Source organism: Lepisosteus platostomus, chromosome 2, assembly GCF_059453375.1.
Source record: "Lepisosteus platostomus isolate fLepPlt1 chromosome 2, fLepPlt1.hap1, whole genome shotgun sequence".
Classification (NCBI taxonomy): domain Eukaryota; kingdom Metazoa; phylum Chordata; class Actinopteri; order Semionotiformes; family Lepisosteidae; genus Lepisosteus; species Lepisosteus platostomus.
Window position 1 is genome coordinate 17,919,929 of NC_142612.1, and position 108,201 is coordinate 18,028,129.

The 108,201-nt window shown below is 38.3% G+C and overlaps 1 protein-coding gene across 24 annotated transcripts; it reads right to left on the reverse strand.

Moving 5' to 3' along the window:
* Positions 1 to 2,634: 2,634 nt before the first annotated feature.
* mycbp2 (MYC binding protein 2) lies at positions 2,635 to 107,543 on the reverse strand. 24 transcript variants are annotated; one of them, XM_088601894.1, is made up of 87 exons: positions 107,395 to 107,543; positions 105,349 to 106,147; positions 97,414 to 97,489; positions 87,103 to 87,318; positions 85,839 to 85,992; positions 85,410 to 85,606; positions 81,469 to 81,711; positions 81,029 to 81,100; positions 80,275 to 80,371; positions 79,128 to 79,201; positions 76,073 to 76,211; positions 75,182 to 75,258; positions 72,187 to 72,391; positions 71,666 to 71,830; positions 71,071 to 71,229; positions 70,408 to 70,612; positions 69,385 to 69,530; positions 67,844 to 67,930; positions 65,567 to 65,674; positions 63,634 to 63,753; positions 63,175 to 63,256; positions 62,625 to 62,742; positions 62,133 to 62,337; positions 61,871 to 62,024; positions 60,256 to 60,428; positions 59,509 to 59,634; positions 59,106 to 59,233; positions 58,102 to 58,193; positions 56,866 to 57,000; positions 56,480 to 56,563; positions 56,025 to 56,121; positions 55,546 to 55,738; positions 54,060 to 54,334; positions 52,817 to 53,038; positions 50,410 to 50,601; positions 49,740 to 49,946; positions 49,073 to 49,210; positions 48,408 to 48,586; positions 47,896 to 48,038; positions 47,377 to 47,477; positions 46,236 to 46,454; positions 45,831 to 46,053; positions 45,138 to 45,256; positions 44,553 to 44,640; positions 44,246 to 44,295; positions 43,446 to 43,618; positions 42,928 to 43,072; positions 42,120 to 42,326; positions 40,487 to 40,542; positions 38,887 to 39,002; positions 38,696 to 38,793; positions 37,754 to 37,870; positions 36,795 to 36,935; positions 35,232 to 35,306; positions 34,048 to 34,272; positions 32,698 to 32,830; positions 31,912 to 32,031; positions 23,776 to 23,943; positions 22,860 to 22,958; positions 19,912 to 21,555; positions 19,631 to 19,800; positions 18,490 to 18,734; positions 17,839 to 18,006; positions 17,460 to 17,617; positions 16,849 to 17,048; positions 16,475 to 16,624; positions 15,897 to 16,057; positions 15,608 to 15,764; positions 15,182 to 15,406; positions 14,800 to 14,865; positions 13,885 to 14,124; positions 13,405 to 13,494; positions 12,964 to 13,044; positions 12,435 to 12,701; positions 11,656 to 11,939; positions 11,303 to 11,399; positions 10,882 to 11,001; positions 10,205 to 10,306; positions 9,301 to 9,429; positions 8,440 to 8,572; positions 7,478 to 7,581; positions 6,994 to 7,182; positions 6,685 to 6,792; positions 6,270 to 6,479; positions 5,774 to 5,881; positions 5,325 to 5,490; positions 2,635 to 3,467 (listed from the first exon to the last, which is right to left on the reverse strand). In XM_088601894.1, the coding sequence occupies exons 2-87, from the start codon at positions 105,615 to 105,617 to the stop codon at positions 3,352 to 3,354; spliced, it is 14,313 nt and encodes a 4,770-aa protein (XP_088458020.1). In that variant the 5' UTR covers positions 105,618 to 106,147; positions 107,395 to 107,543; the 3' UTR covers positions 2,635 to 3,351. The 24 variants fall into 24 exon arrangements, with proteins under 24 accessions (XP_088458020.1, XP_088458011.1, XP_088458003.1 ...); XM_088601885.1 differs by having other exon boundaries at positions 65,567 to 65,689; XM_088601877.1 differs by having other exon boundaries at positions 67,844 to 67,948.
* Positions 107,544 to 108,201: the final 658 nt, after the last annotated feature.

Sequence of the window (108,201 nt, forward strand, 5' to 3'; positions counted from 1 at the left end):
AAGCTTAGTTCTATTGTCGTTGATTTTTAGTTGTAGGAAAACAGCATACCATAAGGTAGGCATAAACGGAGACTGTCAATAAACTAAACAACACCTAAAACGAAGTCCATGTTACAGACCACTAACGTATGTACTCTATAAAGACTGATGGGAGTACTGGCCGTTTTTTTAATTTAGCATTTTTTGGAAAATACGGCTTGGGAAAGGTATAATGTCTTCGTGGAGAATACGAGGTACGCAAGCTGCGACTTTAAAAGTGAAACATCATCCGAAACACTACAACTGAACTTACTCTGGTGACCTAAAAATGTGTAATGATGAATAGAAGTAGTTGACCGATCCATTGCATAAATTCTGCTTAAAGATTTAGCAGCAAATTTAGGACGATGCAATTTCGACTGTTTTTTCCCCTATTCACATAATTACTATAGACAATTATGTCTTCAGAAAATCATAAGCTGAAAAAACAAATCTTAAACATCTTACTTGCAGAGTTTTCATTGGTTTTTTTTGTACAACAGCACAAACATTCAGAAGCAGGTAAATGCTACACTGAAAGTAATATTTCATTCAATTTGAATGTGTACAAAAGCCATGAGAGGTATTGAATCAAACTATTGGTTCACTTCTCTACTAAAGTTGGGCAGTATAATCTCTGTTGACTGTACTGTATATACATATATACAGTATATACTAATGTGCAATGATATCCATACCCTCAATTAAAAAGGAACTAAAATAGCATTAGACAAACATGAACTCATTTGATAATGTCTTCCATAAAACAATTCTAAAGCTTTTATATTATAATTGTAATAGCATCAAACTGAGTAAGTTTATATTTGTTACAACTGCATTCTAGAAAATTCTAAAGTCACATTTATTCATGCCTATGTTTTCCTAATTAAAATTCAACAATATCATTCTGCTCTCTGGGAATGCAATTGAAGGCTCCAGAACTATATAGAGGTCTGCAAAGATTTCCTGCGTACACAGGGTATTTTATTTTATACATTTTGTACCTTGGGGTGCAAAAGGAACGAACACAATGAAGACAGCAGTAGACACTGTTGTGTTCATTCTTAAGACATATACCTTAAAGCAACTAGTGTAGAAGCAACCCTACCATGAACAGATATATAAAGAGTATATCACCACCATACTGTAGGTTGGAAGACTGGAAGCTTCTGCTGGAAAACTAAATTCAAAGGCAACAGCTGGAGAACTTTAACAGTCATCTTTTGTGATATGAGGTATCAAAAATTGCCATTCTAAAATCACCTGCATGAAAGTAATGATCATGGCTGAGTGAATCTTCTTTTAAGACTTAACTACACAAAAGAGGTCTCCAATTTGAAACTATATCTGAATGGAATTTGGAAACATCTGTAAGAACAAAAACCAAGTTAATCTTGATTTCTGTTTACATTATGTTAGATGTAAGGTGAAGCTCATGCTAAGAAAATACTCATGACCACTGTGATATATTGCCGAAGGCCTGTTATGTTTTGTGGTTATTTTGCATCTGTGGGTGCCGCAGATAGCGGTAGCTGTGACTGCCAATGCATACCAAGACATTTTGAGCAAACTCTTCTGGCAAGGAGCTCAAACTTGGCAGAAATTGGGCTTTTTCACATAAGAATCATCCAAAGAATACATACAGTAGAAAGCAACAACAAAATGGTTCACTGTACACAAATTAAATGTGTGCTAAAAATCAACTTGCCATCTCAATCTCCAAGCCTGACAAACCTGAACGTTTGTGGTCAAACTCATGAGAATTCGAAGAGCCTGGAAGAATGGAGACCCTCTACCTAAGATGTACCAGAAAACCTCCATCCATACACTAAAGGAAGTGTCTTGTCATTGTAATCTATGCCAGAGTATTTACAAAATAAACTACTAACTATAGAAATACAAGAACGTCTTGTCATGTAATGTCTTGTGTTGTCTTGATTTACAATACATTTTGCCCTGTGCAGGTTTGTTGTTGTCCGTACTTCATCAGGGGTATGAATAAATCTGCACTTTAAATAAAGTAACAACTTTTTATAATAAATTCTTTACAACTTGTGTCTTAAAGGTAAAAATACAAAAATCTTTCACCGGTGTAAGCAGTGATATCAAATAAAGAACAAAAATGTCACCTATCAACAATTAAAAAGATTTAAAAACCCATATAATTCTTGAGTACACTTCAAACAAATTACAAAAACCCTGAAAGTGAAGTCTTAAAGAGGGTTTCATTTTTAAGAAAAAACAAAAAATAAACAGGAATGGAATTCATCAATAAAAAAAGAAATTGAGGAGTAATTTTTAAATCAATAAGAGTTTCTAATATTAAAATATGCTGTATGCAAAAATGTAGTGAAAGAGGACATTTTGTACTTTAGTTGTGTGAGGACCTTGTTTTCAGAACAAACTGCAAATATAGATTAATCTGAGCATGATATTATTGATCAATCATTTGTGTAGCTTTTCACACATTGTTAACCATTTCTAAAGGTTTATTATTCTTTGAAGCAGTACAGTAAAGGATTGTGAATAGATTACCGTTTTAGTCTCTGTGGATGTGAAAAATTAAGATGCTTGCAACTCTCAAAACACACTGAACAGACTTCACAGACAAAAACATTTTTTCACTGTATAAAAATGTACAGCGGCTTTATTGACATATACATTCCATATGTTTACAGCTGCAAGATAGGAGGCACACCCAGTATTGCACTTCATTAAAAGTTCAGGCTCAAAACATAACCCAGAAGATTAAATGAAACTGTAGTGTAAAAGTAAAGTGTAAAGTAGCAATTTCAGATTACACCTATTTTTGATACCATCATTATATACAGGATGAGATAAATCATACACTATTTGCCTTCCTAACATAACAATCTTAACAGTCTCTTTTCATAAACCATACGACTTTATTTTTTTTTCCACCCATGGTGCAGTCAACAGTGGGGAATACTGTACAGAATTACAAAAAAAAAAGTCAGTTTACATATAACATTATCATTTGATTTTTAGTTAGGAAGCTGGCATTGCTGTCTTCATGTGTTTTTGTATGTTTATCCACAGTTGCCATGAGCAGGTTTTATTCTGAATGCATCAATAGGCGTCAGTGACTAGGAGGTGTGCAACGTTTATAGGAGCCGAGGGTTACAACGGCTGCATGCAAACACGCCACAAGTTTCTCTTTCAATTCCTGAATGCGCACTGGTCTGCACTCATTCAGGGCTTTGTCCGTGTCTCGTTAATTCCAGAGGGTCTTTATCTGAGCTGCCCCCAAGTAGGGAGCGCCTGAAGGCTCGAGTGAGGAGGAATGGCTCTGCTGGGGGACAGCGTGCTGCTTCAGAAGGTGTGAGCGTTTCGGCACACCCCACAGCCCAGGGCAAACTCCTCTCCTGTGGGCGGGTGGACAACGTGCAGCGGGCACTCTGTTCCCTCCAGCTGTTTACCTTTAGGACCTGTCGGGAAGAAATACGGGTTTGAATCTGCGCTCTGTTGGGAGCTGTCTGGGACATTCCTCAGTCCTTAAGGAACCCTACTGGAGTATGTCTAAATAAGAGTAGTAAGGCCAATTATAACAATCAAAAGACAGAGAATCAAAGTGTGTTCAATTAGATAATGAGGATTTGCACTTTTATATTTTTACATCCCAAGGTAGGCCGAACATCTTCAGGATGTGCTTTTTTGTTATTGTGTTTTTCAATTCGGTTGTCGTTGCAATTAATTCACCGCCATTAATTTTTTATATACATTACAGAGACTTCAATAATAGCCCCAGAATTAGTTTACATGGCATGGTTAATTTATGTTGAAGAGAGTATCACTCAGGAGGCTACTTCTTAGTGAGGAAACTAACAGAAGTATCATGATTAAACAAAGAGCAGGAAAGAAATGCGAGTTAAAATGGAGAAATGATTAAGCAAATAAAACTGTCTGTAGTCCAAAGGAAATAGTGAAACAACCACAGTCTCAAGATATGAAACATGATTACTAATAGAACTTTGATTTATAATGAACAGCCTTTTCTAACTTTAAATATGAAATCGGATTAACAAATATAAAAGGGCACCGTGTGACTTTTATTATATAAAATCAAATATATATGTACAAACCTAATATAACACTAATTTACCTCTTCCAAACCCCTGAAGACACCCATACTGGTTGGTCTTTGTAGGCCTAAACTTACCTGCCAGGTTTTATTTTTTTAGTTTAAATTCCGGAGTCTTTTCAGCTATTCTCATAAATTTTTAAGCTCTAATAATAAGTAAAATTCTTTATAAAATCCAGTATTTTTGGTTATCATACTAAATTTAAATACAGCGATGTCTATAATAAATTGCAAGTGAATTGTTAAATACAATAAATACAATACCTGCACATTCAACATCATAATACATAAATCACAGCTGAATACTTCTTTCATTATAAATGTGGCCCTCCTCTTTACCAAGTAAAAAAGACAGTAAACCCTCAGTTTAACAGGCTTTACTTTAAAAGACTTCAGATTTTAATGGACAAAATCTGCCAATGGAAATTTTTTTGTCTGTAAAATCAGAAACACTGAACTTACCCCCACAATAATAAAATACTAATAATTACTACATAGGTTTAAAATTCAGGAATATCAATGTTGTGCTATAGGAATATGTAAATTGCTTGTGATGGATGTTATTTGTGTTTCCTGTGCTTTAGAGAATTTTATATATTTAAAACACATGAAATGAAGAGCTTATATATTTATGATAAGAAAGGCACAGGAACAATTGCAATCGACTGTGTTGAGTGCAATTGTTAAAAAATAAAAGATCCAGAATGCATATACAGTATATAGTACTTCTATATATTGTCTCATATAATTCTGTATTTTGAGTTACAAATGTCATTAGTGATTTTAACAGACATTTAGCAATAATGGAAACCACTAGTCCATTAAACCAAGGGTTTACTGTAATACACTGACAAATGCTATGTGATCCACCATGTATCCATATAAATTAAAGATTGGCAGCACTGTCATGTATGTTCAAGCTTCCCTTCATTTCCTTTACAAAATGTTAATTTTCATATACATAATTACCAACACTTATGCCCCAATGCCTCCCACATCTCTGCACTCATGACTGTTTTTCCACTATCAACAGCGTATTCTAAGGAAATATGATGGGTCAGGGTCTTTGTACAAAGTTTATCCTGAAAGTTTGAAAGTTGCCATCTTAAGGTGAAAGCGCACAGTTAATACTTCGTTAAACATTTTGCCAATACAGAGCTTTAATGGTTTAAAAAATGAAATGTGCCAAGCCCCGTTTCACTACCTGCAGGGCAGTGAGGAAGCTCTTCCTTGGGGACACTTGTCATCCTCTGGAAGTCATCATGGCAGGCGTTGCAGAAGTGTGTTGTTCCAAAGCAGAAGAACACGGCCACTGAGCAGCAGTAACGGCATTTGTACTCCAGGAAGTCTGTGCCGTGCTTGGAACACATCTGCACAAGAAGAACACATGGCTGCTGAAGGAAATGGCACTTCTCAACATTTGATCTGTTTTCAAAGAAGACCAAGTGGTCATAACATTAGGTAGCAGAATCATTATCTTGAGTCCTCAGAAATGAGGAAATCCAAACAAGACTGAACTACATACACAGACTGGATGAGTATTACCAGGACCATTTCATCCTAACACACCATGTTTCGGGCCTTGCAAAAGACAATATGGTCAAAGAGCCTTATCGATGCATTATTTTAAAGCAATTTTACAGCCGCCTTTACCTGTGCCCTTGAAACATCTGAGCATGCTCCACAGATAAGCTCTCTGGGGTCATAGTCATCCCCTTGGCCAGCCTCTGCATCACAACGCGCTTCGCCACCAAAGTAGGCCTGGAGGAATTGCCACAAAACAAGCATACTTCAGGTTTAGAGCATCCATTTAATTGAAGATTTTATGTGCAATTTAGATGTTCACAAGCTTTTTTGAGGGCACAAGCACTCCTTTTCCACTCATCTTTTTCAGTTAGCTAGGAAATGAACCCAACTCAACAAAATCCCAGAGATCACTGCAGCTTAAGTCCATACAACATAACATTTTTGTTTCCAATTGAATCCTAGAGAAAAAAACACTTTAAATATTTATAAGGAGTAAATAAACATACTAATTATACTTAAAACCTGTAATTAGAGACACTTTAATTCTCTAATTATACTAAATCCTATAATTCAGGAAACTTGAATTATCCAAAGAAACAACAACAACAGCTTTCAATGATACCTTTTTGCACTTGTAGCAGACATAATAAGCATATCTGTTCATGGCAAAGCCAGCCGGATCATTGTGGAACCGTGCACCAGGGGTAGTTATCGCTTCACTTTTGTGAAGTCCTTCATATTCAAGTCTCATTAAAGCTTTTCTTCTGACATCTTCATAAAGCTCCTTAATGGGATCCAGCAAATCCTTTATCACTTGATGATTGATTTTGTTCTGAAACAAAACAGACTCCATTACAGTTAGCCTGTTAGTAATCTGGGAACGTAATTTAATAATGTTCCCTCACACTAAAAAATGTTGCATTTATGATATAATGTTACGTGAGGATCTGATGCGTCCTTAAATACCAACACATTAAATAATTACAAATAATTACAAATCCATACCATTGAGAAATATTTTTTGCATTTTTGTTTACCTTGCAAATTGGACAAGACATGAATCCAAAGGTTATCCTTGGTCCAAGCCAGCGATTCTCCAAAACACGTCTAGTACACTGAAGGTGGAACACATGACTGCAGTCCAACTGCAGAAAGGACACAAAACCAGTCATTTGCTGACCCAAAGAATAGCGTCTTTGAAAAAAATAATTAAAAAGGAGACACATTATGAATCTGTACACACAGAATGCACATTTGATCTAATCTCAAACATCCTGACGTGGCCATGAAGAATTCTGCCCAACAAGTGACATTGGGAGCTGTATGATAAAGAGAAGCTCTCTTACCTGAATGGCTGGAGCCGCTGAAAGGGCCTCTGTGAAACAGATCATACACATGTCATCGGCATCCTGCTTCAGACACGAGGTGCTCTTATCACAGCCGTGCAGGCATGGCAGACACTGCTCCTCGTTCTTCACCCCTCCACACAGGTGTCCGCAGGGGTGAGTCTTGCTGCATGCAGACTTGGCATATTCCTGTGACAGATACAGTAGTGTTACGTCTTCATAAAGCTCCTGTTTTGTTACCTTTGTTCCACTATCGCACAAGAAATTCCAATTCCCAGTTTATTTACGGAGAAGGGTAACATTTGGATCATCGTCTTGAGAAAATCTTTACTTCTCCCCACCTCCAGAAAAGACAAAACGTTACACTCTTTTCTGTCTGTGTTAGTTACGTACAACTATATAAGCAGCACAGTTTCACAAAACGCGTCAAAAACAAAGGAAAAAATATGGTTCTCCTTGCAATTTGGTACATAGTTTTTCTTACCTGACAGTCAAGGTCTGAACACACACTTCCCACAGCTGAGAGCTCAGTCCCGTTCCTTGTGCCACAGAACCGACAGGCCTCTGAACTGCTGGAGGCTGGCTTTCCTGGAAAGACACATGCTCCTATCAGAAGACTGACAGCGGCAGACAGCCCGCAGGATGTGCGTTCAGACCTTAGAAGCCACTGAATGATGAAGCCCTCCTTTAACGGGGCTTGTTATGTGCACTATAATGAGCCTGTCATGGTGACCTTGGTCTCGAGATCTCAAGAGCACTCCCCCATGCCAGGGAACCTTGGGTAGAGGGTTTGAGGTTTGTCTAGGCTTTGCAGATCATGCTCAGAGGCATGCTAGATAAGGGCAGCTTGAATACGGGATCTGACTGCATGTGCTACAATCAGTAAACTGCAACTGACTTCTTTTTTTTTTTTCTAATAATGGCACACAAATTTAATAGCACCATTCATTAGCCACAAATTTCCATCCTAAACATTTACATTGGAAAATTGAAACAATACCTTTGATAATTGCTAAACGTCTTATATGTCAATACAAGATGTTTGATATGTTTTGAACAATAAAATGACCACGTCAAACGTTTTGCAATGAGTTTTTCGTATAGATTTAACTCATTTTTTGTATTCTGCATGTCGCGGGGAAGAAAAAAAAATATGGCAACAACAAATCCAACAAAATGTCTTTGTTTCCAGATAAAGGTGGTGCTATTATACCAATTATTTGTGAAACATTGACATTTTCCACAGCTCTTCCACTTCAAAACGAGCAGCCTTGACATAGATTTACGCACAATTTACAATCTACAATCTAAAACAGACAACAAAAACACAGCAGGCATGCGCTGTCCAGCAGGATTTCCCGCTATATTCTGCAGTGCTCACATTCTGCAACCCATTTGACTTTGGACCCGAATGCAAACGGCCACTTGCTACTGCTCCAGTGATACCTGTGTGTTCCCTGAACTCCACCATGGCCTTCATGGTTTTGGAGTCGGCGAGAGCCATCAGCCAGAAGAGTTTTGTTCTCCCACAGCCCTCGTGCAGGTCCACCTTAATGGCTTCTTCTTCCTCTTTAAATACCTGCCAGGGGGTAGAAAATAGAGTCTTGAGAGTGTTTCTAAAAGACTGATATCCTCATTTAACAGATGAAAAAGGCTTAAAATGTCCCTGTCCAATGTGTCAAATGGCTATCGATGACAATAAATAACAGAAACAAAGGACTTTGAGAATACACTGAAGCACTATACAGGAGTTGGCATTTATAATATTCTTGTTTATAATATTCTAGTAATATATTATATAATATACTAGTATATTACTAGTATATAGAATATTATACTAGTATAGGTAAATCGGTAAATCATGAAAACATACATAAAATGCATAAACAAGAAATCAATTGAAATTAATATTTTTTTCCAGATTGCACAACTATCAAGGACCACTGACATTTTGCGATACATTAAATTAAATTGACGCCAATTAGTGCTGGTGACAGTCAGAATAAAACAAAACAAGTAAATATATTCAATACATTAACAATTATGGTCAGTTATGATTAGTCATGTATAGATCAGCTATATGGGTAAGAAAACTCCATCCTCGTTAATTTCCTATTATTTATGATCTAAATGCATAAAGCAGAGAAAAGCAAACTATTTTATATTGTATTTAGAACGGAAAAATGGTATTCGTCTCACCCCACAGGGCCAGACTGAAGGCTAAATGTTCAGAAAACAAAGCCTAAATGATCATGATGCCATCTGTATTTTCAATGCAGACACCCTTAGTGGAGCTGCGGGACATACTTGTCTCTGATGTGAGCGAGTGCGCCGGTGTAGGTGGAGGAACCGGTCACAGTCAGTACACAGGTTCCCACAGACATTGCAAAGGATGATTGCAGCTGTCTCTCCATCATCATGGTTGTCACACATGGGCTATGGAAGAACGGGAAGGGGAAATATTTGGAAAAATAAAATTAGACTGCAGGAGCTTGCCTTTTCAGCGCAAGCTTTTAAAATATTTGCAAAGCCTCAAAAGAAGTACAATTGTTTTATTGCAAACAACATACTAAGTGTAAACCTATAGACTTCACTGAGTTTGCTGCCGAGCAAATTAACAATTTACTGAAAGGTCTGTTTGTGTATAAGATAATCAAAATTCAAAAGCAAGTTAGTCTTGTCAGACACTACCATCCTCACTTTTATATCTTTCATTACCCCTACTGCCTTGGAATTGTGTGGTCAGCCACCATCTGCCAAACAAATTACACTCGTGTCTTCTTGCTAGTAAAACATCACACAATGTCATTACAACTGTCCCCCACACAACACAGAGCTACACCGTCATAATGCACTGCAGTTTTTCCTTTAAGTGTCAGAGTTTTTAAAACTTGGATTACAATTATATACAAATGCCATACAACAATACAAATACCAATTTAAAATTTAGAATGATTTTTTTTAAAATAAAAACTTGTTAGTCAGTAAGATTCTTTGTGCTGTGCAAGAACTGCCTGCTTCCTATATGGAATATCCTGTAATAGTTCTTCATATGTACAAATATTTTTCTAAAACATCACAGCTCTATCAGTTGGCTCAGACCTGAACTGACTGATGCCAGAGATTTGTATTCCCTTCACTCAAATTCCTCAATGTTCCTGTCACTGTGGATGCGATTTAGAGCAGCCCATGGCCTGAGACTTCACTTTACCATTTGCTTCTGTTGCCCATCTTTTCCCATCCACCTTCCAGAGGAAAGCCTGTCCACGTGGTCTTGATCCAGAACACAGAGTGAAGCCAGGGCCAGCCATAGCTGCAAAAAATGACAGTTCAAATCAACTGAAGCTTCAGAAATATCATTTTAGGGGCCCTTGTGGTATTCAATTCGAGTGTGCCGTATACACAAAGATCAGTCATCCAAGGCACTTTTCTATACACTTCACCAGCTATATTTCTTATACTTGCCCAGTTTTTGAATCTCCAATTGTGTATAATTTCACATCTTGGCTTCAAGTGAGATACAGGGGAGAATGATGAAGTAAATCACTATAAGCCACTAGTGATTTAACACATCACAAGCCCAACAGCTCCATGCTGGAGGTTCATCGCTGACTGAAGGAGAAGGCTGTCCCTCACTGACAGCATGTTTGCAAGCGCCCAGGAGGCTGCAGAGGTCGCTGTGCTTCTGAGAGAGGAGAGCTCTGGCCAGCTAATCCTACCCAACCCTCAGTGATGGCTTAGCCAATTGTGCGCCACCTGGAGACTCTTGGTTACAGTTAGATAGAGCCATGACCTAGACTCTCTCCCCTAATCATAGAGCTCAATATTCCTAGAGATATTCGGAATGCTCCAGGCATATCTTTTAATAGGTATAAACTGCAGACTAACCCTGGTGGTGGCAATGCAGCGTGCCGGGGATCGGTGCTCCTCTTCCATTTTGGTTAAAGCAATGATGGTCTCTGCAATAGCATTCTTAGTCACTCTGGACCAGGCCTCTGACAGATGTCCCTGATGAAAGACATTCACAGCTAATGACCACTTTTAAGAGCATACCATCACAAATCACACATAGTGTATACACTATGTTTACCTCTCTTTTCAATGGTATGATCACAAAGTATGAGTAAAGAAGAGCATAATTTCATTAAAACAATCAGGAAGCCTCCCAAAACACACAGACCTTTCATTTACTGTTTGTTAAACCACAACATCCCAGTGCCATGAAGAATAAATATTCATGTGTCACAAATTAGTATTCATAGGTTAACATTCAACAGGTTTGTCTCCTAGCCTGTAGTGTATAACTTACTGCAGCCATGTCCTTGACCAGCTTGATGATGATTTCGGCTATCTGGGTGGGAGTGGACCCCTTCATCCACCAGTGACTCTCACCCCGCCTAATATAGCTGGACGAAGAAAAGGGAGAACAGAATGAGTTTACAATATGTATCCACTCAGTCTCCTCATAAGATGTGAGGAAGACATGATGAGAATCTATGTGAAAAGAATACAGGGAATTCAAAAGTCATTCATTCAATGACATCACTTCACTTCATACTGCAAAAACAGTCATTTGTGCAAAAGTACACAGAAATACACACATATTAACTCCTTGAAGAGCCTAGCCCAGGGGAGCAGGAGTGTGGGAGTCTGAGGCCCTACCTGGAGTTAAAGATCATTGGTAGTGTGACAGTTGTCACTCCTTTCCCTGCAGCTGTGCCCGCAGTCCCAGAGATAGTGGTGCCTTTGACTTTCAGTTGAACAGTCAGCGCTTTGGCAATGCAGCCCAGGAACATGTCCAGGATACCCAGCTTGTTCCAGTCCCCCTTCTCCGTGGAGTGAATGATGTCGCTGATGTCAGCTGGGGGAAGGGCCTTCACCCCAATGATACTGGCTAGACGAGCAGGGGTCACCTCTGGAAGGACTCGCCTCAACAAGGAGGTCACCTATATGTGCCAACAAGGAGAGGTCAGCCGTCTATACAAATCTTCTGCAGCCTAAACTTCAAGGTAGTGTTTTCTAGGATGATGGCTTCTCAAATTTGTAAAAATAAAAAGGCATCTGTAGTTAATAATTTAATTTTTGCAACGTGACAATACTAAATTAAAAAAGTTAACAAATTTGTTAATACAGTAATCCATCAACACGTCATCATTACAATTAAGGGACAAGTTAAGGTTAATTCCATGCTCTACACCCTTCTTCATGTGTCAATGTACACACAGCTAACTACACAAAAGTCTAAAGAGTCTGCATGCATTACTACATGCCTATTACTAATCGCCTAAATACCAAAAATATTATGATGACTCGAGAACTTCAATTAAGATTTCCAGTTCTGAAAAGAAGCTTTATTTAGGGAGCGTGGTCAAGGCGACAGCACTCAAGTGGTCGCAGCCAGAATGCGGCGATGCCGGTACGACAGTGGGGTGAGGCCTGACCTGTCTCTGCACCCGCGGAGAGGCCGTGTGCAACAGTGAGAAGAGGTCCTGCAGCAGGGTCAGCTGCTGTGCCAGGTACTGGCGCCCCACGTTGGAGCCGCTCAGCGCCAGGACCATGGACAGCAGCTCAAAGCAGTAGGCATCCGAGGCGGCGTCCTCGTCGCTGGGCTGGGAGTTGGCGTTCTCTTTGCTGGAAATGGCGTGCTCCCACTCCTCACGCACGCGCGTGGCCTCCATTCGGATTGCCTGCACGATGTGAGCACACACCTGCGGGGGTGGGGGGGTAAGCACTGTGAGCAACTCCGCCGTTTCCATTTCATTTTAATACATCCGTTTACTGCTAATTTAAGGAATCTAGATATTTACTTTAGCACTGGTCTAATCCATTACCTAGTGTTGATCCTGAACAGAGATTAAAATAATCCTGGTGAGTTATGCTAAAGCAGTTGAACTCAACTAAGAACAAAGTGTTCTATCTGTGAAAAACAATTCATCTGTAATTGTTCCGTTTTCAGATTAGTGCTCTTACTTGTTTCTGAAGATTCGTCAACTTGCTCCTGCTGAATATAATTCCCACCATGTGCTCTTTCAAATCAGCATCGGATGGAGCCTAGACAAAAAAAATCAGTATCGCTCAATCTGTTTATGAAGTAAATAAACTTGCAGGGAAGAAGACATTTCAAGCCTAATAACGTTTTCTATCCAAACAGTGAAATGTTTCACATAACAAAATGACATGACTGTGTAGAGGTATTCCCCTGAATACCTCTATCTGGGATTCTGAAGGCCAAGATGACCTTTTTTGGGACAATGTAGTCAGTTCACGAACACAGCACATTACATGAGGTTTTTGACAACAGTCAATTAGAAATAAATATTTGGAACAGACTGGAAAGCTGGTACGGAATTTAATTTGATGTTTTTCCATATTAAAGAGTGCAGTTATTATTATTATAATATGTACTGTTACCTTGTCCTCTCCTTCAGGGGAAGATAGCAAAGCCTTCTCCTCCTGCTCCGGTGTTGGCTCAGCATCGCCACAGATCAGCTTCCCAAACACCTACAGCAGAGTGAATAAGAAAGGTTTTCAGATGAATGTGCAAAGACTTTAAAGCAGTTACAAAGTTACTAGCATTCTCATACTGTGGGGCCACAACATGTCCTGAATTCAAAGAATTTATTGATTACAAATTAAAATCAGACAAGAGCATCAATAATGCGTTTTTATTTAAAAGAAATATGCTGATCTATACGGAAAATATGAATTTGGGGCTACTTGATAAAAAACGGATAATATGCTTATGCACAGCTACGAAATGATTTACACAAGTCTGCAACACCAAAAGAGCACTTATAGTGGTTAAGAGAAGAGTTACCAACAGAACTTCACGACTTATTCAGTTATCATTCTCCCAGATCGCAGAAGGACATGGTCAGGCCCCAGCCATACCTGAGATGTTATGAGCCGGAATACCCGAAGGGTTTCTCCCTCGCAGTTCTTCTGCTGTGCCACACTGGAAGAGATCTGACCAGCAATCTTGATGCTCTCCCCATCTTTCCAGCCCAGGACTTTGACCTGTCGCACTCGCAGAGTGTTCTCCGGTCCTTTCAGCTCAATTTTAATGATGTGGTTATCGCTTCCTGGAAGTTCACTTGTTATCCAGCCAATATGCCTTGAATCCAAGTCCACCTATTAAAAAAGAAACTCAAATTTTGGTTCCGTGGACATCATACCAAAACATACTCTAAAGTCAATGATATTTCCATCTGATCATTTTTAGGAGAGAATGTACAGTAAGCTGCAACAGGATAGCCCTGCACGTTTTATAGTCATTATAGAGAATGTTTTAGCAATTAAAATCCACACAAAGGCCATACAGAAAATCCCAAAGATAACTCTACAGAATCTGCTTTTTTAATTTGAATATAAATCTTGATTCTTTAACAGTACATTACTATGTTTGAAAAATCCTTTGATTTTTTTTTATTGCTTTCTTGTGGTATTTGCCTTAAAGTGATTGTAAATGCCACAAGACCACGCAACACCTTTGTACTGGATCACTTGAAAAAATTTGAAAGCAACAGCAATTAATACACATATCGATTTTTTTTAATGTTTCTAGAACCAATATGAATTCGTTACATCATAAACCTTTGATGTGCTCTGAGGAAATGTCAATACACTAACAGCAAAAACGATTATGCATCCTTCAGAAGACAGAATGCAAAGTTAAAAACATGTTTTGATCAGTTCTTTTTCCTGCTTTCAACAATAAATTAAGAGAATAAAATAGTATAAAAGTACATGATAAGATGATGATTGTTTGCCTTGTATATACTGTATATATATGTAATAATAATATACCTGTTTAATTCTGCATAGATCTTCAACTGTCTTTCCACAAAGGAAGGTCATTGATGTGACTTTGTTCTGCACAAGGAAGGAAAGTCATTTTAAGATCACAATTTTAAAACATTAGGCAAGCAAAATGAAGAACACATTTTGACTATTCATGGTTTGTTTAGTCTAACAAATTCACCAGGCTGCTGGAGTATAACGGTCCTTCACAAAGTGTTTTCAGTATAGCTCACATCAAGGAGGGAGCACAGAAGGAAAAAGAGAAGATCTTCACCCAGGCGGAGGAACAGCTAACTAGTAAAGTGGCGCCTCCAGATTCTAATTGCACATGAATAATGACATTTAAAGGCAATGAGGAATCGGAGCTCAATAAGTCAACACAGCTCACCCCGATGTCTCGTGAGTTGTCCACGTGAGCAGAAACGTAGCGAGCATTGATTCCCTTCACACAGCTGATAGTGACACTCTTGGTCTTGTTCTTGTCCTCATCCCCTGACTCCCAGAAGGTTTCTGTAGAGCCATCGGTGAGGCTGCCAATCATGGCCGGCCGGCTGGATGTCTTGATGTCCACGACGGCGGTCAGGTCCTTCAGGCAGGTGACGACACACAGCTCCTAAAACGACACACAATGGGATTCAGAGCAGCCACAACACTGAATTTAAGAAACTGGAATTTAGAAATCTCTTTGAACATAACACTGAAGACAAATGACAACCAACTATTACTTTTTAAGCTGTTCTTACTTTACTTAGAAGAGGAATAGTGCACTGATGTGTTCCATTGTGTTTACACCCTGTTGTTCTGTTCCTTTTACCTGATTAATGGCTTCATATCCAGACTGAACACTAATGTTGAAACTCTCTTCACTGTCTCCATCGTCAGACTTGGAGAGGATGTTGTTGATATGGTGAAAGACATTGCTCTGGTGCAGAAACTGATGATCTGACTGCTTGAACTTCAGACTCCAGCATCTGCACAAAACAGTTTCCATTAGATTTTGTTACACCAGGAGCTGCTGTGTTATTTTGAAATATCGACCCAGCAGTTACTTTTAGAGGAGGTAAGAAGTGCAGGGGGGTGAGACGGCTGGATTTGTACTCTACCTCAGGGCCATCTGCTGCAGAGAGCTGCCGCTGGGCAGTGACATCATGAGATCTGAGATGGTCTGGAGGAGCCGGTGGAAGGTATGAGGCAGAGGGTGAGCGGCTTCCCCTGCTATCACAATGTCTGACAGAGGGTGCTCGCAGACACGCGTGTCCTTGTCCTGCAAAAAACAAACCGTCAATTAAAACAAAAACGAGAAAAATAGCCAGCACAAGAAGTTCACTGGATCATATGTAACCAAAATCAATCTATAATTTTCCACAGAAAACTCAGGTAAGGCACAAACTACACGTGACTCCCTTACCAACTCAAAACAGCAATTGAAGAAATTAATTTTTACATTGCTGGGTTTTCATTAAACAATGTTATTTAATATGATTTACACCTTTAAATCCCAAGATATGTATAACGTACATTTTTTTATGAAAAAGCACATAACATATTACACAGAAGCAAATTTGGTTACAAAGTAACCCAACTGAAAATCGAAAGGAGGAAAAAACGATTTACAAGAAACAAATCCAAAGCTGCCCGAGACAAAACTTCCTACTAAAAAAAAACAAAACAAAATTAAGACCTGCTCAGTGTTTTCTTTATTGACTCTGTTTTCTTCCTCCTCCTCCTCCTCTGGTTCTGAAGGAGAGGGGGTCAGAGAGGCCACAAAGTGCCAGAGGATGTCATGAAGAGAGGTGGTTTGGATGACGTTGCACAGCAGCCAGTTAAAAGCCTAAGGGAAGAAAACCTTGTAAGATTAAAAGAACCTACTGCACAGCATCATATCTTTAACCTTCATTTTTTTATTTAAAAAAATATTTTTTTAATTGACGCACAAGATAAAGTCAGTTGAAGAAAAAAAAATGGAATAAATGCACTACATTATTGAACACGGTGGGGGAAAGCGTAGCCGAGCTTCAAGTTAATTTGCTAACAATACGCCCCGAGCAGACAGACCTCCATGGCGAACACTCTGCAGGCAGACTTCCTCAGGGCGTGCCTCATGGCCACCTCCAGGCCCTCCAAGTCATGATGCTGGATGACGAAGGCGAGCACAGGCCACTGGAAGTTGCGCTCCCCTTTGCTGAGTGAGCCGTGTGCCGAGATGAGGCGGGAGAGTTCTGGAGAAGGGTGGCGCAGGAGGGAGGAGCCCACTTCTGAACAATACATTGGCCGTGTGTTACAAACAGTAAGCATCAAGTATCTAAAAATCGTATTATTGCTCGACACAGAAATTTGTCTGGGATGTAGAAAACAGACTAGAATCAAGGCATGAGGTAGAAAAGGAAAGGGGGAAGTCAGCACTCGGGGTCTCCCTTTTAAGCCCGTGCGGACAGGATCCTGCCCGCCTATCTTAGTGTTGAATAGCTTGGGCACCAAGCTTTTAAATCACAATGTACACTAAAACCAAACACTACAGCACAATCAAGAAAAATCCACTGAATATCTAGCCTGACCAATTCTATAATTGTACCTGTTTTATTAAATGCTGCACTACACAAATCTGACATTTATCTCAACACATTGGCATTTGTAAGTGTGCACTGGGTTAAATGTAAGCGATTCACCTGCATCACCACTGTTGACTCTGCGACGGGGCACGGCCTTGACTCTGGCTGGTGAGGCGGAGTGCTGCTTGTCATACTCTGATGCCACCACAGAGTAGGACCTTTGAAAGACTGTGCGTTTTGCCGTATCACTGTCTGTAATGGGGCTGGTCTCTAAACTGATGAAGGCAAAACAGAACAAGTTATATAAATAAGTTCTAAAGACAATCCATTGCATTTTCTTCTTCTTCGAAAAGTATTGCTAAAATTACTTTCGTAAGAGACAAATACAAAAATAGTAAAGAAAAAAACTGTAGGCATCTGCAGCTTTATTTAGAGCTAGACCTATATTCTTGACAGGCCATAATATAAATTATGTCAGAAGAGGAAAAATGTTTACCTTGGAGGCATGGATTTCATGTTGCTCTCTGGCTCCTCAAAGACATTGGGGCTGGCATCGGGAGTGACAGATATATAGGGAGCTGGGACCGAGGTTGAGCGCAGATACCGCATTTCATCTTGGAAGAGGTTGTCATCCTGATATGCCCCAAAATTTTCCGAGTGATGCCTTCAAAGAATTAAAAAATATATACAACCGTAAAACCTAACAGTACACTAACTGCATATCAAACAAGTTTCAGGCATGAACTAATAAATTACCTGATTAAGTAGTTTTCAGCACCCTATCATGTCAGAGGTTTCTTTTCAGCCTTTATAATTTAAAGTAACTTCTGAGCATTTGAAATCCTTGAAACTTTTTGTATTAAACAACTTCTCACTTTAATTACAGCTTTAATTGATAGATCCCTGTTCGACTGAAAACCAGCATGTGTGGGGATCTTGAAGACTAGAACTGGGAAACAGTAATCTAACTATAAAAGAAAAATGCTGTACCGAGAGCATATCTATAGTACATCAACTATTTAATTTACTTAGGGCTCTGTGCAGTAGTGAAAGTAAAGCAAAATGTCTTCTGCTCAACCAGTAATATCTCATCTAAAGTTTTAAGGCAGATATCTTAATTAAGTTAGAATGTGAGGTAGCCACATACCGTGCAAGTGTCTGTAAATAGAGACAGCCAATTTTGTTGGGCAGCTCCTCAGAGACGCCCTCCTTGAGGCTGGGGAGCTGTGTGTGGAAGGGCTTGGGTGGGTGGTGACAGAGCATGCTGGGCTCGGCAGCACTGCTCAATGACAGCAGGAACAGGGCGTTGGCTCTGATAACCTGATGAGCCTCCATGGTGGGCAGAGCACGCGGGGTCTTCACCTGCATCGGCTTCTTTCTCGACTGCTTCACCTGTAGGGCAGAGAACCAGGTGACTGAGTACTGCATACCTGGAGCCCGGCAGCAGAGTGGCAATGCGTGAACAATGCTCTTCACATTAACTGGGATAATGGAACTTAATTCTAAACATTTTTAGAATTTCCTTATTTTAATAAGGTTTCTGAATAATTTGGGCACAGAAATACTTTTTTTTCTGGGCCAGCATAAGAATGACTATCTTTTGTGAAACCAGATTCACTAAATGAAATATGTGGAATCAATTAAAATGTATGTAAAAAAATCTCATTTTCTGGTTTTCACTTTTCTTTATCATGGTAGCTAATACCACACTGTCAAAAACAAAAAGCAAAAGCTTTGTAAAAAATGATATATAAAAAAAACACACAACTGAATGCAACCTAGCATTTGGAGTACCTGTTTTATTATCAGGTCCTATAACCCTCTGCACAGGAGTATCAAACTGAACTGAAAGATTTTTGGAAAAGCTCTAAATGAAGGCCACTGACATGTTGATATGATATATTGTTGAAAGACCCCCAGAAAAAGCTGATACAAATCTAAGAGTTTCACCTCTAGAGCAGGCACGAGCTGAAACTGAAACAAAATCTGCTACAATGCCAATTAAAGACTTCAATGTTTCACAAAAGAGATACCCATATAAATAAAACATACATACATTTCTGGAACAGATTATTTTTGGGGAGGTCATGGTAAGCCAGAGATCATCACAAAAACACAGCGGCTCAGTGCACAGACAAAAACCGCTCAAACATGGGAAGCACATGTGTACTCTACATAGACACATGCTGTCTCATTTAAACATGTTTTACCCTATTTTCTAAAACTACTTCTGTTAAATAGGAAAGGCAGCGCTGTTGATTTTTTATTTACAAAAGACAAACACAAACCTTTTCTCTCGCTGCAGTCTGCTTCTCACGGAGATACTTTTCTCTGCAGCGGTCACACACCAAGTACCAGGTGCTTCCACCAATTCCTCCGTCTCCACAGTTACCAGCCCAGCCGCCACAAAAGTGTCCAATGCTGTTATAGCCCTGACCTCCTGCATAACGTCCACAACCTTTAAAAAAATTAAAAACTCAGGTTACCATAAAAGATTATTTTTGTTACTAAAGATGGAATACAGAAATTACATGTTTATCCCACGATATTCTGGGTGATGGTACATTACCTGGATGAGCTTGCCTCATGTGGTAGGTCACTGGATAAGGATGTGATTCCCCACACAGCTCACAGATGGTGTCCTTCTCTGGGCCTCCCATGGCAAGCTGGGCCATTTCCCCAAAAAGATTTCCTCTTGGCCTGACCTCAGCCTTCTCCTTTTTCTTCTTCTCCTTTTTGGCCTTCTTACCGTCTTTCTCATTCTCCTTTTTCTTCAGAATGGCACTGGAACCAGGGCTGGGAAAGATCATGTTCTGCGTGGCTGCCTTGATGGTGGCCATGGAAATATCCTCCCAAAACGCCACCAGATGTTGAAGGGTTAAGGGAAGAGGGGATTTGGTCTTCATGGCAGAATGACTGGTAGTATCAAAGGACACTGGCTCAGCCTTTCCATCCTCACACTTTTCCGGGAGTGGAGGTTCCTTGAGCATGGAGAGAACTTTGTTTTTGTTGATGCTTCCCATTTTGGAAATATCAGGCCCGTGAGGGGAGATATTGAACATGTTCAGGGCGGAGGAAATCTCCAGTGAGTGTCTGTTTTTCAGCTTGTTTTCCTTTTCATCCATGGCCTGCTGGCAGTTGAGACTGCTGCGTATGGGGGCATGCTCCTTAGTCAGCTCAGGGTTGAACTTCAAGAAGGAAGAGCAGGCCATGGCATCGTGGACTATTCCTTCATGCCACAAGAAAGCCGCAAACACCGCGCGGGCACATTCAGCTACAGAAGGGGACATGGCTTGCTTGGCTGGCTCTGCCAGACGTACATTCTCACCTTTGAATAATGGCCCAGACTTCTCTTTCTTTGGCCTCACGTGTCTACCAGATGTCTTACGGCTCACTTTTGGGGATGACCTTGTTTCCAGTTCATCCTTGACAGGAGCTTTTCCTATGCTAAAGTGCACCTTTGATGATCCTTCTTCTGCATTCCTCAGGTCAGGGTTCTCATCATTGCCTTCTTCACTGTTGGATAATGTGCTAGAGGTACATATCTCCACCACTTCACTGTGCAGGTTCTCTTGCACCACATGGGGGGATGGAGCTCTGTTTTCAGAGTTGTTACTTGGTTTTCCATCTTTGGGGAGGATTTTTGGTTTCGGTGAGGTGGACCGTCCACGTAAGGGCTCATTCAGGGGAACTTTTTTCTTCCGGAGCGTATCGGGATCCAAGGTGTAGGAGTCGGACTTGGATCTCTCTCGGGGCGGATCTAACCGGGATTTTGAAGATGCGCTCACTTTCTGAGGTAGGTTCCTTTCGTGGGGTGAGGAAGAACGAGGGGAACTGGTGCTCGAAGGGCTGGATCTGCCAGAGGAGGAGCCTTTTTGTTTGGGAGAAGAGGACCTGGACCCTGGGGTTGGCGATTCTGCTCTCAAGCCCGATGTCCTGCCATCTGCCTTTAGGGCTTGAAGAGTATTGTGGTTGGGAGAGAGTGATCGGCTATGAGAGTCTGACCTCAGCTTGGCTGTGTCTGATTTCAGTATCAGAGATTCACTCGCAGACATGCCTTCGTTATTCTTCATTTTTCCTTGGTCAGCAGAGCCCCGGCTGGCACGCCCATCGGGTTTTGGGGATCTGCTCTCTGGCCGGTGCTTCCCTGGGTGTTCAGAGTTCCCTGCAGGTGACATTGGCCGTGCGGCAGTGGCCGCATTTCCTCTTTCACCTATGTATTGTGAGAGACTCACTATTACACAATGTGAAAACTTATTTTTATGAAAAGAAGGCATTTGGAATAAATAGAAAAGCATCAAATCCACAAATCTTCAAATTGTACTTCATACATAAAAGGAAAGAATGATAAAAATGTATCTGGCAATTTGGAAACTGAAATGTGGAACTGGCATAGAAGAATCATGTGATCCTTTTGGTCCCTGTGATACTAAGAAATGCCAGGCCTCTTACAGATTTTACAATGTGTACTGCCCAGAGAATATCCAGTTTAAATATTTTCAATTCTGACAGAGTCAGGGTGGACAGAAAATAATTAATTTGCTTGTTTATGCATATTAAAATGATTTATATACTGTAGGTCCTAAATAAAACATTTTGATAAAGTTGGACAGAGCACTAGGTTTATGTTGTTAAATTTGGTTATGAAAGCAGAAAGAAATGTTTAGCTAACAAGTGGAACATATAAGAAGCAAGGGACCATTTAAACACAGAGTTAAGCAATATTAATCACTCCATCTTAATTCTCAGCAGATCTCACATTACCAGTCCAAACACGGAAAACAACTTATTAGTCTATGTACTGAAATGTTACAGCAAATTTCATCATCTAAAAGCTGCTGAAAGGGTAAAAAACAGACCCTTAAAAACTCAAGTACTCTAAACCTTTCTTGCAATTTTAAGCAATTTATTTCAAAATCCTATAACAAATGAGAAATATTATTGACATATTTTAAATAGCAGAATTGAACCTTTTACTTTGGTGACTTTATTGTAACAGACTACTGTTTATGTGAAGCATTCCTCAATATATGGACACTTGTCAAATTACACCAGATTTTTTTTTCACATCCTGTGGAGTGATGGATGAATCGTATGGGGAAGATGAATGACAAAAAAGCTAAAGTGATCTTTACAGTTTTAACCATTTGGTTAAATTTGGCCAATTTTAACAAATTTGAGAACTGCTATCTGAAGGAAGTTAAATATCCACGGGATGATTAGTGAAAAACAAGAGCACAGCTTTGACCTGGAATATGACATACAGTACAAATCTGAGCAGGGCAGACACTTCTGTGGGTACCCCTGTTTTACTGGAGATCAAAGCTGAACAGGACACTCGGTTTTTCATCACTCATAATGTATCGCACACAACGAAAGGAGCTGTTTCTCTAGGCTTTACGCTGAATGCCATGCCTAAAAGTGCAAGAAACCAAATAAGTCAGGATCTGAATGGGAGCAAACGAAGCAGAGAGCAGCAGTTTTGATTTTTCGCCCTGTGATGCCATGCATACCCACCCTTTTGTTTCTGAGCTAGAGATGAAAGAGCAGTGCCTGGCCCAGCTACACTGCTTTTGTGCACACGCTCACGTGAAGCAAGGCTGCGAGATGAGGTGTCTACAGCGGAAGACAGTGCAGGTAAGCAACAGAGTTTAAATGGAAGAAAACTATTTCACAGGATATAGAGAAAAGGCAGAAAAAAGCAATAATAAATGCATGGATTGGTGGCAGTTTTGTATTCACACTGTGAATTGTCCATGACCTATACTGAATGACTCCGCCTGAAGGACCCCCCATCTATTCTAAGTTAACATGAAAAGGGTGAAATACTGTAGATCGTGGGCAATTTTCTATTTTCACATGCACTCTCGGGCACAGCTTTCGAAATATTTAGCGACAGTACAATTTACCACAACCAGAAATCCTGTAACATTCAAGCGTTAAGAGATGTTAACTGAGACCACAATAACGTGCAAGCTACAAAACCTTTATTAACAGGAAGTCCCAAGTAAGAATTTTTCAACTCAGGCTTAAGATACTTATGGGAAGAGTTGGATAAGAATTTTTGAAAAGCTAATTCCCTTAAATCTGCTCGACTGAAAACCACAAAAACCCATGAAAAAGAAAAAGTGCATTCAAGTTGTTGTTAATTTTCGGGATGTACAGGAGTGGATATTCAGCCTCATGAAGTAAAACACTCGGGCAGAAAAATCTATGCAGAGAACAGTAGGCCAATAACCTGAAGGAGGTCTAAAGCAATTTTGAGGAATTAATACAAAGCTCACAGCAAAATGGATGTGGGAATGAAAAGGGATGGTGCCGCTGCTACTGAACACAGGCAAGCAACTGAAGAAACAGCAAAGGTCATTCACCTAAAGGAAAAACACAAACCTGCAGAGGCAGCACAGACAGACATTCAGACAGACAGACTTACTCGGAAGCTGTGGTTGAGGCTGAGGCTGCTGGAAGGAAAGGGACTGTCCAAACACAAATGGGCTGTGGACAAGGGAAGAGGGAGGTTTGGCGGCTTGCTCAAATACGGAGGGAGCTGGGAGGAATGGCCGAGACTGAATGGAATTCAGTATGGCACTCAACTGGTCACCTGCAATGTGGAAGACACGGAAAACTAGAGCTTTTACTACCCTCTGAGGTCACATAGCATCCTAAACCATTTACCTCCCACTCACGGGAACTGTATTTCTGCAACTCAGGGCTTGCGTTTGGACAGGAAGAGGGACAGGGGGCTCAGGGACGTGCTACATGTTTTAAGAAAAACATTTTGCTTTCTGAATGCGGTCACAGCCATGCTCTTTTCTCATGTGATTTGCGCATTTGTGGTTTGACCTTTAGAAAAGGTTGTATCGGAAATGCTGCAGCACCAAGTTAACATTAAATCGGTAATGACGAATGACATTCTGACACATGAAAGAGAAAACATAGGATAAAAGAGACGAATGCCAATCAGATAAACAGGACCATTACTTTAACAGCCAACAGCATGTCCAAATTTAGTGTTGTAGCACTTTAATGAAACAATGATAGACATGTTCCAGAAAGTACGTCTTCTATATTCTATCTAATGTTTAATGAAAATAATTTTGCAAGAGGTAAAGGGATATAGAGGAATACATAAAATATAATCACTGAAACTGAACATTGGAGACAAGTCTCACACAGTAGCAGCCAGCGCTTACATACAGTTCAGCTACTGGAAAGAGCAAGGCGTAAACTTTGATGTTCCTCTAACACACACAGAGGGTGTCCTGCCCATGCAAAGAGAGTGATACTTCAATGATAAATGCATAATGCACAACAAAGAACGGAAACCATGCAGAACTCAAAATAAACCTGAGAGTGTTTTCATGGATTTACAACAATGAACAGATGCTATTACAACCATCTCAAACTACCTTGAGATAAAACTGAATTGCCATGACATTTGAAATAATAAATGCTAGATGCAGTAACACAAGTAACACTTGAATTACTGGCATACAATGTTCAATGGAAAGCTTTTCAAAAAACAGTACCAAGGCAACCATATATTCCCAAGTAGCATACTTATGTTTTGGTCTTATAAATATTTCATTAGACTTTAGGTCTCTTTCCATTGTTTTAGGTTTAAGCAGACCCTTTTGAAAAAATAAGTACTCCACATCTTTAACCTTCATTAAAGCAGGGCCTATTTCATTTAATTTTAAGGAATGACTGCAGGCAGCTCAAACTTATAAAAGAAAATCTTAAAGAGCTTGAGAATATGGAAAATGTCATTACTGTCACCTCAAAAACTTTGTATTTTACAACACACAAAAGCCTTATGTGATGACTGCCACCTCCAATGTTATTGATCTAACTCCTTTTCATTTAACATTGTGTGGCAGAGTCTAATAATGTTCTTGAATACTTTAGTCTGTGTTCCTGGAACAGAGCAGCTGGTGCGGAAGTGCTGAAATCAGGTTAGACCACCAGAGGGCAGTGTATAGAGACGCACCAGAATCGAGGAAGAGCTGCATTTCCACGACGTTATTAGGGGACAGGCGTCACCTGTGTGAAGCACCAGAATTTGTGTTCCGGACAAAGGCTCAGATAGTCCTTGTCTACTCAGAGGGGAAGCTAGACTAGGAATCATCTGCATAGCAGATGAAGCTGAAGCTAAGCAGGTGTGAGCCTGGTCAGTACCTGGATGGGAGACCTCCTAGGAAAAACTAAGGTTGCTGCTGGAAGAGGTGTTAGTGGGGCCAGCAGGGGGCGCTCATCCTGCAGTCCATGTGGGTCCTAATGCCCCAGTATAGTGAAGGGGACACTATACTGTAAACAGGCGCCGTCCTGACTCTCTGTGGTCATTAAAAATCCCAGGGCGCTTCTCGAAAAGAGTAGGGGTGTAACCCCGGTGTCCTGGCCAAATTTCCAATTGGCCCTTACTAATCATGGCCTCCTAATAATCCCCCTCTATGAATTGGCTACATTACTCTGCTCTCCTCCCCACTGATAGCTGATGTGTGGTGAGCGTTCTGGCGCACTATGGCTGCCATCGCATCATCCAGGTGGATGCTGCACATTGGTGGTGGTGGAGGGGAGTCCCCATTACCTGTAAAGCGTTTTGAGTAGAGTGTCCAGAAAAGCGCTATATAAGTGTAAGCAATTATTATAATTATTATTATAGGAAGGAAGTGGTAGTCACCTGTACAGTGAGATTAATGCTATCTCGGTGGATTTCTTATTGTGGCTGTGACAGGCACAAAGCTGAGCTTTAGCTGAAACTGGGGGAACCACAGCATTAACTCCACCCAGTTACACCAATAATCATTTTGCCAAAGTCTTGAATGTTTTGTCCATGATTTCAGTGAACTTTTGCACTTCTAATCTGCAATAGAGTACCCTCCAAAATTTTCAGATGGTGATGATTCAATTATTAATATACTTTTTGTCATGGAAAAGACAAGTACAACAAGTAAAGTCAGTTCCTAACGCTTGGGTGTAGTAGTGTTCAACCTCTTTGTATGACTCCCATAGTATTGGGACAATTGATGATTAGAAGTCACTTGTTGGATAGGATTTTCTTGGGGGTGACTAGGCACATAAAAAGCTGTGAACATCTTATTAATCTGTCTTGCTTGGTCTTTAGTGTCAGCAGAACTACCAAGGCTATACAGGGAAAATGCAAACCTCTCATCAGCACCAAGAACCCCACCTCAACTGTGAAGCAAAGTGGAGGTAATATCAAGATCAGAGCATACATGGCCTTCTTGAAATAGCTCACTTGTCTTTACTGATGACCTAATGATGGCAGTATCAGAATGAGTTAAGATATTCATTGACACTTTGTCTGCTTAAATAGAAGGAACTACGTAGAGTATATACCTACAGGGCACTGCTTCACTATACAGAACTACAATGACCCAAAACATAAGGCCAATGCAACCAAGAAGTTCATTAGGAGAAAAATGAATAGAAAATCTTAAGACTGGCCAAGTGAATCTCCAGATTTATATCTAATCGAGCGTGTATTGTACAAGCTACAGAATAACACACCAAAAAAGGTCATTCAAATTGACTACAGCAAAATTATCTGAAATAACACAAAGAGTCCAACGTGTTAAAGGGTTTGCAGACTTCATGCAGCTTTTGCCTTATAGGAAAATGCTTACTACATATATACATTCATCTTTTAAAACTACTAATCATTGAACACAATTTTTAAATAATTGTTTCTCCAAGTATCTCCTACGGCCCTGTGGTGTCTTCATTAATGTTACTGGCTGGAGAAGTGAAAAAATGATTTTTTGCAACAACGTTTAAAGAAAGTCGTAACACTAAGTTTTTTTTCCCCCATCTAAAGTCTCAATTAATCCAGATTCTACTGCATAAGGCATTAAAAAAACTAAGTAAAAAAAAATTGAGGATTCTAAATATAATGTAGTTCATTGTTTGTCTTATTATAAATAATTCACATTTACCTTCCTGTTTTTCCACCCACTGATGGAAACACTAATCAGGAAATATATATTACCATATCCTCTGGCTGCAATACTAAGAAAGTGTGACTTGAATAATAACTGAGGCATAAGGGGACTAATTGTAAGAACTTTTTGTCTAATACATGTACTGTATATTAATATAGCCTCCTCCCCAGCTAAAGCAAATCACTGTCAGTGTAGAGAACTTAAACTCTCCGTCAGAAAACCACCATGAAAAACTGAACTAAATGTAATTTATTACATACTGTATACACATTACTCAGTACTTGATAAACTAAACAATTAAACCATGAGTAATATGCAATAAAAAATGTTTCCATCACACAGATCGCCCCATGGCTCAGAACCTGTAGCATCAGCATTGCTTGGAAAGATGTACTAGTGGTATCAGAATCACACCGCAAATCAAGTTAGTCACACAGAATTCTGCAGCCTGAATCCTGACCGGGTCACGTGCAAGTGATCACATTAAACCTGTCTTGCAGTACTTGAATTAGCTTCCCAACAGGTTTCAAGTTGACTTCAAAATCCTCATGCTCACCTATAAGGCTCTATATGGCTTGGTACTTCAGTACCTGTCTGACTTATCTGTGTACTATCCACCTTACAACCTTCATTTGTCTGACTGGTCCTCTATATGTCCCCCAAGCTCATTTACATTCTATGGGTGACAGGGCCATCTCGTGCTATGCCCCAAAGCTTTTCTTTCTCCATTTTCTTTTGCTCCATTTTCAAATGACCACGTGCCTTCTGCTGCACATTTTTCTGCTTGTTTCTCATGTTTTAAACAGCTACTGTAAAGCACTTTGAGATGTGTTAATTATTATGATGAAAATGTGTTGGATACAAAATTAAAACCTTTCCTATTTTTTTAGTGCATCACTACCACCATCTCCAGTGCATTGTAATGTTGTAAAGCCCATTCTAAAAACTACAGCTTTAATTAATCAAAAAAATAACATAATGCTTTAATAAACAGTTAAAGCTTCTGGTAGTTGTTGGCATGAACAGTTTTTGTTTAAATCAACAACGACACTGCTGTAATTCCTTGTTAAAAAGGACAAGCAGAAGAACGTGCTAGTGCACCTACAGTATGTACAGTATATCTGAACTGCCATAAACACTGCATGGCCTTAAGTGTCTGATGCGGGAGCACAAACGTCTAAAATCCATGCATACCTTAACCTTTACTATTAATAGCTCAGATGTATTAACTGTGTGACAGCAACATACAGTGACAAGAAGGAAAAGCATATATTTAATTGTATTTGTATAATTATTTTATCATCAAATACCATCTTCATTTATGATTTAAAAAAAAGGAAAAATACTAGAAAAAATAGACATGCATCTTTAAATAATGTACTAAGAAATTAAATTTAAACAAAAAATCATTACCACTCAAAATAAAATTCAATGGTGTACAGACAACATCCCTATATACTAAAAATCCAAAGCACTGGAAAACACCTATTTAAAGGTATATGCGAAACACTTAAAACTAAATATTCTTTGAAAGACTACTGAAAACCAGAATCCCAAATTATGCAATGACATTCTCAAGTCAAACAGATTCTTTAACCGCTGTATTCATATAAATCCAAAACTACAAAGGGGGTCCAAAATTTCTAAATCTAAAAGAAAACTGAATGATTTAAATATGTAACATCAAAACAACTGCCGGCATTCACTTCAATCTAGAACATTTTTGAAGGCAAAAGAGTGAGCAATATAAAGCTAACTTGTTTTAAGGTGAAGTTAACTTAGGCAATATATGAAATGATCAGTTAAGAGAACTGATTCAAACAGGCCATAAAGAACAGCGTATGCCAAAGTGAAAACAGGATGGACGATTGACAAGCAAACCAGCTGAGACAGATAATGAAGTGCCACAAAAAACTGATTTACAACAAAGTCAGAGATAGGTATACACGTGTGGGGACAGGAAAAGAAATTTGGAACCAAGATCATAGCATTATTTAGATGTAGGTTGATCGACTCCTAGTGTGCTTTCAGATACATGTCAAGATATTCTTCAGCAGTATATCTCAGGAGCTCAGCACGGTTGGATCTGATCAGTGCAGGGATGGGAGACCTCTTAGGAAAGTAAGGTACAGTGCCTACAGAAAGTATTCACCCCACATTGATTATTTCTCGTTCTGCTGTGTTTCAATTAAGTCAAATTAAAGCATATTTAAATGGGATTTTGTTCCACTCCTGTACAAGTAATTCTTGATAATGTTAAAATGAAATAAAGTATTTAGATCTTCAGAATCATATTAAAAATAAAAATCTGAAAATTGCTTAATTGATAAGTATTCAGCCCCTTTGTTTTAACAACCTAAATTGGGTGAGGTATTCAATTATCTTGAGAGATCACACTAAATACAGTACATTAACAAGGTACACCTGTATTTGTTTGAAATCCACCTGTGTTCAATTTCTTGACTGCACAATAAATATCGCTGACTTTTGGAGATCTCAACTAAAACAGCAGATCAGTGCTGCTGTCATGAAGACCAAGGAGCCACCTGTGGAACTTCGAGATGAAGTTATTAGGAGGAAAAAAGCTGGAGAAGGTTATAAAAAGATTGGCAAAGCTTTGAACCATCCTAGGAGCACTGTGAAGTCCACTGTAACAAAATGGGAAAAAACATGGCACAACCCAGACACTTCTAAGATCAGGCCATCCTACCAAATTGAGCAACCAGACAAGAAAGGCAATTGTCAGAAAAGTGACCAAGAGGCCAGCTACAACACTGACAGAGTTGCAGAGCTCTTTGGCTGAAATGGGAGAAACTGTCCAGACACCAACAATCTCTTCAGCACTTCACAGATTCGGCCTCTTTGGCAGAGTTGCTAGAAGGAAGCCACTTCTGAGAAAGGCCTACATTAAGTCACGCCTGAAGTTTGCTAGAAGCCATGTGACAAAACCTGAAACCTTTTGGAAGAACCTTTTGTGGTCTGATGAGACTAAAGTTGACCTCTTTGGCCTGAGAGCAAAAAGCTATGTTTAGCGCAAACTAAATACAGCCCAACACCCAGGTAACACCATCCCTACTATCAAGCATGGTGGTGGCAGTATCATGCTCCGGGGTTGCTTATAAGCAGGAGGAACTGGAAAGCTTGTTGCCATCAAGGGCAACATGGATGGAGCCAAATACATGCAAATCCTTGAGGAGAACCTGTTTCAGTCAGCCAGTTATCTGTGTTTAGGGCGAAGATTCATTTTCCAGCAGGACAATGACCCAAAGCACACGGCACCGACTATCAAGGAATGGCTTGAAAAAAAGAAGGTAAGTATTCTTGAATGGCCCAGCCACAGCCCAGACTTAAATCCAATTGAAAACCTGTGGCATGACCTGAAAATTGCTGTCCACCAACACTCTCCAACTAATTTGGCAGAGGTGGAGCAAATTTTCATTGAAGACTGGGTAAAAATTCCACAAGCTAAATGTGCAAAGCTCAAAACAGACATACCCAAGAAGACTCACGCCTGTAATTGCTGCTAAAGGACTTTTGTAAATGAGAAATGTAAGTCTTTCATTCTAGAGAAACGCATGTTCTTGAATAAAAAACATTTTTTATTCATAAGTATTGCATTTATTGTGTTATTGAAGGGAGAAAAATTTATTTCAATATGTTAAAAGTTGGAGGTGTAACAGGAATATAATGCGAAAAAATTCAAGGGGGGTGAATACTTTCTGAAGGCACTGTATACCAATCTTTTCTCTAGACGATAATCTCCAAACTAATGCCCCAGTATGAAGATGGGGGACTCTGTGCTGGGGACAATGTCCTTTGGATGAGATGTTAAACCAAGATCCTGATTATTAGGTTATCCCTAAGATCCTTTAGCACTGCTGGTATGAATAGTGGTGTTAATCATGGTACCCAGTTAGATTCCATCTAGGGCTGTATAATGTGGCTATCCTAAATTTTCTTCTAAATCCAATTGTGAAGCAATTCTTCACTTTTCCACTTGATCTGTGCAGTGGGCACTATACATCAGTGGTGGATGCAGTGGGTCTCGTCCTATGTGCAAAGCATGTGGGATCATTTGTGCTATGCAAGTAATTTTATTTTCCTTCATTCTTATTAAACCCACTCTGTAACATTAATTCTTCTGAAATTAACCAGAGTATTTATTGCTGATAAACTGTGATTGTCTTGGAGGTTTTAAAGAAATCAGTCGGAAAGGGAAAAGGGCATTAGGATTAAAATTAAAGTACATCCAAGAACAAGTGATTAACAGATTGAAAAAAAACCTCTGGTGATCCAGGCAGGTGGCAAAGCTCAGTGGAGACAGAGTATCGGATGCTGAATTTAGCATGCAGTACTTGAAAGAGGGTCAGAATATCAAATAAAAATATGACCTTATCAACAGAGAAATTCTCAATTTAACCAAGACAAAAAACAGAGAGCAAATTTCAAATGTTTTAAACAAAAAAATAACGGCAGGTTAAATGCCTGGTTTTAATCAAACAATTTAACCATTACCTATGACTCCACGGTGGTTCAGCTTCAGCTTTGCTCCTAAGGTTTGATAAAAAGCTGTGGTTAGGCGTTCACGGTTTGTCCTTTTGTCTTACCTTTATTATTTGTGATCCCGTAATCGAACCCTTGAGCGCCAGCAGCACCCCTGCTGAAGGCTTGAACAGAGAAAGGACTGGGCGGAGGTGTTTGTGCTCCATGATCCAGGATCACTTGTTCTATTACAAAAAACAGCTTGCTCAGTTTAATACTGCTGAAGTGCCAGGCAGAGTAAAGAGGAACATAAGATCTGATAATTTCATATCAATAATAGTAATGCTGTTCCTGGTTGGTCAATGCATTCTTCTTTAGATAAAAAAAACATACTGGTCATATTACTGATACAGTAGGTTATATTATAGTGGTTTGCATTCCTTGCAGAAGTAATGTTCACAGACAAATACACCAGGTATTTTTAGGATAGAAACAGACTTTAGGACAGACAGACTTTCACTGCTGGTTGATGAGTTAAAGACCTGATTTTATTACCCAGTTCCTTGTTTTATTTCATAGAATATTAAACATATATTTATACTGTAAACTGTATAAAGAGTAAACTACTGCACATCTATTGGAGAAAGCAAGACATTTGGTAGCTAAGCACTGAACAGAAATTCATGTTTTGCTTTTTTAACTGAAGAATACAGTCTGTTACTCAGGAACATAAAATCTTTTTGGTTATTTACACATAGAATAAAACTGATATTGTTCAAAGAAAGCAAAAATATCCAAAAGCACTTGGATGTAATGATTCATGCTTCTAGTTCCATTCCAACTACAATCCTTTAGTGCATCTACAAACATAAGTACTGAACTAAAAGTGTTATTTAACACACACGTCTTACCCTCTTCATGACGGAGGTACTGATTGCCTCCACGATCCCTTGCAAGAGACCAGGCCTCTCCTTCATCACTCTCACAAAACTCCACTACACTGTTCTTATCCAACTGTACCCAAGTGCCCTCCGAGTTAGTCACCTAGTACACAAACAATGCTTTTTTATGTTGAGCCACAAATGACCTGTATTCTCTGGTTATAAACACATTAATATAAAAAAGTACTTCGGCAATATCAACTGCAAAGCCAAATACTATGAAGTACTTAAGAACAGTTAAAAAATGTTTACAGCTGAAGTGCACATATATGTCTTTAAACTGGTTCAGTTTGGAAAAAATGTCTCTATGCAATCTTGCCCTGATTAAAAATAAGGGCATTTTAAAATAGTTTTTTTCCCCCCAATACAAAACATTACAGCACCATTCATTTTAAGCAGCTCGGGGTAAGAAAGAATGATTAAACAATACATGTAGATATCTGTAACTACAAAGGAATACTTTAGTATTGCAACAGGCACATTACAAACCACTGACATTTGTCAAACATTTGCATATAGAAACTGGAAAAAAGAATTGTTAAGGATTAGTTTGAAAAGAACCATTCAGTGAGTTTTAGAGAAGTCATTCGAAGGAACAGCATGACACACCACATCCTCAAATGAAAGTTTTAGCTGTAAGCAGCACATTTTAATACCTTAGAGCCAAAAGCATAGTCAGCATTAAAATGTGCTAAACAAAATAAACATAGCAATTCTTCAAAAGACATTTAAAAATCTTAATCGTGGCTCCAACATTTCAATTTAATATCAATGTATCCTATGTTCTATTAATGAAAAATTTAATTGGAACATGGCAGACGTTTAGATTACCTAGGCCTGAAAAACGGCTTCACTACAAACTGATCAGTAAGCACACGTTTAAAGGCATTTATTCCCAGTGAATTTTTAATTGCTTTTGCTTTGCACAAACATGGTCATGCATAACCAAAACCTATTTTTAATTCACTAATTCAGACTAACAGTTTATTTAAGACTTTGCCAAACATTTCTAAAGGAGACTTTTTACAGAGATCAAACCACGACACATGATTGCACCATTTGGAAACAATATGTTGCCTGTTTTTGATGAAGGACAAAAAAAAAAAAACTGAAATGTTGCAGCCATTTTGTTATGGACAGAAATCCATACCCAGGAAAATGAAAGAACGTACATTAATTTCCAGCAGAGAACAGTGCATTAATCTCTTGTAAAACGAATTAAAGAAAATGTTACAGAGTTTTCAGCATTAGCAACAGAGCAAAATTTGGCCAATTATGAAGTGATGATTTGTAGCCACAAGAACACACTTGGATCCATACCTCGCCTACCGCCTTGACCTTGTTTCCCAGAACTAACATTCCAATAGGGATACCCCTAAGGTTAGGGCAGCTTCTGATGTTGTGACCCGAGGGTCCAGTCTTCACTACCTTATAAACACCTGGTCCACCTCGCAGGCACAACCTGTCCTGCTCTCTCATGGGTACTTCATGGGAGCGACGGGCACTGACCTCCTTTATATACTCATCAGAGTGCGATCTGGCCTCCTACAAGAGCCAAGAGACAATTGTTAAGTCTTCATTTCAGCATGTAAGTTTAGTGTATAGGAGTAAATGACATAGACATGCATTACAAGCAATTCATCTTAATTTGCTTATCTAGAAACAACGACACAGAACATGCAAAAAAACCCTGCATTATTGTTTCTAAATACAGTAAAGAAACAAAAATAATTTCTCAACAGACTTCATAGGGCTCCTCGATCAAAAAAAACTGCAATAATTAATTTCCCTTTGACTTTCCATGGTGCACCATGCGCTACATTGACTTTATAAAAAGGGATGCGTTTAAAAATACAGTACTACTTAAACACTGTATTCAAAAAGTGAAAGTATAAGACATTAGTGCTAATATTACAATTTATAACGATACAATTCAAATTAGATGAAAGAATATAGTGTCCATAAAATAATTTATAAAATAATAATGAATGCTAGAAGAGTAGTACATGCAATTGAAATGTGAGAAAAAAAAACTGTTACATGGCCACATCGCCATTTCCACAAGTTTAATTTTTATAGAACAAACAAGGCATGCTTACAGTAATTCGAATTACTGCCCATGCAACAGATACAAATCCCATACACTAAAAATATACTGATGAAAAGCTTTTACTGGCTTACAAATCTGTCTGACCAACCCACTTTTCCCAAAAAAGACATGAAAACTAAAGGACACCCACTTCAATGATTTCTGATGTTATTAAAGGAACGCTGGGGTGAGGAAAATGAAATTCGACAAAAAAATCTAGTTGAATTCATTTAGTGGCTGATTCCAGTGAAAAGTAAACACAAATATCATGCAAATGATGCATTATCAAGATCATTGCTCTCCAGAGTAATCAAAGACCATAAATTCACATGGCTTTATAAACACACAAAGCACACTTATGGTGAAAGCAAAAGAAGTGCTGCAAAGCTGTGAATGTCCCTTGTGTTTAACTCACCTGTGGACACAAAGATAAGGAAGTCCAGGATAAAAAGTCGATACCCCTGACTCCATGGCTAGCATTAAAGACATTCTAAGTAACAAAGTTTAAAAATGTCAAGCACCATCAGAGCATTAATGGAACAAGAAGTGTAATTTTTTGGAAGAAGTTTTTTTTTCTTAAAGTTATTGTGATTGGAACTTGGACTTGAAATCTATCATAAGATCGACTGCCATGACTTTTTTTTTTTAAATTAATCCCTCCATAGCAAAATGAAATTCTGCTAAGGGAAAGGGATCTAAGCCGGAATAGTTACAACTTTTACAAAGGTTTGTTTTGCCGTTAGAAAGCATGGACTCATGATGATTTCAAACATAAAGCTCCCATCGCAGCTCACCGCCAAAAAATGTTTTTTATTCTGGGGGTTAATTTTACTCGTTGCCAGAAAGGAACACTTCTGTTACATCATTGATCCACGATATGAAAATAACAGAATATGCAAAAGAAGACATACTCGTTTGATAGAAAAATCTTCCAAAAAAGATGTAGTGTGTCATGCTGTTTACATTAGTACCCTGTATGATAGCCATATAGTCCTACTGCAGCCCACTGCACCCTGGGGAATGCTGACCAATATAAAAGCACAATCCCCCAATAAAGCAGTGTTAGAACAATTATTTGTTTCACGGCAGAGTACCCTCCCAATAAACGCAAACATTGGGAGTTACTGATTACAAACAGATTTGATTTAAAGATTCAGCCCTGACCTAATTCAAAGATGTGTAGCCCTTCCTGTTAAAAGCGCAAGATATACCATGTGCCGTGAAACAAACAAGGTGACTCAAAAGAAGCCCCTATACATATGCTTGGTGCCTTAACTTGTGAAGCAATTGTGAAAAGCAATGAAAACCAAGAGAATTGCAGTTAAGCAAGTGTCATTACACCACACTGAAATTCCTAAACCAGTACCTCTCTTTTGTCATTTGTTGATTTGGGCGGCTCATTTTAACCGATTGTTTTTTTTAAACAGCCAGTTGTTCATTAGCAGTTTTTGGAAGTACCCATACAGATTGTAATTTTGCTGGGACGTATTCTTCTCTTTTCAAAAACACACTGAGGCATGCGTTTGCTCTTGCACTACACCCCAGCCCTCATGCTGTCATTTGCTTTCTTCTTAAAAAAAAGTTCTAATTAGTACACTTTTTGCAATCTTTCAGAAACTATCCAAATGGATGCTTCTCTTTCAAGGTTCTTGAAAAGAGTTGGGCAAACGTTTTTTTAGACAGAACGATATCCGACACATATAATCAAAGTACAGTAAAGTTACACTGCACTTTATTTCATGCACAAGACCTTTCAAAGAAAAATAAATGAAAAATATATACTGATACACAGAAGTTGCATTTATAATGGGATTTCATATTTTTCATTTGCCTCAAGTGCTAATCTCACACTGAATTTGAAGTCAATTTAAGCCTGACCAAAAACGAAGAGATTTGATGTGTGCAGAGGTCTGTTTTTCTTGATCAAATGACCAGCACAGGGGCCCTTGCTATTCTGCTGTGGGTGGCCTTTACTTACGTCAACAGGGACCAGAAGGCTCCTGCCCAGATGCTGGTTAAAAGAGAGGCACCAGGCTTCAGTGTACCCATTCATGTTGGGAACATACTTCTTTACTGTCTCATCATTCAGTCTCAGCCACACACCATCATCATTGTGGATCTATGGGAAACAAGCAACAGAAACGAGCCATGCCCTCCTGTAACTGCTAAAACGCCTAGCAAGGACTCGGAGGCTGCAGGCTGCCAGAAAATGGAGGATTCAGAGTAGACATATCAGGGTAAGGACTTGCAGAAATTTGAAAACTAAGAGCAATAGAATACAGCAAAGATGAGGAAACAAGTTTTCCAAGAGATTCTGCAGAAATAGTGCAAATTATAATAAAGGCAAGGTCTGATCTAAATCACCAACAGTGTTTGTTGGTGCCTTTCTGTGTACTGCTGAACAGATTTTCTATCTGCACAGGCATTTATTGCTGGATAATGTGCATCATTGTCAAAATGTCCTCTGCATGTCATTTATTCAGAAAGGTGGATATTTCACCTGATTCGACAATATGCCATGATGATTAAGAACAGAATCTTATGTGGTAAATCTTGTCTCGAGTAAAGTGATGCAGAAAACAATCATGCAGTGGATTTCTAACACTGGATCGCCAAGGTGACAAAGTGGACGTTTGCATCACCCTCTCTATTGGGATTTGGATTTTCGTTTTCATGGGGTATTTTTACACAGCAGCCTCAAAGTTCCTTGCGTGTGTATGAAGCAAAATTAAACCAAAGTAAAAAAAAGCATTTATCACATAAATTAGGAAAAAAAATAGAGTGGCACAAACTATTCAAAAGCTTGATGATTTTTGCTAGCTAAGTATTAAAAAGTAAATCAGATTAATATCCAAATGTAGTGGTTCAGTGAAAAAATGGAAAGACAAAAATGTCCTCACTATCCCTCATCTATACCGTTGTTTCCTTGTGAATTACCTCATCAATGAAAGTGATGGTCCCATTGACCTGGACTACGCCTATTTGTTCGCTCTGAAGAGAGGGGTGGCTACGGACACGAAGGCCTGCGCTGTCCTTGGCCACAAATTTGCGAACCTGAGAGAAGCAAAGGGAAACCATGAGACGGAAGAAAAGAGTGCTGGGAAAAAGCTCCAGAAAGGAAGAAAGCCACAGATCAAAACAGATGTAAAATGCATGGTTTGAAGAAAGCAGACGTATTTCCCTTTTGATAATGCCAATCTATTATAGGTTAATATATAACGGATATGTTAATAGTGACTGAAGTACAGTTGGCAGTTCAACTATAAACCCATATAGACTGCTTCATAAGCTGCCCATATAATTATTTCACTGACGGGCATAAATTAAGAAGGGAAAATGCTTAAAGGAGTTACAGGATAGTTGCTTGTTTCCCATTTTACCTGATTAAATGTCAGACTCCACACGATGACAAAATCAGCACAACTTTTTTGCCATATGGAGGTGAACAGATGAACCAGCCACAAGGAACTAATACATTTTTGACTCACAGCATCCAACACACGAACATTAGATTAACCAATGAGGGAAAAAAGGTAATAAAATAATGTTAATAATACAGCTTTAAAAGCTCATGTGGCCACTGTCTGGAATATTTTTCTATTAAGGAGATTTTAAGCAAACTGTTGGTTTGGCAGCAGGGACTGAAATGCGGCGTTTTAATTAAGCTACCACCCATTGTGAATCCTCCAAAAATTAAATTTCTTCTGCACTGAGGCTGAACAATGCTGCAATTCAAAAGCTGAATCAAACAGAAAATAAAATGAGAAAAAGCCTTTCTATTTTGGAGGCCAACGTAACAGTTTCTTTAGTGTTCAGAAACTATTTTGTCTGTCCTTGGCAGTATGTTAGTGACAGATCACACTTCTACGAAACACTCACCTTGCTTGGCTGAGGCTCAGCTTTCGGTTTGACCATCTGTGAGCCTGGAGGAATCATACCCTTTGGAGGATCTTTAACCTCCACTTCCAGTCCAGCATCTGAAGAGCAGGAAGACAGGTTGCACTCAGAAAACTGCTACACCTAGCACAGGAGGCATGTATTTATTTTGTTCTCTGTGTGATCACTGTTACCTATTTCAATGCCATCAATTGTGACGTGGATTGTGTAAAGTCCCACCGCACCAGGAGTCCAGTTCGCACTGTAGGTACCATCAGTATTAGCTCTGATCAACATATTCTCACTGGGTCTGAAACACAGGGAAAAACGGGATCAGAATGCAATGCTATACACCAGGAATGTCAAACCAAGGCTTGTTGGCTAAATACAGCCCCCTCCAATGATTTTCATCTGACCCTAAAGAAGATGATTTATTATTATAATCATCTGGCCCCCCAGCAAGAGGAAATTGTATAATTAATAAAAGGAAGGTTACAAACAAATAGGAATCTAGGGTATCCAGCTTCAATACCATGGCTGGTAGTGTGCATAAAGAGGTGTCTCCTGTTCTATGTTGAAAATGCATTTCTGTGTTTTGTATTGGGTGTATAAGATACAAATACCATCTGTCATTTCAAGCATGAAGGAAGTGTTAAGTATTTCTGTTCTTTCAGCACTCATAACAAAGATGACGTTAACAGAAAACAGATAAAGCCAACAAAAAGAAAAAACCTTCTGGAAGGGAGATTATTTCAGAAAATGTGGGAGTAGAAAGTTTTTCGTTGAGCAGAGGCCTGCGAGTCTCCTTTGATAAGACAGTTTAAGAGTGGAATACAATTTGGTGTGGTACAATCAGACTAAACAAAGAAAAATTTAGGTTTTGCTTTGAAAAGTGAAGGATGCAAAAGGGGGGATTAAGCCTTGGGTTACAGGTGCATGTTTAAAAGGACAAAAAGGCAAGAGTGACTCTGCAATAAAAGCATTATTAAAATAAAGGTATATTGTGCTGGACAATATTGCAAATTGCAATATTCATGGCCTTTCAAAATTCATCTTCAGAGAAAGAACTTTCTACTTAAAGTTTCTTTGTCCAGAGAAAAAGTAAATGGTAGTAAGAGAAATATAGTGGTCAAGATAATAGATGACATGGCTGTCTTTCTGAAAGAACGGCAAACTGAAAAAGCAAGTGGTTCCACTGAATTCTTGCTTGTTGTTGAAAACAGCATCAGTATAATATACAGAATGCAGTTATCTGTGTTCACCAGGGAGGAAATTCAGATTTCACTGCTGAAGATTTGACAGTTCAAGCTTACATGGCATCACCACACCAAATAACATTTCAGCAACAGAAAAAGATGTGTAAATTGAAATATACTGCAGTGGGAGAAAGCTTGCAATGCTGCTTAGTAATTACACTAGACTGTATAGCTATATCTAACATAAGTCTGACCACTGACAGAGCACCAATATTAAGCAACAAATAAACAGGTCTGTTTGCTCTAAAAAAACTACTTTTTAAAAAATGCCTACTGGGATATTGAAAGCATTCTACACCAGAAAGTGCATTCGGAGTAACAACAGCAAGACTGCATTAAATATGTAAAGGACATGGTAACAGATGTTGATTTAATAAATTTGAATCAGGAATTTCACCGACATTCTATTTAGGTCAGAAGAAAAAATCTATGTTGCCTGAGGATAAAATTTTGACATTTTCATATGGTCTGTGGTGAAATTCAGTCTGACACACCTGTTGAGCAGACACACTAAAGACTAAAAAAAAATGTATCAAACCTCTTTGGAGTTGGAGATGCAAATCGGAGCTCCTCAAATGAATAGTTTTCGTAGGCCTAAAAGAGAATTTTAAAAATATGAAAACATCCTTTTTTAAAATTTTCTTTCATGACAATCAAATCAAACCCAAACCACATGAGCCAAAAACACACGTAGATACCAGCAGACTCAATTAATTAATAAGGAAAAACATACTTCAGGTGAAATTAAGTCAGTAAATTGCAGTACTTGCAACAAACATTGCTTAAGAATTACATTTACATTTACACCAGTTTGGTGTATCAAACGTAATTCTCTACCTAGCCTATCAGCTCTCTTCATATGGAATTAAAGTTGCTAAACATTTTTATCTTACTGATAGAAATAAATTATTCAATAATGTACAAAACACAAAAATAAAATGATATTGAGACGTTAACACCTTTGTTTCAATAAGCTTGAACCACTGTAGAAGTGCACTCTTTAAATCACTGCTTTTCTCCTTATTAAAGTCGCTACTTTAATATTGTCAGTTCAACACAAAAATCGGATGCTTAAGGTTTTTAAAATCCTACATTGTAAATGGCCATAAGGCGGAAAAAAACACAAGGTATTGGTGTAGCCTTTTCCAACAACTCTACCATTTATTCTTTCAATACTGATTAAAGTTTATGCTTAGCAGCATTATTAATTCTTCCACACTTTTTTTTGTCCCTGAATGTAAATAACCAAAGAATAACGACAGCTAGGACTGGGGACTGTAAATAAACTTTAGCAGATTGCAAACTGGACCCAAGCACAATAAGCAGATCTGCCTAAAATAATGTAATTGAAATAACTATAAATGTTGCAGTTACCAGAGAATACGGGACTAGAGAGGCTCAACTTAAATACTAAAATCTTTTTACCATGAGGACTGGTCTGCACTAAGTATACAAAACCCTTCTCCAACACAGATTTGTCCAACAGATTGGATTATGCATAAAAAAATCAACAGGGACAAATGCATCAAAAGCAAAAACACATACGGTGCACCAAAATCCAGTACTCTCTCCAACACTCTCATACCACCACTCACTATCCTCTCAGTCAAGTATTCTCCTTATTGTTAGAATGAGAAATCCAGTTAAGACAAGTCAATTGTGCCTTTTGACACTTTTTAGACTTTTGTTTTGGTAAATAGCTTTGCAAACCAATATAAAACTTCAAATGTAAGGAGCATGAAAGTGGCAGTGAAGAAAATAAAAAAAACTCATAAGGTTATAACATTAGCAGAAATATGGAAGATGTCAAAGCCTCAAACAATTAAATCCTGAACATCCAAGTGTATGCTTTTGTCATACAACATTTACCTCCTATTTTATTTTCAACAGATCAGTATAGACTGGGATATTCATTTTTGTTTAATATACATATTAATGTCTGACTTTACAAGGCCACGTTCACGTATCCCTGTTTATTAGATGAGGTGTCAAGATTCTCTCGTGTGGATTTGCTAAACATGCTTTGGAAGGACAGAACACCCATGTTGGACAAGGATCTACTGTTAGGTCTTTATTAAATGTTACGTCTCATCTTGAATTGAAGATTGCATTGAAACCAGATGTGCGAAGACATGTTCTTCATGCTTTGAAAATAACTTCACTCAACTGACCTTCATCATAGTGATAGCAATGTATCGCGCCTCCTTAACAATCATGGGCTCATAGCTGGCCTCCAGTTTGGGGTGAGGCAGTCCACCAAAGGTGAGGTCTGTCCCTGGTGGTGCTGAGGCAGAGCTTCCTGGGAGACGCTGAAGTTTCTTGATGCTCTCCTGCTGCAAAGACTTCTTCTGTGACACAGGCACTGCCTTCACCTCCACCTACGGAGACGCCGGCACAAAAGGGTTGTATTGAGCTTTCTTTCCCATCAGGACGGGTGACGCACATGACACACAGCTACAAGCCAAGGGGCATTTAGCCATCCATATAGAGAATTCTTACATTATCCCATTAAAATAACAAGACTTTAGAAATGTAGATTTTTCCTATTGTAAATTTCTTCTTGCACACGTCATGAGAGTGTTTTCAAGTTCACTCTACTTCAATTATTTCTTACTTTTCATCAACCAAAGGGCCAGAAATAAGATGAGATCATTCAGCCCAACTTGTGCATTTTATAGTAGAGAAATTAAGGCACAACGGCAGTACTGGGAAGAGCAGTTGTGAGAGGAAATCGGAGAACCTAGCAAGGACCCATGCAAAAACAGGAAGAACCAGAAAATCTTCCACAGAATTGTCCCTAGGTGAAATTGAACCCGGGACCCTGGACCTGAGCAGCAGTAGTGCTCATCACCATACCACTATGCTGCCTATCATACCACTTGGGCATAAGCAAATTTCTAATAGATTTTCCTACAGGTTTATTGTATTTATAAGTCATTCCAGATGCATTAGCCGCTTTAAATAAGATAAAATGCTGACCTTCATATTTGGAACATGCACCACATCTCCATACTGGTCTTTGGTCTGCACTACGACAGTGGTTGGCCACCCACACCTAATGTCATCCTTGTTGAGAATCAGTGATGTTTTCTGTGGGTCTGCATAGGAGTCTGGTTGTAGCCACCTAGTCAAAATGAGAATATGACAAAACTACAAACACTATCTATTACATTTTAAGGGTCACATGTGTTACAGATTTAAAAGTCTGTGTATAGTTTAGTGCTTGCAGGAGCAACTGAGAAAGATTGTATCCATGGAACACAACGGCCAAGGACAAAACGGAGCAGACTTGAGTACCATGCTGGACTTGACGACAGATTAAGAGGACTGTTAACTACAATACATCACAAAAATGGAAGTGGAGTGGGAAAGTTCTGCAAAGAATTCAAAATGCTCAATGGTAGGAAAAATATTATCGGTGAATTATTATTTTATTTTTGAATGATTTATATAATATAATTATTATTTTATTTTTTAGTTTATCAGCTTAACCTCACCTGGCCAGACGTCCACCACTGGAGTTCTGAACACATGTAATGAAGTCTTCCAGAAAGGAGTGCTCGTTGCTCTGCAGGTGTAGTGGAAGATTGCCTTCTAAAGCCTCCAGGATGGTGGGGGAACGCGAGAGAGCCAGGCCTTTCCCGAGAATCCCTGCATGTGCTTTACACACCTGCAATAAGATCCACAATTATTCACTCTTAACCACAGCATTGACCAAGTTTTCTGCAGGTTTTATATGAATGTCAAACCCACTACACCTGGTTATATCAATAATAGGGGTCTTCTACCCTTCAATAATGAAGCTTAGGTTTGTGTGATTTACAAATTCCAAACATTTCGTGAATCCATTTCCACACTCTCTGAAATTTCAAGTCAACAGGTCATTTAAGACACTTCACTTGGGGACTGCAAGCACTGATATGCTGCCAGATTATTAAGAATTCATTTCAGCAAGCTGGTGTGTGACAATATAATTCTACCAACTCTAAGATGGTGAAATTATTAATAAACCAATGTTAAAATCATAATTTACATTAAAACAGTTATATCAGTTACAATAATTGAGAATGTTATGAATTAGCCCACTGATGGTAACCACCAAAAGAATAAATTATTTTACTCTAACATGTATTTAAATGTGTTGATTTTAGCCATTATTATGCTAAACCACTGTAACTTGTTTCTAATAGACACAATCTGCTCCCACTAAACCAGTGTACATCACTCATCAATATAATTAACTCAGTGATATCACAATGCACTAAGTATGAATAATTTAACTTTAATAACTCCGTACCTGCAAAGATGCCTCTTCAAGAATTTCAAGGTCTTCCTCAAGTTCATTGCCTATCAAATTATCAACACAAAAGGGCACTGATTAAACCTGAAGAGTTTTGTTTCGTAAACTAAACAGTACACATTAAAAAACATTGATATGAAAGAGAAACATACGGGAAATTTATAAAAGTATAAAAACAAAATGACCCTAGGTCATAAACAATTGATCAAATTAAACCATTTTAATTGACTCTGAGTTTTTTTACTCCTCGAAAGGGATTGGGAGTAATTTTCTTCAAACTCAGCCTCAGTGTTAGGTCACTTACCAATGGGTAAGGCCAGATCCTTCTTCATCAGGGCAGCAGCACACACACTCCCTAAATAAGCAAGCTCTTTCTCCAGCTGTATGGTGCCCTGGAACACAAAAATCAGTGAATTAATACTCAATGAGTAGCTACAAATTAGGATTATTTTGAGCAACTTTTAAGTAGCACATTTTAAATACTAAAAATTATGATGAATTTCCCTAACTAAACAGTTATGTGATTGTTGTTATAGTTCTAACACTCTCCCACTTACACAAATTAAAAATGTTGTTCTTCTTTCAAAATCAATAAGTCAACATTGATCAACATACCTTAACTCATAGCTTTATGTTTTTTTGCAAGGTATGTTGATCACTGATGACTTATTGATTAACAATCAAAATGTGCAAAGGTATAGAATCAGTTAAAGGAAGGATGCTATGATGTAATGTATTGGTCTATACAAACCAGCAATGATGCATCATTAAAGACACTAGTATTTCAAGATAACCTGAATACAAGGGGCCTGGAGCTTCACACCTTGTAATTCTCCTCTGATCATTTAAAATTGAAATACTATGCTATCACTAGAACAATGACCCATACCTCATCCGGGCCTGGGTTGAACTCATAGCCCACAGCAACACACTTGAATCCGTAGAAACATGCTTTCTCATCTTTCACATAATCTGATGCAGTCTCCAAGGAAAAAAGGGCTTCATTTCCTAAAATAACCCCCAAGCACAAGCACAGTCAGAATATCCTAACAGTAGTGGGGCTGCAGATCATGCCAACGCAACGTTGATTACTTCATAACATCACTACAGTGCTAAATAAAAACAGGGTTTCCTCATCGCATTAATAACAACCTCAATAGAGTTACAATGATGTAACATGCACAAATAAAAGAGACACAGATCGCCGCAAGAAAAAATAATATGGGCAATACTGCCCCCCTGCTCAGTAATACTGATACATACCAAGATGAAATGTCATTAAGTGAAAACCAAATCATGCTGAAATATTTGCTTTCTGAGTTTCCTCCAAATTGACCTAAACACCTTCGATTTTAAAAAGCATTTTTGATTAAAAAAACATACACGGGTGTGTTTCAAGTAAAAAGAGGCAAACAAATAATAGGAATCTCGTTATTTTCACAAGGCAAGAATGCAGAAGAAATAAAAACAAATATACCAACATTGATTTCAGAAATAAATGGAATGCACCTTCATTGTAGAATCTTTCCCCTTGTTTCTGCACTAACTACTAATTATTTCAGTTAGGAATGATTCTTTTTACCTGGGAGCACTAGCACCATAGTAGGCCACCCATTTGAACCAGAGAACTTCTTCAGTTCTGTCCAGGTGTTTATGCTTTCATGTGCCATTTGTCTGTTGGTAAAGCCCGAGAACTGCAATGACTTGCTAGGAATCAACAAGCGCAGGACGTCCTCAGGTTGAGCAGTACCACACTGGGGGTCAAATTCAATGGTCATCCACCGTACACAGTCTGGAAACGACACCTGGGGAGGTCAGAAAGAGATGTTTTAGCACGAAGAGCTACATCACATGAACATTCATCAAGTTCAGAACCACTGCTATTCATCTTGCAGGTCTCGATGCATGGGCTTTCCAGACCATTGGCCTTGATCTAAGGCAGTTGACCAAGCCGCGCTGTTGGCATCTTATTGTGTAGACTGCTTACCTTGTACTGTGTGACTGCAGCTTGTTTGTAGGGGTGATCACTCTCAAGGACAGCGTAGTGACTGGAGGTGGTACAGGCCGAGAGGCCCTGCTCAGGCTGGTTGCCAGTGGTGCTGTCAGTGGACTGGTTTGGGTTGAAAGCGGGTGGGGCATATTTCTGGTTCAAAGCAGACACAGCAGGAAGCAGCTCTTGGACCAGACCAAAGACCTCTACAGCAGCCTGCATAGTGGAATATAGGACACCATTTCATTTCAAAGGTACAATTCGACAATCTGATTGATGACTACACTTGAAATTAAATAAAGCATAAAAAGCATATGAAACAGACTAATTATGCAACCAACCTGTCAACCTTCAAAAGGTTTTTTTGAGTACTGACACAGACATAGCAGTAGGAGGCCTGGGGCTGTTTCATACCTCCCAGGAGTATTTGCAGCTAAATATAATTAATAGGTAAATGCTACACTATGGAGGCTTTATACTACAATATACATTACACAAAAATATAATCATTTCCTACATTCATCTTACATTTACCTTATTATTTCATGTCTACCAACCAAAATGTAAAGTACAGAGAAATATCTGTCTGTACTTTGTTTAGTGTCAAAACACAAAATATAATTAAGCATCTCATCTCGCAAGTCAAATACTGCTAAAACTATCATGAATATATTGCAATATTTCAGATTCATCCTGAAAACAAATACCATAAACTGTACAGACTTCAGTATTCACAGTAGGCCGTTTATCAGTGATTGCTAATTTATTACTTCTAGAACTAAAGATGAAAGTACAGTGTGTAGGTCAACAGATAATAGTTTGCAAAGACGACAAATCTGTTGAGTGCAGGAATCTTTATTTTTAACTAATTCACATTGAACTTTGATTCTATTACTGAAAATGTGGTAAAATTTATCTTTAACACCACTAAAAGACCTCAAGCCACTTTGAGCTTAAAGATAAATATCAGAACACACAAAAGCAAAACCAACCAGCTGGATGACAAAACACATTGCTACCGTTGTATGTGCTCCTCTCTGAAAATGCACTTGACCCCAATGTTTGCTGCTGTTCATGCCCTTTTTCCATTATATTTTGGACCTCAGGAATACCATAACTCAACTAATACTCATCTCACCTTAGGAACGGAAGCAGCCACTGGTCCAATATAAGCCAATATAAGGGGCAGCAGCATTGAAAACAAACTGGAAGAACTTAACAATTCTGGAATGTCTTCAGCTGAAACGACAAAACAAAGTTCTAAAAAACCATTGCAGAAATCACAACATATATTTAAAACCTTGCTCCAGAATATTTGTTATGGGACTCTACAGCTGGTCATCATTGGGACTTTCATTTTACTTCAGTCCTGGACTTTGTTCCAACAGTACTTTACTCACTTAAGTGGACCTTAGTGATTGAACTGACTCCGCTATCCAATGTCTCTTAAATATCTCATATTGTAATAGAAAAACGACTTGCAAGGATAAAGAATTGCCGATCCTTGCCCTGTTTTCTTTTAACACTACTGCTCTTTTCCAAATGGCTTACAACTCTTTTTAAATTCCTTGCTTCACTGACACCATACAGCTTTCATTCAGGAACCCTACGTAAAGATAATTGTGGAAGGGAAGTCGCCTCAAGAATGGTCTCTTACCATCGACGGCAAAGGCCCTGTGCAGAAGATCCTTGGCTGCTCTCACAACAGCACTTACGACAGACAGCGCCCTGCTGCAGTTCTTATCCTCCTCATTGGCCTTACTCAGCAGCTGGGACTGCAAGTCTCCGTCATACTCACTCCTGCACCAAAACGCAAAACGAATTGAATTCAAGGATATATAATCTCTTAAATATTAAGTGTGATCCAAAATTCATCATATTAGTCTCTGGGTCTTATTCTGCATTTTCACCTGCTCCGTTATTTTAAAACTCGGCACAGGAAAGATTGGGGGAAATATCTAACCCTTTACACCCATTTTGACAAAGCTTCCCCACCTTTAAAAGTCATCTGGTGCAGTCTATCTTGTCACGTAAACTGTTTAAGAAACAACCGTAGGTATAACAAGAACAGGCCCACAGAAGGAGAGACAGTGAATCCTTCTTTCTCCAGTGTTGACACAGAATGTCAATGCGGTTCTCATGTGATGGATGCAGCTGCCTCTGGCTCACCTGTAGTAGAGAATCTGTGGAATCTGCCCACGGGTCTGATTGGTTCCATTGCTGCTGAGACTGCAGGTGCTGAAAGTGAATGTCACCCCATCGGTGCACTGCACTGTTGTCATGCCTCCATCCCCATTGGCTGTACGGCTGCCGTAGTTGCGTAACCTCACTGCATATTTCACACTCTCCTGTGGAAGACAGCGAGGTCTTAGAATATGGGAAGAGCACTGGAAAATATGAAACCTTACTTAGCTTCTTAATTCTTCCTACGTTTTACTTTAGTCTTCCATTTTGAATTCTTATTTGTTTTTGCCTTACACATCTTACAATTTCTTTTTACTATTTCTGATATGAGAAAAAGGGATTATAATGTTTAGAAAATGTTTGTTGTATTAAAATTTTAAAGCACTGGGTAAGTAATTTCAGTTTATATGCATTTAAAACAAAACCAGGTTATCCTCAAAGAGCAGAAATTCAGTTTTTGTATATTAAGATAAGGTTCTAAATTAATATTTTTTTTACTCTTTGAAAAAGCAGCATATATTTTCTTACTTTCAGAAGGATTCTGAAGAGATAACTCTGGCAGATAACCTTGCATAAACTGTGCCAAAGACCTTTGCAGTGAGGCCGGTATAGCCAAAAACTAAATCATGAAAACAAAGGGCTGAGGATACCTTCAAAGGCACAGCTTTGTCCAGCCTGATTTCGGCAATATCACTGGGGGAGTCGTCAGTGCTGTATGTCCCTTTCACCAGCTCCAAAGATGTCCATCTGTGAGAATGAGCCGAATCCCCTGGGTGCTCAGTTTGGGTCTGCAAAAAGAAGCAAAGGAAAAACCCGAGGACTGTTTTGGCACAGATGTTCATTTCATGTGCTAAATAACTGCTAGGCTATTTGCACTGTAAGGTGTACTAAACTATCTTCATTATTACAGCAGGCATGCATAAAAAAAGCCGTGTAAGTAAATTTTGCTATATATTTTATGCAGTTCCTGTCTTTAATACAGAAAGTGATTGAAGATTCCTCATGTACTTCCCCATTCCTTTTAATTGGGGTCACAAAGCAATTACATCGGGCTTTTCTTAAAAAAAAAATATTTATTATCATCCAAAAGAATGGGCACCTTTTCATTTGTTTTAATATACATGTATAACTAGATTTATTTGAAATATGGAATGAAACATTTGAATATGATCAATGGCCTTCTTTACTTTTTTCATTCAAAATCAATATCAGGTATATTCATTATTTAAAGATACACAAAACTGGAAAAACAAAGGGACAAGAGATTAGTTTTAAGTGATTAAAACAAGGAATTATTAGAACACAGTTTAAACTCACGTCATCAGCAAGAACCTCAAGTTCATATTCATGGATCCCTCCTCCGCCATAGACACAGAAGCCCACAAGCACCACGCCATGCTTGTCGACCGAGAAGCAGATTGCATCCGGAGAGCCATTGCCAGTGTTCCAGCTCCGTCCTTGGCTTGTCTTGGTGAAGCGGTTAGGGGTGGACTTCACAGAATGTAGGGAGTTCAATCCATCAACCTGCACAAAAGTCCAGTTTCAGACGGAGTTCAAAACCACAAGTCCTCCTTCAGCTGCACTCGTCAGAAGCATGCCGTTTTCATAGCAAAACGTTTCGCTAACACTGGTTTTCTAACAAGTGCTACTCATCTGCAAAGCTAGACTGTTGCCATAATAATGACAAAATGACAGCTTCACTTTATGAAAAACCCAGCTACTCTGGAAAGATTAATTGAAGTCAAATGCAAGGCCACCTGCAACAGTGCCTCAGTTTCCATATATAGAATTTTAAATCATAATTGAAAAAAAATATGAACATTTTTAAATATATGTAATCAGTATACCATCTAAAAGGGTCTTTGTATTTGTCTGTCAACTTAACAAAAGCAGGTTGATTACACTAAACACAGATGCCATAAATCCTATTTTTATTTCACAGAAATACAAAAACCTCGCTTGATGAACTTGAGATGCTGATATGTACCTCTGAGCCCAGTGCTGACGAGGTCAGCTCGCTCACAATGCTCGCTAGTAGGCCACACGTGTTGGAGACTAGGTGTGGGGAGAAGAGCTCCATCTCCTTCCGTAGGCTCTTCCTCACTGGATGGACAACAATCACCAGCATTTTCTCCAAAACCTCCCGAAAACTGGTCATGCCCATCAGGTTTTCTTCACTCTGCATAATACCAAAGAACAAAATCAGAACAGGATCATGAGACATTTCTCCTTCATTTGCATTGGAACACGTGAAAGGTTACAAATAAAAGGTAATAATTTGGACCATTTAGCCCAGTGGTTCTCAAACTGTGGTACGCGTACCAGCAGTGGTACGCGGAGCGCCGCCAGCTGGTACGCCATATGACCCTGGAACTTTGTTGTGTGCGCTGAAAAATCAGGACAGGTTTTCATATTTTCTATTTTAATACGTATTGAATATACGCAGCCTACGTACTACGATACAGTGCGTGCTAATACTTCAGTGGACACAGAGCTACTATGTAATTCTATACCATTCTATAGGAATGCGAGCTATGGACACAAGTGACCAATTGTATTTAAAAAAAACTTATCTCCAGCAAATAGAGAGGTAGGAGAAGGAGCGTGATTTTGGAACAATGCCAATGTTGTAAGCACAGGAATGCATAGAAATGCGTGCTAGAAACGCTGGTAATCTTTTGAGCACAGGAAAGTGTGATAGAGAACAGAAAAATATTTAAGAACTGTTCTAAGTTAATTTGAGAAAAATACACCGAGCGTCTCTGTGTTTTGCTCCCATGCGCAAAAAATAAAAACAGAAATAAAAAAACGGAAATGCGGAAAAATGCAAGCTTGCGGATTGCTAAAGCAGGTAAGCTCCACACTATTTTTGAAGAACCTTATTTACCGTTGGCAAAAGAGCTGACATGTATTATGTGTGGAGAAAAACCTGCTGCCTGCTCTGAAGACACAGTCACTCATAGAATTATTGATATGGTGGATGATATAAAAAGTACGCTGATAGAGTGTTAAGATGAGCAGATGCTTTTCACTGCAATTAGATGAGTCTGTAGTCTATTTGGCCAATTTGCTCATTCAGGTTAGATACAAGTTTGAGGGTACGTCCCATGAGGACTTTCTGTTCTGTAAGCCGCTACCAACAGGAACTACAGGAGAGCACATATTTCAGCTTCTGAATGAATTTATCTAAGAGAATGTCATCGACTGGATAAAATGCGTCTGAGTTCGTACAGACGGTGCTAGAGCGATGACAACCCGACACAGCGGTGTAGTTGCACGAATTAAGAGAGGTTGCTCCAGAAATTAATGGACGCATTGCAACATTCAACCATGACCTTGGCAGTCAAGAAAATGTCTGACGATTTAAAATCTGTTAGACTCTGATGTGAACTGTATCAAGGCTCGAAAAATTAATTCACATCTGCTTTGCTCAACTAAACAGGCTTTGAGAAGCCACCTTTAAAGGCGCTATATCAAATAAAGTTTATTATTATAATATTTATTATATGTATGTGTGAGTGTGTGTGCACGTGCGCTCATGTTGGTTATTGAGAATTTCTGGGATCCCTATGAGATGATGACTTGTAGGTGGTACTTGGATGCTTTGGTTGGATTAGGGGTGGTACTTGGTCCAAAAAGTTTGAGAACCACTGATTTAGCCTATTTGGTTATTCATGAAATGGTTCAGGAATTTCATCCAGCCATTTCTTGAAGGAAACCGCATGTCTACCACATGGCTGGGCAGCTTATTCCAAACTCCCACAACTCTTTGGGTAATGAAGCCTTTTGTTCTTGGTTTTAAAAGCTTTTTTGTCAATGCCTTTGAGGATTTTCAATACTTGTATCAGGTTGTTGTATCACTTGTTTCACCATTTCTCAAGTTGCCTGAATTATTCTTTGGATGGTTTAAGAAACATGTAAGTATAGCACACACTAAAATGTTTAGAGGTCATTATTCACAGTTTTATATTAGTAGTGTTATTAAAAACGACAAATATTTTAGATAGCTGGAAAAGGATTTTAGCAAGTTGAGGAAGTAAAAATACATTAAATAACATTTTGGGGAATACTGCATTCTATAACCTTTAGTGCACTGAGGGATACGTTAGATTTTAAACAAAATCAATAAGAGACCTAAGAAGTAGAAGAAGCAAAAAAAGAAACCAAGAAAAAAACATTACAAGAAACCATTTAAGTCATGTATAATCAATATAATTTGTTCCACAAAAGATAACTGAAGATGAGCACGAAAAGGGTAATCTCTCACAGTACAACGACGCAAAAAAAAAAACCTTGTTGTGGCTTGGGGTATTTCCCAATTCACATAATAAGTAGCTCCTTTTGACTGTTCATCTACTATCTACCCACCCAAGTCTCACTGGGTTCGTACTTACATGGCTGAGCTTCTCCATGTGAGCCACCAGCAGGGGGAACCTGTGAGCCAAGGCTGAATCGTTCTCTGTGCTGGCCTGCTTGACCAGGGAGCGCAGCAGCACCTCCCCATCGTAGGCGATGGGCAGAATGGATGTCAGTTTCACCGAAGTGTTGCACAAAGCTGACATCACTGCTGCAAGGAGGCGACTGCTGGAAGTGCGGAAATTTGCATCCTGGATGTCCTACAAAATACAAGTTATTAACATTATGATTCTCAATTTGACAGAAATAATACACGTCTTCCCTTCTACCTCATGATACTTTTATGAGCATTTACAGTGTGCCACATTTATTCAGTAATTTTGTTTTATAAAATGTTCATGTTCAAATGAAATGTATGTACTTTACTGTATACATAAAACAGAAAAAAGGTATAACTTAGTTTGACAAAAAATAGTATCAAAACACAAATATAGCCAGAGAATGCAGATATCCAAAGATTTAAAAGAATTTAGATATCAAAAGGAAAAATGCATCTTTTTCTCTGTATTATGAATTAACGGTGCCGTAAACTGAGCTAATGCATGTCACCCATCATTATTCAATTAGCACTTTTGTGAAAACATAAATCATCATTAAAGCAAACTCCTCTGACTGTAACATTTAAGTGTTCTGATTTTTGTAACAGCAAAATGATAAAAACAAAAGGTTGAATTACATGTAAATCTAGAAAAACAACTGCAGAAAAATCAAAGTACTTAGATGTTTTCACAATTCAGCAGCATCTGCATGGCAACAATACTACTGCGTGAAAGAGCTGCTTCCTCATGTCTCAATATGAGCTTTTACTAACAGCAGGCGTTATGCTTGATTTGTAGTCTTTGTTTTACAAGTCTAGACAGAATAAATTAAGTTGCCAAGGATATCATCTTAAGGGGAAGCTAGAGTAATTCTCCGTAGTGAATTCCTCGATGAGAAAAAGCAGCTGAAATTCCCAATTTGAAACTACAGGTTGTAATAAATGAGGGAAGCCTTTTCTGTCATTTTAATTTCACAATTGCAATTCTGAGGCAAACGCACAAATGCCAAATGCTAAAATACATACACAATTATGTACTGAAAACAAAAAACATACATAATGGTCAAGATTCAGATTAATTTATTGTAAACACCTGGAATCTGATCATTAACACGTAATGAAACCATCTCAAAGAGCCAAGAGCTCTTCTTTCTGGTGATGTTGTGCCTCGTGGCTGTCCTCACCTGGTCCAGGCAGTTGAGCAGATCACAGAGACAGGCCCACTGCAAGGCTGGGGTGGGGTAGAAGGAGTGGAAGCAGGCTGTGAAAGTGTTGTGACATTCCTGCAGCACAGCTTCTAGCAAGGCGAGGGGTTGGCTGAGGTAGCCCTGTGGGTCATTGTCCAGTTTAATCATGCAGTTGTCCATTCCTTCAGACAGGATCTTCCTCAGGAGACTCCTCGTCTTCCCCACACACTCGGCCAGCTTGCTGGACTCCTCCACTATAGCCTTGGTGTTGGCTGAAAGAAACATTCAGATGTTCACTAATGGACCCAATTATGACTAGAATTCAGACAAAAACCTGGAGGAAAAGACCAATCAATTTAGCGCATTATTACACGCATTGTGATTCACATTAAACATTACTTTCATTTTACTGTTAGGACTGAAAGTAGTTTTAATTATATGTATTACTGCAGTGATAATAAAAGCATAAGTTTAGCCACTACACCTGTGTGAACATATGCTTTGATTAGTTAAGTTAAGTTAACTAACATTTGAATTCTTAAAAAAGAGTGATTGAGGTTGATCGAGTGATTGAGGTTTAACTTTTTCCCCCTCTGTTAATTTCCAGTTTTAATGATATGTAATAAATTGTACCAGGGAAGAAATGCCTCAGACAGAATACCAGAGTAAACCAAAACTATGAAGATTACAGAAGCAAGCTTCATTGTACTTTTAGTATATAACTGGTTTCAAAAACACAGTAATAGTAATGAAACATACAGCCTAAGGTCCTTTTATGTTTTTCTACAGCTATATCCTGTGGTCAACAGGAAGTGTACTGTGAAAGTCACAAAATAGGAGTATGTGTGGCCACGACTGGAATTAATACAAGTTGTACATCTACAGAACATGCTGCAAATGAAATCTTGTAGGATTCTGTCCCATTCCTCTCAAAAAGCCCAGAAACACCTGTCTGTTCACTGATCTCTCAAGCCCAGTTGTCACATGTTGTCCAAGCTCAACATACAACTGTTTTAATGACGTTCAGATCTGATTATTAGTGTACCAATATAACGGTCACATACTCATCTTGAATGAAAGCTGTAGAGTCTGGCTGGTGAACATGCAGCATAAAGACATTCACTGTTCTCCTAGAATGTACCCATGGGAAGAGCAGCAAGGAAAGTCCCAGGATCTGACCACCATAGCACTGTGCAGTGAGGTTACCTTCAGTCTGTTGCTACAAGACACCCATTTCCATGCCATCGCACTTGTCCCCATGTCCCCATCAATCAGTCTCTCTTACACAATAGTAAACATATCATTTGGCACGTTTTAACCACACTTGTCAACTTCCATCTATAACAATAGATTATTGCAACAGCTCAGCTTCTTGCTCATTAAGTCACCTTTTAAAGATACTATTAGACAAAATTCTGGCTGGCATCTGGGGACGTCTAAGCCAGCCCCTGTGCATACGAGATGAAGCTGCAAGCAGCTGTACCTGATATGGGGTAAATCTCGCAGATGTACACTCGCAGCAGGCGCAGGCAGCAGGTCCCCACGAAGCGCAGTCGCTCCAGGTCCAGCAGGGTGGCCGTGTACTGAAAGCCTTTAAGCCCCCGCAGCTCCTCCACACCCAGCACCAGTGTGGTCCAGCTCCAGTGGAGGATGCTCAACAATGACTCAAAACACTCCTGCACCACATCAGAAGACAGTGAACCGCATTAATGTCCGTCCAACACCTTTGTTTCACCTTTGGATGATTCTTCTAAAAAGAACCCAAACAGATCTAATTCCCCTGAAGCAGCATTGTGCTTTCCCCGATTTCTTCTCATCCAATCTTTGTAGCTAACAGGTCAAAACACAAGGCGTGATGCAGAATTGTTTTATGTTCCTTGTGCTAAAAGAATATCTGTGCCACCTAGTTACAGTCTATATAGTACAATTTCTCAATTCTAACTTGTGAAATAAAGTGCATACCACTGATACAGTCCTTGCAAACGATCTCTTCAGAATGTGCACAGGTTCACTGGTCTGCTGCTTTCCTTTTGCAGCGTTGCCGTCATTGGATGGAAGCCTGAACGAAAAGGCAAAACTTTCAATTAGAAATAAAAAGCATATTACAAACATACGTCATCACTAAGGAAGACATTTTGCCCTGGTTTCATGGAAAGAAGTTTATAATGGAAAAGGCCCAGAAATAAAATCCTATAGTCCAGGCACAATTAAACTCATTATGAACTAACTAGTGGCAAAGCCCCAGCTGTTTACCATTGTACATGGGATATATGTTGAACCATAAAAATACTTCACTGACACGGATAAGATATGAGGAACTGAGTTATTATAAAATATGAAAAGGAAAACTTTTAGCCAAATCTTTAATCATTACATCTATGCATACTGTATATACCCAGTAGAGGACTTCCACATACCTGTATAGCAACTGAGGTATCTGTCCTGCATTTACATCCGTACCATTATTTGATTTCTTGGAGCTTTTAAACTGGAAAACCACGCTGTGAGAAAGCAAAAATAAAATATATAATAAAGGCAATCTTTGACCACCTGTGATGTAGCCTGATTATTCACACCTTTGATCACGGGTTTATGCAGCTAGAAACTTCATGTGGATGCAGTAAAATGTGTAAGAGTAGTAATGTCACTAATTTTCTGCAAAACCAAATGTGTCAAAATAGTGTGAACAATTTTAAAACCTGTTTTGTTCACAAAGCCCTGAGACTCAGGTTGCAAAGCCTGGATTGGGCCAACAGAGTAGGAGAAAGGGAGATCAGAGAGAGGAGGCAGAGGTGACACGTGCCTGTCATCTGTGGTGATGGTGGCCTGTCCATGGGAGCCACAGTCGCTGCTTGGCCCCGACACCCGAGCCCAAGCCACGTACCACCAGCCAGACTGCAGCAGCACCGGCTCATCAAACATCATGGCATACTTCTCCCTGCAAACACAGGCCCACGTCACGACACACCGCCAGGGCAGTCGAACACCCTCAGCTGTCACAGATCTCAGGCATGCAAGTCAGGGTGGAGGTGCCAATATTTTGTTTGCAAGAAAGCAAAATAAAGTCTACAAATTAAGAAAATTACTATGTAGCACGAAATGAACTCCTGTAACATCACAAAAGATTTGTCACACTAGCAGAATTTTTATCACATTAAACCTCATCAAATACGCTGTTCAAACAACTCAAGGACTCCTGTGCACACCATAGCTTCATTCTGAGGTGGTGATTATGTGAACCTGCTAACAAAGCAGTTGTGACAGCAGGGAGAACAGCCGTCTCACTTGGTGTTACCTCCATGCTGATACTGACAAATACAAACTGAATACTAATAGGGAGGAGCGACACAAATCCACACAAGGCAGAAAAATATTACTGCTGAACTACAACTACATAAGCACACTATTTCGGCACAAGGTTAAAATAAAATCTAAAGATAAAAATGCTGAGTTTCATATTTTGCTATGTAATTGATAGTGTTTCTGATCTCAATATAGAGGGATCCACAATGATCATCATCATCATGCAGCAACCACTACCATTTGGGTGACTTGCAACAACCGTTGAGTACCAGCAGCCCCGCTTTACAGCAAACGAGGCAGAGAAGCAAGAAACCACGCTGCCAATTGATCGCACCAGATTGCGCAATCCAGGACACTAGAGTTAATACCTCTATTCTTCTCTATGGTATCCAATATAGTCATTAAAACTTAGTTTATTGTCTGATTTAAAGAATGACACAACCTAACTCCATGTTGTGTTGAATAAGACAAATTGGACTGCATTCATAAATCTTGTCTTTGACAATGATAGAGAGATATCCCTTTAACCCAATGAGCTCAAGTGGCAGTCAATTTATTCTCGTCATCTGGAGGCTGCATCTACACTATAATGCTATAAAATGAGAAAGTTGCAGATCAGGCGTTTAGAATCAGTACTGAAAACACCTGCGCTCATTTTGTCATAGTCACTGTTTCGCCGTCCTCCCAGCATGAGGAATAAAGCATATATTCTTTCGGGAGATAATGCAAACATTACCTAGCTGCACAGTCATAAGCTAGGACATCAGTCTCAGCCAGCAGGTCTCCATCTGTTTCATGATCTCCTCCATCAGGGCCCAGCTCAAACAGCTTAGGAACAGAAGTCACAAATTCCACAAATTTAACCACTACAGTAAGCCCTCTGTTCAATGGACTAATAGAGGGGAATGGGTGCCTGTTATTGTAGAATGGGCATTAAATCATGAATGAGATTTTTTCAGCCCCAAAACACAGTTACATAAGGAAAAATATACCACATATATGCTTTCTAGATCTATTGACTATTTCTTCAAAAACTGCAGTCAACTCAGTAAAACGAAAATTGTTCCTGTCCTTTTTTCCCCATAAACTTTTCTTTTACGACATTAAATATTTTTTACGTCGTAAATATACTGTATAAAATTTACTGAAGCATTCATAACATGAACCCATGTTATACACCCATCATAAACAACTTCCATATCCCTGTACCACCTGTCCAATCCCTACATTGATTCCATTAATATTCATGCATTTAAAGGCATGCTGTACAAAATACATTTATTGTTTTATTATTTTTGCATTTTTCAGCCATTTCTTACAATTTGTCTCATTTTACTTCACATTGGTTTACTTTAATTGCTTTTTGGTGCATTCATAATTTACTGAGTCAGCTTACTCCTTGATTCAAACGATGGGGAACTGTGAAGTAATCACTGCTCATTTCATGTACTTTAAAATTATTATACATTAAATGTATTTTGCAACTCATTTCTACCTTTTGTTATCCCTGTTATAAAGAATAAACCAAGCCTTTTGTCCTGACTGCCCTGTACAATACTATTTAAGATGACAGTAACTTTTTAGAATCTATTCTGTAAATTATTCTGTTATATGAAAACATCATATCTGATATATCTACTTCATCAGGAGTATGAATACATTTGAAGGGCACTATATGTACACGAATGCGTTACAGAACTTGAATGACACAGCTGGCAACAAGCAGACAAGTCAGTTTACCTTGATCTTTGCAGTGTATTCTCCTCTACCCCCAAAGAGCCCCAAGCCTCCCAACAGGATATCTGCATCTGCATAGAAGCGAATGGCTTCCACAGAATGCGCTGAATACCCCCAGCCACCACCATGACCTACAAAAGTAAGATTTAATTTCATGTGCAACAATTATAAAATAAGAGTTGGCAGATTTTCAGTCTCCACAAAAAATATTGTCTTCAAAACTCCAATCAATACAAATACTCTAAGCACAAAGATGGAAAAGAAGAAAAAAAAAGAAGAAATCCTACAGTAAAGGGATAAAGGAAACATTTCTTTATGACAAACCTGTCCATAAATAAAAATAGTGGAAATGGATATGCTGGTACCTGCAGTTCCAAAACTACACACTGTGTTAAAAAGCACTCACTTTCGAAACGGTTGACAACGCTGTAGTCTTCTTTAGAGTAAACTTTCATGACTGCCTGCGTCTCTTCCTCTGTGCTGGCAATTCCCATTTTCAGCTCTTGCATGGCAGCCAATGTGTCCAGACATCCTAAGGATGGAGAATCCACAGTTAAAGCCTTTTCTTTCAAAACGCAAAAGAAGAAAGTGCTTGCTTTTATTACTTCCTGAAATTATAAGAAACTTGTTCATGGCATAAAGCACCTGGCAATCTCAAGCAAGCCACAGACTTCCCTGTTGCAGGGATCAAAATGCCTATCAGTCACTAGTGATTCTGCCATTTCCAGCATCCAGGATGAGAACCAAAGTCATTAATTAACTCGGCTTCCAAGCTGCACACACCAAATCCACGTGGCCACTTCTACCTTGTAAGATGAGGATACCCTGGCAGACTCATACTTGCAGGACTTACCCAATTCTGCATCACCCTCTGGGAATGATGATCACAGTCGGCACATAACAGCCCAGGCTTAAACTACCAATGTCTGTCTTGCCTGCTGGGCTCAAGCTGTGCTCTTTGTGACCATCTTTATTGGTCTACAACCAATAAATGATCCTTTAAGACACAATTATCTAAATGAAACCTTACCCTTTCTGTCAATTACACAACAAATATACCCCACTTGAAATATAGTGTCAGGGAAACAAAAACTTTAAATAAAGCAATAGAGAAAAAACATTCTCCAAAAAATACATGTTGACAATAGCTTACCTAGTATATGCAGTGCACCATGGGACCTTGTTGTGGTGGCGCATGATCCTGTTGGTAGAGCTAACTCTGGACTCAGGATACTGCATCTGGACTGAATATCTGTGGCTGAAGGCATCCGCACATCAGCAATCACAGCATTGTAACACCACATCTCCCGGGATGCAGGCAGGAATCTGAGAAAGAGTGAAGTGATTTGAATAAGCTTGAGTTTGTCAACATCCCAGTAGCTGTTCCCTTTTTTATTAACAAAAGCTAAGAAACAAAAAAAAAACAAACAAATGGAATAGAAACACTTAAAAAATCAACAACAACAAAAAATTCTAGCTGAAATAAGACAAAAGTCAAGGTTGATGATAAAGGTCATCACAGACAGTTTGGATGTGTAAAACAAATTGAGGATATGCAAAAAAACAGCCTTTTTCTACATATTCAAGAAAGGGACCCCAGATCCTATGGAATCGCTCCACAGTGATTATCCTACAGAAGCAAATCCTCTCCATTGAAATTGTGGATATCAATCCTTGAGACAGCTCTTGAAACGGAGATTTCCAGTCTTATGAACAATTTTTGGCCACACCATTCCCAATATGAGTGCTGATAATTCTTGCTTTGCTTATCTGTGAGTTGCCTCTGAACAACCAGAGAGGGCTAGTTCAGCATATGGGGGCATATGGGGGTATATTCTTCCCAAACACTTTTGAGTACCACTGTAATATTGCTGCCTTAAATTTTTAAGAACTTCGGACCGAGCCAGTAGAAGCATGTGAGAGTGACATCAGAAGACCTGTATCTCTCATACAAAGGAGAGAGTGAAATATATATCTTGTTCAATTTAGTTCCTTACACCAAGTATCTTTCAGATGATTTATCTACAGTATTTTTAATTAAAATTAGAAACTTATCAGCATTGCATCTAATCTTCAATCTTACTTTCTTTTCATCTTTTTAGCAGGGAAACAAAATATACGAGATGCTCTACAAAACACTGGTAAGGCTTCATTCAGACTACTGTGTTTAATTACAAGTGCTATATAAAAAATGGATACTGGGACCCTGGGAACAGTTCAAACAAGGGCAATGAGTTTTCTTTCTGCATTTAAAGAATGTCATACACAGTCAAGCTGTATGGACCTAATCTATTTAGTAGTAAAAAAAGATTATATGTATCTAAAGCCCTAAAAGAAAATGACGAACAGTATCCTGTATCCAAATGACAATTTCAGCATGAGTTGTGAAAGATTGACCCTAGGATACAAGTGGAAAATAAGAGTACATACCCTTTAGGACTGAAAAAAGCAGTCAGTTCTTTACACAACAAGGCTGAAGATATGAGACAAGCCACTGAGCCATGATGCTAAAAGCAGACACCCTGGGATCATTCAAGGAATAGCTGAATAAGATCCTTGAAGTCATTAAGTGACTAGCATCTAAAATAAGCAACATCTGCTCAAATCGTATTTTATTTATACCCTATCTTCTGTTAAGATAATCAATTAAACTCCCCCCAAATAAAAAACATTGTACTTAACCTAGATGTACTCAGAATTTAGGATGTCTTGATGGTTATTAGTAATCTATTATCTCAACTACATTCTTACCATTGAGAAAGACTTACCTCCAGATGACATCATAGACTGGATCCAAACACACACCAAAGCCCTGCAGGTCCTCTTGTTCAGAGTCATTGAAGGTTCTGCAACTTCCATCAACCTTATTTATCAGAAGGCATTTGAAAGGCGTGGGCTCGGACATAGATGCAGGTACCAAGCCTAAAAAATAAATTATATTATATTTCAAACAACTTTTAATAATAAATACACATTGGTATTTGGAAACTTTCAATTAAGGGGAAAAAAAAGGCAAAAGCTGATCTTTACCTATGATGTGTTTGCTGGCAAAGATCTCTGAAGTGGCTAAGACATGCGAGTTTATAAGTGCTTCATCAATCCTCAGGAAGGTCTGGTCTCCGCTAGCTCCAATCCAGGTAGCTTTTCGCCCATACTTGGCTCCAATGTTCGGCATGGGAGATGGCTTTGCATTCCAATATGGCATGTCTACAATTGGCCTTCCAAGTTGTCCTTTCTGCCAAGAGAAAAGCAATACAAGCCCATTTATGTTGAGTGTACCATGTATTAAATACAAAGTATAGTTTTAAATGTAGAAAAATGTTCATATATGTTAAATCCTGCCATTATCATTTAATGACAATGACAAAGAAACATGAGAGGAAGGCAAGTGCATTTAAAAAGGAGAACAGGAGGCTTTTTTACACAAATGGTTGAGAGTCTAGAATAAGTTATCGAGCCAAGTTTTGGAAAATAAAAGACAGGACATTTTGCTAAAATAATAATCTTTTTGTTTTTTCTTACCGAGAAACTCCCGAAGGTGAAGACTTGACCGTCCATTAGGAGAACAGCAGTGTGGTTGCTCCCAGCAGTCACCTGGATACTGGGGCCTGGCAAGGCCTGTACCAGGGTTGGAGATCCCCTGATGAGCAATTAGAAATAACAACAATAAGAATAAACTCATTGCATATAAGCAGCACTTTTCATCCCAAGGGATCCCAATTGCCTCATATGAAGGAGAGGACCCACTTCATCCACTACTGAAGTGCTGTCCCACCTATGTCACTCAAAGGAATCAAAAGGTACCTGCAGCCCCACTACACTATGGATCACACAGAGAAGTGGAAAAACTGCTTCATCAAAGGAATTCACTTAGGTAGGCCAGAGTGCTCAACTCAAAGTGGAATTGAGTCAGGGCAAAAAGGTCAACACTAGCCACCACTCTCAATTACAGTGTCCTACACCTTGGCACGCGCTGAATTATTAGTTTGGGAAATTTTGTCTACCACAATTAAAATCAATAAATATTTAAGCTTTTGCAGTGTAACTAATACAAATCTTTGCTGTGCATTACCTGGAATTAACATCTCCATGGCCCAGTTGTCCATGCTGCCCATAGCCAAAAGTATACACATCTCCATTCTCCATCAACACCACTGGAACAAAGCAAATGAGACTTTTACCTCATTGAGGCTTAATACAGGCATTCATACTTGTACAAAGATTAATAATGGAAACAATATATTTGTTCATCAGCACTTGATGTATTTACAGTACAAGACACACACTGCCTGTGAATATTTCTATGTTGAAAGCTTAAAGGAAAGTTTTTTATAGTGCCCTTCAAAACATGATGTCATAGAGCTCCACGACAGGGGTCAAGCGCGGGAATCGAAGTGTGACCCTAGGCCTACACTACAAAAAATGTGACTTTACAGAAACTTAGAGCACATATTATGTTATGCACTGTAGATACTGGCAGATTCCTGGAGGAAGACTATAAAATTCGCCTGATGGAAATACGGGTACATACCTGAGTGATGGAACCCGCAGCTAACCTGCACAGCTCGGAGCTCACAGTCAAAGCGCACTGCCCCTGGGGGGTAAGTGGTGATTTTGCTTGCATCCTTGTCCCCGCGATCCCCACTGCCATCTATAGATCGAGTGAAAATGTGTCAGCAAAGATGGGGTCAGATGAGACACACTGTGGACAAAAACACATTCTGCAACTGTATATATTGGAACAAAGATTGATCAGCTAACGCAGCTCCTGACACACTGCTGCCACCTGTAAAAAGAGCTAAAACATAACATTGAAAAACAATGGTGAGACAAGGTTCTGTATATATTTGAAACCAAAAACAAGTACTCCCTTGTGAGCCATATCATTTCCCACCAGTCTTTCACTGTAGTTAAAATGCCTTCTCTATAATTTCTGTTAAAATGATTAAGAGTTCTGGTATGTTTTGCTCTTGATTCAGGGCACTGAGACATGAGTATACGTATTAAATGCTTCTCTTTTGCAGTAGTTACTATTATTGCTACAAGCAAAGTGATTCTCACATTGGATGAGATCACTACAGCTGCTTTAGCCACTACAAAAACAGCTCACAATAGACAGCTTGTTTAATTACAAAGAAAGAGCTGAAGCGCATTTGTGACAATCTGTGAATGCTATCCAATTATTAGTCCATAACTTAAAGCGCCACCAAAACAGCGGAAAGAAAACAAAACAAAATTCAAACTCATATCCTCATGTTATTTGATTGAAATTTGTTCATATGAAACTGTATGAAAAGTGGCCAAAGGATGGAAACAAGTCAATTATTTCAAGAAGCGTCTTAAAAGACAGAAAGTTACTTTTTTACAGATATAAACTATTTTTCAAAAAACTTACTACAACTCATACCATCAAAACACAGCAAAATGACACATTAATGTCTGATATCAATACTGTACTGCTGTACTTTAAAATTATTAAGACAGAAGGGGCAAAGAAAGCTCCTACTAAGGTAGGCCACAGCTATCTTAAGAACATGTCACTTGAGCAGCAAAATAGAACAGATTTGCATGTCTATGTAAAGCAAATGATGTGAAGATACCCATGAATTACTTCTATCTCCGGCCACATCTTTTTGTCAAACCCCTCAAAAAGTTTTTTAAATTATTAGGTTTCCTAGAAACATGCATAAATCAGAAAACATGGTATGTCACAAACACATTTAGTATTACATATATAACAGCCTCTCCAGCACTACTGCTACACTCTTGCAGTCAAAAAGAACAAATTTGGTGGATTTCTTCTGTATCCTGATGTTTCCCCATAGAGCAAAGCGAAGATAATCAAAGTCTCCTCAATAGTAGCTCCTACAGACCCACCTGTTTCAAAATTAAATGTGACCAACATTGAATTTGCGGGCAGGAAGAGCATGAAAAGCAGTGTGATGACAAGTCTGACATGCTACAGTGACCTGTGATCGTTGTGCCACATAGACATTACAGAGGGTTGCAAGCGTTCTGTTTTCGTCTTTAATAAAAAACATGGGGGTAAGACAAAGGAAAAAGCTTCTACGATTTCTCCGTTACATTTTTCATGTAAACATAATACAAATGCTGTTCTCACCAGCTCTTAAGATTATAGGTGATACGGAAATACCACACTATCCGTTACATTAGTGTTGTGTGTGCGTCTCTTTGTTATTTGGAATCATGACCCTCTTAAGACCAAACTACAAAACATTCTGCATGTAATACAGTAATTCAGAGATTAAAGTCAATAAGCAAATGGACAACTAGCTGTCAGATTCAATCACTAGCGGTTTTCTTTATCCTCAGGTATACTTTACACTAAGAACAGAAAAGAGAAAAATGAGCTTAATTTTGTGATTTTTTATAAATGAAAAACTCAGAGAACTAAAGAGACGAGCTGAAGGGCTGCTCCTAGTTGTTAATGAAGACCAAAGTACCTTTGTGTTTGTCCCGCTTATGCTTTAGCTGTGCCTGAAGGGGTCCTAGTCTGGCTATGGCCTGCTCTCGTTGATGCATATAAATGGGACCAGGAAATACAAAGGGGCCTGAGGAAAAAGAAACTTTCACATGCATGGGAAAGCTTTCAAATGAGAAAAAGAATGGTCAACAAAACAAGGCAAATTAAAAAATATGGAAAATACAACAAAGAAAAAAACCATCCACAGTTCAAAAGCATTAACTTCGTAATAATACCCAGTTTACGGAAACATGCTGTAAACCCATGACAATCCACTGAGCATAATGTAAATATTGCTTGTAATGCTGTCTCAAGACTAAAGAATATGCCTGTAAAGATAAAAAATTAAATTAAAGAAAAAAATTAAACCAGCCCAATTTCATTCATAATCCGTAATATTTTTCTCTTCATAAAAGTGTTGGCAATTTGGCAAAGAAGAATCTGCTGAATTACTACAACTAGCAGTATTTCCAATTATGCCAGTAACAAAAAACAGATGTAGCACAGTTAAAAATTAAGCATGTTTAATCAATGCTTAAATGCTTAACAACAAGAAATTACAATGCCATGCTATAATCAAATGCACAAAATGTAATAATTTGTTTTTTGATTTGGTACCTGTTACAGTTCAGAATTATGAGGTATCTGTGAAACAGACTTCTCTACCTGATCCAGACAAGTGCTGGTTCTCAAGTTATTGGAAGATGGGAATTTTGAATTAATGTTCTCGACATTGGAAAGCGTCCCGAATTCTCTGTTGATTTTTATTTGCATGTGCCATGCAAACAGGAAGCTGTATGACTGAAACACTTTAGAAACAATTCCATATTCAAGATAAACATTAGAAGAGATAAAAGTGCATGGAACATGCACAGCACATGTACCACAGGAATGTTCCTCCATACAATGAGCAAAGTCACTGCCTCTTCAGCAGTTCGGTTAGTGTCTCACACTGAAGTATAACATCTACTCAACTCATCCCACAGGTGCTAGACAGTGTTAGCATCTGCATTGTTATACCAAATTTGTATCAGGTTACACAAACAGGGGCAAGGCAGAAGAAAACAAGTGGTCAAAGTTTGAAAATAGTCAGAACAGTGCAGTAAATTACCATAAAAAAAGCAAAGTGACTGATAAAGTTCTGATCAACTGTCACCCACACCATTACACTCTGCCACCAAAACACACCTCAGTGAACTGTTTACAACATCTCCATCTCCTGTGTATTAAAACTACATTATTAAATAAGTGAACCACGACACCCTTCCACCAATATCTATTTTTATCTACATTGATGTGCTGAGAGGAGTCTTATAGGGGTTACTTTTTATCACACAACAAATGATGCAGGAGTTCCTTAACTGGATATCAGCAGCTCTTAGCTGTCTTGACTGTTAATAGGTTTATAGATTATCATGAAGCATAATTGTTTTAAGAAATTTAAATATTTCATCAGGTTGACAACATTATTGTTTTTTTGTATTGTTTTTGTATTTGTATTGTTGTTGTTTTTTTTGTACTTCTTACCGTCTGAGAGACAGCTAAATAGCATTTCGTTATACCTGTATATGAGTATAATGACAAACTTGAACTTAACTTGAACTTGAGGTAGTCTCTGATGGGTTGTTACACATCATTGACTGGGTCTAGGTTGATCACAAAAGCTATTAATTGCTTGCTTTGCTGATACCTATTGATGATGGATGAATTAAAAAACCCTTAATGCACTAATTGCAACTATGTTGTAACATCTCTGGCAGCAAAATGCACACAAGCATGGATCAGACAAAAGAGCCCTGAGGCACCATTAAAATATAATAAAAAACATCAGACTTTTTATGCTTGCAAATATCCCATTTACATGTGCAAAATCAAAATCACATAACTACTAATACTTATGTTTTCCATGTGTCGCATTTAATGTCTTTTTAAACTTGGAAGGTAAAAGAGGAATTAAAAAAAAATCAGACATCAGCTCTTACCATCTCTACAGCCATATCAGAACTTCTTAAAATGCACAAACAGGTACGAATATGTTATTATGAGTAATAATAACTGGAGTTATAATGTCTTTTGTTTCTAAAGTGTTCCAGTATATTTTCAGACTTCACCACAAATGCTCAAAAGTAACTTTATCACCTATGGTTAAGTTCTCTACCATTTCTTTCAATGCGATCAACACCCAGCATGAGAGAGAACTTTCCACCTGAAGTCTGTGCACTCAGCCTCTTCATTGAACAAAAAGGGATCGACATACCTCTTCCTTCTTCCAGCCGGTGTCTGCGATTTATCCTTTGTCTCTTCTCCTCTTGCCGTATTTGGATATGCTCTTCAATATTTACTCCTGGAGGGACAGGGACAGCTAAAATAAAACAGTTGTGGATTTTGGGGGAAAAAACATACAAAGATGAATGATGGAGCTGACAAGAACTAATAAAATTCTAAATTTTTTAGATTTCTAAATTTAGAACTGTTAACCAATCACCATGGGTGGAAATAAGAACTGTGAACACTCCGCTGAAATGGAAATATGTTTGCCATTTTGCACATTATAAATCACATAGCATCTGCAGGAGAGGTTGATTGTGCTCACTGTCAACACTGCAAGCTCACAGGTCCCCCAGCAACTCACAGCAGCAATAGTGTAGCTACTGCTGTCCAGTGCATCTCATCACTCTGGGAATCCTGTTTATATTCAGCCTGAATTCAGACCTCCAACAACTGGGTTAAAGACACTCCAAGAAAGTGCTTTTACTAGTCTGGCCAAGTTACAGCACTCAAAAAAAGAACACTTTAATGATTAATCTTGGTATATCTACTATAATCTATGTAGATTTAATTTAACCAGCAACTCATTGCTGGAAACCCACTGAAGCTAAGCAAGTGTGAGCCTAGTCAGTACCTATATGGGAGACCTCCTGGGAAAAACTAAGGTTGCTGCTGGTAGTGGTGTTAGTGGGGCCAGTAAGGGACTCACACCCTGCACACACCAGTCTGTGTGGGTCCTAATACCCCAGTATAGTGACAGGGCACTGTACTGTAAAAAGGCATCTTCCTTTAGATGAGATGTAAAACCAAGGTCCTTACTCTCTGTGGTCATTAAAAATCCCAGGGCTCTTCTCAAAAAAACAGGGGTGTTACCCCGGTGTCCTGGCCAAATTTCCCATTGGCCCTTACCAATCATGGTCTCCTAATAATCCCCATCTCTGAACTGGCTTCATCACTCCATTCTCCTCCCCACTAACAGCTGATGTGTGGTGGAGGGGAGCCCCATTACCTGTAAAGTGCTTTGAATGGAGTGTCCAGAAAAGCACTATATAAGTGTAAGAAACTATAATGATAATAATAATAATAATAATAAAATGCAGCATTTAAAGTTAAATTAAAAAAACTGGTAGCACTTTTTATTCCAAATGATCCCATAGTGATAGACATTTAGGACGGTACCCAATTCCTCCTCCAACTGGACAAGACACGGCAGCCAACAGCCCCACAACACAGTAGGAAATAATCTAATTGATAAACTTTAATTAGCCATTTTATTCTGCAATATCCAAAAACAAATTATAAAGGATGGCTGGAAACACAAAGGAATTTAAACAAACTCCTCTTCTTTTAAATAAAACAAACTATGAGAAATATAGAACTTGCATATCTCAAAATGGTAGCCTTGGGAACAAAGGAACCTAGACTGCCTCACACGGAAAGAGCTACATACAGTATAACTGGAGCTTGTATTTTCTGGTCTGAGTCCAGATGAGGGGGAAGGGCAATGTATGATGTAATGTCAGGCTTTACCTAAAAGTAAATCTAATGGGATCATCTCCTTCACAGCATCAAAGATCCCTCTCTGCCTGGCCTCTTGTCCATCCAGCTCTCTGGCACAGGCCTTGCAGCAGCCACAGGCCGAGCAGCCCGACTCCCCGGAGCCACAGCCACAGATGCTGCAGAGAAGAGCACAGAGAGCAATCGCGATCAGTTTCCCACTTTCATAACTCAGGCTGCGACAATATCGGCAGCCGGGAAAGGTCAGCAGCACCACCGATGAAAGAAAAATATGAATAAAAACCAACACGAGAGCTGTAGGTTCTTAAAACAGCGCTTACATTTACAGAGCTTCTTCAACGCAAAAAATACCAATAAAAATCCACAAGTGTCTTCTTTATACGAAAAATTGTTTATAAGTCATCAAATCAGATGAAGGATATTTACCCACATTTGCTACAGTCCAGTGCCTGTCTTGAATGTACAATATGCCTGATTGGATAAAAGTCTCAGGTGATATTAAACAATAATGACACAGGCATGCTAAAGCTGGCCCTGTCTACAAACATCACTGAGCTAACTGAAATCCATTTTTCCTTGTATCTCACTCCTGTCATGTCTCTCCCACATCTCGCCTCTTCCCATCAGACTGCATCCCTCCTCCTGTGACTCTGATCCCTCCATTTCCACACCCCCCTTGGCATTGTCCAGCCCCACAGACTGGATAAACAAATCCCACAGTGATGACACTCTCCCCAATAAATAAAAACACCATCCTGCTTTTTAAAATGTCACTCCCCATTTTTCTACAATGGATGCCTGTATAATTAATCACACTTCCCCATTTAAAGAAAATGTAAATGAGACTTCAATACTTTGGAGGGCATATTAATGAATGAGAAACTTTTTCTTAGGAAAAGTGCATTTCATTAGATCATACATGGAAATAAAAAGCTTAATATGCTTCGCTTGCAAAAGTCTCTGCAGGAATGGAAGTGAGGTAAATGGACACACACAAAAGAAGTCGAAGGTTCAGAAGCAAGACGAAGCACTCACCCTCCAGGAACTCGGTCCGGCCGGCCACTGCTCACACAGCTGGCCCCATAGCCCGTGCAATCTCCGCACACTGTACACACCATGCACTGGTCCAGCTTCCACTTGTGCATGCCAGGAGCACACATCATGGACTTTTCCTCCTTCTCGTCCAGCTCTTCCTCCAAGTCCTCATCCATTGCAGTGGCCATATTCTCCACACCAAAACCTGCTCAGCCACATGGACGCGCACGTCACTGCTGCAGCCTCACACTTCAAATTCTAAACGATCTCAAGAGTGCACAAAACTGCTCCTGCCATAAGTAATTGTCTAATATGGTAGTAGATGGGCAGCTCTAATCAAAGGCTGTTTAAAAAGCTCACTGTATAGCTGTCTAGACAGGGCTTATAGTCATAGCCTTGTGCAGCACAATGAAAAAATTAAAATTGTCCAAACATATTAAATTGCTTCTGGCTCATTCTACAAATCACACCCAAAGGCTTTCATAAATCACATAGAGAAATATACCAATTTAAAGGTATACTGTGCACTGTAAAATTGGATGCACAAGTTCCTTAGACAACCAGAAAACAAAGGCCTTTCCCTCAGGTAAATCACAAGTAATTAAAGTAAACAATCAAAAAAAAGCAAGCCAAGTTTGAAATAGTGTTTTCTCATGCTCTTACCTTTCCCAGCTTGGCTCATTGACCCAGTGTCTCGGCCGCATTGTCCTTTGTTGTTGACACCAAAAGTCCACACCTCTCCATTCTTTGTCAGCACACATGTGTGAGCCTTCCCCATAGCTACCTGAGTTACGAAGTGTCCTTTCAAGTCTGTCACCTGGCCTGTAAGGAAGCGTACCATTTGTATTTTGCACACAACACTAATACAAATACATTCAAGTTTCTGGTCTTTCGGAGAAAGCTCATGCGGTGAAAAAAACATATTCCGCAGGAACGTATCATTTAAATATCTATATTTTGGGAATACTGAAGATACAACACAACATACCACTAAATGCAATGCACAAACATTGTATCCCTAACATTCATATCCAAACACACAATGTTGACTCTTGTCAATCGCAAAGAGATCAGAAGTTAAGCGAAGCAACAACCATAGTACCGCATGAGCTATGAAAGAGTGGTTACTGGGGGTATGTCAGATGATCCGCCAAAAATATCACCTTACTGTCCGACAGAAAAAGAATAACCTGTTACTGACTCTCATCGGCTCTCACGCAAGGGAACCTAGAACTACTGGAAGGCGGATAGTACGTACAAGTACTGTCACTGTAAACAGCGTCCTTCCCAAACATGTACAGCTCGCCATCTTTCGTCACAATGCTGCTGCTCCCGTTGTTGCATGCTGTGTAGACTGCCATTTTGCTCTCAAGTTTAATCATTTTCTTGGGCTTGTAGGGCTTCGGTTGTCGCCTGCTTTTTGCTGGACATACAAAAGAAAAAAACTCTCCTGAAGAAAATGATTTCAAACCATACAACACGAGGTCTCATAATATACGAACACAGGCAGCATGTAAAAAGTTGTGCATAGCGGTAAACCGTTTTCTACAGTATGTAGACAACTAAGGCAGGAAGGTTCTACTCATATAACCTTTAAAAACAGGACTGCCTCAATGACAAAAAATCTGCCCCAAAAAACAAGAATGTAAGAAAGGCTACAAATAAGAGGTGACCATTCATCGGATTGTCTGCAAGTGAGCAGCTAATGGATCCAAGAATCTACATGCAAAGAAAGTTTAAAGCAAGAAATCCTTCAACAAATCTCATAAAATCAAGTACTTGATTCTCCATCCTCGCCCTTGCTTGCAGACCCAGTGAAGAAGACACTCCCATCTTCAGCCACCAGCAGCGCGTGAGAGCCGTCGTGCCCGACGGAGAACTGCACAACCTTCGGGGACTTGGTAATGGGCAGCTCCACCCACTTCCCAGCTGAGGGCCCGCCTTGTTTGATCCCCAGGCTCTGGTACTTCCCAGTATAATAGATCTGAGAAAAACAAAGGGAGAAGTAAATCACTAACATGACAATTAAGACGAACACCAATTTTCACATAAGTAACATTAAATCATTCAATCATTAAAAAGAAAGAGTGGAGGCCATATGGCCCATCTAGCTAAGTGATTTGAGAATTATTTAGGTACTAATAGCCAAAAGCCAGTCAGAAGAAAAACTATCATAACTTACAGCATAACTTGGGGTTTACCACTCAAAATAATACTTCTTTTTTAATATATTGCGTGTGTTATTAGCATTTATATCACAACAGAATATACAGCAAATATCTGAAAATGCTAGATATTAGAGCACAAGAAGGGCTGCAAATGAGAGAAGGCTTCTTGGCCCACCTGGCTTGTTTTGTGTTTTTGATATATCAGGATGCTTCTTGAAAAAAACAATCTGGTATTGCCTTTGAGAATATGACTATCTTGTTGTAGATTCCTATAATCCTTTGTGTAATAAAGTTTCACTTGTACTCCGACTCTCATGCACCACTCCGGTCCACTCTGCTTAATGATGTCTACTGGGTTGACTTATGAGGAATTTGAAAACTTGAATCACGTCCCCTGATAGTGTTTATTCAAGACTGAAGAAAGATTTCTTTCAGCCCATCAAAGCGGAAAATGCCGCTTTGAGTCCAGAAATGTACCCGATCACACTTATTGATTCCATAACAGCAAAGACACTTACTTTCATCATTAATTTCATCACCCTAATTGTAACATTCATTCTTTATGTTTCCTCTCCATTTAGCAGGTCAAATTAAGATTAAATGCCAATTAGAGAATTAAGCTCTAATGAAAAGCTTCATCAAAGTCTTCTGAAAATCTAAATGTGCCATATCATGTGCTCATTTTGTAACCATGACTGTTATCACGTTCCAAGAATGCTAGCAAGTTAGTTGAGATACTTTTTCTTAAATCCATACAGACTGCCCCATAGAGGACAGTATCCATTTAGAGAGTCAACTAATTTAGTTCTAATTATCATTTCTATAACATGTGACAGAAGTAAGACTTAGTGTATAAATACTTGGTTGCCTACCGTAAAACTTTTTTATGGATAGGCTCTGTATTACCCACTTTCTAGGCAATAAACATTACCCTGATTAACAGGACAAACCCCTAGCAGGTCTGACTTTGACTTTCAAGGTTGTTCAATTTTGATTCTAAACTGAATTTGCCCTCTTATAGGGAATGCAGGATATCCCAAATAATCCACAAGCTCTTTTTGCCAAATCACAGGTCATCAGTTTCTATTTTTGTTAGGTTTACAAATCCAAAATAATCCCTAGTGTAAAACTGTGATTACATAATAAGAGAATAAATACAATGGTTAATAGCTTTTACACTGAGGAATTGTGCATCCGATATATACATCTAATCATCTGCAAATAAGTGCTTCATTTAGCCAGGTCACAACACTTCTATCAAGAGGATACAACAACTACCTATTCCTTTTGAGTAAATATATAAGCCCAGTACCTCTTAAATATTTAACATGTTAATTAACACTGTATATCAGAGACAGTTTAGAACATAAGAAATTACATATTGCAAAATGAGTGGATGCCATATGGCCCATCTAGCACATCTGGTAACTAGCAGCTAAGTGATTTGAGAATTATTTAGGTATTAATAGCCAAAAGTGGAATAATTTATTACATGATACAGTCAGAAAAAAAACAAAACAAAAGCACTATAGTTGTTTGTACACAGTTTCTTTAATTTTAGAATCCAGCAGTGGCTACTGCTAATTGCTAAGCAATATGGATAAAAATAAAATGTTTCCAGCCATTTAACTAAGTTATTTGCTTCATTAGCAGATCATCCTGCCTTGGGTCAACATGGTGAGCTACTATTCGTAAATCTTCATGACTACACATTCATTAATACCTTATTTCACACCTACCTTGGGCCAGGACTCTACATGTGTTCTGCAAAAATAAAAAAAACCTAAGCCATAACTGATCTAAAGAGGTCTTATCCTCTATCTATTGGGCCATGTACGTAACCGTGAAATTAGATCAATCTTTTAATCACCTTTTTATCTCCAAATAACTCCTAGAAAGCCAGAAAGATGTTACACAGACACACAAACTCACCTGGTAACTACTGTTTCAATATTTGGGTTAATCAGTTTCTGAATTTTTAAATATTCATGGAAGAATGTCTCAAGATCTACTTAGGTTTTCTGCCTACCAATACCTAATGGTAAACAAGAATATGTTTCTATACAGCAAACAATAACTGGTCAATTATTATGTCACCAGTGTTATATCTTTGAACTTCAACTCATTTGAGTTCACAGTGCACATTTATTGGCACTTCGTTTGATACTTTAACTGATTCTTTCAGGAAAAAAGGTTAAAGAGTAAACTCTAGCACATGCGGACAGATAAAATGCGAGAAACTATTAGCAAAACACGCTAAATAAAACCAAAAACAACTATATAGAATATTTCCAAAATATCTTTGCATCTCAGACTAAATGAGATAGTTGTGTTTCTCCAAGTGAAAATACACATACCAGTTCCCCCAAAAAGGCAAGACTTGCTGATGTGATATACTGGCTGTAAGCCTAGTCTGGGCATGACTAAATAACAGCACATGATCATCAGTACACAATGGGAAACTCACTTCAGGCAATCAAGGAACAGGACTGACTTGTTTACACAGAATTTCTTTGACATTATTAATAGCTTGTGAATAATTAATTTGACACAAAAAACTGTGCGAGTTCCAGGGTTTCAGAAAGAGCTAGTGTCTAATCCAGTACCTTTCCAGATGCAGTTTTCATAAGAGCAAACTCCCTGCCAGCTCCCAGTACTGCGGCTTCCTCATCGAACCCTGTACCTGAAGAAAGAGGTCAAGACGGATTTGATAAATAAGTCTTAGCAATAGAAATCTAGACAGCTCTGAAACCTTAAAATGAATTCCTAGGTTCATGGAGTATTTTTTTTACTTAAGCCATACAAAATACTAACATTTGATCTAAACATTTCAATGAAATCATTAATTCCGAAGAAATGTCTTTCTTGATTACCATCTGTTATCATTTTTGTATTTTAGGATGATATTATTCTGAACACTATCATCTGTTAGTCTGCAATTCTTTCTTAAAGCTCATTGGTGGAAAACTTCATCACTTCAGATAATAATAAACTACTTTTTTCAACAGCAATACAACAATACTAGACTATTTAAAATAGTTAAATATATATTTAATAGTATGCTTTATATATAAATATCTTTCAAGACATTTATAGCACTTAAAGTGGCAAAAAGGACAGTGAATCCATTTATATTTAAAATACTGTTTTAAAGCATAGTTCTTAAGACAGCCAAAAGGGCACCTTAATGAGCACTTTAAAACAAACCTTACATTTCAAATGAAACATGAAAGAACATGTTTTAATGTTAAGGTACCAAAAAAAGTACACCAGAAGCAAATTAATTTCTTGTATTTCATGTTATTAAAAGTGCCCATGCCGTCTACCAGCCATTATAGTCTGCTATAATGTAAATGGTAAAAACAAACAATTTCTTCTGATACACGGCAAAGTGAGAGACAAAGGAGGAATGGCAAATGAGAACCAAAGACAACAAGAAACATATGAAGCAACTATCATTGATTAGCTGTGACAAGGTTACAAAAAATAAATCTTACTGATAATATGCAGGTCTTTCTCCAGGTCAAAGAGTGAGATGCCACATGCATGGAGACATTTTCGGGCCAGTTTAAGCTGTAGCTCCTGTTGCAGTGCTGGTTCAGTACTTGTTGCATAGATTCTCACCACAAAGCCATCCTAGAAAACAAATGCAATCTATGATCATATACTGTATTTCTGTGAATCACAGCACTTAACTAGGAGTCCAAATCATACCTGCAGCCTTTTCATCTTTATACACTCCTTTAAATGGGTGCAAATTAGGGTGCGTGAACCATTTTTTGTCCTCTTGGTCAGAATACTTTACCAAACATCTTTCAGAAGTTTAAGAGGCCGTCATAGCTAATAGGAGCTACAGTACTAATCACAGCCTAAGAGCTGTCGTAATCACAGCAACTGGTCATAGAATACTTTTTGTACCAATTTTTACATGACTGGAAAAAACTTAACTGTTGATAATTTTACCACTTTTTGTTTAATTTTTCTTATCTGAAAAGTCATTTTTGCCTCTCTCTTCTATTGTTTGTAATGCTAACATAACAATTAAAATGTATTTTGGACAGTAAATTCCAGAGGAAGAATGACAGATTTGGTTTAAGAAGAAAGTGTTTTTGTTAAATAAAATGAAAATGGGAATTTTATTTTAATCTCCCATCTTGGATAATAATGACTACAGGGAAAACAATAAAACAATTGTACATTAATTTGTGGAATTGACATCCATGGCAGATTTATTTTGGATCGTCACTATTATATGGAATTAAAGAGACTCAGAATCTGAAGACCAGAAATATAACTATTACTGCACCAAAGCCTGGATATTTAAGATGACAGCCTTTGAGTTTAAGTCCACAGAAAACATTTACCAAGCTCTACTTTCAGTGGGGAAAAAAACTGACAAGAACAGACTCAAAAATGTCTGAAATTTCACATAACATTAATGCTTCACTTAAGAATATTTAAATCTCCTATGTGCTGCTATATTTCTGTAAACACTTGCCGAAGAATTTGGTCTGACATCGCAATTTATGTAGTGCTTGTTCTGTAACAGTGCATCGGTTTCCACAATTGATACAAATGTACAGTGTGTTGAAAGGAATCAATTCCCCGTCAGGCTTTTTACAGCAATGCAGAGAAGAGTCAGAGACTTCATAGTGTGATACCACAGGGAGGGAGGAGGGGGTAACAACGCACAGTGAAGTAACAACATATATTGAAATCAGCCATTCTGGTCACAGTAAAAACACCCTTTGGAGCCTTTTAATATACAGTCCTTGGTTTTGCAGTTTACAAGCTTCTACCACTAAAATCTCATTTGTCCCCATAAGGGATCCTCCATCAACATGGAGGGTCTTCACTTAGGTCCACTTATGAGGCTGGCTCAGAGAATTCCACAGGCTTACTTCTGAAGAAATTGCTATGCAAATTATTTCAAAGCAGATACATGAATTTCAAAGTTCTCCCTTCCCCCACTTTCCTTTCTGCATAACAATTTTCTGTTAAGATGAATCAAGAAATATTTAAAATTCTTCCTGCCCCTCCCCCAACACACCCAGGCTTTACAGCTTTAGCATGATGCACTGCCTCACATAGCTCCCGAAGCACAACATCAGGTAGTTAACACGGTAAAAAGAAGATGTCAAAGGAATCAGGCAATCAAAGAAGGGTCAAGAGAACAATTATAAAAATGAGATCTGAAAACCAAAACCAATCTAAAATATGGGTGTATGGGCATTTGTGGACAATGTGTTTCTGATCATTACCAAGAATAAAGTGCATTCCAGGGTCCCAAAGAAGATCCAGCTATATATTACACTCTACAATGTTTGTTTCCTTGAGAGGTTCCGGGTTATTGTGTGACAATGGTCACAAGTTATCTTAATGTCAATAAACTGAAAAGCTTAAAGCCCTCTTTTTTTCTTTCCTTACCTCCACATAGCCAAGCACACTAAGTATTTTTCAGGATTGACTGCTTCAAGCTGTCACCTAGCAACCTGCCAAATCCCTCAGAGAAACCAGTTCTTGTGTGGATGTAACTATAGGAGCTCAACAAACTAATGTCCTTCTGTCTCATGCTTTATTCAATAAAAACATGGGCTGACAGAACAAATGAGTCTGAAATTATAGCAATTCTATTTTAAGACAAAAGGAGGTTGATAATTCTTGACTTTGCCTATAACTGGAAGAAAAAAAATCCACATACACTGCTACCAAATTGGCAGAATGAAATAAATCTATTTAAAATGAACATATGCAAGACTGGTTTAGAAAATAAATCTGTATTCACCAAAACAGAAAACATGAATAATGCAGATATTGATAGATAAGTTGATAATGCTCCTCATAGCATATCCCCATGGTCCCTAGTATTTCCTTCAGCCATACACAGTATTGTTGATAAAATTCATGATTAGACGCATGTTCTTTGCAGCTGGAAAGGAAGACAACGGCTGCATAAGCTTTTATCATCAACTACACTCACATTGTTGGCGGCATAGAAATTTAGAACAATGCACAGTAACATGCTGCTGTGAAGTGTCAAAACCTGTTTGAGGTGAAAACCTAAAGATAGCAATCAAATCAGTTCAAAACAGCCCCCAGGAAATTCAATTCACAAAGGTCCATACCAAGAGCATAGTTTGCACCCTGTAATCTCAACATCACTGGTTTATTAAGCTAGCTGAGTTCAGGACTCCTCAAACTGCAAAGCATAATTGGCTGAGTCATCCAGGGTTGCTAAGCAACTGTGAACCCTAGGGCTTGACAGCTTGCACTGACATCAGCGAGAGACTTGCTGCTTCTCTGATTGCTGAAAACTCTCCTATAAGGTACTATGGGGCTCTCAGCTGTCAATTGCAAGTGGCTGAAAAAAAAGTGAGCAAGCTGAGTGACAGAATTCATATTACTTCTTACTCCCATACTGGCAGCTGTTACAGGGGTTGCAAGGACAAGCCAAAATAAACAGCCAATTCTGATCGGAAGGGTATAAAAAGAAAAGGACTTCCCATACAAAAATATGAAGTGGAAGTGAATCAGATTTTTAGATGTTCTTACATCTCTGCATGCTGCAATTTGATTGACGTACTCTCCATCCGTGAAAACAATGTTCTGCGCATCAGCTTGGAGCACTGAGGGAAAAAAAGGGAAAAAAATCTGATTATTACACATGAAAAGTGCAACACAGGGATCATAAGTGATATATGAATGCTGTGATGCCACAAGGGACCATCACTGTAGGGCATTACTTTCCCGAGGCCTCTTTGTTTACAAGCTTTACCCCTGCCCAAGAAGGGCAACAGGACATGTGGTATCCACGAGGCTGGACGTGAGCAATCACTGGAGCAGGTATCAGCTGTGCACCCTGCTCCAGTACACATAAATAGAGCTCGGAACAAGAAATAGAACGAGGCATATGGGAGAAGAAGCCAGAATAAGAGTGACACAGGATCTTCACATCAGCCTCTGGTAACACACAGGCTGATATACTGCTAAGCCAGCCATCAAGCTGAAAACTCAAGCCACTCAGCTCCTCCAGGGTGAAGACAGGCTGTGGAATTGCCACACCAGCCACATTATTGCTGCTGACATGGCTAATAGGCACGCCTTCAGGCTGAGGGCAAGCACCTCTGCTAATCACCTTGGACAGAATTACCTGCCTTTGTTGCTGTGGTAATATAAATAGTGCCTTTTAAATAAACAAGTTTCATTTCAAACCTCAGTCGGGGTTTATCTTTGGTCAGGGACCCACATAGAACTGTTGCCTCTGCTGCGAGTTGCCCCGAGTGGCATCACAATGTATTTTTCTCTTTTTAATCTTGTTACTCTTATTTGCACTTTCTATGAAAATATTTTGGCAAGCCTTTTTGGCCTTTTCAGCATAAAACAGGAGAGAAATATATCAAGATATCAATGTTGCCAATGCTTTATTTCTGGAGCATTCCAGAAACAGAAACTGAGAAATACAGGTTTAGGTCATGTAAAAAAAAATATATATAGCTAATGGATTCCATTTAAAGTGACATAACAAACTGCTATGTGGTACTTAACATTACTTAATTATTAACAAAAAAGACATATAGGAGGTTTAAAACATTTAGCTAACTTGAGCAAAACTACACTGTGACATGTTCTCTTTGCACATTAGCTAACTGGCTACAGAGGTGAAGATGACTGTAAGGCTCCACAATGAAGTGCTCCATACCAGGCATGGTGATGGCCCCCTCCTGCTCCAAGGTCTCAGGATTGATCTTGATAGCATTCATGCTATGGCTGTTCATATCTCTGTACAACAAGCAGCCCTGAAGCAGCACAAGTAAAAGAGTTACAGAAAGCTGTAAAAATATATCGTCCAGTTATGAATTTAACATTGTTTTTCCCTAATAGAGCCAATAACTTTCAGTAAAAAATATAAAACGGCATGCTGCATTTGCCCAAGCTACAAGTCTGTGACATTTATGAGCCTGAACTATTTTCTACTCACGTGAACTCTATGCCAAAGCTGATGATTTTAATATGACAAGGCAGCCACTACACTGCATTCTAATGACAAAAACAGTGCTTGTGCAACAAGAATTCACATGATTTTTCACCAATATTGTAAGAGGACATTTACTTAAGTAGATGATCAATAAATTAGAAATAATTTATAACGAATTTAAAAATTACTAATGCTTCAAGTATTTCTGCAACAAGTAGAGGTTAATTCCACAATGAAATTAAATAAGGAAGAAAAACAGCATTTCAGTTATGGAGTCTTTCTTTAGGTGTGGATAGCTCCACAGCTAAAATGTTCTCTTTTTTCTTATGTTGGAGAGCGGATTTAAAATGTACTTGTTCCAATGTAGACTAACGCAGCTCCCTGCTCTTATCTCTTTAAGCAGATTTGATGTTTAAGTCAACAATGAAAAAACTCAATTACAAAAGTAAATGAATTTCACTGAGATTGCAGTAGATACCTGTGCAAAGCCCAGCCATGACTTCTTCTCTTTTCGGTTTCTTATGCGAGAAGTAGAATTATATACGTGGCCCTGAAAGATTAATGATGTTGAGTATTATTTGACAGGTTTTCCTCACAAATATTCAGTTCCACCAAGTTTCACATTGAAGAGCAAGATCAGCTAAAACTGAAGACAAGCGTCTAATTGAAAACCACAATATCCAATGTGAAAAACATTTTTAAGAGACGGGGGGTGAATTAATATTAAATGTAAATATTACCCTATAAAATATAGCCCTTAAATCTTAGTTTAGTAATGTAATCTAACATGGGTTAGTAATGTAATCTAGTTAGTAATGTAATCTAACATGGGTATCAAGGATGAACTAAGAGTATCTTTCGAAAGACATGATAATATTCAGATGCTTTAAAGGCACGGTAATATTCAGATGCCCCTACCCTGACTGTTCCACTGTATCCAGAGCCTACTTTATACAGCCCATCTTTGCATAAAAGATAGAGAAAGGAGCCATCAGACTGCAGCAGGCATCGTTCATCTTCATCTATGGGGACCTCTTTCAGGACCCATTTGTTCATCAGAGCTGCTTTCTTGATGCCATTTCCAAACCAGTCCTGGATCTGGATTTTTCCAACCAGCACAGCTTGAACACTCCTCTGGAGGGCATTCAGGATGGTGGGCACCTGCAGGGAAGAAAGGCACGACCTATGTCACACTGATGGCAAGCGTGTAAAAAAACCTAGAACTTTGTGCCGATCTATTTTAGATAAAAAAAGCATATGTGAGGAAAAAAAACGGTCACAAAAAACCCCTGCAGAGAAACTAGATTAATAATAAAGGGTTATAATCTATTAAATGGAAAAAGTGAAACAGAGACCTGGAGCCACTAGACTTTCCCTTGTGAGGTCCTGCAACAACTCAAAGCCAAATTGCAAAAGGCCGAGGGGGGTCTGGCAATCTTCCATGAAGAAAAACACTTTTGATTTATGGAATTCAGGTTATAAACTTTCAGTTATCGCTATAACCATAACAGGGCGTTACCAAATTCAAGGTCATTAATACATCCAATGTATTAATCCCTCTCATTCACTATTCACTTTTGGGGAGTAGAGTACAGTAGTCTTGAGGAGAAACAAAGAGCACATCCAGGGAAATCCTACCTTGCAAATTGCACTCCACCTGTAATGTGGAGATTAGAAGTATTCATAAATTTGAGGGAAAATATTTTCCATGTCCAAAATTAATCTAAAGGATCCCAAGTTTTAATACTACAGCGGATTAAATAGAATAATTTGGAAGACAAAATTTGCATGCTTATGGTGACATACTCTTTAAATTTCATTCATTATCATAGAGCCAAAGGCTGCCTGTATTAAAAACTGTTGTTAAAACAGTATTATTTAATACTACTATATCCATCCGTCCATTTTCTAACTGCTTTTTCCAAAACAGGTTCACAGGGAAGCTGATGCCTATCCCAGGAAGCAACAAGAACAGGGCAGGATACACCTTAGATGGGATGCCAGCCCATTGCGGGGTATACAGAAACAGAAACAAGCAAACGCACAACGGGGCTACTTTTTCCAGAAGTTAATTAACCTACCAGTATGTCTTTGGACTATGGGAAGAAACTGGAAGAAAACCACACGAATAGGGGGAGAACAAAGTCCAGGCAGAGAGCATCCCTGGTCAAGAAATGAACCCAGTACCCCAGTGCTGTGAGGCAGCAATACTAGCCACTCTGCCATTCAATACTGCAATACATTTATAATTTAAACAAGAACTTAAAGATGCAGTGCTGATGTTAATATTAGTTGTTTAAACGCTTGGCCATTTTTAATTTTAATACATTCATGTTTTGTTATATTGCGACAAAATTTTAAATCACGTAAACCAAAAAACATTCAAAATGATTTGTATTTAGATTTTGGATTTAAGTAAAGTCCATGACATTTCCCCCCCAAATTTAATTTGATCAGGTCCTAACCTAACCATAAATACCCTAACAAACTAAGGTCCAGATATTATTACATAAACAGATTTCAAGCACAATCTGAAAAATGTAAATCGTATATTTATGTTTTTTGCATTTATAATTAGCAATCGACTAAACTTATCTATAAAATAATGTGACGAGAAAATATAGAACTATGAACCAAACTAATAGTAAAGGTAAAAATGCAATATATCAATGTATATAGCTGGTAAAACTCCAGTAAAAGAACCCGCACGTTTATTGACTAATTACACACTGAGGTAATATGACAGCTGAAGCTAGAGAAAGCTGCTGCTGAAATCATTCAAGTGGATTAAAGCAGAAAACCATCACATACTCCTAAAAAAGGGCAATATAAATCTATATCCCTGCCACTAATGTGAATGTTTAACACCTGATAACCACAGAGGACAAAAAATAGTTTCTCCTGTGGCATTTAATGTCAAAATACAAGGCTTATTACACTACACACATACAAATGGCAAATGGCAATGTTCTGCACAAAGTACCAATTACCAGTGATATCTAGGACTAGAAAACAATTAAAAATGTAAAATACAAAACTCTAAGCCAACAAATAACCGATATTGCTTCCTTTAAGATATTTACTAATGTTTTTAGTTTTTTTTCCCCTCCATCAACACAAAAAACCCTTAAAACAAGTGACCAAGCGAATTCCAGATCTTATTTTTGTTTAAAAGGTTAAACAAGGGATCAACATCAAGCTGCATTGACTGTGACTATATAACTGCCAATGTATAATTTAAAACCATTTTAGAAATTTCCAAATTGTAAAAACGAAAACAGTAAGAGGTAGGCAATCTCTCTCAAACAGTTCTGGGAAGTAATGTTCTTTGATGGCAATAGTATTACCAAAGAAGAAAGAAAGGATATTTTACCACTTTAGATTACAGCATTGTGTTTTTATTTTAATAAAATTAAATGTCAAGAATCAGAGAACTACTGAGTGGCTAATTAAGCACTCCACTGGCTTTACACTAAGTGTTATTAGCCTCAGAGCCCTTGAGATGTCAATAATACATTCAGTATTAATGGATGACAATATTATCAAAGAGCCCTGTAACCACGTTAGGGAGTGTCACTACTTGGGATCTTCCCATTCATATTGCAAATGTCTTATGGAGAATACTAAGAAAGGCCAACTGACACACCAGAGTACACAGAATTCGGGGATGAGCTCACACTCCATTTTAAATACATCAATCTGGATTAGTCACTATACCATTGAATTATCAAATGCGTCATTGCAGGTCATTTAAAGTTCAAAATGTAACATGTATGACAGAACCAAAGTATAATTTAAAAGTTGTACTTTCTCATTTTTATAAATGCAACAGGTAGCACATTTCATCCAGTGAGTGGCTTATTTTTTTGTGCAATAGGATACCGAAGATGAGTGAACGCAATTTCTACATCTGCTGTATTTATATCTTGTAGACTTAATTTTGTCTTAGCACAGCATTATTTTATAATACTAGGCAAAGACGATCTAATAACTGCACAATGAATGCAAGTAAATATAAATTCATAGCCTTCCCTTTTAATGTGCAAATGAGTAAAATATGCAATCTGTGTGTGGACTTCAAACAATCGTTAGATGAGGAGATCATGATACATCATGTTAATGTAACCCCAGTGATAATTCCTCAACTCACTGTAACATAAAATTATTCTTTCTTCAGAGTTTTTCAGAGTGAGCTTATGATCATTTTTAATCTCTTTAGCTCCTTCATTTTAATAGGCTATAAATTAGACACTTCGCTCAAGCTCAATCTCTTATTGGATATAGACAACTTTTACTTTTAATATTGTCAGCTTTTTAATAATTTATTAGGACCAAGTGCCTAAGAAAAATAACACCTTATTAAAGTTAATGAGCTTTGTGGGATGTTACGGGCTGCTAACAAATACCCATCACTGTCTTGAAGTAAGGCTCCATTAGTTTCAGAAATGTGGTGCTGAGAGCACCAGTCTCATTTCAGAGTTGACTTGAATACAAATCCATGGCCTTGGATGTCTGGTACTACAAAATGGTTCCATCATGTTCCAATAGCTCTTATGTGAAAACCAGAATACTAGCAAACATTTAAATCCTACCCTTAAAAAGACTGCAATATTTTCAACCATAGAACTCTTACTCCACTAGTAATGGATCATGGATAATGTTATGAAAGTTTACTACAATATTTCCATACCCTGTTCGGAATTTTCCATTATAAAATGCATTTACTTTGACATGGCTTCCCACTGTTCTCATCATGCTTTTTCTTCCTTCACCCCCATTTACAATGCTTTGACGAAGTACCACAGTCATTTATAAAGAGAACCACATTGTTGAAAAGCTCAAAACGGCAAAGAATTTACCTGAATGGTCTGGCAAGCATGGCTGCCGTTGTTGGTGAGGATGGCAGAGACAGCTTGCAGGATCTTGCCTGTGTCACCCCAGGACACCACCAGGCTGAACAGACAGGCACAGGAAAGTGCCGTCAGAGCCTGGCCCGTGGTGTCGCTCATCCCTGTACTTCGGATCGTTATCTCCAGCAAGAGATGGAACAAGGATTCTGGGAAGCAAAAGCAACCAAAAACGGAAAAACAAGAAGCTGGTTAGATCATAGTACAAGCAGGATTTATGCCTCTTTCCGGATGGATACTATCAGAAAGTTTTTCAAATGGTGCTTCATTCAAAGGAGACGTGTAAAAAATTCCTGTATAGTCAAATGACTGGTATCAGGCAATCAAACCTGCCACTTGATTAGTGTAAGAACCAGAAACATTGGGTTGAGAACATCGTACCTAGAACATCAGGGGGCTCAGTCTGGAAGCCTTCTGGCTGCTGGCCTTGTAGCATATCCAGCAGAGCCTGCAAGCTTCTCAGACACAGCAACGGATGGGAAAACCTTGTCTCCTTTATCAGCTCAAACACCCCACACAGACCAATCCCAATAATCTGGAGGAGGAAAAAAAAAATGTTTCCAAACATCAAACCATATCTCTCTAGTGGTAAAGAAAATGAAAGGCACCATCATTTCTTTATCAGCTAAATCAAATTTAAATGTTACAGCCGTACGGTAAAGCATGCTTCACAAGACACAAATATGAAAGGCTGAACATACGCCATTTGCTAAATCAAATAGATTTGTCAGATTTAATTGGCATATTCTGCTAATTCTAGATATATCCAAGAAATGCTTTGCAATAATGGTTTACATGTGAAGGTCTACACTTCTAGGTAAGTAATAACGTTACTGTAACGGCTGTCTTTGGCGTAATGTTTGCATGTTAAGGCTGCTTTTTCTGTATTTATTCAATATTTGTGCTCAATAACTGCAGAATCTGGGGCCACTGTCTTATCAGCTTTGATTAGTGCAAACTTTCAGCTGTCAGTGTAGAAATATTTCTTATTAAACAGTTCCAGAAAGGCTTGCTGTTTTAAAGTTGTCATTCTGACAGCAGATTATTTTTAAAGTACAGAAGCACCAAGGTCTCAAGAAAACACGAGACTTTCATTCTTAAGCGAAGCTTCCCGTTTAAAACAATTTCAAGCCCAGCTGCATGCAGGTATAACAAGCATACCTACTGTATATCATAAGAGCTGTTCCAACTAGAATTTGGAATAAAAAAAACAATTGAGGAAATGATTCCATTCTGCTGTCAGTAAGAAAAATATTTTCTTTTACTTTATAATCTCCATATATTCAAAGCTGACAGACAATGCTTCTGACCACAAGCCCTCCTGACAACTAAACAGGATAAAGATCTCCAAGTGATATTCCCTACTTTTAATAACTAAATATTTCAACATCAATAAAAGCAAACAACAGAAACCACAAGGAAGAGAGCTTATAATCATGTTAGCAGTCAGAGCTACCATGGGTAATACTACCAATACCTTTTTGACTAATGCTAAGGTATATTTACCAAAATCATCCAAGAATTAATCAGATCTGTGAGAACTAAGTCAAAACCTAAATAGAAGAGTATTGACTAAGCTGTTAAGTAGTGTATGAGCAATCCTTGAGAGGTGTCCCTTGAGGGCCACGGGAGATGGCACACTGACCTTCGGCAGTTTAACCGGTGGCTCTCTGGACTCCTCCTCCTCGTCGCTGTCCGAGTCCCCGCTCTGCACCGAGTTCTTGGAAGCCAAAGCCAGAGAAGTCTCTTTTTGCTGCCATTCCAACACACAATGGCGGACATTGCAGTACACATTGAATGCAGATGGGTTGCTGTGCAGTTTGATATCCGGCACAGAGAAGGCTCCTTCCAGATTCTCGCTCTGTAAAGGAAGAACCATAGTCATTAGAGAGGAAGCAAGTCACCAGACTGCACTCCACGCTCCATGCTCCCCACCAAATGTAATCAGTGCTGTGCATGTGCAGAGCAATACATTTTTAAAGCCAAGGACATTATTGATTTCTGAATGACAGAGAATGGGATTTGTGCTTTAGTATGTTACTCTGGTTTCAGGATACAGAATTACCCTGTATATACAGATACATTTATAATTAAATGCCATCCATATACAGCAAAGACTTTATATATATGGATGCAGATATAAAAAACAATCAAATAATATTTGTTTTATGCTTCTGTTGAAGATCCTTGGAGCACATTCTGCCTACAAATTCCTACTAACATTATTCTGTTTACTTAAAAGAGAACCGCAACGCCATTTTATACTTTGGGGTTAGAAAGAATCGGCATTGATGAATGAATTATAAACCATAATTAAAGTCAAATGTACACAGTAGTGTGTAAAACCTCAAAATTTACATCACAAAACAGCATTAAACTTTAACAATAAAATAATCAAATTTCCGTGTGTGCGGAGCACCATATTCTGCGTTTCAGAACGACGCAACAGTACTGTACTGTAGCGGCCCTATTACATTATAAATAAGCAGGCTTGTGAATACATCTCTTTTAACCCAACAGAAATATTGCTCTCGACTTTGAGAATGTTTTGCCAGAAATACAACTTTCTTGTTAACCCTGCATCAAGAACCTGTTAGAACATTTCTGCATTGAAATGTCTGCTGCATCACGTTAACCTGTGGTGAGACCGTGGGTTGCAACAACATGGTTGCCATACAGTACTTTCACAAAGTTCACGATTTAGTGCTTAATTTGGAACTTATACATTTTTTCCCAATATGGCCAATTAATTTATTTTGTCGAGATTTAATAACCGGTCTGAGAAATTGGGCCTGCAGTTCCCCTATGAACACTTTTTTGCTTCAGCTGCTGAGTTTTGTTTTTATTAATGGGCTTTTTTTTAAAAAAGACAACACATAATTTTATACCCTGATCACACACAGTAAAAACAGCAGGGGCCAACGTACACATTCACACATTATAAGACAATAAGGTCAACCCCCTGCTTACAACCGAAGTCAAACATGATATGTAGAGTATGTGAGTAAGGCCTACCCAGAAGGCCATTCCCCTGGCCTTTTGGAGAGGTCAATCAATACAGTACAACTCAACTGTGGCACTGTAGGAACAGCCAGATGTCAATTCGGTGGAATGCTAGAACCTCTGAAGTTCACTAGCCACAGACCAGTAGAATCTTGCCACAGCCATGGAGAGAAAGAACAACATGGACAAGCTATCAAAAACCAATACCAGGACATGTGGTGTGCAGATCATTCTTTAGGCAAAAAAAAAGTTTTCCTCTTGCCTCATTTTTCTCTCGACCTTATGCATTTTTAGCTCATGCAATCTTCTTAGACTGTGACAAATAGTCAAATATGTAAAACATGAAAACATTTTCAAAATAGTTCATTCCCACTCTCCGTTCTGAAAATATATTTGATAGAAAAGAGTGAAAACATTAATTTTTAAATGGCTTTTTTCAACTCATAGGTCCAAGACAAAAATTCCCCCTGTACTGCTGTAAATCAGCACACAACTCTTCCATTTCACTGTGGAAAATATAACCCTAATGAAAATACAAAATATTACCCCAATTTAAAAAAAATTACAAAGACATAAGAAAATTAGAAAATGTACCACAGATGTCAAATCGCTGGACAAGGGACGATCCAAACAATTAAGGCATCTGACAATGGACAGGTTACTTAAAAAATTAGCAGACCAAATCAAAAGGATTCATATGCTTATAATCCAGGTATCAGACTACACCCAGTAAACCTAGGCCTCAGACAAAGAAATGTAATCCATTTTAATTTATAAAAAACAAAAAAATGTAAATAAAAGCAGCAATTAAGTATTATTGCTATTCTTAATACACATGAAAACACTTAATTAAAAATACTCAAATCTGCCTCTGTTGGAAAACAGCAAAATACTGTATTCAGCAGTTTTGCACAAGAGGTAAATTTCCCACTATGCTAATAATCTCATTCTAAAATGAGACACTGTCAGTTTAGATAAGGACACAGACTTCAATTTCTTTCCTTTCCAGTGAGTTCAGATCTTGTGTTAAAGAAATGAAACTACACATTTCCTGACCTCATGCAAATCTTTTTTACAGATGGTCAACCATTATTGTCAGGTATAAGAGACTTAACTGATGCCTACATTAAATTGCAAATTAAGAATTGGGCAATTCACTGCAATCTAATCTAGAAATTCTAATAGCAATTTTGATAGAGTCCTGCTAATCCTGCAAGCGCAGCGGCAGATCATGGCTACTATTTGGAGTTTCACTAAGCAGAGATGCAAAAAACAAAATGAGGATTTGGACTTTTGCAGTTAAGTAATTAAAAAGATGAGGAGGAAGTAATGTGTTGGGTAAATATCAGTCAAATACATGCAATACAGACAATGAACTTACACTTGATAATATACCATCAAGCATTACCTGTCACTTTATTTTGAAACGAAACTTAATTTTAAATTCATGCCTGGCTTACACTTTTACACAGTAAGCTGTGGTTTTGTATAGCACGCATCCTGGCACAAGTTGTTAGACGCACACCTCAAACCCAAGAAAACACTAAGGCTGTATCTTCATCTGCCACTGACAGCCATTTGTAAGTAAGCCACAACCTGGCTGCAAATACCCAAAAAAAATTATTTATCTGAATGTGGATTAGGCTATATAAGAAATTAAAACATCCTTTATTTCTACTTATTTGATGGTTGGTATAAACTGTATTGTATAATATACTGTAATCATACTAGACTGCATCAACTGCAACATGATGCGAACTTTCAAAGCCAGATGCCCTGCTTTTCATGACTATGTGAAATCTGTTTGGTCAATCACATTCATCTTCACACAAATCTCCATGTACAGTATGCTGTCACAAAGTACAACAGGAATTTAAATCCTTCCTTCAGTGCAAGAACTCCATCCTGCAAGGACAAGATCTGGAACAAGTTCAATTTAAATTTACAGCTCTTGTTTTTTTACAGGTTTTACAGCAAAATCCTCTGCCAAAAACCTTAATATGAAGTCTTATTAAAGAGCCCAGAAAGCAAAACCAAAAACATACAGCAGAAAACATCTGAATGCATTAATAATAGATAATGATGATATTAAGATTTAAATCTGAGGTCAAGATACAGTTGCAGTTGATGCTAAAGGAGTTCATATTGTTACCGCTTGGAGGAGTTCAATTGTACCCATTTGCAAATAATAAATGTTGCACCTGGTCTGGGGTCTTGTTGCTTCTATACTGGAGTCCCAGAATCCTCTTCTGCAGACTAATCTGTTCAACAATCTATCCTCCCCAGCTCTTCCAAAATCCCGCTGCTGTGTGGTATTCTCTCTCACTGCTTCTCCTAGGCAACTGCTACCCCCGACTCTTCACTGACCCATCACTCTCATATTCAAGATTTTTATCCTTTCCTACTACTCCTTATGGGGGAGTTTCCATGTGCTTTTTACATTTGAATGATTATAGGATTTATATGAAGTAGGGGTAGGGGTGGCACAGTGTTTAACACTGCTGCCTCGGAGCACAAGAGCCCTGGGTTCAATCTAGGATCTGTGGTGCTATGCGCATGGACTTTGTATGTTCTCCCCATGTTCATGTTGGTTTCCACTGGGTGCTCTGGTTTCCTCCCACAGCCCAGAAGACATACTGGTATGTTAACTTTTTTCTGACAAAACGGCCCTGATGCAAGTGTGTCTGTGGGTGCCCTGTGATTGGGAGCTCGCCTTGCGTCTGTTGCCTGCCGGGACAGGCTCAGGCCCCCATACTACCCTGAAACTTAAGTTTAGAAATCATACAGACTAAAAAGGAAAGTTGGGGGCTTATATGCAAATCAGCCATATGCACATACGTAGAGTAGTTATGCCATTTTTGTGCCAACAGTCAGTAAAATGTGATTTCCACAGCAAGCATGAACAAGTGACAATCACACTTTGACATGAATAACGCATTTAAAAGAAGATGTAATAAAGTTTGAATCTGCTTTGTCTGGTCATTTAGAACACTTCTTTTACTAAATTTGCCTAAATATGTCACGAGAGAGTAATGAATTTCCTAATTATTAGCCTGAAATTTTGAACAACAGAACAAATAGATAATTCAGAGAGACAAGCTCCCCAAAAGCAGCTATTTTCAGATTCCCACGGGTGAAAATCAGCAGAGATTTAGAACTAGTGAGATCCGAGTGATACTCCATTCACCACGCATGCCCCGGAGAGTATTCACATTTTCATATGAAAAACACAATTCCATGCAGAAATGGGTTGTGGCACAAAGTAAACGTAATTAACGGTATTACTCTCTGTGGCGATTGTCCTGAATTTTTTCCCCAAATGTGTGCTTCACTACTCGCTGATAAAATAATCATGGAAGCTCATTCAATGACTCCTCCCCCAGCCCCATCATCCTTTTCACTCACACTCTTGGCTATAGCTTCCCTTGGTCTCCCTCACTGCGAACTATCGACAATTGCACATTAATATTGCAACAAACACAGTGAAAACGGCTTAATGTTCTTTAAGTTAATCTTTCCTAGAACGCTCCTTCACTTTCCTGTCTGTGCCTGTAATGGAAACACCAAGGAAGGACACTGATGGATTATAACTGTCTGGAAACGGAAGCAGCACAGTGGTAATGTGTCTGGTTCATATCACGAGATGATTGTGTAGATATAAAAAAGCAAAACAAAACTCTGACAATGCCAATGATAACATGGCGCAAACTGAGCTCCGGGACAATTTAAATTCAATTTGTAAACTCAGTTTCTACTTCAATGACAGCACAACATTAAAAAGCAATGTTAAAAGACTCTCGTGCAAATGAGAAAAGCAACAGTCATTAATAGTAGATTGTGCATTTTGAAAGCAGCCGATACCCTTAATCATGGAGTTCATACTTGGAAGGTTTGAAAGTCTGTCTCTGCACGTTAATGCTTCAGGACGTTGAACTTTCAAAATTCAAGCACCAGAAAATTATAGAGTGCAAAATGCAGCAACTTGAAAAACATGTCTCCAGTGCAAATCATGCTTCATATTTTTAACTTCAAATAAATTCCAGAGAAACGTTTTATAATTTATTTATTGTAAATAAAAAATACATAATCTCCCCGGTTTAACCCATTTTTATGAGATTAACCCATTCTTCAAGAAAATATTAATCAAGAACAAAGAGTTCAGAAATTCCCCAAGTACAGAAAATCTGAATTGAAAATTGCAAGTTTCATCACATCCTTGTTTTAAAGAAAACAAGGATGTAGCTTTGAGTTTTCTGAGCACCCACTGTGCCTCAGCTATTAAAGTTCTATTAACATATGTACCACAGTAAGTTTTATTTTCACCCCATCTAACAGAAATGAATTTGTTTTATAATAAGCATTGCAAATCTATTCTGTCACAGCAGAAATAAAAATCAGATAGCAGATGAGATTTTGAGGTTCTTGTCACTATGTAGATGTTAAAGAGCTCCAGCTTGACTTAATAAATACTGCTTCTTCCAATGTTATAACTTTAATCTGACAGAACCTAAGACTAAACCAGTCGTTTACAGTGTGTTGAAAGAGAAACTGTACTGCAGAACGTTTTAACTACTAATATAGAAACTGTTTGGGCTGGGGGAAAAGGCCTAGTAGTACCTAAACAATATGAAATAACAAGAGTACTCTCACATCACAAGCAGGAGAACTTGGTCATTAATCTTCTGAATAAGCTGAGTGAAAAGAAATTAAAACAAGTCTAAATTTTACCTGAAAAAGTGTTAAAAATGCAGTTGTACCTGGGATTTTTTTCTGTCTTACACTAGCAAATACTGCAACTTCATAATGCAAACATAAATGTTAGGAACAAAAAGAGGCTATTTAGCTGTTTTTTCTCAATGGATTGCAGCTTATTGATGTGAGGATCTCATCTAACCTTTTCTTGAGAATCTGCATCAATGATACGGCTAGATAGAGTATACTGGATAATTCTTTCTATAAAAAGGTTTCACTACTGCTTTTTCATTCCCAAATTTGCATTCAAATCCTTGTTACGCTATTGGCCTCTGGGCTAACTACCAGTATCTTGCAGGTTCTAATATTTTTTAATCAAACTCTTGCATTGTCTAATTTCTGGACTACAATGATTAAATTCCTCAATGCAGTGCCTGTCCAGGAAGGCTGATGTGCAGGTTTTCATTCCAGCTCAGCTCTTAGTGACCTAAATCAGATAATTAGTGGTTTAATGGGATCCATTTAACAACTTCTCCCAGCCTTTATGTTGCAGGTGCCTTAAAGTGCCCTAGAAGATCTGCAGACACCCCAGACCTCCAGGACGAAAACTGCCCATTTTGTAGGGCTTATAGTTAACCCTGTTGCTCTTCTTTTATCAAATTGCAAAGCAGTAATATAACTTTCTAAGACTGAGATGAAAACTATACTCAATATTCTAAATGAGACTTCAGCAGACTGTTCTATAATCTTAATGCAAGTTCTCCCAATTTATATTATACATAATTTACAATACCCAAACATCTTGTTCTTAAAGCCATTATTGATCCTAAAGGCTTTTGTATTGTCTTTATAAATACCCAAATCCTCCTTAGAAATTACTTCAAGATAAGGATCTCCGTACAAGCACATCCTTGTTACCTGTATGCAATATTCTGCAACTGATTTAACTGAATGTTATTCCTAATTATCAGCAGTTACTTTAGCTCCTGTAAATAAGTCATTGACAAATCTGTGGATGAACTATGGCAACCTAAAATAGATCCATGGGCAAAATTGTAGTAACCACTTTTTCATCTTTAGTAATGATACATCTTCTTGTATCATTATTTCAGGCTTATTCACCTCCAATTTACATCACAAAGTAGCCAAAAGTTCCAGGTATGCGCAGCACTATACTCCGAGATTCAGAACGAGGCAACAAAACTTCTGCTGACGTGAAGTGGCCTTCTGACATCGTAAACAAGCAGGCTTGTGAATACATCTCTTTAATCCATTAGAAATATTGCTTGTATCTTCAACACCGTTTTGCCACTGCTACTTACAGTAGTTAACTCTACATGCAGATCACGTTGGAACATTTCTGCACTTATTCACTTGTACATTACATTACTCCTTACAGTGACTTGCGAGCAGGAAGGGCTGCTTCACGTCTCAATTTTTGCAAACTCTCATTCTCGTCTCATGACGAGACCAGGGGTTTGCGACAACATGACAACTGGCAGTATTTTCACAAAGTTTACGATTTTGTGCTTAATTCGGAATTTGTAAAAATTTTGTGACATCGTCAATTCATTTATTTTGTTATCGGGATTGTGTAACCCATCTGAGAAATTGGAAGTGCAAGTAGGTCATGTCATTGTCCTTTTTCCAAACCTTGCAGTAGGATTACTGAAGTTACTACTGGTATATGCTGAAAATCTTCAACGCTGAAAACTGAACCACCTTTAATTTTCATTTCCTCTATCTAAAGAGGTGTTATAAATTGCTGGTTCAAAATGTATGGACCTCATATTACTCATACATCTAACTCAGATGCACTATTACAGTTGAATGATAGAACTGAACAAGTAAAATCAGTTCAGAGCATTTACTGAAAGATACTAGCTAACAGGGCTGCAGTCCCTGTATTACTCTTGCCTCAGTTTATTCAAAATTATTCAAAATCAGACAAGTTTCTTAAAAAGATAATAAAGTTTACAAACAAGAAGAAGCTATTTAGCCCATCAAGCTCATTTGGTTATTAAAAGCTAATCACATCCAACAATTTCTTGAAATTGCTGATGGTGTCAGCTTTGACAAGATGGCTGGATAGTTTGCTTCAGACTTCACCAAGCCTTTAAGTAACATTGTAAATCCGGTCATCCATTTGAAATGTACATTCCCTTATTTTGTGACTTCATGTTTCACTATTGATTCTGAAGGAGGTCATATGGTTGACTTTGCCAATGCCTATAAGGATTCTGAAATCTTGAAACAGATTCCCGTTGAGTCTTTTCTTTTCAAGGCTAAAAGGATTTAGATCTTTCAACCGGTTAGTGCAGTACATTTCTTTGAGCCCAGGAATGACCCCTTTTATCGCTGGATAGAGTTCAGAGCAGAAATTATTTTTGTATTGTGGTGACCAAAACTAAACAATGTTTTAAATGGGGAGTTACGAGTGTACAACTTAAACATAATATCCCTTAATATAAATTCTACAATCTCAACTATATATCCTAATGCCGATTCCTCATATTCAAGAACTACAAAGGTTGACAGACACCTACGTCTTTTACATAAGTAGCTTATTTAATCTTATTCTTATTTTTTACTTGTAGTTTACATTTTTGGTACCTGCATGTAATATTTTGCACTACTGTCTACCAAGTACTGAATTTTATTCAATATCTTTTTGAATTTCTATTGCAGTTCAAAAGGTATTTTGAGCATTTGCCAATATTCATATAAGGCCCATCCTTAACATAAGGCATATTGTTAATTCTTATATTTCTAATGCATTAACATACTCATTCAATACATGTTATTCCCTTTTCATCCTCTACAATTATTCACTGTATGCTTTATGTACTTTGTCTTTACTGTACATTCGGTCTGGTGTTTCATTGCCTCTCCCACTTTTCACTTCTCCCTGGACTCCTAATGACTAGATTAACTGTTCACTTATTTGGCCTACAGTACATTACCACTAGTTTTACACATTGGTTTTACACAGCGGTCCACTGTTTGCGTTCACATGACGACGCTTTAATCCTGCCTTTGGCAAATTCCATTTCCCGATTTAAAACACAAAACATCTGCTTATTACAAAGCAGGGCGAGCTGGTTATCACTTCCCCATTACAGTGAGGGCTCCCTCTCTGTCTCAAGCACAGTCCACAGGTTATGCCAATCACTAATTCCAGAGCTTGTTTAAATTGTTTCAATCTTCCATTTTAGTTTACATATATATGGTTTTACCTGCATTATTCTATTCAACAGAACAGAGATTTCCATAGCATTTAACCACAACTCCATTATTTAAACTAATTCTCCTTTAAAAAGTGCTGCTATGTCCAATGGACAATAAAAAAATATAGCTAAAGTTGGAAGCAGTGAAGATGCAATTGCTGCTAATTGTCTTTTGAAGAGAGGTATGTCACTGCAAAATAAACACTGAATAACTGCAACACTGATTATAGGTTACCTATCAAACCTGACAGACTGCAGCCCTCCAGGACCAGGCATTATGTATGCCCCTGTTCCTTAGGTGTGTGGTCCTTAGGGTGCTTGGTATTTTAAACTGCTGGTCCTGCAGAATGTGATTTAGTTTAGGTCTCATTCTTTGAAGTTAAATTGCTAATTCACCCCTCAGCACCTCACACTATTGCATTAAATTGTTTTAAAAATATGAGCTTCTTGCTGAAGAGGTTCAGTTACATTTCTGTCCAGTATCAAACAGCGACATTTAGCATTGTAGAGGCAGAATGATGTTTTTATTACCAAAACACAAAAATTTAACACTTTCTTTAAAAAGGGGGCACAATTTCAACCTGTTATGTAAAACATCCTGCATTTAAAACTAACGAAACTCATAATAATGTTTTGTATGTTATTCAGTATTAATCTGTACTAACTTACATTCTTGATTTTTGAGGAACATTTTTTAAAATTAAACTATATCAGAACTCTTATGGTTGTGACAAATATTCTTTTTGGATGGCACCTGTCTATAACACTTGATTCAAACACTAAAAAGACCATATTTTAATCAAATAAAATTAGACCAGAGCAAAACCGCAGTAAAAATGTTTCGCAGACAAATGTCTTTCAGTCTGCCTTACCTTTATTAAAGGCAAATTTGTAGATCATCTGTGATTTACATATTAAGTTGAGAAATGTCATATACTACAATATTTCCTTAACTACTGGCATACCCTTAAATTTGTGTTTTGATATTTTAATACATTACCCACAGAGACAAGCTTCACAAACACTTGACTTACCTTTGTTCTTGATTTAACTTTTGATTTGGCCTTCTGTTTTCTTTTCAGCTTCTTCTTGCTTAGTGCTTTCTTGCCCCTGATGTAACAAAAGAAAACACTGTTAAAACCTCCACCTTTCCCAAAAATATTTTATTTTAATACATAACAGGACATAACATAAGGCAACAAGGCAATCTTAAATGCAAACATCAGACAGCTGTTCTGGAAAACACCTGGATTTCTGAACATCAGAATGTATATAAAACTAGTAATTCTGTAACAAAAAAAACTGAAAGGAAAAAACAACACATTATTGTTACAATGCTGAAGTTGCCTTTGAAGCCTAATGGGTCAGCATCACGGAGAGTTGCAGCTGCATAGCAATACACCTCGCACACCAGCTGGCACTGGTTGATTAAATACAGGCCTTATGCCACCAAGGCAAGTCTTCAAAAACATTCACACCACAGAATGCCTTTCAGAACCCAAACTGCAGTAACATCTGTCTTTAGTAAAGGAATGACTTTCAGATGGATGTTTGATGAAGTTCTAAGAATTTCTCAAATGTTATTGTGCATCTCCTAACAAAATAAAATGCCTACTTTTTTTTTTTACACACTCAATTTTTATATGACCACAGTCTCAAAACCCTAGAGCTCAGAGAGCACCGCAATGTGGTGAAAATGAACCTGGTACCCTTTAACTGACCGAATTAGATGTGATCTGAAATTAAGAAAATTGATTTCTCAGTGCTTTCTTTCCTTATGTCTTGGAAGCCAATGAAATACTGTAACAGCTATAGCAGAATAAAAAATCCCTACGTCATTTAATTGAATAGCACAAAAGAAGGAAGATTTTTTCTGTATAACTTTGCACTGAAAGTTAAATGGGTTTAGGGGAATGTCCCTGACTCACAGACTGAAGAAACAGAAATGTTTTAGTCTTGTGCCTTTGTAGTCTTCTCTATTCGTGATACAAGAATCAAAGGCAGTGATAAAATTAATTTGTTGGATTTCGTCAAAAATAACAGTGAATCAGAGGGCACAATTTGTATTGGAAGTTAAAGTTTAAAACTGAGAAGAGAAACCACTTTATCCTAAGAGTTGTAGGAGGATGGAACAAGCCAACTTGCCTTGGCGATAAATGTGACAGACTGGCTTATTTAAAAAAAAAATAATAGAAAACCAAATGGGCTAGAGAGGCTAAATGAGCCTCTCTATGTAATGTTCATTATTAACAAGTATGTAATTACTAATATGTACTGTCATAGCTGAGTAAATTAACTCAAACCAATTGTCGTAGATCTCATATATTTAAGGGACCATTTCAGTTTGTAAACAGGAGCATATATTTAATAACATTTCAATAAAGATTTCATAAAGCCACAACACCACAAGATTATGTGCCTCAGAACCACTCGATGGTGTTGCACAACACTGCAAAAATATACCGCATGCTTCTTCTCCTGCAAAAACCATGAGTCACTGGACAGTCGCACTCTATTTTCCTGTGCTCTGGATTTGGTTTTGCTTTACAAAACCTTTGAGATTAACAATGCCAAAACTATTTAAAACAGGACTACAAGTGAATTACTGAATGGCCTTAAAAATTCAAACCGCCTTCTACAATAATAAGCAAATTAAGGATCAGAAACCTGTTATTTCAGAAATATCAGGAAAAAGAAATAATGAGAACTACTTGATAAGTCATACACAATGAAGAGCTAAGCAAGCGACAGGCAGGCAATGATTTCAACAAAGACTGAATCAATTTTGAATTATGAGGTTTCCTTGAAAATAAAAAGCTTCAAAAGCTTGCCACAATTTTAAATTTGCCCACATAAGTAGATCTCTTTACTGTGGAAGCCCATCTTCGCATGAGATGTGGAACAACCAAAGCCCTTTGCATTCATAAGACATGTCCCTTCAACAGACAGACACTGACTGGAGATTTCAACCAAAGGCATCCTAAACAAATCTTGATCCTTGATACAAGACTAATGCTAATAAAGCAAATAGACACGCCATCTAGAAATATCAAGGTTTTTGTGTCGTATGGCAACGTAATTCCTCCTTGTAGCATAACCACTTAAACAAGGCCATAGAATTGAACAGCAGTAAAGGGCAATCCATTTTACAGACAGTCAAATGTGATTAACATATCCCATTCTGCATCTTTTGAATGATGACCCTGGAAAACGGGCTGCGGTGAGGTATGCGTTCACAATCATAAATCCTGTCCACTGCAACACAGTCACAACTAATTCGAGAATGGGGCTTTTTTGGCGATGGTTTTACACGTTAGGTAAAATAAATGCCCGTTTTGAAGTACCACAGCGTGATACTAAAACACTCAAGGTTTACATCATGAAGGATTCCAGAACTGGCCTAGCTAGACTACAAAATGAGTCAGGTCTGAGTCATGTCCTGTTTAGAGGTATAGGGGAGTATGGCTCAGAACACTGGTTTAAAAAAAAGAATATGTTCCTTAATTCCTTTTTTAATTTTGCACAACTACGTAAATAAATGCATCTAAAAAGGAAGTCCGCTTTTTGCTGTAACAGAATATACTGTCCTCTGAAGATTACAAAATTAACATCGTATGAGGTTTAGCCCTCAGTTAATTTAACAATGTGATCACTAATTATAACACAATACATTCAGAAATGCACTGAACGCTAACTGAATACAAATACATAAATGGAAAGATTTCATTATTTCTCTTATGCGAAACTGAATACTACATTACAGGAATGTCCTTGAAAGGGTACAATGGATCAACAACAAATGCATTACTGTCCATTAAAGAAATTGCTCACCTAAAAATGAAACAAAATCATCATGCATTCAGTGCCGTGTTACACTGTTAATCCACCACTAGAAAAATATAAAAGATTAGCACAACAGGCACAAATCAGTTCAGCCTCTACACGGTAGGCTGTGCTACCAGAACCTATTACAAAACAACTCAATAGCCCTAAACCTAATCTTAGTTCACAATATATAGAACACAACTTAATACGTTGTAACTATCAAACATCTCAGGGGTCCGGTTTGGGTGAAATATTTAAATTCCTGTGGCAATTTTAACCGGATAAGGGTTTTTTAAATAAGCTGTTCCATTTACAATATTTGGACAGCATAATTACAGTCCATGGTAGGTTAAAGGGTGTTCCACAAAGCCTGTATACTGGCATAATAAAATCCGAAGCATCCTAAAAACAGCATAACCAACACAGAAACACGTTTTATAGCCATGACTAAATAATGCATCCTAAAAGCTGACGTGTAAACCTTTTGATCATCTTCACTAATTTCTGAGCCATATAAAACCGGCCCTGGGGTTACTACGTGTTTGTGTTTATGCGTTTGCCTTGAGATGGACTGTCATCCCATTCTGGGTGTATCCCATCGTGAACCCACTGCTTGCCAAGATATGCTCCAGCTCCCCTGTGACCCTGAATTTGATGAAGAAGTCAGAAAATGGATGGATGGTACCTTTTTATGCGTCAGTGTTAAGACAGTCAAATATCACAGTTATTAAGAAGGCTATTTGTTTGATCTCTTTAAAGCACTGCCTGTTGGAGTTCTATCAACAAAGGTTTGTGTTGTGGCTCTGCTAATCATACTGTACTTCTGCTTCTAAAGGTATTACAGTATATCATGCAATTAGGAAAATAGTGTGATATTATAAGCAAATGTCAACATATTCAGAATTGGCATGTTCCATGACCACTCCTGTTCACTTGTATTTCCTCTATTACTGTAATAAGACATTTTAAGTATTGTAGAGCTGTTTAGCCACTCCCAATTCATGCAATAATTACACCCTCTCTCATTTTCAACCACAGTCGCATCCAATGGCTCCACATCTTCAATGGCATCCGGACCATCAATCACAGTGTCCAAATGATAAAAGTCAGAACAATAACTCACTGTTTGATGGCACAATATCTGGATTTAGTTTACGAAGATTTTGAAAACGTGGCTTTAAATGAAGGGAGTTTTTACGATGATAACACTTTCTCCGATTTCTCAGAAATGTGTCTTACATCATGTTTTGCACTAAAAAACTTACAAAAACACAAACACTACAAACAAACACTAATTTACATAACATAAATCTACTCAAATTCATTTCACACTACTCCTACAGGTCTCCACACCCTAGCACTCCTCCCACAATTACACCAGGCCCATATAATTGCACATTACCCCTTCATTTTCACAAATAACCACTGCTTGTACTTCCCCATAAACCAATAATCATTTACTGTGAACTCATCATGATTGAGCAGTTTGACTGAATATGGATAAATAATTCCTATTAAATGTCAATCCGAAGGCATGAGTTGATATTCTTCATGTAGAACATGAGGAATCAGGGGAGATGACAGTCTCAAAATACTCATCATATAGTCAGTCTGAAAACTCAGCTCAAGCTGCCCCCTATCTTAGAACACATCCTCTAGAGGCTTTTGTTGCACAGAAAGTGATATACCAGCCGGTTATTCCATACTGCATGACACCTGGTATCACAGAACTGAACAACATGGACAGAATCTGACTAATAGCACCAAAAACGTGTAACCTGTGAAAAACGTAGATTTACTTTTGTACTTCATTACAAATAAATGTAACGTGTGCCTTCAAAGACACTGTTTTCCGCAAATAATACCCAGGCTTTAGAGACGCACCTATTTTTAACCAAAAAAAGTGCAAAGTAAGAGCTCTTAATCCTTAGAATACTCAGTTCTCCAGAGTGGTAGTCATTCTTTCTCTTAATTTAGAGTAACTCAATAAAGTGGAAAAAGATATGCTTTAGGTCTATTGTGTTGACATGTCTGTATCTTTATTTTCAATAATAACGTACTGTTCTCAGCCTTAATTCAAATACTGTTTAAATGTGTATTTCCACCAGAGATGTGCAGAGACCTTTTGGTGGGCAGTGGCTCAGAAGGTGACAAGGGGCCCTTTCCGGGGCAGGATCTGTTACAGAGTATCCTGGACACTAATCAGCACCCGCTTGTATTTCTGTGTTTCTTTTAATTTCACAGGAACTTTGGATTTGACTTCAATGGCATTATAATATTCACAACCTTGGCAAAAAAAAAGGTTGTCCATATTTGCTGATTATGTTTGATTAACAGACAAGATATTACTACATTTTCTTAAGGAAATCTCAAGTCTAGCTAGCCAGGTAGCCATGCAGACAATAGCGTGGCGAGTTCGTCGGCTTGCAAATTTAGAATAGGTGCGTGGAAATAGTCTGTCTTAAACAGAAAGTTCTCAATCAGACAGCCTTGGTGTGTTACTTTTGTACCATCCTTCAAAAAAATCTGTGTATCTTCTCACCGTTCAAAAATGGTGATCACACCCTCCACAGGTGTAAGTAGCCTACGTTGCTTATCACTGCTTTTTTCTCCGCTTTTTACAATGAACAGGAGGCGGGCACTTGTGCTCGGAAGAGATCAGCTAGGTGCAACTTCTTTCTAACGGGAGATCCATACTAGATACAGAAGCAGAATCATCAAGTGGCAAAAAAAATATATAAATTGGTTGGACTTTTTCTACAAGCCAAAAACGGGCACTTGGGCCCATGAGGGCAGAGGGGCAGGGGCTTGAGCCACTGTAGCCACCCTGCTCTGTACGTCACCGATTTCCACTTGAGTGAATGGGAGGTCTCCTACACAGATCACAAGCATAGCATAACCCGTTATTAACAGGGCGAGCTCTCCCCATGATGTGGACAAATACGTTAAAATTCATAAGAATTTAAAAGTGGTTCAAAACAACTGGAGGCCATTTAGCCCATCTAACATCTAGACAAGATGCCAGCTTATCAGCTTCAAAAACATGGCTGGGTAGCTTGTATCAAACGCTCACCACCCAAATGCTTCTGGAAATTCAAAAGAATCTTCCAGATCATTTGATTAATGTTTGGCTTTCATTTATAACACACATGCATCGGGGTATTAACACTGCATTCTGGTGTATTTTCATAAAGATTTATGGTTTCAACGCGTTCTGAAAATACTGTGAATAAGAGACTAATCTGAACTGTTTCACTATAAACCCTTTCTTCACGTGATATCCTGCCAGTGCTCCAAAAAAAAAAAAACCCTTAAAAGTACCAAAAGGAATCAAGCCAACCAAGAAGAAAGTTAAGTAACACTTTCAAAATACAAAAGTATAAATGTTTAAGTACAAACAAAATGTACTTAAAAGAGTGTATTTAAATGTCATTATGCTAAATATAGCAATTATCATCAGACTCAGACTCGGAGTTAATAGTCTTAGACCATGTAATATTCCTTTTAAATTAAACTTGTCCTAATTGATCTCACACTTCAATCCTGATTATTTCTATTATAATAAGTAATATCTGCCATGCAAAAGACGTCATCAGTCCAGACAGAGTAGCGACAACAAAACACAATACTCAAAAAAGAACTATAACTTTTTAACCTCGTGTTTACATCATGCGACCAATAAACGGAATCCTCAAGAGTGCGTTTAAATTGGCGACATGCAATAATAAATTATACCAACGAGCGTTGAAAAGGAACATGATGTAATTCCATTAAATTTCATTACCCTCATCCCTATAAGAATTGGTTAAGGGTAAGGTATTACTCATCCTTAGAAAAATTGGGCAAGATATCCACGAACGGCAAAATCAATAGAACACTTATGTAATGCACAATGGCCAAGTGCAAATTTAATACACTTGACAGGGCTTTTCAAAATAAAAACTCCTCATTCGTCTAGTTTTCCAAATGCGGTAGGGGTTTTATGAACTGATTCCACCTCATGCCAAAAACAGGTTTCTGAAAAGATACCACTTGCCTTGCGCAGTTCTGTTTAGCAACACATTACACTCGGGGTATAGCTATGCAATATTAAGAGGGAAAAAAACGGAAAAAAGCTCCACCCAAATACATGTTCTGCATTTGGCTGAAAATAAGGTGCAATTATATTACGATATACTCAGTGTTTGTCGTTATGCTTAAACGGTCCTGGAATGTAATTCATAAGGGGAAAAAAATGTTTTATACAGGAAAGAGGGGGGCTTAGAGAACTATTGAGGGTATGCTGTCATAAGCATCGTTTTTCACGTGATGATGTAGCAGTCATCTTGCGTACCGCTTATAACAAGAGCAATCGATTTTCTCTTTCCTTTCACTAAACCCCTGACCAGAGGCACACAACGGTATAAGGTGTGCTGGAAAAGCGATCTAACCTATTGGTAACGACGAGGATATGAATATACCGTAGCTTTCTCTTTCCATGGGACGGGGACTTTATATTCCCATTTGCCATCTGAAAAAAAAAAGGCCTCGTTTCATTTAATAGTAATAGAAACTGAAAGCTTCAAGCATTTCAAGGGGGTTGAACTAGAGCCTCCTGAATATGTTTTTGTAGTCTGCGCCCGATTCGTACGCTAAAAATACCACCGTGCGTTTTGAAAGAAACACATCCGTTTTTAAAGCCCCGGTTTAGTTGCACTTAGGTTTCCATTACATGAACTAATTCCAACATTGTAACCATTCTCTCCTGTCCCCGCATGGCTCCGTCACCGAAAACTGCTCTCATGAAAGCAATGTGCGAGGCAGGGCTGGGAACTCCGGCCCCATGATGTTGGGCCCACACGACTCAAACCGCGGGCACCTCGTCAAGACCGTCACAACCCGGAAGATGCTAATTACAACTGACAATTACACAGCACCGACCCAACACTTGTCATTTTGTAAAAGAGCTAATCACATTTGACATGACCACACACCTAAAACAGTGCAATACCGTGCAAAATAATACATTCAAAAAACAAGAGTAAAAAAAAAATGCATGCACAGTCAAAGCTAAGTAAATGGGAATTTAGCTGCACCCGAAAGGAGAGGTAGTCTAACCGCACACGAACGTATCCGACGATATATGTTCCAACATCAGAACTTACCTCCCCGGGTTTATCCCCTGCTCTTTGTCACTGATCGCTGCGGTGTAAATCCGCCGGTATCTTTCCGCCAAAGCTCTCCCCGAGAGGAGTAATTGGTACCGGCTCCGACAATCTGACTGGGTCCCGGGACTGGGGCACGAACCCATACTTGATCCAATCCCAGAAAAATCCGATCCGACTCCAGAACTGACCCCGACACCCAACCCCACGGGAGGAGTAGAGGAAGACAGCAGCCCACAGGCACCCGCTGCCGCAGCAGCACACATCATCCTATTTTGCAATAATTCATATATATTACCACGAAATCATTTATAAATAATTACTTCCCTCTGTCAACAAAAGCACAGTACATCTAGCGGATAAATCCTTTGAACACAGCGACAAAAAATTCATTACATCCACAAGCTCCAATTTGAACAGCATAAAATGTATATACACTCCCTGGTGCAAATGCGAAATACCCTTCCTTTTTAGTACGGTAATTCATTCATTGCCTCCGGGTTTTCAACATTTCAAGCCATATTGTCCTGTTGGGTCGGATGACAATTCCTATTATTTTTTAATTGCGTGCTATGTCGTCCTTTGTTTTCGTTTGCTCCTTGTGTTTTTCTTGACCCCGTACAGACTGCACCCTCAGTGCTGCCATCTTTGCTTCATCGTCCTTTCCTGCCTGCTGTCAGGCATGCTGGGATAGGTTTCTGTCCAGAACAACGTAGTAAAGGGTGTCGTTATTTCTAAGGGAGGCTGTCGATTTGCTGAGAGCCTGGAACACAGATGTTTTTCTTTAAACATGGAGTTTCTTGAAAATTAGAAAAAAAAAACACAAAACTGACATATTACAACTGCTAACCGGAAAAGTCATTACAACAGAAAAACGTTAGGTGATTAATATAATATGTCCCGGCATTATCTCGCACTTGAAACCTTCAGTTAAACTGCCTCCACCCCTCTCGCTGGAAGTAGTGGTAACAGTACTATGGAAACCACAATCATTTTTAATCATCAGCGAAATGTATCTTTAATTCTGCTATTCTTGTAATGAAAATTAGGCAATACAAAAGTTGTATCGTTTTTTTCTTATACTGCTGAGTGTGAAGTTCAAGTACCTTGAGGTCCACATTTAAGAAAATAATTTAAAAGCCTACAGATATTTTTTCCCTTATGCAAATTTAAAAAAGCCAGGTGCTGATGAATCTTTACGCCCAGAGAATACAAACACTACTCTGTATTTATCTCTGTTGCCACCCAACCTCATTAAGTACGGTATTAATAATATTAAGGTCTCCGAAGAAGATATCACGTCTAAATTACCAGTTCATGTCAGAGAGCTTTTCAGAGAGAACTAGTTGAATGTTGCCCAGATTGTAACCTGATCTTCAGGTTAGAACATAATGCAAATTTAGCAAAACAGTATTTAAATGACCCCGAGTCAATATCAGGTAGAAACCCAAGAATACGCTGCATCGGGTTCAATAACATTGAAATACAAAGGAAGAGGTAATGTGTTGAATTTGCCAGTAGGGTCAATGTTGAAATGTTGCATCAGACTGGTTTATTAATTTTCTCAGGGCCAATTCAACGATCAAGTTGTGAAATGGTTATGGATGTAGCAGTATTAATCATATCATTTATTTGCTTCTTAGTTAAATCTTCCCTCATCTCCTCATCTTCTGGATGAGAAGATTGCTTTACTTTTATATACTGACAAATTAAATTACAACATATCACTGTGTAACGCTGTTGTGTTTTTAAATGTGTACGTGTAACCAATATCGAGAGGTAAGAGTTCAGGCAATATCAGCTCACAGTAAAATAAAACGTCAGTAGGCCCCCTAGACTACTTGCTATTATATAATAAAAGTCTGGTAAATGTATTCACTGTATCACAAAACTCGATGCCGTATTTTGATATGCATATTTTTCGACAAATTACAAGAACATACATTGTCGTTACCAAAATACAGTAGTCGTTACTTCAGATGTCAATATGTCTGCAATACACAACTGTAGTCAAGCACGATATGTGCATAGCCTGATTATATTTACCTCTTTAAGTCGCGTTAATATTAATTATACACAGCGGTTTAAAAAGTTGTTTTATTCTTTAATCTTAACCGCTGCTGTAAGTACGTCTTCGGAATGTGTAAAAATGGCAAGTACTGTATTTTGGAAAGTCACCTTTTGGAAGAAATTGACTAGTAAGAAATATAACAGCAAAACAGTTCTTATCTGATCTCTGAATGAAAAATGTCCACATCTTTATGGTACAGACACCTCCCTTTTCGCTCAGATAACGTTTAGTCGTATTTCTAAAACGTAAACTTTAAACTAGTAACAGAACCAAACATTAATTTTCGTTAACATAGTTAAAATTTCACCAGGACAAGCAGACTTATTCTTTTCAGCTCTTTTACTTCTTTATGCAGAAAGACACCTTGAAAATTCCTGACTGAACCTTAAGTCGTTTTGATCTAACACTTGTTCTACTTAATGGGTATGTGGTGAGGAATTTGCTTTAAATATTACTAAATAACTAGCTTGTTTTTTTTCTCATCTAAAATGTCAACGTTGTTATACAGTAACTAGTGGGGGATTTGAGTAAATAGTTTGTGCTTATAATATACATATATTGCAACAAGTGATGCAAAATATGTCCTCACTATGGGGTTGTTTGTCCTTTCACTGATGCATTTTTTTATTTTGAGGAATTTGTAGGAACTGCTGGTGCTTCACAGCTCAGGATCCCGGGTTCAAAGTTTACATGTTCTCCTTTTAGTTCAAGTTCAAGTTCGAGTTCAAGTTTATTGTCATTATACTCATATACAGGTATATGGTATAGCGAAATGCAATTTA

Coding starts and splice junctions, on each gene's coding strand:
- mycbp2 (XM_088601859.1), bottom strand. CDS start 105,617: ATGATGTGTGCTGCTGCGGCAGCGGGTGCCTGTGGGCTGCTGTCTTCC. Junction 49,211..49,739: donor TTGAGGTTCTTGCTGATGAC/GTGAGTTTAAAC, acceptor TTCTTTTTGCAG/ACCCAAACTGAGCACCCAGG. Junction 17,049..17,459: donor AGTCAACAGTGGTGATGCAG/GTGAATCGCTTA, acceptor TGTATTGTTCAG/AAGTGGGCTCCTCCCTCCTG.